The 144179-nt window shown below is 39.4% G+C and overlaps 1 protein-coding gene across 1 annotated transcript; it reads right to left on the bottom strand.

Moving 5' to 3' along the window:
• Positions 1 to 16685: 16685 nt before the first annotated feature.
• LPAR1 (lysophosphatidic acid receptor 1) lies at positions 16686 to 79230 on the bottom strand. Its single transcript, XM_068974446.1, has 2 exons — positions 78489 to 79230; positions 16686 to 16987 (listed from the first exon to the last, which is right to left on the bottom strand). The coding sequence occupies exons 1-2, from the start codon at positions 79225 to 79227 to the stop codon at positions 16686 to 16688; spliced, it is 1041 nt and encodes a 346-aa protein (XP_068830547.1). The 5' UTR covers positions 79228 to 79230.
• Positions 79231 to 144179: the final 64949 nt, after the last annotated feature.

Below are 144179 nucleotides of genomic sequence, written 5' to 3' on the forward strand. Positions count from 1 at the left end.
CTAAGCCATACACATTTAATTTGGCCAAAATCACAATAATAATAGGACACAACAGCAAACCATCTCAATGTGATACCTAAAGTGAAAGAGGATAGTTTATATTAAATTAAATATACCAGTCACAAATTTAATTAGAAAGAAAATATAGATCTCTGTCTAGCAAAGAACTCACATACTTTTCAAGTTACTTTGAGATTAGACACATTAATTCTAAGTTGTAAACAGAAAAAATGTTCAAGAACACTTGGAAAAATATTGACATAGGAATAGTGTGAGTAACTTTCATGCATTTTATATTAAAACATTTAATATTATAATAATTAAAACAAATATTAAATTATTATATATAAATTATTTAATTAAAAGAGTTAAGAGCAACAGACTTTTTTTCTTTCTCATCCTCTTTCTCCATGTGCATGTAAATTTATAAAGCATGTATTTGTACATATATGAACAATTGCACAATTGATGTTACAAAAGTAGACTTTATTTTTGAAAAAAATGAAGGTACATCTTCACTTCCTACCATACACTTAAAAATTGCAGTAAGATTGAGTATTTTACCACTAAAAATATTAGAAGCACAAAATAAATGGAACAAAAGGTGTTCAGATATATTTATAAAATGATGGAGGACAAAATATTTCTAATCTTGTCACAAAGTTCAGAAACTATAAATGAAAATAATACAGAATTGTTTAAGGGAAAATGAATATAGCCAAAGACATTACATTCAAGGCTAGGAAAAATTTAGTTTTGATATGTAAAAGACAAAAAGACAAAAGGTTAGTGTAACAACTTCCAAATTAAAATGACCAGCAACTGAAAAAGGGTATGCAAAGAAAAATAAGAAAATTATGAAAAAACCATCAATCTCATCAGTAAATGAAGAAATAAAAATTAAAATAAAAGTTAGAAATGGTTAAACACCTACAATTTTGCTAAGAATCAAAAGATGCCTTAGGACAAATATTGGGGAAGGACCAAAGCATGGGGGAAATAGGCTCTCTAATAACTGGACATCTTCATGGACATCCAGTTAAGTAGAATCAAAAATTGAATGCTCATATTCAATTGTTGTATCAGCAATTTAACTTCCAGAAATTTATCTTATGGAAGTAGAAGTGTGCAAAGATACATAAGGATTCCACCATTTTTTAAGGATTCTGCAGTTTTTTATTCCAGCATTTTCATTCCAGTTAAAAGTTCACCAAGCATTATTTTAATTACAGTTCATGCACTCAGTGGATATCAAGCAGCAGTTTAAAAGCTGAGATACATGTATATCCATATGCATGAAAGCAGTCCAAAATAAAGGAGAAAAACAGCTTCTAATATGTATGCCATAATCCAATGTTTGCCTTACAAAAATGCCTTTTACATATTGGAGGTGCAAAAATGTAACTTTCTTGATAACTGAATTTGATCTTCTGAGGTTCTATTTCCATTCAGTGGTAGGAAAAAATCACTCACTCATGTGGAGTAAATTAGAAAATTATTTTAAAGTTTAGTTTATTGAAGCTTAACTCCGTTTGCTTTGGAAAACTTCTCACTCCATTTTCTGTATTTTTTTCTTGGAAACTTCTCACCTAAGAGGAAACTCATGGAATTCCTGGCATTGGAAATAGGAGGTGTGTCTGTCTCTGAGACCTGCAATGATTCCAGGCTTATCCCACCTGGTGTCTAAGGATTGACACCAGATACAAGCCAGTCATGCCTTGCTTTTGTGCGTTTGCAGTGTGCCCTGATGCTGTCTGTGGTTCTGACAGGTACTCAGGCCATGAATTCCTGTGCATTCTATCTCCTCTATCCCTGACCCTCAGTCTTTTCCCATCCATCAGGTCACTCAGCAATTTGTGGAATATAACAGGACTTCTGGGGCGATGATATTGCCAAGTGATTTTTTTTTAGGAGATAAAAAAGCATGACTCCCATCCAAAAATAAAATGAACACATGGCAAATATTTTATTTAGCTCATTAATTCATGAGGGAACCAGTAAGATGTTACAATCCAGTAAAAAAGGAAAATTGAAAGAGTAGGATCTGGAATTCTTCCCATCAGTATTAAGCTGGAGCAGGGCAACTGCCACCAGGAGGCTCCAAACGACAGTAGGGATGCAAGAGCTTTGAGCCACGCAGCAAACCCAGGGAATATCAGAAGGCTCCCTGCAGCTTGTCTTAATCACTTCATTGACCTTTAAATAACCTGATACTGCATTGAAAGTAATTACATTGGTTGGACTTCAGTGTTGGGATTTACAGTATTTGGTTGAGTACTGTCTTATTTCTCTTAAATCTGAAGTTATTCAACATCCAAATATGCAAACATCTGACTACCTTTATCATGTTCTCTACTATAGCACTTTTCTCAGCATTTACATATTGAAGAATTATTTTATTGTAAATTAGCTTCCTTTCATATGTTTTCCATTATATTACAGATAGAGAATTAAGAATATTGATTTTTTTAAAAAAAGAAATATGAACTAGGTAGATTACATTACTTAGAATCTCATTTCAGGATAGTAATACTTTTATAAACTAAAAATTGTTATTAAAGGTAGGCACTGGCTCTGATAAAACTGAGAGCTACTATACTGCACCATTCTGCTGCTTCTATTGGAGAAGGCGATGGCACCCCACGCCAGTACTCTTGCCTGGAAAATCCCATGGACGGAGGAGCAGTCCATGGGGTCGCAAAGAGTCAGACACGACTGAGCGACTTCCCTTTCACTTTTCACTTTCATGCATTGGAGAAGGAAATGGCAACCCACTCCAGAGTTCTTGCCTCAAGAATCCCAGGGACGGGGGAGACTGGTGGGCTGCCGTCTATGGGGTCACACAGAGTCAGACACAACTGAAGTGACTTAGCAGCAGCAGCTGCTTCTATGGACCTTCGCTCTAGACATTAAGGAGAGAAAATATCTTCAATAGTGACAGTGACATTGGGCTTTAGTTAGGTTTGTCTTCAGCATAATGGGAAGTCCTGGAACTCTTCCTGTTTAATGGCCTGGGTGGGGCCAATGGCTCATTAGTATAGGGGATACTTGAAGGTGATACATGCATTCAGCTCCAATATACTTGTATAAATGAATGCTGTGAACAATTAGTATACTTCTTAATGATTATTATTTTGATAGCAGTTCCAAAACTAAAATATGGTAATTTATCTGGATATACGGATATCATTATCCTGAATACATCATTCTTTTCTCTATTACTCTCTTTGAAATGGTCATTTAAATTTTACATAGTAATTTAAAGTAAACAAAATCTAACAGATCGCTCCAAATCTGAATTCAGGGTTCATGGTAAATTTGCATCTTCAAAATGCACAAATTTTTACATGAATGAAGCATTCAATTCATGTGTCCCCAAATAAGGCAAGGATATGAGAAGAAAAAAATTAACAAAGATAGGATCAAGAATTACTAAATTCATATATAAGAAGACAGTAGGAAGAATAATAAAACCCAAAAGTTATTGCTTGGAAAATACTAATACATTTGCCATCCTCCACCAAAGCTAAGAAAAAAGTAGAGGAAATAGAAGAAATATCAATATATTCAGTGAGAAGGGACTATGCAGGGGTGGTTTCAGTCACCAAGTTGTGTCTCACTCTCTGCCACCCCATGGACAGGCTCCTCTCTCCACAAGATTTCCCAGGCAGTACTGGAGTGGGTTGCCATTTTCTTCTCCAGGGGATCTATCTGACCCAGGGATCAAACCCAGGTCTCCTGCTTGGCAGGATTCATTACCACTGAGCCACCTGGGAAGCCCAAGGTGGCTACAGCCAAGAAGGGACTATGACAAATACAAAAGTGGTATTTGTTTTTTAAGCAATATGTTTTAATAAGAAAACATATTAACACACACTCAGCCCTATGTTCAGGGGTAAATAGATCTCCCTGTAGGTATATCAGAGGTAGCAACTACCAAACTCACCTATAAGTGAACTCATATTCCTCTCCCGGCCTTCACCCCAAATATGTTCCTTATCTAAATTTTCCTCTTAGTAAATGGCACCACTATCACACCTCCCTGGTGGCTCAGAGGGTAAAGAGTCTGCCTGCAATGTGGGAGACTCGGGTTCCATCCCTGGGTCGGGAAGATCCCCTAGAGCAGGAAATGGCAACCCACTCCAGTATTCTTGCCTGGAGGATTCTCATGGACAGAGGAGCCTGGTGGGCTAGTCCATAGGGTCACAAAGAGTTGGACACGACTGAGCGACTTCATTTTCATCATGCTTAATCCAGAGGCAAGAGAATTTTATTTCATTTTCCCTTATAATACACATCCCATCAAATTGCTTTTATTTTTTACATGTATCTAAAATAGCCCACTTCTTTTCATCTACACCAACACCCTCGTCTGAGCAAACATCATTTTTCACTTCAGATTCGTTAGTGGCATCCTACTGGTCTCCTTTCATTCACTCACGCCCCCATCTAAACTATCACCCAATCAGCTCCTGATTTCCCTCCTCGCCTAGAAACCATTGAGCAGCTCATTGCTCTTAGAATAAAGGAAAAATCCCCTAGGATGAATGATAGGGTTCTACCTAATATAGTTCCTAATCATCATCCTGATTTTAGCCCCCCTTTTTTTCATGCTCCATGTATACATTCCTTCATGTACTTAAGAGCATGCTTTAAAATTTTTACACATGACCTACCATCAACGTTTCCATGCCCCCTTTTCATCTAGGTAACTTCTACAGTCTTCAGTGGTAAACTTGAAAGTTACTTTCTCAGAGCCTTGTTTGCTGTCCCTTCCCCTTTTCAGACAAGGTTCAGTCCCCTCCCCCTATAAAATTCATTTCATTCATAATAATTACTTTTACTAGTGAGCTTACTGTAAGCTCTGTGAGAGTAGGCACAGGATTGAACTTTGGGGACCCCAACAGAAGAAATGATTCAAATAATATACTCTAGTAACACCAAAAAAATAAAAGACAATGTGAAATTTCCAGTTAACATCATAAATGTGATCTTCAAGGCTGCTGGTGGTGAAGACATATGAAAGGGAGAAAGACAGTATTGGAAATTAGGAGGGGATCCTTTTTAAATAGTGGCAGAACGTTTAGTAACACTAACACCTACAGGAACATGGAAGAATTTTAAAAACGTGCCTACAGGCTGGGTAGTAGTTTAACTAAGGAGATCTCCAGGTATAGTACTGCAGATTTTGCCTGTGTTTTTATGGACATTTATAGTAAAATGCAACAGGAGAGAGATGAGCTAAAGAAAGGATTGTTAAATATAAAGGACCCAGGAATTGTTTGGTTTGAAAACTATCAATTTCTAAAAATAGTAAAGAGTGCTAAGTAAAAATGACTTTGGGCAAAGAACAAATTGAGGACACTGTCAGGAAAACATGGTCTAAAGATGAAGCTAAGTTTATGACCAGATAGTATTTTCTTCATATTTCAGAAACCCTTAACTAGGTGCCTCCAAGAACCATTCAAACAGGACTTCTAGAAAATTAATGTGCTGTCCTTGCTATAAACATGTATAGGTTTGTCTGTGGACACAAATTTTCAGCCTTTGGGTAAGTACCAAGGATCTCAATTGCTGGATGCTAAGAATGTGTTTAGTTTTGTAAGAAACACCAAATTGTCTTATAAAGTAGCTGAACCATTTTGCATCACCACCAGTAATGAATGAGAGTTCCTATTGCTCCATATCCTTGCCAGCATTTGATGTTATCAGTCTTTCAAATTTTTGCTATTCTAATGCTGCTGCTGCTAAGTCACTTCAGTCGTGTCCAACTCTGTGCGACCCCACAGACAGCAGCCCACCAGGCTCCCCCATCCCTGGGATTCTCCAGACAAGAATACTGGAGTGGGTTGCCATTTCCTTCTCCAATGCATGAAAGTGAAAAGTCAAAGTGAAGTCACTCAGTCATGTCCGACTCTTAGAGACCTCATGGACTGTAGCCTACCAGGCTCCTCCATCCATGTCCATGGGATTTTCCAGGCAAGAATACTGGAGTGGGGTGCCATTGCTCTAATAGGGGAGAAGGAAATGGCACCCCACTCCAGTACTCTTGCCTGGAGAATCCCACGGATGGAGGAGCCTGGTAGGCTACAGTCCATGGGGTCACAAAGAGTTGGACACGACTGAGCAACTTCACTCATTCTAATAGGTATATGGATTGCATCACTGACTCAATGGACATTAGTTTGAGTAAAGTCTGGAGTTGGTGACAGACAGGGAGACCTGGCATGCTGTAATTCATGGGGTCGCAAAGAGTTGGGCATGACTGAACAACTGGACTGACTGACTGATTGAATAGGTTTATAGTGGTATCTTGTTCTTTTACTTTGATTTTCCTTAATAATATATGATGTTGAGCATCTTTCTGTATGTTTGTTTGCCATCTATATATTTTCTTTAGTGAACCACCAGTTCAGGTTTTTTACCAATTTTAAAAAAATTATACTTCTTAAACTATTATTGTTTAATGTTAAGAGTTCTTTGTATATTTTGGGAAAGAGTGCTTACTGTCATCTTTTGCTGGTATTTTCTCTCAGTCTGCAGCTTGTCTTTTCATTCTCTTGACAGCGTCTTTCACAGAGCAGATACTTCTAATTTTAATTGTCTAGTTTATCAATTATTTCTTTCATGGATCATGCCTTTAATGTTGTATCTAAAAGTCCTTGCCAAACTTGAGGTCTTTTAAGGCTTTTTTTTTTTAACCTTTGTTAACTTCTAGATTTGCAGTTTTGCATTTTATATTTATGTCTTTGCTGCTACTGCTAAGTCACTTCAGTCGTGTCCGACTCTGTGTGACCCCACAGATGGCAGCCGCCAGGCTCCCCTATCCCTGGGATTCTCCAGGCAAGAACACTGGAGTGGGTTGCCATTTTCTTCTCCAATGCATGGAAGTGAAAAGTGAAAGGTGAAGTGGCTCAGTCGTGTCTGACTCTTAGCGACCCCATGGACTGCAGCCTACTAGGCTCCTCCATCTATGGGATTTTCCAGGCAAAGAACTGGAGTGGGGTGCCGTTGCCTTCTCCGACTTATGTCTTTAATCCATTTCAATTCTTGTGAAGAGTATAAGTTCTATGTCTAGATTCATGTTTTTACACGAGGATATTCAGTTGTTCCAGTACCATTTATTTAAAACGCTACATTTGTTTCATTGTACTGGAACAAATCTTTGTTCCCTTCTCAAAGATCAGTTAACTATGTTTGGGCAGGTCGACTTTTAGGCTCTCTATTCTGTTCCACTGATCTACTTGTCCAGTAATTCACCAGTATCAGACTGTCTTGATTTTAAAGTTGGATAGTGTCAGCTGGACTGTCTTGATCTTAAAGTTGGATAGTGTCAGTTCTCCAATTTTGTCCTTATTTATCGCATTGGTTATTCTGGGTCTTTTTCCTCTCCATAAAAACTTTAGAATCTGTTAATATCTATAAAATATCTTTCTGGGATTTGGGTTGAGATTGCATTCAATCTATAGATTGATTTGTGAAAAACTGACACCTGACAATATACAGAAACTTGGAATATCTTTCCATTTATTTAGTTTTCTAATTTTTTAATCAGAATGTTTAGTTTTTTCTCATATAGATCTTGTCCATGTTTTGTTAGATTTATGTCTAAGTAATGAGTTGGTCAAAAAGTTCGTGTGAGTTTTTCCATAAGATTATGGAATAAACTTTTTGGCCAATCCAGTATTTCATTTTGGAGAAGGCAATGGCAAACCACTCCAGTACTCTTGCCTGGAAAATCCCATGGACGGAGGAGCCTGGTGGGCTGCCATCTATGGGGTCGTACAGAGTTGGACACGACTGAACGACTTAACTTCCATGGGGTCGCGAAGAGTCAGACAGGACTGAGCGACTTCACTTTCACTTTCATGCATTGGAGAAGGAAGTGGCAACCCACTCCAGTGTTCTTGCCTGGAGAATCCCAGGACGGCGGAGTCTGGTGGGCTGCCATCTATGGGGTCGCACAGAGTCGGACACGACTGAAGCGACTTAGCAGCAGCATTTCATTTTCTTTAGCGCTAATGTAAATGGCATTAACTTCAAATTCCACTTGTTCGTTGCTGTAAGAAGGTGATTAACTTCTGCACATTAAGCATAACACTGACCTTTTTATAACTGATTAGTTTCAGTTGTCAATTTGTTCAGATTTTCCATGTACACATACTATCTGCACACACAGTCCACTGTATTTCTTCCTCCTTCACCTGCGTATCTTTTTTCTTGGCTTAGCACACTAAAATAGTAATTTTTTCTTTTCTTCTACTTACTTTGATTTTAATTTGCCCTTTTTTTAAATTTCCCTAAAGTGGATGCTCAGATGATTAATTTCAGATCTTACTTCTTTCCTAATATACCCATTCACTGCTATAAATTTCCCTCTAAGCACTGCTTTCACTACCTCCCACAAATTTTGATAGGTTGTACATTCATTTTTATTTAGTTCAAGATACTTTTAAATTTTCCTTGAGATTTCTTCTGTTATGCATGTTATATAGAAATTCTTTACATCTAAGTATTTGGGGAGTTTCCATCCAAACTTTTAAAGAAACTGATAGCATCTATATTGGTGAAATATTCTCATACGTGTGGGACCATAAACTGATATGATTTTGGGGGGTATGTTTTCTGCTATTCTCTACATAAAAAAAAAAATTAATGTACATTCCCTATGATGCAGAAAAGCTAAACAATTAGAAACCTAACATTCATAAAAATTTAATATTGTTTATTAGTTATTATAAGCTATGTTGCAGTGACAAATGAACCACAAAAATCTTACCATACACACAGTAAATGTTTATTTCTTGATCATGCTATGTATTCATTATAAGTTGGCAGGGATTTTGCGCTACAGAGTCATTCCAGGTCCCAGGCTCATGAGGACATCATTCTCTTCATGTTCACATCTCTGTGCTTGGCTTTCAGGGGGAAAAAAGACCTGGAGAGTAGCACAGGAGCTTTTTACTTCCTCCGCCTGGAAGCGACACTGCTCAACATCTGCTTACAGGCTACTGGCCATGATGGGTCACATGGACCTGCTGAACAGAACTGGAGTCTCCCCACGGCCCAGGAAGGAGAATGTAAGACATTAATGGGTTCTAAACATCTCTACCTCAACTATACAATTAGGTAGATATGTATTTATCAACTTTGGATCTATCTCTCTAATGTTCTGTCAGAAAAAAGCCCCACCACCACCAAATATGCTGTATTTAGCTAACTTTATTTTGTGAAAAGAAATATCTCCATGTTTCTGGATAATATTTTCAGTTATTAAGTTCTGCTCTTTTATTCCTCCCCATTTCCCTCCTTTTCTTTCTTTCTATTCAGACAGGTCAAAAGCGCTGGTGTTTCCTATTTTGAAGAGGAATGGGAAAGATGACAGCAGAGGACTCAGATCAGATCAGTCGCTCAGTCGTGTCCGACTCTTTGCGACCCCGTGAATCGCAGCACGCCAGGCCTCCTTGTCCATCACCATCTCCCGGAGTTCACTCAAACTTACGTCCATCGAGTCGGTGATGCCATCCAGCCACCTCATCCTCTATCATCCCCTTTTCCTCCTGCCCCCAATCCCTCCCAGCATCAGAGTCTTTTCCAATGAGTCAACTCTTCGCATTAAGTGGCCAAAGAATTGGAGTTTCAGCTTTAGCATCAATCCTTCCAAAGAACAGCCAGGGCTGATCTCCTTTAGAATGGACTACGGACTCCAAAATCTGGATCTTCAGTCCTGAGAATGCATGCTCAGCTTCATGTATCAATCACACGGCCACTTCTCAACCGCACAGCTCTCCTTGGGTGGCTCAGATATTTCAAAATGTACCATCTTCTTCCTGTAAATGTGCTCATCATCCTATGTTCCTTAGTGTCACTGAGGCCAAGGTCATAACCTGAGGAATGACTTCATTACACAATCACCAGGTCCCAAACATCTTGTTCTCCAGCCATCTTTCTCTACACCTCCATGACCACCTTCATCTTTCATTAATGCAACAGCCTCTGATCCTGTCATTTGCCTCCAGGCTTCCTCCTCTTCAATTTATTTTGATGTGTCAACCAGACTCTGCCACTCCCTTACGTAAGCCCTTTAACACAGTCCACTTATTTCACAGGAAAAAATGACTTCCAAAGTCACTCAAGACATCATACCTGCTGCCTTTCAAGCTTCTTTCTCATAGTCCTTCCTTCCAATACATGCATTCTCTCGCCAAGCACTTACACATCTTGACTGGAATTCCTACCTATTTATGTTGGATTCATGTCCATTTTTCTAATGGGGTGTTTTCATGGGCCCTGGTTATATGGGCAGAAGTTGAAGAGCCTTTCAGAGCCACACCTTCGTGCAACTCAGGCTCAAGGAGTGGGCTTTCAGAGGACAATTCCCGTCCCAAGAGGAAGGCTTTTTAGACTCTCAAAGGTAGTTCCTCTCTCTGCCTTCTTTATCCCTTTATCTTCCTTTCTTTGTCATGCAATACTTTCCTTCATAGCATTTAATACAATTTGTAATTTTACTTTTAACTTACTTCTCCCCATTATCTCCCTCACTTTTACTCAATTTTAAGGTTCACTAAAGATCTTGCATATCTCCTTTACAGCAGTATCCCAAGGGCCTAGTACATCAGTCCAGTTCAGTCGCTCAGTCGTGTCAGACTCTTTGCAACCCCATGAATTGCAGCACGCCAGGCTTCCCTGTCCATCATCATCTCCCGGAGTTTACTCAGGCTCACGTCCATCGAGTCCGTGATGCCATCCAGCCATCTCATCCTCTGTCGTCCCCTTCTCCTCCTGCCCCCAATCCCTCCCAGCATCAGAGTCTTTTCCAATGAGTCAACTCTTCGCATGAGGTAGCCAAAGTATTGCAGTTTCAGCTTTAGCATCATTCCTTCCAAAGAAATCCCAGGGCTGATATCCTTCAGAATGGACTGGTTGGATCTCCTTGCTGTCCAAGGGACTCTCAAGAGTCATCTCCAACACCACAGTTCAAAACATCAATTCTTCGGCGCTCAGCCTTCTTCACAGTCCAACTCTCACATCCGTACATGACTACTGGAAAAACGGACCTTAGTTGTCAAAGTAATGTCTCTGCTTTTGAATATACTATCTAGGTTGGTCATAACTTTTCTTCCAAGGAGTAAGCGTCTTTTAATTTCATGGCTGCAGTCACCAACCATCTGCAGTGATTTTGGAATCCAAAAAATGTCCTTTTGAATGCATAAATTAAAGAAAAAGTGATAGTAATAACAGTGACAACACTTAAGTATGTTCTTACAGTTCTCAGTCAAGAACCATTTAGTAAAGGGACCGTATTTTCAGCTATGTTCTAGTCACTTGAATTCATTTAAAGGAGGTGGAAAGTATCAGCCTATCTCATTCTCAAAGAATGTATAATCTAGCTCAGGATATAGGTATACTTGCAACAATGCAAATCCTACAGAGAACAATTCAGGTGCCTGCCCATGACCTATATTATCTATTACTTTTACTTTACTAGGTTCTTTACAGGACTTTAAAAAATGCAATGCATTGTACTGATCAAGAAACTCATCATGTGTTTGGAGAGCCAAGATAGGTACATATGAGGAATTAGATATTACAACATAAAGAATAAATAATTAGGTTCAAAAAGTCCTCTAGACAACAAATATCAGACTCCCGATTTTTCCTCTGAGACACAATTTCCTCATGTGTAAAAATGTCATTGCAAAGATCAAAATACAAATTATATAAATGTAGATAACATTACAGATTCAAAACATAATAATATTAAAAATCAAAATAAGTTAAATAAGCCACAGAAAGCACAAATGTTGTATCATTTGCAGCCTTTGTCCTTGTTTTTTCATTGCTCCTACTTAATTTTACCTGCAACATTCTTACACATGAAGGGAAACCTTTATCAGGCTTACGGAACTAAGGAGCATTTCTTGGTTTAGAATACCTTTTCTTGTAGCTCACCCATTTTCTTTCATTTAAACAAGCGAGTATTAATAAGCACTATTTAGCACTGTGTGAAGTGAAGTGGAGAATACAAAGTGAAGATTCCTTTCCTGAAAGAAAGATGAAAGTTGAGAGGTAAGATGCAAAACAAGCAGCAAGACTGAAGCCTCGCCCCCTGATGCCAATGGGAAGACATTGAGGGCTTCATGAAAGAAAACAATAATATCGCTTTGTGACTCTCTGTTTGACAGGTAATGTGCTCAACCAGCATCTGTGGTCTAGCTTCCATTCCACAGGAGAGATTCTTACTTTTCCCTTATTTCTGTATTCCTTGAAATATTGTTAGGTTTGTGTAGCTTTTGCAATAACAAAACTCCCTCTCTGTATAGAGAGTACATAGAAACAACAACAACTTCTAGGGAAGTATCAAGCCCCACATTCTGAAACTATTGTCATATATAGAGAAGTTTTAGGAGTTTCAACAGGAAAAAAATTAAAATGTAACTGCAATGAGAACAGATTAGCGGTTGCTAGGAGTCAGAATGGGGGTAAGCAAGATAGTGTGTTTATAAAAGTGTAACAAGAGAGATCCTTGTGGTGGCTGACCCTTGCTCTGTACCTTGTCTGTATCCATGTCAGTATCCTAGATGTGATGTCATACTCTGGTTTCACCAGATATCACCACTGGGAGAAACTGAATTAAGGGTACAAGGATCTCGTCATACTATTTCTTACAACTGCACATGAACTTAAACTTATCTCAAAAGTTTAATTTTAAAATAACAGCAACATTATAACCAACTGGATAAAATCAGAATTCATGAGCCCATATTAGTATAAATAAATGAATAAATAAATGGGAGAGGACAAAGCTTTTTTTCAAAGTAGAGAGCTAACTAATATATTTAAAAAAAGAGAAATTCATTTGGCAACCATCAGTGAATTATTCATTCATCCAAGAAATATCAATGGATGGTAAAATCAGATGTTAAAATTTGATGAAAAACAGAATACTTCCTACAAAACGCTTATTATAAAAGAAAAAACAGGTTTCCCCCCACTCCACAGTGGAGAAATATGGCAGACATCATCTTAAGAAACTGAGTTTACGTTACCAGTAACAGAACAAATTATCATGTGCTCCTTGACAGGATGCAGTGAGAAGAGCCACAGCAGCATCTTACTTATGGACACTGAAATTTGAATTTCATATACCTTTCAAGTTTCAAAAAATATTCCCTTTCCTCCCTCAATCACTTTCAAGTGATTTTTAAATGTAAAACCCATTCTTAGCCCACAGGTCATAGAAAAACAGGTAAATTTGGCCAGTAGGCCATAGTTTATCAATCTCTACTTTAGATTTGTAAATGATCTTTACCTGCCATATCATTAAACAGATTAACAGTAAGTAATCTGTGAATATGAGCACTATCAATCAAAGAATCAGAGAATTTTTATTTAGACTATACAAAGTACAGACGAATGTTACAGACTAACCGATCCCTGCTGTGGAAGACTGATGACTTGGTTTGGCTCTTCGTTACACACATTTCTTCTGTCAGATGGTGCCTAAGTTCAAGTCCATCCCAACACAAAGAAACAACCCCAAGCCTTCTGAACATTTGGGATCAGGTACAGCTCACTTTGTGTTAAAAAATAAGCAATTTGTTTCCAAAGGTCTTGTAATAATGAAGGGACCTGATAAAGTATTTGTATGTTTTTTATCTAGCACAAGTCAAACTCTGGGTTTAAGAAAGGCTGGAAACAATATCACAAAATTCCGTTTTAAAAGTTGAGAGACTCACGGAATAAATGAGAGAGATGATGAACAATTGAACTTAAAGCAATAGTTAACTGGGAAAGAACATGAAAAAACCAGTAAGACTCACTAATTGTATAATGTTAGTTGAGGTTTTGAATCCAGGAAATTATGTTTTCACAGGAAAAAACAAAACAAAACAAACAGCAACAAAACATGGTTAATCCGTGAATAAGAGTTTTGAGGCATTTGATTTCTAACAGTCTTACAACTACCTAAATTTAAATGTTCAGAATCCTATTTCAAATACTCACTGAGACATTCATTTGAATAAATGTTATTATTTGTTAACCTTGTTATTTTCCCCCAACATCTTAGCAATATATGGAAAAGAATATAATTAGCATATAACTGGGAGGTACCTATCACTTTTATCTTCTTAGTTACTAAAAACATAAAGATAACCTTAAGTTTATAAACTCCTGGTGAGAGTTTACCATAAAGTCATCATAAAGTTTTTATAAAGTTAGTTTTTCCAAAAGAAACTCACTCACATAGTTAAACTGCTGGGATGAAGTATTATCCTAAGATGTTATCTCTCCTTTCAGACAACATAAACCACCATCTCTTAGACACTGAAGAGACTTATGACTCTGAAAAACAAAAAGCAGTTCTGAGCTGGGGAAGCATATGGTGGGTTCCCCTCTGAGTTTAGAAGCCCCTGTGGCAGGAACAGAAAAGAGGTCACAGAAGGCAGACAGCATGCAGTGCAAAGATGACTCTTGAACAGGAGAAGCAGCGCTGACCAGAACCATACATTGCCAAACACTGGTTGAGAATGATTTATTAAAGTCCAAGTAGCATGTTGTTAAATTTCCAATAGTCCACATCTTCAAAGTGTGCATGAGTAAAAGTCCAAGTTCATTTCTTTCCTTCCTCTATAAAATGCTCTGTATTTTGCATAAAATCTGTGCAGATACCTTCTGCTAACTGGATCCCCATACTCCTTCTGGTTTGGGCACTTGTTAAGTGTGCCCTCTGCTCAAATGGTGACCGTGCACTGACTTCCCCCTTCCTGAACAGACATTCTTCTCCTGGACATCTCTCTGTTAAACGTACGCCTAACTTTCCCACACCTGCTTCATGACTGTGACTTTACTGGTTACATATTACTACAAACTGGTGCAATAATTAGTTTATCTGGACCGTTAAATAGGTATCACTTAACATGCTGGGGGTGGCCCTTAAGAACACACAGTAAGCATCTAGTCACATACTGACACACTCAACCCATTTGCTACGGAAACTGTTTAATATGAAGGTGATCTTTTATTCATTCGGCACGTTTGATTTCTTTGCATTATCTTCAATTCCACATTAAAGTTGTGGTTACCAAGAGCTGGGTCATTGTTGCTCAAATGAAATCTGGAATTGCTAAACATATTAAGTAGGGTATCCTGGCTGTTTGTGACTACAGACTGTTTCTAGTCCATTTTGTTATATAAAAAAGTCACTCTCAACTAAAGTAACCGCTGCATTTCCTTTGTAAAAAGGTAATTTAACTGGCTTTCCTCACTGTTGCCACCCACATAGGGCAAAAGTAGGAACTCTCCTTTTATAAAAGGTAAGAGCATAAAAAGACATTTCACATTTTTTAAAAAAACATCCTTCATGGGAATGTATCCTAAGTAAATAATCAATTATATGGACAAAGTTTTATGTACATAAATTTTTGCAACATTATTTATAATAGTGAAAATTAGACATAAAATAGTGAAAATTAGATATAACCAACAACACAGGAATGGTTAAACTGAGTTGCATCCATTAAATGGAATATTATATAGCCATTAAAGTCATGTTTTTGTAAAATTTTTAATGCCATAGGAAAATGTGGCAATTCTGCAGTGGAAAAAAACAAACTGGTTATAAAATTGTTTACAGTATGACTGCAATTATATATAAAGGTATACAATATACATATAGCACACACAAGGGGAAAAGCTGTTAATTGTGGTTACTTCTGGGTTGTGATATTATCAGTATTTTTTCTGTTTTATACACTTCTGCATTTTTCAAGTTTTCCACAATGACTGTGTATTATAATACAGAAAAACACAGGTTATTAAAAAATTCCTCTGATGAACTGATAATTAGAATGTCCTTGGGTACCATAAATATGTGGGACCATACCACTGTGCTCATCCTCTATAACTTTTATAGAGTACATATTCTTCTGATAATAAACTTACATTTCCTGTTTTATACATGTTACAACACTTTAATTAAAAAAAAGGTAATATTGTGATTAGATAGATCATTGTTTGTTTCATAACCTAAACAAATACTGGCTTTGACATCTAGGTTTTTCTATTTCCTAGAACATTTAAAATTAACACTCTTTTGTCTTTTTAAGTATGGCATACTGCATACACAGATTTTCATGCATGCTTTCTAAGAATGTAATTCTAATTTACAGTTTTCCTAACATAAGGAAAAAAATGGAGTTATAAATCATTTAAAAACAGTCTACAGTCTTATCCATCACAAGCATGCTGATAGGCATAAACATGTTTATTAAATGAAATGTATCCTTTAAGAAGAAAAAAAGGGAAGCCTGCATGTAAATGAAGTTGTGGATTCAATTAGTCAGAATTTGTTCTGACTTGCACCAAACCATTCAAAAACTTTTGAAGACTAGTTAGTGTAGTGTACACGGACACTCCAGAGTCTGTGTATGAATTCCATTGCAAGATCTCCGCTTTCTACTTTCAAAAGGAATGGGAGCAGGATGAGGGGTATCACATAAGCTAATTTTTCAATATATGTCAAGTCTTGGTGGGTCAAGGAACAAATACTGCCATGGGTTAGTGTTTAAGTACATGAATGTATTTTTCCTCTTTCTCACACCCGACCCTGCCCTGGTCTTTCGGGAGGGGGAGGCTGTTCATCCCTCAATAGATGATGGCCGCCTCTCATCTTAGTTTCTTTCCTAAACCACGGAGTGGTCATTGCTGTGAACTCCAGCCAGGATGGTGTGGTTGAGGGAGGAAGCCGAGCGGTCCGAGCCTTCCGTGGGGCCGCTGGTGTTCTCACTGCGCTGGCAGCAGAGGATCTGCCTGAAGGTGGCGCTCATCTCCTTGTCGCGGTAGGAGTAGATGATGGGGTTCATGGCAGAGTTGAACTCGGCAAGCAGAAGGAAAAACTTCTCATAGGCCAGAACGTCACACTGCGGGCAGCACACGTCGAGAAGTAACAAGACCAGCCCAGGGGTCCAGCAGATGATAAAGGCACCTGCAGGGTTGGGGAGCGGGAACGGGAAGTTTTAAAGAGAGAACAGAAAAATAGGATGATGAAGGGAGCACCCATATGGTGAAATGATTTCAGCTCAAGGTCAAAATAATGAGCTCCAAAGGCATCAGAGCATCATTTGAAATAAAATGTTCATTTTCCGAAATAATCCGAAAAGGTTCTGACAATCAAATGAGCAACTGAATAAAATCTTATTACTTCAGAGTGAGTGAAGTAGCTCAATCGTGTCCGACTCTTTGCGACCCTGTGGACTGTAGCCCGCCAAGCTCGTCCGTCCATGGAATTCTCCAGGCAAGGATACTGGAGTGGGTTGCCATTTCCTTCTCCAGGGGATCTTCCCAGCCCAGGGATCGAACCCAGGTCTCCTGCGTTGCAGGCAGACACTTTATCCTCTGAGCCACCAGGGAAGCCCTAGGCCCTTACTAAATTGATTATTTATGAGACATTGATGATTATTTTTAACAAAACAGAGTTTGCTAAGCAATGGAGATACGAAATAGAGATATTCAGCATTTAGGATATACTCTTTGATGCTTACAAAAATACTGTTTTATAGCATAAGAATGTTCTCAGGAAAAATCACTGTGACGCCCTCTCATTTTAGTTAAAGCACAGTTTCTGGATTCAGTTTGACCGCACATCCTTGCTTTGCTATTTATTAAACTGGATGAATTTAGGCAAATACTTTTTTATTGAAATATAGTTGATTTACAATGTTGGGTTAGTTTCACGTGTACAGCAAAGTGATTCAGATATATATACATTTTCAGATTCTTTTTCCATTATTGATTACTATAAGGTTGTTGAATACAGTAGCCTATGCTATACAATAGGTCCTTACTGTCGGCAAATTAGTTTTCTTACCTGTTTTCTCATCTGAAAAGTAGAAATAATTACATTTACCTCATTTGGTTTGTTGTTAGGAGTAAAGGAGTGAGTCAGTGACAGTTGCCCCGTCATGTCAGACTCCTTGAGACCCTGTCCGTGGAATTCTGCCAGGCTTCTCAGTCCATGGAATTCTCCAGGTGATTCTACTGGAGGGGGTAGCCATTCCCTTCTCCAGGAGATCTTCCCAACCCAGGGACTGAACCCAGGTCTCCTGCACTGCACACAGATCCTTTACTGTCTGAGCCACCAGGGAAACCCAAGAACACTGGGGCAGGTAGCCGTTCCCTTCTCCAGAGGATCTTCCTGACCCAGGAATTGAGCCGGGTCTCCTGCACTGCAAGGGGATTCTTCACCAGCCGAGCTTCCAGGGCTAAGAAAATAATCACTCCATGTATCTTATCAGAAACAATAACAATAATATCACTATTATCTGCTCCATAACACAAGCCTGTTTGGAAGTAGCAATTTCCAGTGATAAAATGTATATTTACTTTGATTTTTAATCAGCTATCACTTAAATGGGGCTTTTCTATATGCTTTACAAATGTTACCTCATTTCATCTGCACCAGAAGCATATGAGATAGAAACTGTTACCCCGCCACACAGAGGAAGAAACTGAGAAACAGAAATTAAGATACCCTGCTCAAGGCCATGGTCCTGGAAAGTGGCAGACCAGAGGCAACCCCAGGGTTTCTGCTCTTAAAGCCTGGCTCCAAAGTCTATGCTCCAGACAATGTTATATTCCCACTTCTTAAATTAATAAAATTAAAATTTTAAAGCCAAAATTGTATGCTTTAGATGTTTTCCTATTTAAATTCTCTTGCCTTCCCAACTCTTCTAACTCACGAAGATTTTACTGTAACTATAAAAGGATGGAAAATAAATTATATTCTTAATTCCAATTAATTTAGCTACTGAAGTCATTCATTTAGCTTCCAGAGAAAAAGGAGGTTTAGAAATAGTGTTAAAATCTACCACTGTGTTACCCTCAGGATGAGCTGGGGATCCTTGGCTAAGAGAACATGATGGGGTGGCCAAGGTCTTGTCCCATTACATCTCACTTGATGGGCCCCTTATGTGTTAACATAATCAGGCTACACAATGAGCAGACAGGGAGTGCGGATAAGCCCAGAAGTGCACTGGAATATTTTGATTTAAATGGTACTGGCTTAGGGGGAGGGAGGCTGGGGTTGGGGTCGAGAATCGGACTAGCCTCAAGGAGTGAATTTCACAAAATATAAACAAATGAGATTTAGTCTCCCAAACAGCCCAGTATTGAATGTGAACTTTCTTTTTTGAAACTTTTCAGCGGGGAAATGAAAATAAAGAAAGGAGCAAAGTACCCCCATAAAGCTCTTTGTTCTAAACACAAATGTCTATTGGTTTTAAACTGCTGTTCACTTTGAAGACTGGCCAAGGTGCTTCATTTTCTAATAAATACAATACCTTAGACTTTCCTTAGAGAGAAAAGAAAAAATATTTCAAATATCAGGAGATAATAGCCATGGAGCTATTTGAACTTCAAGTAAAAATGTTAATAAAGCATTCATTCCAAGTCCTTGAATTTCCTCGCTTGAAAATCAATCAGAAAGCTAAACATAAAGGAAAATCAAAGGAATGCCTCTTGAGTCTCAGATATAATGCATTATTCATTGAGAAGCTGGGAAGGGAATTATTCTCAGGATGGAAAATGCTTGGATGGAAAATACATGGTCCCATTATTCCATTTACTTGGAAACTAAAAACATGCAGGCTTTTCATGAATGGCAGAGCATTCTTTCAAGACTCCTTTTCCCATTCTTTCATCAAAGCTCTAATTGAGCTCAAATTCAGAGCTGGATTAGATACCAGCAACATGCATCTCAATAGATTTATTTTAAATAACATGATCTTTTTTCCCTTCCAGGCAGCAGAAGGGAACATCCTTATTCTCATGGATTTGCTCAAACTGCCTTTCTTCAAAAGTAACAGAATTCAAATACAGTCATTTGTTATTTATAACTTCTTCTAATTTTTAAATTCAAAAAGAGCGAGATCTTTGTGATAAAAGCCACGGTCTCCAGAACTAGTCCAGTGGGTTTTACCGACCACGCAAGAAGCCTTGCCAGATTAGAGAAGCAAAGTGGGAACTCCGTGGCCTGACCGGGAGCTAATACACATGGGTGTTTCATTGAAGAACTCCCAGTCCTCTCCCTTCTTCACAACCACACCATTCCAACACTCGGTGTTTGGATCTTCAAGACCTGACTAATTTAAGAGACTCAGGACAGACCTCAAAAACTAACATGTAAAATCAATCACACAGAGCTTTTCTTTCTTTTCCCTTCCCCACTCTTTCACAGAGGTGTGAGGACCAAACTGATCGAAAGCTGAAGGCAGACTACTGCAGTGGAAAAGAGGCCCTGGAAAATTCCTAAGTGATCAGGCTTCTCAACAATAGTGATTGGATAGTATGAGATCAACTTTGCTCAGGTTATGGATTTACCACCTGGCTTCTTAAAGCAAAAACTATATCCTTTACAGCTTTAGTAAAAAGGAGCCAACCATAATCCACTCGGGTCACAGAACTTGAGAAGTGCACTGGGGACCCTGGATCTGTAATCAGTGGACAGTCTACCTGCACATAATTTGAGGAGAGTCAAGTGCACACCCATAACGCAGGCTGACGATAACGAAAAGAACCCCCAATCTCCACATGTGTCAAGTAGAGAAACAATGGCTCCTGGCCCCCTCCACTGGGTGTGATGAGGATCAAACTGAGATACAACATGTAAAAGCACTGCCCCCTACCCGACCACACTACCTTTTGCCGTCACGGGAGGCATAATGCACGTAGGCTGGTGCAGCACAGTACCAGGGCAGAGTTCCTCCAGGCCAAAATGTGGAAGCATGTTTTACACCATGAGGACCTGGCATTTCAAATAGTTCTCAGACACCACCCCAATTATAAGAGATTCCTAATACTTGAAGATGGATATGAAAAGAATAACAAGAAGGAAGAGAGAGGAACATAGAGAAGCACAGGAAGCCCCAAATCATTTTGGAGTTTCTCACAGGTCGACTCAGTACCTACTGAAGATAATGGATAAAATATTCTGGTACTCAATAGAGACAGTCCTTTACGTAGTTTGTATATTTCCAGAACATTTCTGATGGATGGATCCCCACAGATTAAGGGATAAAACCAAGGAATGTTATGCAATAGCATGAAAGAAAAAGGAAGCACAAGTAGTTTGTCACTGCTTATTGTAAAGTCAGAAGCAGAAATACCGGAAGAGAAGATGTTCAAGATCATACATAGCCTGGCAAAGACATCTGAAGCTTTTCCAGTACTAACTCTCAGAATAGCCACATATTATATAATATATGGCTGCAGAACATATAAGAAATACTGATCTTCATCTATCCTATCAGATTTTAATTTCATCAGCCTCATTGGCCAGAATCTGGTTTAACATACAACACTGAAAGAGAAAGGAAGGAAAAAAATGATCGAGATAAAGATAAAAGCAAAACCAGATATTTCCAAATTCTAGAGGAGAAAGAAGAACCTGAATAGAGGCAGTGGCAATGAGAAGAGAAATATGAAAAGACTGGCAAAGTATTTTAGAGATGAGTTGAGAATGACTTCTAGATTTTCCATTTGGGAGAAGGAAGGATGGTGCTACCTTCCACTGAAGGAGGAAACACAGGACAAAGTGTTGGCTGGTGTTTTCTGAGGGGAGATGAGGAGAACGCAGATGATGCCCTTGGTTCTATTTATCTTTAGCTTGAGGTAACCGCATGAGCTCAGATGGGAGATGCCCTAAAGGCACCCTGATGGGCTCATGGCAATTTGAGTCCTGAAAGACTCTCTCGGTGGGCTGAACAAGAGTGGTTACATTCCGGATGATTTGCCAACATTACAAGTAACATGGGGAGAAAACTACTCAAAATATATTGTGGGTTGGGATAAAGAGCAGAGCAAGCTTCATTCCTGTCTTTTGCATCTGTCAAACCGATCTGTGAGGGCCCCGGTGCCCACAAAGATGGAAGGAGAGGTGCTGGAATGTAGAAGCAAAAAACGGAGGAAAGAGGCTGTTTTAGAACAAGAGGTCACAGCTGCAGAACCAGATCAGATTACCACACCTTCCCTGAAATCTACACACCCCCATCAGCTGAATAATGCTTACCATCTGGTCTCACAATTAGAGGCTTTTTTTTCCTAGAGGGACTTTTTCCTAACTAGTTGAACTTTGTTTACATATGGAACTTAAGAACTAAAGTTAAAGAGAAAAAAATGTCTGAGAGAGAAGACCTTGTGGGAGGGAGTCCAAGGTTTTTGATGAAAAAAAAAAAGAAAACACTTCCAGTCTGGCGGGCAAATTTGTGCTTTTACAAAAAATCAGACATCCGCAGTTCTAAAATCAGTCAAGGCAAGTCCATTCTATACCACTGCTGTGTCCAAGTTAACCTTTCCTTGGTCACGCTTTTAATGTTCCTCAAATGAGGATCTCTGAAACAGTCCCCCAACCTTAGAGACATGTGGCAGAGATCAAACGGGAAAAAAAGCGTTCAAACACATAGACTACTCTTTCTAGTTGCCACTCAAGTGTGTATTCTTTCAGAACAGACATCTGGATATCCCAGAATCGAATCAATTTTAGTTTATTTCTGTAGTTATTGTCTGATTTCTGCTCTTAAAGTGCACACATGGCTAGCTAGGAAATCATTCTAAATTATAAATCTTAAAGGAGACTGTTAGGTAAGAGACCACAGATATAAAGCTTATTGCCAGGTCCAACAGCAAAGGCGTCATTGCAGGAGAAGTATATGAATGGCTTTTAGAGAAATAAGTTTTTCTAAGAGAGTAAATACTGGAGTGGGTTGCCATTTCCTTCTCCAAACTATTTTCATTATAAAATCTTTTCTGGAACACAGAAAATGATATTAATCCAAATGAGATATCTCCAAAAATAAGTCGTTTCTATCTTAATACCAATTTTACTTCATTCAGTATAATGCCTACCACTTCTATTTCTTCATGGTCTTAATAAATGTTTCATGCATTTAAAGTTTCATGATTTCATTCATTGTGTGATATATTCTAGTGATTCTTTCACTTGTTCCTAAGAGCAACATTTATCTTTTAGAGAAGCATGTTAACAACACACAGATCTTCAAACCACAGTAGAATACTCATTATGTTCTTTTTTTTTTTTTTCATATTCCTGTGCATAAGTTTCGCCCCATAATACTGTCCTGCTCAACATGATGCTGGCTTCCATATACACAGAAGAAGGACAACGGTGCCTTCTTCTGGCATTTTATATACTCTCCTACACATTAACCAGTGAGTAGCATACACATACACGCTCCATAATCTACAACAGACTCTAAATCTTGTCCTACAACCATACTTTGGAAAGCACAGGCTAAAGTGGCATGCATACTAGGACTGGCTCTTAAAGAAGACCATCTGTGCTTGAGAACAGCCAGTAGAAACCACTTCTCCACGGTTACAAATCCAGCCAAGTAAGCAAATACCTTTTCTCTGCCTGTTGCTATAGGCCCCTAACCAATTCCTCTTCCTCCATGCTTCTTCCCTAAAGTCCAGCTTGCACAGAACAGCCAGAGTAGTCTTTCAAAAGCATAAATCAGTTCACATGACATCACTTTCCTACTTAAGACTCTGCAAAGCTTCCTACTTGAAATCCTTCCTGTGATCCATAATGTCCGACATTACTACCGCCTGTCAGACTCTTCAGCCTCATCTCTTTCCACCCAACCCTCATTCACTGGGTTCTACCACACACATACCAAGCTTATTTCTGGGTCAGGATCTTTGCATGTGTTTTCATCTTGGAATATTCTTTCTGTAGATCTTCATGCCTTCTTACTATTAAATATCACTTCCTCAAAAGCCAAACCTGACTATCCTAGGTAAAGCAGCACATTCTCCCCACTAATTATCTCATGTTATCATCTTCATTTCCCTTACCCATACTCAAAAATATCTTATATATTGGTTTATATGTTTATTTCCTATCTTCCTTCAGTGAGAAGGTAAGCTTCATAAAGGAAGGAAAGGCATCTCTTGCCTGTCAGTATCTCTGGCATCTAGAACAGCGGCTGGCACACAGTACTACTCAATATATCTTCTGCCAAACAGAGTGGCAAATCACAGCTAACTACCTAACAGACATATCCAAAACAAGGAAAATTAATTAGAATAGTCACTTAGCTCTCTTTGGAAAACAAACAGTAACACATACAGTGTACACGGTCTTTAAATGGGCACTATGAGACACTCAAAGGAGCATGAGGTGGATCCTACAATGTAAAAGTCTCTTTACATATGCACTTGTTAGTCTAGCAAAAACTAGCCTGTTGCTTCTAATTCTGATGGGTGTCCAATTACCTACGGAATCTACTGCGCTTTAGGGAAGCAGGTCAGGTCAGGCAAGAAGGGAAACCAGCATCAGCCAAGTTACTGCTAAAGGAATGTTTCAACAGGATGAGGCTGCCCCATTAGACCCTGGATTTTGAGGTCGCTTCCTGGGAACAATCACTAATTGACCCAACATACCTCTCTGTTAATCCCTCAAGCTTCAAAACTCCCCTCAGGAAACTTCCACCTTGCCACTGTTTCCTTAGTCTCATATCCATGCTCTAGCTATCAGGAAGTAGGGAAAAAGAATACATCCTACCCAACAAATACATATTTTACCATTTTTTAAAATATAAATTACAGTTCTGACCAATGTCCATCTATAATATTAAGCTTAAATATACACAAGATTTTTTTCAAGGGTCATCAGTTCAATTCAGTTGCTCAGTCATGTCTGACTCTTTGCATCCTCATGAACCACAGCACGCCAGGCCTCCTGTCCATTACCAACTCCCGGAGTCCACCCAAATCCATGTCCATTGAGTCAGTGATGCCATCCAACCATCTCATCCTCTGTCATCCCCTTCTCCTCCTGCCTTCAATCTTTCCCAGCATCAGGGTCTTTTCCAATGAGTCAGCTCTTCGCATCAGGTGGCCAAAGTATCGGAGTTTCAGTTTCAACATCAGTCCTTCCAATGAACACCCAGGACTGATCTCCTTTAGGATGGACTGGTTGGATCTCCTTGCAATCCAAGGGACTCTCAAGAGTCTTCTCCAACACCACGGTTCAAAAGCATCAATTCTTCAGTGCTCAGCTTTCTTCACAGTCCAACTCTCACATCCATACATGACCACTGGAAAAACCATAGCCTTGACAGACGGACCTTTGTTGGCAAAGTAATGTTTCTGCTTTTTAATATGCTGTCTAGGTTGGTCATAAATTTCCTTCCAAGGAGTGTCTTTTAATTTCATTGCTGCAGAAAAATAAAGTCAGCCACTATTGCTTGGATTTTTTTTTCAGAGACTCAAATTGGCAAGTTGTTTTCACATATTTATGGCCTGATAATTTGTAGTACTGTTTCCTGAACTCAAGGAACACTTATAATTTATGCAAGGACAATAAGGATAAGTCTCATTAATCTAATTTTTCTTCCTGGAATGGTATATCAGCTGTTTTTCATTTCCTGATAGATGTCTAAATAATGGTATGAAGCTAATTCCTTGAATTATACTTTTTCCTATAGAAAACTTTGAAAATACAGAAAGTATAAATAGGGAATGTAAACATAATTGTGCAGTCTCAAGCCACTTTAGTACATGACCCTGTACACTTTTTAAATGTTTCTTTTAATTCTAAATGTGGGATCTTATTTTGAATTGCAAATGAAATTAACATAGAAAGATGGTTGGTTTATTAGTGGTGGGTAAGGGATGGCACTCTATCTATCAGATCTAGACCCTTAAATCTATTTCTCACTTCTACTGTATAATCATAAGGGATTTGATTTAGGTCATACCTGAATGGTCTAGCGGTTTTCCCTACTTTCTTCAATTTAAGTCTGAATTTGGCAATAAGGAGTTCATGATCTGAGTCACAGTCAGCTCCCGGTCTTGTTTTTGTTGACTGTATAGAGCTTCTCCATCTTTGGCTGCAAAGAATATAATCAATCTGATTTTGGTGTTGACCATCTGGTGATGTCCATGTGAGTCTGAGTGAACTCAGGGAGGCCTGGCGTGCTGCGATTCATGCGGTTGCAAAGAGTCAGACACGACTGAGCGACTGAACTGAACTGAACTGAAGGGATGGCAGGCAATCAGATGTTATATTTTCAGAACGATCCCTTGGAGAAGGGAATGGCTACCCACTCTAGTATTCTTGCCTGGAGAATTCCATGGACAGAGGAGCCTGGGTGGTAGGGGGGCGGGGAGGGGGGCTACAGTCCATGGACTTGCAAAGAGTTGGACACAACTGAGGGACTAACACTTTCACACTTTTGTTTCCATGTAAGATACCTCAGACACACGAATACACTGGTAGGGGACGGGGGGCACCATGTGTCAAAGACTGGCTGTCCACTGTGCAGGAGATTTTCCTGAAAGGGGGGGCCTCCTGGGAAGTCAGTACACGGAACTGCCACTGAAGTCAGTTTTTTCCACACCTAAAACATCCAGCGATGCCATCTAATGAACAGGCCAAATGGTTATATTAGACGATCACATGAGGCAAGATGTGTTCCTCTGAAACTTTCTACGAGTAGCGAAATGAAGTTGCAGTAACATTCAGTACAGAATTAGTATGGCTATTCTCATCAGTTCCAAATTCTAAGAAATCAAGAGATAGCTAGCAAACTAAAGATGCACTAAGTTATACGTCCTTACAAACACACCCCCATACCACTTCCAACAGTGGCCCATGTTTTCCTGGAGATATAACCCCTGAAGTCTCTGTGCCAGCAGACAAACAGGAAACGCATTCATTTACTTTCAACAAAACCAATGTGGGTTAAACCATGGGTCACCACCTCTTCTCTTCCTCTCTAAACACGCTTTCTGACTTCTGCACAGCTCTTTAAAGTGTACCAACTAGAGTAAGACTGGCTCACCAGACCGCTATTACCCACTAATAACTAAAAAACAGTGTTACTCCAAATGCCTAGCAAAGGCTTTTCTTGTTAGCCCTTATCATTTTAAAATCAGATATATTTTAAACTTAAAAAATACACACACATATACTATATAGTGAAAGCTGCTCAGTTGTGTCCAATTATTTGTGACCCCATTACTATACAGTCCATGGAATTCTTCTGGCCAGAATACTGGAGTGGGTAGCCTTTCCCTTCTCCAGAGGATCTTCCCAACCCAGGAATTGAACCCAGGTCTCCTGCACTGCAGGTGGTTCTTTACCAGCTGAGCCACAAGGATAAGCCCAAGAATACTGGAGTGGGTAGCCTGTCCCTTCTCCAGCGATCTTCCTGACCCAGGAATCAAACTGGGGTCTCCTGTACTGCAGACAGATTCTTTACCAACTGAGCTATCAGGGAAGCCCTATATTATATACACTATATAAATGTGTGTATGGATTTATATACCCACACAGACTCACAACAGTGACTGCATCTTACTAGCTTAAAAAAGACAATGAGATCTGTGACTTCCTTGGTGATCCAGTGGCTAACACTGCACTCCTATGCAGGGGGCCTGGGTTCAATCTTTGGTCAGAACTAGATCCCACATGTCACAACTGAAAGCTTCCAACTAAAGATCAAGCTGCAGTAAGACTGAAGATCCCTTGTGCCGCAACTGACATCTGACACAGCCAATATAAATAAATATATATATATTTTTAAAAAACAACGAGATTTCTTTTCCTTCACAAAAGAACCAACAAAAAAGGATAACGTCACTTATTCTTCACATAGGAGATAATTCACCATTCTCAGAAAAATTAAATTAGTTTTGCTGCCTAAACATAGTGATTACACAAAATTTCAAAACACATTTCCCTCCCTTATTTTAAAAATGGTCAGTCTTATATAGCACAGTAAATCAGTGTTGTCAACCACTGTTCAGCACTGTCTAACTCAGAAAGGGATACCAAACATATTGCATGACTGTGGTCTAGCTGTTACCAAGGTGATATAAGTAATATTTATCCCTTAAAGAGTAAATGGAATTCTCCCCATCCAGAATATTTCCCTAGTAAAAGTTCAACATAAACAGAGAATTTGTAATTGGTTTTACAACATACTTAAATTTTCAGCTATGAATTTAGATTCCCCTAAAATGGTACTATCAATAACCTCAGATACGCAGATGACATCACCCTTATGGCAGAAAGTGAAGAGGAACTAAAAAGCCTCTTGATGAGAGTGAAAGAGAGTGAAAAAGTTGGCTTAAAGCTCCACATTCAGAAAACTAAGATCATGGCATCTGGTCCTATCACTTCATGGCAAATAGATGGGGAAACAGTGGCAGAGTTTATTTTTGGAGGGCTCCAAAATCACTGCCAAGAAGGAAATGGCAACACACTCCAGTACTCTTGCCTGCAAAACCCCATGGGCAGAGGAGCCTGGTAGGCTGCAGTCCATGGGGTCGCGAAGAGTCGGACATGACTGAGCGACTTCACTTTCACTTTTCACTTTCCTGCATTGGAGAAGGAAATGGTAACCCACTCCAGTGTTCTTGCCTGGAGAATCTCAGGGACGGGGGAGCCTGGTGGGCTGCCATTTATGGGGTCGCACAGAGTCGGACACGACTGAAGTGACTTAGCAGCAGCAGCAGCAGCAAAATCACTGCAGATGGTGACTGTAGCCATGAAATTAAAAGACGCTTACTCCTTGGAAGGAAAGTTATGACCAACCTAGAGAGCATATTCAGAAGCAGAGACATTACTTTGCCAACAAACGGCCGTCTAGTCAAGGATATGGTTTTTCCAGTGGTCATGTTATGGACGTGAGAGCTGGACTGTGAAGAAGGCTGAGCACCGAAGAATTGATGCTTTTGAACTGTGGTGTTGGAGAAGACTCTTGAGAGTCCCTTGGACTGCAAGGAGATCTAACCAGTCCATTCTGAAGGAGATCAGCCCTGAGTGTTCTTTGGAAGGAATGATGCTGAAGCTGAAACTGAAAATGGTACAAGTCTACACAAGTACCAATATCTGGCTGAAAGTACTCACAGAATATAACTGATGACAGAATCCTATGGATTTTATTCTTTGCAGTTCATGAACTAATGGTATGGATCAGCAAGATATGTGTCACTCAGAAGACAAAATTCAAGAACAAAAAATATAATGGAAATTTAACTTACAATTCATAATTTTGCCAATGAAATGAGGCAAAAAATAAAAATTTAATCCAAAAGAAAATTCAGAAATATTCTTGCAACCTAAAAATGTTTATTTAAAATTTATATTTATTTTATTTACATATTTAATAGCTGAAAGACCCAGAAAGGCAGAAATTGTAAATATGATAATTCATTTTGAGATTGGGTATGTCTCTTACAGTTGCTAAATGTTCTGGATTATGAAGTACAGATTCTTGACAGAGTAGGAAGGAAGTATAGTCTGTTCTACTCCAGTAAATAGCTGTGTGCCTAAGATATTTCTTGTTATTAAAAACTTTTATTAAAAAGTTTAAGTTGTAAAAATGACTGGGAAGTGGGTATTTAGACTAAAGATTTCCAAATTAAAATCATAAACATATTTTTCTACATAAATTTCAGTTTAAGTACATGTTCAGAGTAAAATACTGATTATTCAAAACTAAGACAAAATATCACAAAGCAAATTCTAACACATAAATCCTGGACAAAAATCAATCAGTTCTAAAGCCATCAAAATAGACTGCAATAAGGTCATTTCTCAGAATTTATCCTATAGATGTATTTACATACAATTACGTATGTGCCAGGAATTCTTTGCAGTACTTTTTTAAAAACTGAAATAATCTAAGTAATCAGTAGTAGAGAAGTAAAATAAGTAGAATTCATAAAGTGAGATGCTGTTCAACTTTCTAAAGTTCGTAAGAAATTTTATCCTTAATCAGATGATCTCCAAGATACACTGTTAAGCAAGAAGAACAGATATTAAAACATATGTATAAAATGGTATCAATCATGCTTTAATGACTGTAAAAAAGAAAAATGTGTATACACACACAGATACCCTATAATAAGCTTTAGGGGAGGCTAACAATCAATTCCAAAAGAGTCCAAAATGCAGTACTTGGATGCAGCCTCAAAAACGACAGAATGATCTGTTCGTCTCCAAGACAAACCATTCAATATCACAGTTATCCAAGTCTATGCCCCAACCAGTAATGCTGAAGAAGCTGAAGTTGAACGGTTCGATGAAGACCTACAAGACCTTTTAGAACTAACACCCAAAAAAGATGTCCTTTTCATTATAGGGGACTGGAATGCAAAAGTAGGAAGCCAAGAAACCCATGGAGTAACAGGCAAATTTGGCCTTGGAATGCAGAATGAAGCAGGGCAAAGACTAATAGAGTTTTGCCAAGAAAATGCACTGGTCATAGCAAACACCCTCTTCCAACAACACAAGAGAAGACTCTACACATGGACACCGCCAGATGGTCAACACCGAAATCAGATTGATTATATGTTATGCAGCCAAAGATGGAGAAGCTCTATACAGTCAACAAAAACAAGACGAGAAGCTGACTGTGACTCAGATCATGAACTCCTTATTACCAAATTCAGACTTAAATTGAAGAAAGTAGGGAAAACCGCTAGACCATTCAGGTATGACCTAAATCAAATCCCTTATGATTATACAGTGGAAGTGAGAAAAAAATTTAAGAGTCTAGATCTGATAGACAGAGTGCCTGATGAACTATGGAATGAGGTTCGTGACATTGTACAGGAGACAGGGATCAAGACCATCCCCATGGAAAAGAAATGCAAAAAAGCAAAATGGCTGTCCAAGGAGGCCTTACAAATAGCTGTGAAAAGAAGAGAGGCGAAAAACAAAGGAGAAAAGGAAAGATATAAGCATCTGAATGCAGAGTTCCAAAGAATAGCAAGAAGAGATAAGAAAGCCTTCTTCAGCGATCAATGCAAAGAAATAGAGGAAAACAACAGAATGGGAAAGACTAGAGATCTCTTCAAGAAAATTAGAGATAGCAAGGGAACATTTCATGCAAAGATGGGCTCGATAAAGGACAGAAATGGTCTGGACCTAACAGAAGCAAAAGATATTAAGTGGTGGCAAGAATAAACCAAAGAACTGTACAAAAAAGATCTTCACAACCCAGATAATCATGATGGTGTGATCACTAATCTAGAGCCAGACATCTTGGAATGTGAAGTCAAGTGGGCCTTAGAAAACATCACTACAAACAAAGCTAGTGGAGGTGATGGAATTCCAGTGGAGCTGTTTCAAATCCTGAAAGATGATGCTGTGAAAGTGCTGCACTCAATATGCCAACAAAGTTGGAAAACTCAGCAGTGGCCACAGGACTGGAAAAGGTCAGTTTTCATTCCAATTCCAAAGAAAGGCAATGCAAAAGAATGCTCAAACTACCACACAATTGCACTCATCTCACATGCTACTAAAGTAATGCTCAAAATTCTCCAAGCCAGGCTTCAGCAATACATGAACCGTGAACTCCCTGATGTTCAAGCTGGTTTTAGAAAAGGCAGAGGAACCAGAGATCAAATTGTCAACATCTGCTGGAAAACCAAGAGAGTTCCAGAAAAAATCTATGTTTGCTTTATTGACTATGCCAGAGTCTTTGACTGTGTGGATCACAATAAACTGTGGAAAATTCTGAAGGAGATGGGAATACCAGACCACCTGACCTGCCTCTTGAGAAATCTGTATGCAGGTCAGGAAGCAATAGTTAGAACTGGACATGGAACAACAGACTGGTTCCAAATAGGAAAAGGGGTACGTCAAGGCTGTATATTGTCACCCTGCTTGTTTAACTTCTATGCAGAGTACATCATGAGAAACGCTGGACTGGAAGAAACACAAGCTGGAATCAAGATTGCCGGGAGAAATATCAATAGCCTCAGATACACAGATGACACCACCCTTATGGCAGAAAGTGATGAGGAACTAAAAAGCCTTGATGAAAGTGCAAGAGGAGAGTGAAAAAGTTGGCTTAAAGCTCAACATTCAGAAAACAAAGATCATGGCATCTGGTCCCATCACTTCATGGGAAATCGATGGGGAAACAGTAGAAACAGTGTCAGACTTTATTTTTTTGGGCTCCAAAATCACTGCAGATGGTGACTGCAGCCATGAAATTAAAAGATGCTTGCTCCATGGAAGAAAAGTTATGACCAACCTAGATAGTATATTCAAAAGCAGAGACATTACTTTGCCGACTAAGATCCGTCTAGTCAAGACTATGGTTTTTCCAGTAGTCATGTATGGATGTGAGATTTGGACTGTGAAGAAGGCTGAGCATCGAAGAATTGATGCTTTTGAAGTGTGGTGTTGGAGAAGACTCTTGAGAGTCCCTTGGACTGCAAGGAGATCCAACCAGTCCATTCTGAAGGATATCAACCCAGGGATTTCTTTGGAAGGAATGATGCTGAAGCTGAAACTCCAGTACTTTGGCCACCTCATGCGAAGAGTTGACTCATTGGAAAAGACTCTGATGCTGGGAGGGATTTGGGGCAGGAGTAATAGACGACAGAGGATGAGATGGCTGGATGGCATCACGGACTTGATGGACATGAGTCTGAGTGAACTCCGGGAGTTGGTGATGGACAGGGAGGCCTGGCGTGCTGCGATTCATGGGGTCGCAAAGAGTTGGACACAACTGAGCGACTGAACTGAACTGAACAATCAATTAATAAAAATGTTTATAACATAAAATTATAAAAATGATACCTTCAATATTTTACTTGAATTTAAAATGCCAACTTGTGTTCATTTGCTAATCCTTTAACCTAGAGCCAAGGCTTTATATTTGAACACTGGTTTGTTAACGGGAGCTCTGCATCATCTTCCAAGCAAAGCCACACCAATAAAGCGTCACATACTAAAAACTGCCTCCAAATTGGCTTCTTCAGAGTGAAGTCAGGACTTAAAATTCTTGCAAAGCAATCTGAGTACAAAAAACCCTTGCTGATCTTTCATGGTTTTTCCCCACATTTACTGTTGTTCTCCTAAGCAAATTTCAAGCAATTTCTTTTTGCAACTTGCCCCCACTGAATATTAACAAAGCCTTCCCTTCAGCTTTCCCAGAAACATTCCCTGATTGCCCTCATTTTTATTAAATGATAATGTGGTATTTACCCAGTTACATTTTTGTTATAATAACCTGGTACAAATAACTTTAGGAATTACAAAAAAGAATTGGTTCTTCGTAACTGTCAGAAGCTGAGAGAATGACTTGGCCTGAAGGCCATAGTTGACTAAGTTTTAAAAAGATCCTCATGTGTATAACTCCATATCAGGACACCTCCAGGCACTAAGGATGCCACAGTGAATGAAACAGAACACTATCACCCCTCATTTGCATTTAGGCTCTAGGAAGGCTGTGGGAGACAACTAACAAAATACATCAGTAAGGTTTCTTTTAGAGGGGCACAGTATTTGGAGAGAATGCGAAAGCAAGGAAGGAAGAGGGCAGCTAGAGAATCACACAGTGATCCACGTAAGAGCTGAGGGCAGCTTCGACATGAGAAGATGGTGACCACGGACACCGGCTGATGGTGAAACTGACATGATTTGCTAACAGGCTGAGTGCAGGGAAGAGGGAAAGGAGGGAGGAAACCTGTGAGCTACGGAAAGAAAAGGTTTAGTGACAAGGAGACCACTGAGGACAGTTCTGTGAGTCTTGGGAATGAAGGCTGACTGGAGTAGATTCAAGAGTGAACAGGACAGAAACTGGCACTCAAAGTACAGACAAAGCTTTTAGGCAGTTTTTCTGTGAAGCAATTTAGAGAGACGTGGTTATGGGTATACATTACTATCTTTACCAAGTTTTTATTAATAGTTAGTTAAGAGAAAGCTAAGAATAGGTCCACACTCTCTGTGTGTATATATCATACATCCTCCACATATATACTCATTTTTGTTCAGATTTTTAGATTGCTAAACCATAAGTTGATTATTAACAATTATATGCAAATTGTACATTTTCAGTTCAGTCCAGTTGCTGAGTCGTGTCTGACTCTTTGTGACCCCATGGACCCCAGCACACCAGGCCTCCCTGTCCATCACCAACTCCCGGAGTCCACCCAAACTCATGTCCATTGAGTCGGTGATGCCATCCAACCATCTCATCCTCTGTCGTCCCCTTCTCCTCCTGCCCTCAATCCTTCCCAGCATCAGGGTCTTTTCAAATGAGTCAGCTCCTTGCATCATGTGGCCAAAGTATTGGAGTTTCAGCATCAGCATCAGTCCTTCCAATGAATACCCAGGACTGATCTCCTTTAGGATGAACTGGTTGGATCTCCTTGCCATCCAAGGGACTCTCAAGAGTCTGCTCCAACACCACAGTCCAAAATCATCAATTCTTTGGTGCTCAGCTTATATGCAATTTGTTATATGTCAATTATATTTCAATAAAGTAGGGGGAGGGGAGGAAGAGAGGTGGGAAGGGAGGAGGAGAGGGAAAGATTGAGATTGAGATAATAGAGTGAACTAGCACCAAATCATCTTTAGTTTCTTTTCCCTATCTGTTGGTAGGAAGCATCTGTCTGGCCTGCTCAGAACGACACAGGAAGCTTAGTGGCGCAGATTGTGTGTTTGGGTGGGGTGCGGGTGTGGCCTATGGTTGACAAGCAATGTCTGTAGCTGGGTGGTTGAGCTTTTCGATCTAGAATGAAATGTTACTAAGCTCTTTTCGCTTCAGATCTAAAGCTCACCTGTATTTATTCTTATCTTAAAAAGAACAGCTAACAGACTGGGAAAGATTTATAATCCGATTAATGACGAAATAAGCAATAAATCCATAGACTCACCTATATACTGTTGACGGAAGAGTCATCTAACAATCTTTTTGGAGGCAATTTGGCAATGTCTAAACTTAAAATGGGCTTCCTTCATGGCTCAAACTGTAAAGAATCTGCCTTCAATGCAGAAGACCCGGGTTTGATCCCTGGTTGGGAAGATCCCCTGGAAAAGGGAATGGCAACCCAGTTCAGTATTCTTGCCTGGAGAATTCCATGGACAGAGGAGCCTGGTGGGCTAAAGTCCACGAGGCTGCAAAGAGCTGGACATGACCGAGTGACTAACACACAAACTTATAATGTTCCATCTATCGATTAAGAATCCACCTTGCAATGCAAGGGACTCCAGTTCGATCCCTGGTCCTGGAAGACTGCACGTGCTGTGGAGCCACTGAACCCATATGCCATGACTCCTGAGCTTGTGCTCTAGCGCCTGCACGCTGTAGCCACCGAAGCCTGCATGGCTAAAACCCAAGCTCTGCAGCAAGGGAAGCCACTGCCACGGGATGCCTGCGCACACAACTAGAGGGTGGTGCCTGCTCTAGAGAAAGTCTGCAAGCAACAGCGAAGAAACATCACAGCTAAAAAATGAAACACATCTTTAGAAAAGAAAAAAAAATTCATCACATTCAGAAATACTAGAAACAACATATAAAGTCATAAACACAGGATGTCTGATGAGGCAATATCTGTACTAGTGCAGAACTGTACATCTAAACATTCACTGATGATGTATGTAAGTGGAGTAGTAAGCAGCCATCACATAGATTAACGTGGCTCTACAGCACGGACCTATGTCAGAAGATACACAAATTAAATATTAAGTCTGTGAAGTTATACCTTGCACAATATTACATTTATTATAAAATATCTATAAGTACTTATGTACATATATACCCCACACATTACTACAAAAAGTCTAGAAGAACACGCATCAAGTTGTTGACAGGAGTTACCTCGAGCAAGCAGGGGTGGTAGTACGGACTTCAAATTTTAATGTAAATATTTTTGTCATTTTTGTTTGTTGTTGTTTTTACAAAGAGCATGTTTGTTTTTAATAATTAAGGAAACAGTTGACAAAATTCAGGCATTATTCCTACAGGCACTCAAGAAGCTAGCTGGTGGGAAAGAAGATGGACTGGGGTTCCTTGGAGATAAAACTTCTTTTAATTTCCTGGGCTGTGTGACTGGAGGGTTTTAAAGATCCTGAATTCTCATATGCTTCAGGAAGAGGGGAGAGCAAGGGGCCACCCGCTCTCGTGTTCTGGAAAAAGAGGACATCCTTCTGGCTTTGGAGACAGCCTGGGAACACAGTGGACTGGAGAGGCTCTTCTCTGAGCCTGTGCAGAGCTGGCAGCCAGTGGGGTTTCTGGGCAGCTTGCTCCAAGTTTTTCTGGGGTGGACACTGGGGCCTGCCCATGCGGCAGTGCAGGCCTCTCTATTAAGAAAAGGCAAGACTGAGTCCCCAGGTCAAGGCCCAATCTGGAGGCCAGATCTTCCTCCTAACTGGGAACTAGGCTGGGGCTGATGAGTTTTTAAGGACGGGGCCAGACCCGGCTGAGACATCTGGGGAAAACAGATGAGGCAGGGAAAGAACTCCTTCAGGGGATGGACTCAGGCCTCATGTCCCTGTTGCTCACAGGTCACGGCTGAGGAGGCGGGTGCGGGGGCAGGTCAGGCCTCGAAAGCACCAAGGGTGGGTGGTCAGCATCCGATGCCCTCCCGCCAACTCAGTAGGACTGGACCCCACCCTCTTGAAACAGTGGGGCCACTAGGAAAGGGCCAGGGTTGAGAGAATTCCATCACAGCCTAGTTTTGGCAAAAGGGGAAAAGAAAACAGATAAAACAAAAAATAATTTCCCAAAGAACAAATGAAGTCTACAGGGTTGCACGTTTGCTTTTGTAAGGAAAGGGAAGGAACATTTTGGACCACCCTTGGACATTTATTTCTCTGGCTTTTCTCACTGTATTCACCCACCCACTTCGTGTATTAATACATTTCTTAATCAAAGATCTTAATCAGATTGGGCTTACAGAGAGAAAAATTCTGTTAAGGAAAAGATAAGCTGTGGTGATTCATTTGCCAACCTTTTGCTCCAAGTTGTCAGTGAAATATCTGCTTCCAGTTCAGACTGGAGAGAGAATGGACTTTTGTCCATTTCATCTAGGGCTATGACACCGATGAACAACTACAAGTCTGATTTGTAATTAATCTTGTTACCTCTTAAGATTTTAAACTCTGCTGATACTTTCCAGGGCTCTAATGCTTCAAAAATGAATACTGATGGTTTCCTTTTAATAAGCCTTTATTTTTCAGACTTCCTGCTATTTCCTCCAGTCTTCTGTGGCTTTCTGACTTTTAACTATGTAAAGTTTTAAAGCGCAGTTATCCCTTTCAAATGCATTTCTACAAGATATCTTTTATATTGCTCAGCTGAACCTATCAGGGGCAACCCACACATGGAACATACACAAGGCATCTCAAAGTGTGAAAGGTAGTTGCTTGGTCTGATTCCTGACAGCTTATTTTGCAGTCTGCACTTAAATATTTGATTTTTTTAGAATTCCCCATTGTGCTCCATGGTACAATGTGGAAAGTAACCCTACACTTAAGTTGGCAGGAAAAATGAAGCAAAGGATCAGCAAAAATAGTACCATTCCATCTTATTAGATGGAACAGTACAGTAAGATTAGAAAGTTCCAGTAAGATGGAACTATCATTATTATAATGTTATAATAAGAGTGAGGCTGCTTGATTAAAGGCTTCTGAAGACTCTGCTACCACATGAAAATTTATCAAATAAATAACACATTTAAGCATGTCTTAAAAGTTGGGGCTGAGAGTGAGTAACATGCATATGGACGTACAACTTTTTAATCAGGGAGAACTTTTTTCCTGCATCCTGCCTTCCCATCAACTGACTCCATTAGCAGTTGGCAAAGCTTCAACAGATCAGACCTGCAGACCAAGCATACAGGGAGAAACCTTTGTGTTAGCGCCAACTCTTGCTTAATTTATAGGCACCTATGTTCTCCAAATGAGAGCATCCCTGTCAGCTTCTTTGATAATCACAGACCTAGAGTAGATGAAAACAGACAACTAGGAAGACCGGGAGAAAGACAGGATAAGTAGAAAGAAAAAGAACTGGGTATTAACTAAAACGATCTCTTTAAAAAATTTTCAACCAAGCAAATACCCACACTACTCGTGTTAATTACCGTCAGCTCTACACCACTATTGTCCAGTTTTCATCATTTGGGGATTATTTCATAAAAGGTACATGAAGTCCTCAACTATAGAAATTTCAGAGGAAGAAAGAAAACATTTAATAGAAAAATAGGGGATTCAAGAAATCCTACTAATAAAACTTGCTATCTTGCACAGGTCATGTTCTCAGAGGCCCTCAGACTATATATATATTCATATATATAAAAAATTTCAGGAGTTGAAAAGACTGGTGGCTTTTAGTCATTTCTATGACATCAGCCCCTCTCAGAGTACAATGAAAGCCAATGCTCTATCCTGAGGGGAAAAAAGTATCCTAAAACAACTTTTTGCTCATAATTCTAGGCAATCTACACCAAAATTTCTGGACCAAATTATTCTTTTCCAGTGCTAGTGTGCTTTCAGGAATTTTTTAAAAAGTCTGTTTGACTTTGTCTAGTAGTTTGGAATTGCAGAACTATAACCAAGAATTTATACAATTTGGCACTTATATTCATCTATATATGAAGTTAAAACTTTTGAAACATAGATTAATATGTGTAAAGAAACATGAATCTAAATCTAACTTCAATACTAGTGTTGTGATGAGGGTTTGAACCCCAGATAGAAATAGTCTACAGAGAGGCAGTGTGAAATTCTAAAAGGAACATTACTTTTAAAATAAGGAGAACTGGAAGAAAAATATTTTCAGTGTTCCTAGGGGCACTCAAGGATCTTTGGGTTCATCCCATGTTCCATACATTTACGAGATGAAGACACGAGGTCTAAAAGAAAGGTCTCCCATGTTGCTCTCTCCACAAAACATAAGAACGGGATCATCTTTATCCCCACGCTGACTTCTCTGGGCTCAGTTTCCTTACTTGCAAAATGAGAGCGATCCCTTACCATCCGAACAGTCTATAGCCTCTACACCTAATCCTCTTAGGTGTAATTAAGCTATTTAATTTGCTCCTTTGCTACAACAGTTAATTCTGATGCATGCTAAAAGCTGAAGCACTCATAAATCAAGCCATTCATGGAGTCTATGTCACCTTAACTCCAAAACATCTGATGAATGTTTTCATTGCTCTGGTGCAAAGAAAGAGTAAGCTAATTCCTTGCATTAGTGTTTGTTGTTCAGATGCTCAGTTGTGTCCAACTCTGCAACCCCATGGACTGTAGCCTGGCATGCTCCTCTGTCCATGAAATTCCTCAGGTAAGAATACTGGAGTGGGTCGTCATTTTCTTCTCCAGGGCATCTTCCCACCCCAGGGACTGAACCCGTGTCTCCTGTATTGACAGGCAGACTCTTTACCACTGTGCCACAGTAGTTAACTATCAGATAAAGTAACAAATTTTGACTGATACTAAACACAAAACAAAACAAAACAAAACAAAACACTGATAATCTTTTTAGGTGACTCAAACATTAGCCATTTATTTTGTAATGCGATACAAATTGTTCTATTAGATATATGGATGTTGGTAATATTAAGAATAAAGATGTTGCTACATATTGTTACACAGAGAAGACTCTGAATACAGCATACTATTATGCATTCTCTTCTTCACATTGTGGAATCACTAGGAACCTCTGGTGGTGGTGCTCAGTCATGTCTGACTCTTTGCAACCCCATGGATTGTAACCCTCTAGGCTCCTCTGTCAATGGAATTTTTCAGGCAAGAATACTGGAGTGGGTTGCCATTTCCTGCTCCATGAGATCTTCCCAACCCAGGGGTCAAACCCAGGTCTCCTGTATCTCTGGCATTGGCAGGCCACTGTGCCACCTAGAAAGCCCAAGGAACCTTTAATTCACAACATTTGAAAACTTTTTTTCCTAATCAAAACTCTAGGAAATATTCAAATTAAATTATAAAGTAAAAGGTACAAATAGCTATCCTTTTGGTTAAAAGAAAAAGGACCTATACTAAGATTTTTTCAGAAGTTCAGTTCAGTTGCTCAGTAATGTCTGACTCTTTGCGACCCCATGGACTGCAGCACGTCAGGCTTCCCTATGTATCACCAACTGCTGAAGCTTGTGCAAACTCATGTCCATCAAGTCAGTGATGCCATCCAACCATCTCATCTTCTGTTGTCCCCTTCTCCTGCCTTCAATCTTTCCCAGCATCAGGGTCTTTTCCAATGAGTCAGTTCTTTGCATCAGGTGGCCAAAATACTGGAGTTTCAGCTTTAGCATCATTCCTTCCAATGAATTCTCAGGCAGATTTCCTTTAGGATTGACTGATTTGATCTCCTTGCAGTCCAGGGGACTCTTAGAGTCTTCTCCAACACCGCAGTTCAAAAGCATCAATTCTTTGGTGCTCAGCTTTCTTTATAGTCCAACTCTCACATCCATAATGACTACTGGAAAACCATAGCTTTGGCTAGATGGACCTTTGTCAGCAAAGTAATGTCTCTGCTTTTTAATGTGCTGTCTAGGTTGGTCATAGCTTTTCTTCCAAGGAGCAAGCGTCTTTTAATTTCATGGCTGCAGTCACCATCTGCAGTGACTTTAGAGCCTCAAAAAATAAAGTCTGACACTGTTTGCATTGTTTCCCCATCTATTTGCCATGAACGGATGGGACTGGATTCCATCATCTTTGTTTCCTGAATGTTGAGTTTTAGGCCAACTTTTTCACTCTCCTCTTTCACTTTCATTAAGAGGCTCTTTAGTTCCTCTTCACTTTCTGCCGTAAGGGTGGTGTCATCTGCATATCTGAGTTATTTCAATACAATTCAGCCCAGAAACAGTAATACTAAGAAACCTTTTTGCGCAAGACAATGTGTTAAATGTCTTTGGGCGGGGGGGGGCGGGCTGGGGTCGGCAGGCGGGGTGGATTCAGAGATAAAATAAGACATAATTCTGGCTTGAAGAGACTAGAGCTAATGTTGGAAAGAAAGGCATTTGTGCAGCTAAAAGGGAAACAGAGGTGGAAGGAGCACAAGAGTGGAGGAGAAAGAAAACAAGGTGAGAGAAAGTCACTGAGACTTTTCAAACTTGAATTGAACATGAATTATCTAGAGATCTTATTAAAATAGAGGTTCTGATTTTACAGATCTGGGTGGGATCTGAGAGTCTGAATTGCTAACAAGCTTCTAGGGAATGCTGATTTTACTTGTCCATTCATAACACTCCATGCAGCCAAGGGTATGAAAGACTAGTGCAACCCAAGAGAACTTTCTGCAATGATACAATGTTCTAATCAGAATTACCCAGTGTGGTAATTGGTCAGTGGCTTTATTTTAGCAGAAAATATGGTATGGTAGCCACAAGGTACTGTGACCAGTGAGCCCTTGAAATATGCCAAGTATGACAGAGAAACTTCATTTTAAAATTATTTAATTTTAATAAATTTAAATTTAAATAGTCTTATGTCTAATAGCCATCCTTGTGGAGAGAGCAGGTCTAGATTATACAGTTAATTTAGGGCAAAATGCATGGTAGGCCTCAACTTTCTGCATACTTATGAAAATCAACTTAGTTCAGGATTTTTCAACCTGGGCACTAATGACATTTTGGACTGGATAATGCTTTCTTGTCAAGATGCTGTTCTTTCCATTGTATGATGTTTAGCAGCATGCTTGGCCTCTACCCAGTAGATGACAGTGGTACCCATTCTAATCATGAAATTAACAATGTCTCCAGACTTTGTCCAATGTGGGGGAGGGCGAAGTCGGTGGCTGACTAAAGCTTTTACATAGAAAAGCACGTGAGATGAACAGTGACCTCCTTAAGTACAACCTAGGTATCTGCATTAGTTTTCTACTGCTGCCATAACCAATGATCACAAACAAACTTTTTTAGATTTTTGACAAAGGAATGGGTCATTTTCAGATAAGAAATAATTAGGGATTGTGTTAATTAAATCAAATTATTATTCAAAAATTTAAAAACAAGTCCTTGAATCTGTTCCTATAAACTGCTCTTAAGAGTAAAAGCTTGTATCTGCTTAGCTTTTTTCTAAGAGGTGGGTGATGAAGAGTAAATAAAGCCAGATGGCATTTACACTTAAGGTTTCTTCCTCTTTTTGAGTTTGATGTACAAGCTGTGACAAAGTGTCTTTAAAAGCCCATTTCCCCAGGCTTGAGAAGTTAAGCTTGGTGAGGTTGACAAGGAGGAAGGTATAGGGAGAAGTGGTGGCCCAAGGAGAGAGTATTTGCTGACTCACTTTCCCACCACAAAGGGCGGCAAACTGAAATCAGGCTTTAACTCTGTTTTTGCACTTTCAAAGATACAAGCACTTCCATCATTCATTGAAGCCTATGGTGGTAACATGATTAGAGAAGTAGAAGAAGGAGCAGGGGAAGAAAGAGAAGGTAGATTGTGTTCTGGTTTTGTTACAGGGAATTATGAGAGATAGAAATGTACCAGAATAGAGTATTTTCTGCTAAAATAACGCCACTGACCAAATTCGTACTTTTGTATTATGGGCAGTCTGAAAGGGTTTCCCTCCCACAAAAGTCCATGAATAAGACTTCTGATCCACACAAGATGGTACAAACAGCTTTCTCCCGGTACCTCCCAGCTAAGTATAAACACAAATCCTGGGGAAAAACACAAGAGATGACCAAAGAGAACTCTGAAATGCAGAAAAGGAAAGTGAACCAATTAGAGACCCCAGGGCTAAATGGTCTCGCAATCTCAGACCTAACAGAAGATTAGCCAAGCTCAAGACTTGCCAGACTCCCCACCAAAGGCAGCCAGGTGGGCTCATTCCTCCCCCAGATAGAATGGGGTATCACGGACGCCACCAGGCAAGCCTGCAGCCCCGGCAAAAAGGGCTGGATCAGGACCACCCGACAGTAAGTGGCCAGGGAAAGCACTCTCCTTACTCACCAGACCTAAGACTCCCTTGGCCTAGTGAGGGATAGTGGGCACCAGGCAGCGCCAGAAAAGGAGATTCTGACAGGAAAAAGCCCCACCCGGGAAGTGCTGTTCTTCCCTGCAACATGGGGGGAGGAGAGAGGAAAGGAGGATCATCCTGGCACAGCAAGAGCGAGGAAGTAGTTTGTTCTCACGCCAAAGAATTCTTCTCTCCACCCCAACCAGAGACACTGGGAGGTCACACCCAGGGAAAACTCCTCCACCCCTCAGGTGCAACCATCAGGGACTCTGGGAATCTGAGCCGCCCCGAACAGCCCAAATCAACCAAAACAGCACCACAGAGTCTCTGAAAATGCTAAGCCTAAATGAGATGACTGACTGATACAAGAAAAAATTAAAATAGGACCTTGAGTCTCCAAATATAATAGCTAAAATGTCTAGTTTACAATGGAAAATCATCCATCCCATCAAAAATCAGGAAAATCACTACCTGACTGAGAAAAGAATCAGCTGATGCTAACACTGAGCTGGGTCAGATATTAAATTATTGATAAGAATTTTAAAGCCGCCATCATAAAAACACCTCAACACACACCTGCAAATTCTTTAGAACAAATAAGTATCGCAGCAAAGAGCTAGAAGTTTTTAAAAAACAACCAAATGGAAGTTTGAAATTAAAATATGCAATAGCAAGAATAAAGAGTGGGTTAAATAGTAAGCAGATGACAGATATCAATTCATCTGAAGACAGATCAACAGAATCTACTCAATCTGAATAAGAGGAATAAAATAGACTTAAACAAGAAGAAATCCACAGTGGCAGGGACCAAGGTGATAACAAAAGATTCGACATTTATATACGTCATCAAAGCCCCAGAGGACATGAAAACGGAAGCAAACTTAAAAGAATATTAGAAGAAACAATGGTTCAAAATGTCCAAATCCGGCATATATATATACACCCTGTATATATAAGCCTACAGATTCAAGAAACAGTATGAAACTCAAAGAAGATAAATACAAAGAAATCCACGTCAAGACATCTCATAATCAAATTTTGAGAAATAAAGCAAAAAAAAAAAAACCCACAAAAATCTTGACAGCATTCAGAGAGAAATGACACATTACCCATAAGGGAACGCCAGTTCAAATAACAGCAAATTTCCCATCTAAAACCGTGACAGCCAGAAGTAAGGGGTACATTGTTCAAGCGTTGGGGAGAGGGAAGAAAAGAAATGGTCATCTTCAAATTCTATATCCAGCAAAAGGATTCTTCAAGAAGGTAAGGAAAACAAAGACATACTCAAATGAAGGAAAAATAAAAGAATTCGTTGCTAGCAGAACTACCCTTAAAAAAACAGCTGAAAGAAGTTTTTCAAAAGAAAGAAATGGTAAAAGAAGGAACCTTGGAACATCAGGGAAAAAAGGGAAAAACAACAAAAGGAACAGAAATACGGCTATGTAAAACAGACGATTCTCCTCGAGGGTTTTATAAAACAGGTCACTGAAACAAACACTAAATAATCACCTGATTCTCAAGTGGGAAAAGTAAAGGGATTTAAATGGAAATAAAATAAGGCTTCCACACTGCAAAGTGGTAAAATACTGATATTAGTAGATGACAGTAACTCATATATATATAATGAAATATTCAGAGCAACCATTAAGAAAACAATACAAAGAGATATTCAAAAACACTGTAAATCAAGATGCAATCCTAAAAGTCCTGAATGCCTACTTGGGATTTTGCATATTAGATGGCTAAATGTATACAAAAGCATGAAGTCATTCAGGGAAAAGTTCTGGACTGGGACCTGCCTCACTGTGGGATGGATCTAGAATACAGTAAGATCTGAATCTTTCTGGAAATGTCCATCACCAGAACTTACTGGGCCTCACTTTTCATATCTTTGGAATAGAAAGGGTTGGAGAAATAGGTCTGTAAGACAACTTGGGCCTTTTTCAGGGTTAACTGTGTGATTATTCTATAAATTATGGGTTCCCATTCTTCTCACCCACCCTATGAATCATATCCCTTATAACTCAGATGTCTCTAAAAGTGCCCTGAAAACTATGAGAAAATCTACAATCAAAAAGGCATTTATTGGTACGCATACTCAAGCCTCTCAGATTCCAGTAGAGAGAAGTAAGAGAAGGAAAAGACTCAAATGTAACATATACCCACTGGAGCATGGACCATTTTCACTTAGAGGAATTATTCATTCTTTTTCCACCATTGGTAGGAAGTGAAAGTAGTAAAGTATTTATTCCTGTTCACTTTGCATTCCTCGTAGGTCAACCTATATCTAATCTCTGAAACTAAAGGGAGTACAGGAAAATTGGCTGATTCCCATCATGGTACCCCAACTCTACATGCTTTCACTTCTTCCTCAGCTGGCCATGCTACCGTAATCCAAGTCTGCATCAGTAGTTCCAAAAATAATTTACCTTTGGGAAGTGCTAGTCATATATGGATGGTTTGGTACATTGGACAAATAAATCAGTTTTTAATACAATGTTTTATAAACAAGTATAAACATCTTAACTTTATCATAAAGCTTAAAACTTTTGTTTTCTTATCAGTAATGTGTAAAGATTTAAAAGACTCTATGTAAGAAATTCCCTGGTGGTCCAGTGGTTAGGACTCTGCGCTTTCATGACCCACACCTTGAGTTCAATCCCTGGTCAGGGAACTAAGATCCTGCAAGTCACATACTGAAGCAAAAAAAGAAAAAGAAAAAAGACTATAAACTTCTGTCACTCTCTTATGTTTTGTGACCAGATAAACAGAATTAGATGGAATCACTCAACATAGCAATCCAGCTTTGTGTTTAAGAGCTCAGGCTTTGATGTCAGATGTACCTGGACTAGAAAACACCCTGGTCTGTGTTCTTGCTGGCTCAGTGTCCTAGTTTAATATCCTGGGTCTCAGTTTATTCATTCGTAAAAAAGATACGATAGTATCTACTGCACAGGACTGCTGTAGGTTACACACAAATAAGGCTACACATATCAAGTGCTTGGTGTATACTAAGCATTATACTATAGAAACTTTGTTGTCAGAGGCACACATAATTTTGTAAACAAAGTGAAGCATTTTAAAAGGTCAGATAAGTAAGGGTTAAGGCACAAAATTGCAAGTCCTTAGAGATGTTACCTCTGAAGCCAAACTTCTCCTGCGTTAACATCTGAGACCCTGAGATCGTTTACCACCTGACTACAATGCTGGACTACTTCCTACATTAGGATAAAGAGCCTCTTGATGAAAGCAAAAGAGGAGAGTGAAAAAGTTGGTTTAAAGCTCAACATTCAGAAAACTAAGATCATGGCATCTGGTCCCATCACTTCATGGCAAATAGATGGGGAAACAGTGGAAACAGTGGCACAGACTTTATTTTGCTGGGCTCCAAAATCACTGCAGATAGTGACTGCAGCCATGAAATTAAAAGACGCTTACTCCTTGGAAGGAAAGTTATGATCGACCTAGATAGCATATTCAAAAGCAGAGACATTACTTTGTCAACAAAAGTCCATCTAGTCAAGGCTATGGTTTTTCCAGTGGTCATGTATGGATGTGAGAGTTGGACTATAAAGAAAGCTGAGCGCCAAAGAATTGATGCTTTTGAACTGTAGTGTTGAAGAAGACTCTTGAGAGTCCCTTGGACTGCAAGGAGATCCAACCAGTCCATCCTAAAGGAGATCAGTCCTGGTGTTCATTGGAAGGACTGATGTTGAAGCTGAAACTCCAATACTTTGGCCACCTGATGCGAAAAGCTGACTCATTGGAAAAGACCCTGATGCTGGGAAAGATTGAGGGCAGGAGGAGAAGGGGAAGACAGAGGATGAGATGGTTGGATGGGATTATCAACTCGATGGACATGGGTTTGGGTGGTCTCCGGGAGTTGGTGATGGACAGGGAGGCCCGGCGTGCTGCAATTCATGGGGCTGCAAAGAGTCGGACATGACTGAGCTACTGAACTGAACTCCTTCCATACGTGGTGTAACATACTGATAAAATAAGGTAAAATTCTACTTCATTTGTATATTATAACTATTGGTGGTTTCTTAAAAAAAGCTTATTTTAATCCATGTGTTCTTTTCTTTGAGAAAAACTAAGTATCAAGACATGTATTCATTAAAAACAGCGCCTTCATAATTTCAGCCTGTACTAGAAACGTAAGCTTATCTTCTCTTTTTTTTAACACTAACTCAATAGATGCCAAATGGTCACCTCAAAAAATGATCTAATAAAAGCATAAATTCCAATCATTCTGTGGTAGAATTTTTTTCATATTTAAATATTTTTCTTGGATTTGACTCTCATAACCGTTAGGGTTGATAATCAGTTATCAAAGTATTTTAAAAACAGCTAGTTTTCTTCAAGGCCTCTTCTAGGATAAGACTTTTTAAATTAAAATGATTTCTATATAAAAAATATAAATGCACTTAGCAAATATAAAATATAATAGACATATCATACAAAATACAAGTAAGACCCAAGCTTCTATAGTGATAATGGATACACTTTAAGGGGCCAACTTATGGATAAAGGAAGTTTCTGAAAATTACTATGTGGAAAAACCCTTCATTGATGCAAAATAGACTTGGAATAATAATTCAACTTTGTAATTTTTGAAAAAACCTAAAATTAAGAATAAAACAACTTTTATCAATGTCAATACAGTTTCTGTTATTACAGTGTAGATATCTAATCACAAAAGCTAATGCATGACTGAAAATATTAAAAATGTATTCATCATATCAGCTTAACAAAGAGGAGAAAAGGATAACACTGTATGAGAAGGGGTCAGGTGTTATTTAAGAATGTGATGGCAATAATGTCACGGACAGTCAATATTCTTGATAAACTACTGACTAGGGAACAGCATCACAGAACCATCAAGGGAGGCGTAGAAAGAAGCTAAGACTAGCAGACACGGGTGGAAGACGATCTAGATTCCTTAGAGATCTGGCAGGCTTCTGAGGCACAGATAGCCTCCAGTCCCCTTAGCACTGTAAAAAGGTAGGGGGGGCTTCCCAGGTGGTGCTAGTGGTAAAGAACCCTCCTGCCAATGTCAGAGACGTAAGAGATGTGGGTTCTATCCCTGGGTTAGGAGGATCCCCTGGAGGAGGGAATGGCAACCCATTCAGTATTCTTGCCTGGAGAAATCCCATGGACAAAGGAGCCCGGCAGGCCACAGTTCATAGGGTCACAAAGAGTCACACATGACTGAAGCAACTTGGCACAAAGGTTCCAGGCTGCCAGGGGAACAGCTCTTTGGTGGAAGAGAAGGCAGAGATAGACGTATAAAGATAACGAAAGAACCACACATGAAAATAAACAGGTTACCCATAGCGAGAATAAGCACATCGACCGCAGTTCAGTTCAGTTCAGTCACTCAGTCGTGTCCGACTCTTTGCAACCCCATGAATCACAGCAGCCAGGCCTCCCTGTCCATCGCTATCTCCCGGAGTTCACTCAGACTCACATCCATCGAGTCAGTGATGCCATCCAGCCATCTCATCCTCTGTCGCCCCCTTCTCCTCCTGCCCCCAATCCCTCCCAGCATCAGAGTCTTTTCCAATGAATCCACTCTTCACATGAGGTGGCCAAAGTACTGGAGTTTCAGCTTTAGCATCATTCCTTCCAAAGAACACCCAGGGCTGATCTACTTTAGGATGGACTGGTTGGATCTCCTTGCAGTCCAAGGGACTCTCAAGAGTCTTCTCCAACACCACAGTTCAAAAGCATCAATTCTTTGGCGCTCAGCCTTCTTCACAGTCCAACTCTCACATCCGTACATGACCACTGGAAAAACCATAGCCTTGACTAGACGGAACTTTGTGGCAAAGTAATGTCTCTGCTTTTTAATATGCTATCTAGGTTGGTCATAACTTTTCTTCCAAGGAGTAAGCGTCTTTTAATTTCATGGCTGCAGTCACCATCTGCAGTGATTTTGGAGCCCAAAAATATAAAGTCTGACACTGTTTCCACTGTTTCCCCATCTATTTCCCATGAAGCGATGGGACCAGATGCCATGATCTTCATTTTCTGAATGCTGATCAGAAATGATCGACCTCAGACTCTTCTAAATCAGAAGAGTCTTCTAATCTACCTTGACTCATTAATTCTATATTTTTTCCCATCATTTATGTGTCAGGACAACAGAAAGAAGCTCTCAGATAGAAGATATGTTACTGTCTGTGTGATGAGACTATGTGGGTGACTATTAATATTTTCTTTCTTTTTTAATTATTTCCCAATTTATATGTATTGACTGTATACTATGATAGAAGAAAAATAAACATCATTAATAAAAAAAAAACTTAGCTATTAAAGCAGAATAAGAAGGAAGAATCACAGAGGATAGAAAGATGGCTTGCTTTGCAAAGAATATTTGAATTGTCTGATTTATATCAGTTTAATCATCCTAAAGTTTTCTATCAAAAAAGAAAGATATCCTTAAAATACACACACACACACACACACACACACACACAACACACGTTCACATATCCCTTTTCTGATTTCAGAATGAATTCATTTAAAAATTATAGTAGAAAAAGTTTAAGCTCTTTCCCAATCCAAATAGGTCAGCCTCTCATCTACTGCTCTTTACCTGTTCTTAGGAAACAACTAATTGCTGTTTTCTTATTTTCTTTTTTCTCCTTAAGCTTATTTTAAGAACATTTCCCACTTAAATTAGTAATTGAAATACAATTAATTATAAATGATTTTATTTAAATATTTAGAAATACTTAGCTATTTTAAAATATTTTTATTTTTTTTCTATTTTAAAATTGTTCAGACATTTTAAATAATTTTACAATGATCTTTTTTGGGCTCCAAAATCACTGCAGATGGTGATTATAGCCATGAAATTAAAAGATGCTTACTTCTTGGAAGGAAAATTATGACCAACCTAGATAGCATATTCAAAAGCAGAGATATTACTTTGCCAACAAACGTCCATCTAGTCAAGGCTATAGTTTTTCCAGTGGTCATGTATGGATGTGAGAGTTGGACTGTGAAGAGGGCTGAGTGCCGAAGAATTGATACTTTTGAACTGTGGTGTTGGAGAAGACTCTTGAGTCCCTTGGACTGCAAGGAGATCCAACCAGTCCATCCTAAAGGAGATCAGCCCTGGGTGTTCACTGGAAGGACTGATGTTGAAGCTGAAACTCCAACACTTTGGCCACCTCATGCGAAGAGTTGACTCATTGGAAAGACCTTGATGCTGGGAGGGATTGGGGGCAGGAGAAGGGGACGACAGAGGATGAGATGGCTTGATGGCATCACCGACTTGATGGACATGAGTTTGGGTGAACTCCGGGTGTTGGTGATGGACAGAGAGGCCTGGCGTGCTGCGATTCATGGGGTTGCAAAGAGTTGGACACAACTGAGCAACTGAACTGGACTGATTAGCACTTAATAAAACATTCATAAATCATTATTTAGATGGGTATTTTTACTATTAAAATACCTTAAACATAACAGTTTATTTGTAATGATTAAAATCTTAAAATCGGAGGCCTATGTAAATGAATGCCTGATCACATAATATCTTTACAAGAAACTCAGAGAAAAAATGTAAAATAAAATAATAATCCAAGAGGATAAACACATTTTAGTAACTGCATTGAATAAAACATTCCCGACTCAGAGAGAAATTCATTAGGTAATGGTGTTAACTATATGCCATAAAGAAATGCCTTTTCCTCTGTGGACTAGAAGCTCCCTCACATGTGCACAACTGTCCAGGAAGGCTTCTGAAATTTAAACCCAGCTCCACAGGGTGCTGGGAAGCCCACAGTGCAGGCAAAACCCTTGCTGAAGGCAAGGACAGGCATATCCAGCAACCCTTCAGCACAGCCGGTATGCACCGTGCACAGGGAAAGCTCAATGGAATTTTCGGTTTCCATTTCAGAAGGGACAAGGGAACTACAGACTAGACACCGGAGGGGTAAAGATCTGTATGATCTGACCTCTTTCGTACCTTCTCCATATTCCTATTACCTTCTCCTTCTCAGCTGAGACTGGAATTCAACACTTAATAATATACAAATGTTCTAGATGTTTGTATAAGGGTCACAAGACTCTTCAGAGTCCCGTGGACTGCAAGGAGATCAAACCAGTCAATCCTAAAGGAAATCCACTCTGAATATTCACTGGAAGAACTGATGCTGAATCTCCAATACTTTGGCCACCTGATGCGAAGAGCTGACTGACTGGCAAAGTCACTGATGCTGGGAAAGATTGAGGGCAAAAGGAGAAGGGGGTGGCAGAGGATGAGATGGTTAGATAGCATCCCTGACTCAATGGACATGAGTTTGAGCAAACTCTGGGAGACAGTGGAAGACAGAAGAGCCTGGTGTACCAGAGTCCATGGGAAGGCAAAGTCAGACATGACTTAGCGACCTAACAACAACAACAATAATAAGGGTCAGCAAGAAAGCAGAGAGGCCAGGGAAGATACTATCTCAGTCTAAAGTAAACCTCAGAGCAGAAAACCCCAAGTGAGACAGGAAGTGGACGGACAGATACAAAACCATCTGGGTCACTGAGGACTGGGGAAGGAGAAAAGCAAGCACAAAGGCAACGCAGAAACAAAACAGCTAAATCACAGGTTTTCAATCCTTCACAGCAGAAAATGGAAAGAAAAACACAATGTCTTTCCAAACACACCCAGTTTCGACCACCCATCTCTTTGCTCTGACCTTCTGCCTCTGTAGAACTTTGTATCACAATACCTTGGAACTTGGGAGGATGGACACTGCCAAGAATCTCCCTCCCTCAAAACCAATTCTGACCTCTTCACAGATGCAAATGTCTGATCCAAGACCCAGATATAGAATATAAAACTTTGAAAAATGAAAACTCTTGTCTTTTAATGACTGTTTATAAAGAAAGAGAATTAATAGAGGTTAAACACTTTTTTGCTGACTAAAGAGTTCTCATTTAATTGTTTTTACTCCTAAAAGCAGAGAGAGAAGAGGCAAGATCAAAAGAGCTACTCCAATAAAACCTGTTTTAAGATGTTTGTCCTTCAGACTGCACTGAAATGCTGTTAATGAAGTTACTGTTTGGATGTTCACATTTTCACCAACCACAGAAACTGGCAATGTGTAAATCTGAACTATTATGATATAACCCTATGTCTCCTGCTGAAGACAATGTCTCAAACATCACCTTTTTCATTACTCAGGAAATGTGCCCAGAAGAAAGGACTAGAGATTGCATTCCAAATGTCACCAGGACACTGCCCTTTTTCATCAACCTGGAGATGAAACTGGCCCCTTTTAGTTCACAAGGCTCCTGCTAAGCTTGCCTCTCTTGGAATGCCCCAACTAGTGAAAAGGTTGATCTCAACTGGACTAAGCAACTGGTCAGCCTTATGAAGGTCAGACTTCCAGCCACAAGAAGGACTGGCACAGGAACAAGAACTCCATGGAAGAATGTTGTACATTTGCTCTTCAACACACTGTATTTAGTTAGATCAGTTGTCTTATTTCCAATGAGGAACTTAAAAGTTGAATTCAACTGACTTGTCAAGCTACCATTCCAACTGAAATCTGTGTTCAAATCCAGATATACTATTAGATTCCCAGACCCAGTAATTCACCTGGCACACAACAGGTACTATCAATCTATTTGCCTGCCTACCTACCTACCTTTATGGAAATAAAGTGTTGAACTGATTCCAAAGCAATTTTCTACCAGACCATGCCACATGGAACTACAGACTTTTAGAGCAGTCATTACATTAGGTGGAGAAGGGAATGGCAATCCACTCCAGTATTCTTGCCTGGAAAATCCCATGGACAGAGGAGACAGGCGGGCTACAGTCCGTGGGGTCGCAAAGAGTTGGACATGACTGAGCAACTAACACTACACTTACATTAGGTGCAGATTTGCAAAAGTAGTACCACTAATACAAGTCAGTCTTAGAGCTAAATCAGAAAGGTTCATCTTCCTGAGAGAAATGAAAATTAGCACCCACTTGTCATTTTACACATACACATATATACACAAACACATCTGATTCCAAGAATCTCTTCATCAAAGTTTTATAGAAGTATTATGAAAGGTGTTTTAAATATATTTTAAGTATATTCATTTTTAGCTTTATTACAATAATATTAGCTTCATAGTACAAAGCCATGTAATAACCAGACTAGATCAGCAGAGTATGATACACCCAAGAAACAATAGTCCATTTTGGATGAAACAAAGCAAGTGAAGGGAAGTAAGTCTGAGGAACAGGTTGCAAAGTGATTTTTGGAAGGATGAGATTATTAGGGTAAGAGATTTAGCTTTCCCTCTTAGGCTGTGGGGATGACCCATTTGCATTACTGATTAGGAAGATCTAAGCACCTATTCTGCAGAAGTACAGGACGAGTGAGATGCTGAAAGTGGAGAGAATGGGTAAGAAGTTCAGTTGGGTACCTGTTACATTTTTCCACAGAAAGGCTGTTATTGGATTGCATTAATGGGACCTGTCCAAGCTTGACAAGTATCACTGTCCTTTATCTCTGGCAGGAGATGAGAAACAAAAAGTTTTTCACTGCTTTTTTTCCCCTAGGATCCTGCCCACAAAGGATACCATCATCTTAAAAGGTACCTCTTCCCAGGGGGAAGCAAGCTCCACACCAAGAATTTACAAACTCCCACTGGATTCTAATCATACTTCTCTTTCTCTTCTTATGTAGCTGCCTAACTTTTTCAGTAGTCATGTATGGATGTGAGAGTTGGACTGTGAAGAAGGCTGAGTGCCGAAGAATTGATGCTTTTGAACTGTGGTGTTGGAGAAGACTCTTGAGAATCCCTTGGACTGCAAGGAGATCCAACCAGTCCATTCTAAAGGAGATCAGCCCTGGGATTTCTTTGGAAGGAATGATGCTAAAGCTGAAACTCCAGTACTTTGGCCACCTCATGCAAAGAGTTGACTCACTGGAAAAGACTCTGATGCTGGGAGGGATTGGGGGCAGGAGGAGAAGGGGACGACAGAGGATGAGATGTCTGGATGGCATCACGGACTTGATGGACATGAGTCTGACTGAACTCCGGGAGTTGGTGATGGACAGGGAGGCCTGGCGTGCGGCGGTTCATGGGGTTGCAAAGAGTTGGACACGACTCAGCGACTGAACTGAACTGAACTTTTAAACTGCTTTGAGTATGTAAATGTCTTTAATAAACATGTTTCTACCAAACATCTAGAAGAATCCTGGTTCAGAGAATAACTCATCACCATCTTCCTTTGCAGATGAGACGCCAAAATGGATATTCCGATAATTACATGGAAGATGTCTGACACAGTATGGATACAAAAGTCTTCTCTCCTTCCACTTCTTTCCTCATTAAATACTCAGAAAGAAGCTTGCTTTCTTTTGCTTGCTGAGATGCGACCTCTGGCTTTCACTTCTCCTTCAGATAGGTCATTTTACCTCTTCAGCTCCGTCCTTGCTAATCCTTAAAAATGGAATCTGTCCTTAGTTCTAATAACCACCTGGCTTGCATAGGAACTTGGGTGAAACAGATTTCACAAGTTAAAAATAAACGTCTGAATTCAGAGAAATGAGGATATGTGTCCCGTGTTTAACACAGACATTGTCCTCAAGGATACTTTAGTCTGTCCTTAAATTCTGTGTAAATGTACTCTTAAACTACTATGTTCAGCATTTTATAGCTCTTCTTCACGTTTCATTAAAAAAAATATTATTGCTATTTTGCGATCACAAGAGTCCTATACAATGTAGAATCCTTGAAAATGTAATATACAACAAAATTTATAATTCCATCTTTGAGATCAAACCTGTGAGCAGCACATGAACATCTATGTACATGCATACATATACATACAACCACTACATATCTTTACACACATTCTTCTCCTCAGAATAAATTCCTAGAAGTACAAAGACAGAAAAGGATACAAACTGTTTAAAATCTTTAGATGACGCTTTGAGCTTATTTTCTGTACTTCCTATCATGGACAATGAAGCAGTCGCTGACTTTCCTAAGAAGAGAAATTGAACAAGTTTGCCGTCTTCTAGGTCTTCCTGTTTACCTTCCAAGTATCAGTCGACATAATCATTTAATAAATTATCAAACCATGGTAACAACATGAATAACCAAAATAAAGCAAAAGCAAACAGGTAAGTTTAGAATGAATTAATTCCATGATAAAACATTAGGACAGACTTTAAATATTAAAGGCAGCTGTATGAAGTATGACATCAATTATGTAACACAACTGCATCTACTTACATGCATGTTCACACACACACGATAGCTGTTGAAGGCATCTGCCATGTGCCCTGTACTGTCCTAAGCTCTTCACGTGCACCGTCTCCTGTAGTTCTTTCAACAACCTCAGGAGACAGACACTCCTACTGTGTCTATCTTACAAATGAGAAACTGAGGTTCAGAGAGCTCAAGAGGCTTTTGTGGGCCACATAACTGAGAAACCATCGATGGAGTTGGGATATAAGTCCAGGTCTGAATCCCTCCAGAAGCCTTTGTTCTGAGCCACAAGACCACAATGCAACAGGAAAGCACACTGGATGGAAATACATCCACCTGGTGGTGGTCAAAAGCTGGGTGGCTTTTTATTCTTATTTAAATGTTCGTCCTTTATGAAACATTGCCATTAAATATGATGTACTTTGCTAGGCAGGCGTAAATCAGTGACGAGGAAATAAAGATCACATACAGCCCCTGTGAGTCAGGGCCATCATTACTGATGATCCCAGGACACCACTATTATCACGAGGAGATCCTTTGCTTGACATGGTTCTCCTCCTCCTCTCCTTGCAATTGAGGTGGTACAGTCTTCTAAGGAGGCAGGTATTTCTTCAAGCTCCACAGGTTTTCTCTAAAGAATGTTAATTACCACCCCCTACTTCCCACCCCTGCCAAAAAATCCTCTAAGTTCACAAATATTCTATACTTAACTCAAAATGTAAAAATAACAGTAGTCCAGATGTTATCAGGAAATATCATTTGGAAACTAGATCCTTGAAAAAAAAGAACTATAATATAATACACATGATGAACTCATTCTCCTAAATTAGGCAAAATAAAGATTCTTAAAGGCTACTGAGAGAAGATAAAGCAGAATTCTGAGTGCTGGGCATATTCATTTTTCATGCTGTAGCACCTCTATAGTTGGAGAAACAAACAGCTTCTTTTCAAAACATAATCCAAGGTATGGAAAATAAAATTTTCTTCAAACTTTGAGGAATAGGACAGTAAGTTTTTAAGACTAAGGAACACTCTAATAAACCTCACTCTAGACTGAATCAACCAATACATTAGTAAATCAAGCCCAGAAACGCCTTCATTGCACTGCACTCTGGAAGCAGACTCCCAGCCTTCTTTAAGGACTACTATAAAAATGTTCTCACGGGATGTGGTACTGCATGTGAACTGTCCAGTCCCTCACACCACGACCTATGCATCCATCACCGACTAAGAAGACCCATAAGAGAAACTTCCCTCTGGGCTCAGTATTCACAGGTGCTATTTCTCCTGATGTCTTACAGTCACAACATCATCAATCTACTTGTGTTTACATCGGCATTAATTGCTAGAAAGTATATCCTTACATGGCACTTTCTCACATTTATTTTTCCCTTTTTCTTCTTTTTTCTTGCTTATTTTTAACTTTGTCCTCTGAACTGTATACATCTTTTTAAGCTGACTTAAATCCTTTTTTTAATACAAGGTTAAATATAAACAAACACAGGCAGACACGCTGCACACATCTGTAAGACTAGTTATGTCATACTACCATTTAGACATAAAAGTCACGCAACATGAATGGTATCAGCATGTCTCCTACAAATCAAAACGGAGCAAAAATGTTCACTTCTATTCTAACAGTGAAGTCCAATCTAAATTCTGTCCTAGGCCATTCAGCAGACACTCAGATGACAACTGACCCCAACACAGTTGCTGCCTTATCTGCAGGGTCACAACTATATCCTGATTACGTGTTTCCAAGCCACTATGCTCAGGAAGTAAGTGGTCAAGGATATAACACTTCTGCTATCCTTGAGGAAAGTAGACAAAGGAAACTGTCAGGCTGGAGTTGTGACATTTTAAAAACAAACAGTGCATGGAGGAAGTGCAAGTGAAGGGATGAGGCAAAAGATAGGAGAATCAGGAAAGAGTAACGTCTCAGTAGCCAAAAGAAGAGAAAAATTCAAGACGCGAGTGTTCAATGATACATTCGTTATGGAAGAACAAATATTTATGAAGCAGATGGTTTTAAATGTAGATTTAAATACATAATATTGCACCCTTAATCTCCCATCACATAATGTTAATTTCTTTTAAACTGGTGCTTTTCAAAAGTCAATTCTTCTTCCAACTGTGCTCATTTTAAAACACATGGCACCTGTATGGTGGGCACACACTACAATGTCCCTTCCCTGAGTCACAGCCTTGTACATACAGTCCCCACCCCTCACGTGTGGGAAGAACCTGTAACTTGCTTCTAAGAAACAGAATACAGCAAAGGGTATGTATCAATTTCCCTGATGGTTTGGTTATATGGCAAAGGTGAAAGGATTTTGTATATGTAATTAAACTGACTTTAAGTGGAGCAAAACATAAATTATCCTGGGTCTGCTGGACCTAATCAAGTTAAGCTCTTTTAAAAAGAATCTAGAGGTCAGACACTGGGAAACTGTGAAGACTCCGTTGCTTTTTTCCTTCCCAATTTATTATTGTTTTTATCAAAGTATAGTTGATTTACAATGCTGTATTACTTTCAGGTGTACAGCAAAGGGATTCAGTCGTGTGTGTGTGTGTGTGTGTGCACGCGCGTGCGTGTGTGTACACTCAGTCATGTCGGACTCTTTGTGAACCCATGGACTGTAGACAGCCAGGCTCCTCTATCCATGGGATTTCCCAGGCAAGAATACTGGTGTGGATTTCCATTTCCTTCTCCAGGGGATCATCCCAACCCTGGGACGGAACCCACGTCTCTTACATTTCCTGCATCGGCACGTGGATTCTTTACCGCTAGCACCACCTGGGAAGCGGGTTATAACTGCTTATAGGTTATTACAAAATATTCAGTATGGTTCCCTGGGTCCCTGAGCTATACAGTATACAGTAGGTCCTTTTTGTTTACTTTGAAGACGCAAGCTGCCATGATTTCCACATCTGTAAGGAAATGAACTCTGCCAGCCACCTGAGCGACCTTGGAAGCGGATCTTTTCCTGGTCTGGCCTCGACATGAGAAGGGAGCCCAGTCAACATGATGACTTCAGCTTGGTGAGACCCTCAGCAGAAAAGCCACTATGGTGTGCTTGGCAGTCTGATCGAACCCGTGTGATAGTAAATAGATGTTTTACCATTAAGCATGGTAATCTGTTACACAGCACAGAAAACGAATTCAACATCTAAACATAGTGAATCTGCATGAGAATTGCCTCATGATGCTAACAGGAAAAGAGCAGAATGGAAACTTCGGAATCTTTGTTGAGTTTCTAGGTTTTTAGCATTTATATTCTTTCTTTGTAGGCTTAGTGTTTGTATTTTTAAACCTCTTTTTGAAGTACAACTGACATCAGACTCTTTTCTTAAATGTTCATATTTTACTTAGCCAAGCTCTCCCACATTAAACATTCCAGATACTTAAAGCTTCTGCTACGAAGTCCATGATGCTAGGCTGGAGGACCACTGATGCTGTCACTGTGAGGCTTCATTGTTTCCCTGCCCAAAGAGACTTGTCTCCGGTAGGCCAGGAAATGTTTAGCTTGCTAGCCTGTGACTTCCATAATCTTCTAAGAAGCCAAGAGGGAATCAAGCTACATCTTTACATTGTTACAATGACTCAGCCCATGGGATTCAATGCCTTCCACCTCGAAGCTACAAGACCACTGGTTCTCCCTTCACCTTCTATTTGGGTTTGAAAACGACATTGAGTACAGGCCAGAAAACTCCCTACAGACCTACAAGGAGAGCCAAGGTTTCATTTCCATTTTTACACTGAGATGAAAATACTGTCTAAGGCCAGGCTATTCAGCTAAGATTTGGTTCCATAATGGCATGTTCTCTCTGTTGTGTGTAAAATTATACAGTGATGATGTATTTCCACGCCACTGTGCCCAGAAAGTGGCTAGGCAGCAATGACTGTAGCGAGGGTGAAAGGGTTAGGCATGTGAACACTTGTTTGTCTTTCTGAAGCACTTTTCTGTCAGCTGGATATTAAACTTTAAAAATGCTTGCATTATATTGTTTGAGGGATGAATAGAATGTTTTTGACATGCAGTCTAAGACCACAAGGCACTGTCCCTCTCGGAATTATTTCTTTTTTTTTAATTGGAGGCTGATTACTTTACAATATTGTACTGGTTTTTGCCATACATTGACATGAATCAGCCACGGGTGTACATGTGTTTCCCAACCTGAACTCCCCTCCCACCTCCCTCCCCATCCCATCCCTCAGGATCATCCCAGTGCACCAGTCCTGAGCAGCCTGTCTCATGCTTCGAACCTGGACTGGCGATCTGTTTCACATAGGATAATATACATGTTTCAACACTATTCTCTCAAATCATCCCGCCCTCGCCTTCTCCCACAGAGTCCAAAAGACTGTTCTATACATCTGTGTCTCATTGGCTGTCTCGCATATAGGGCATCTTTATAAATTTCTCAGATTTGTTTCTAATGAAGCACTGGCAATATTTTTTTCCCCCAAACTTGTGATTCTTCTACACTAAATTAAAACTACTGTAACAAATGTACTAGAAACAGCAAAAACAGCACATTTTCATTGCTTAGAAAAATCAGAGAGAATAACAGTCTTTCTCTTTGTTTTCCTTTCCTTCCTTCCTTCCTCTCTGGCTTTTAACATTTTAAATATTAAAGGAAACAATAAAGCAAGGAGCACTGGCACTGAAATTACAAATCTGGAGTTTGGGTGTGGGTTCCAGCAAATGTTGCATTATCTTCAGCAATTCACATAATCTCCTAAGCCTCAGTTTTATCATTTCTAAAACAGGCAAAATGTCAAATGCATAAAGTATAAACCTATTATGTCATGAAAATAATTCGATTACTATTTAGAGTACTTTAATTATATAAATCAAATGTTGTGAGTATAAGATTATTTTTTCATTTTAATATTGACTTCCCTTTCATTAACTGGTAAAAAGATATTAAATTTTAAAAGTGAATGGTTTGTTTCTTTATTCCTAACAAAAGTCAGAATACTTGAAAGTAAATTTTATTGTTACTGTCAGAAAAAAAAATAGTAACAGTTAACATTTATTAAGTGCTTTAATAACCCTTATTAAGGTCAGGCATTGTGCTAAGGGGCACCAGATCTTACTTTACTTCATTTTCTCATTTTTCATACAAAGTAAGTCCTATTATTAATCTCCATTTTACAGACGAGGAATCTAAAGTTTCAGGAAATTGAGCAGAAAGTGGTAACCTAGAATACAAAAGCAAGAGGTCTAATCCAGAGACCACAGTTAACCACTCCTTCGTGTCAGATGCATTTTCTGCATTGACATGCTGAGAACAGGGACGAGATGTGGCCTGGCCAGGTCTTTGTTGCTGTAAGAATTGGGAGGTCTGAGTAGGAGAGCGTGCCCACCCTCACCACAGGGAGACAGCCACAGAGGGACACCCAAAGACACAAGCCAACACCGGCACTCCACTTGTGCGGCCTGTGGAGGAAAGAAGCTCCCTGAAACCGTGAAATGAAGAAGTCCTGTAAGATCTCAAGCACAGCGACTGGTCCACAGCCAGAACAAAACCACATGAGGACCGCCCAGGCTACCTCTGGGACCGTAAAGGCTCGCAAGTAGCTCCAGAGACTGCTGCTGCTTGATGGAGACTAGGTAGAGAGCGGCTCTGGGCAAACAGGAAGGAAATGGGACAGCCAGAACCAAGAACCAGACAGAAACAGGAACCAGAGAACAAGAGAAAGTGAGTAGCCAAAACAAAACAAAACAAAACTGAAGTAAATCCAGAAAGTAGGAATACAGCAGGGCTCTGGGCTTCCCTAGGAGCTCAGGCGGTAAGCTATCTATCTGCAACGCAGGGGACCGAGGTTCCATCCCTGGGTTGGGAAGATATCCTGGAAAGGAAAGGGTAACCCATTTTGGTATTCTGGCCTGGAGAATTCCATGGAGAGAGGAGGCTGGCGGGCTATAGTCCGCGGGATCACAGCGTTGGACACGACTGAGCGACTAACACACGCTGGTTCCCAAACTGTGCCCAGAGGCACCTTAGGGTTCCAGTTGATTTAGAAGTACACAGCCAGGTAGACAGACATGCAGACAAGATAGATATAGAACTATGCCAAATGTCACTGTTTCCCTCCCCTTTATAGATAGATAGATAGAGTCAGAAACCATGTGAACGACTGGCTTGAAGTAGTTCACAGTTTCAGCATTAGATGGCATTGCATTCCTTCTGTGACATCGTCTCTGCAGTTTGTGTGCTATGTTAAAAATCAAGTATTGCCCAAAACTCAACGTGGAACAAGAAATGAGGATGGCAGCAGCCAGTACCGATCAGGTTCTAATAAGCTGCACAGTGCCCAACAGAGCAATCACATCTCCCGTCACTGCTGTTAAGAATTAACAAAAAATTATTTTCTTCCTTTCAGAGTATGTGTTTTTGCTTTGGTTTATGAAATGGCTACTCATTTATCAGGACCTACCTACTTATTAAGTTGATTAAACCGCTTAATAAATGTACTTCTTTCGGCCTAAACACACTATGAAAAAATAACTGAGGTGAGAAGGGCACTGAGGGATTATGGGAGCATCTGCAATAGGGATTAGAGCTGTGCAGGGAAGATAGAAACGTGGGGGAGCTCAGAAGAAAGTTGTGTGTCAGTCTGCGGAGTCCTTCAGGATCCCTTGACAAGGAAAACCTGTCCCCCTGAATCCTGAAAGCATGATGGGTCTTGATCTGTCTGGGCTGCCCCTTCTTTTCATATCAGAATGAAGATTTACAACGTGAGGATTAATCCAGGGACTTTAGGTTTCAACACAGCGATATTCAATGAAAACACCATGTTATGTGTATCTAACAAGTCCTTACATGCCTGGCATCTTATATAATAATCTTACTTAATTTTTTTGAGGTTTTACTGTTTCTGCCCTGCCTCTCGTCATACAAACAAGGAAATGAAAACTTGCAGCAACTGAGTAGGTTGCTTAAGAGAACTCAAAGGAGGGTCAGGATTAGAACCCAGGCAAGTACACCTCAGAGATAACACTTGTTATCCCCTGTGTTATACTGTTCAGCTGTCAGGCCTTTAGGTCTCTAAAGAAAGAAATCCGTTTTAGACGTTTACATAGGATAAAGTACTTCAAAGTAGTGCATATATTTAAATGGAGCTAGAGGCATTTCTTGGGGAAGGAAATGGCAACCCACTCCAGTATTCTTGCCTGGAGAATCCTGTAGACAGAGGAGCCTGGTGGGCTGCTGTCCATGGGGTCGCACAGAGTCGGACGCGGCTGAAGTGACTTAACATGCATGCATTCATTGGAGAAGGAAATAGCAACCCACTCCAGTATTCTTGGCTGGAGAATCCCAGGGACAGGGGAGCCGGTAGGCTGCCATCTATGGGGTCGCACAGAGTCAGACACAACTGAAGCGACTTAGCAGTAGCAGCAGCAAAGGCATTTCTATTTTTGTTTATTCTTAGTTTCTAAATCCCAGAAAAAGCTTCCATCTCTTTTAGAGGTTTGTTAATACCCAACCTCACAAATAGAAACACTGTCAATGGTAAAAATATGACACCATTAAGAGAGGGAAAAAAGTCACTCAATATTAGCATGAATGTAACAAAATAGCCTTATCCCCTTGTGTTAAAGAGCATAAATTGGTACAAACTTTCTAGAGAACATGAAATAGCAGAGTCTCAGTGAAGAAAGCAGCGATTCATATTAGATAATATTTATCTCAATGTTATTTGAAATAGCAGAAAAAGAGAAGAAAACCTAAATGCCCAGTGATTGTATCATTTAGATGTACTGAAATTTGTGAAGAAAACTCATTCTTTCAAAGATTACTTGTTGGCATGGTAACATGCACACTACTTTTAAAAATCATACAACAAACTGTATTACCATATGATTCCAATTGTACAGTATTCGTCAGAACAAAAGACTGGAAAGAAACAGCATATTCATTTTAATATTTTGGTTCTCTGAACGGTTTAGAATTCTAAATTTTCTTAATTTTTATTACTTAAAAGTTCTTAATTTTGCCATTTCCCCCCCTTAATAAATGTATTACTATGGTAAACAAAATTATTATTAAAACAGGATTTAGTACTCAAGAGGGTGAAAAGTGAAAGTGTTAGTCAGCTCCGACTCTTTGCAACCCTATGCAAAGTAGTCTGCCAGGCTCCTCTTTCTATGGAATTCTTCAGGCATGAATATGTGATGCATAGCCATTCCCTTTTCCAGCGGATCTTCCTGACCCAAGGATTGAAACCCAGGTCTCCTGCATTGCAGGCAGATTCTGAGCCACCAGGGAAGCCCACGTAAGAGGGTGAATGCAGTCTAACAGATCACCTCACTCCTCGAACATCACCCATGATTCCACACTCAACTCAAAAAAATCATTTACATAGTTTTCCTGATTATACTACTGATGGAATTCTCTCTCTCCTCTACACTGCCAAAAAGCTTTATTCAAACTTATTTCGGGGGTATTTTTGTCATCTCTTGCCTTTTATAATCATCATCTACGTACATGTGGCATCTTTCCTATCAGATCGCATGCTTTAGGATGGCTGAGCCATATTTGCTTTGTAACTCTGTCTTAAGCCTTAAGCCCATTCTGCCTTGTAATTTAGTCATACTTGTAGATGAGTAAAGATTATACATTTTGGTATCTGTTCTCCCAACACATAAGAGGCAATGGATGTCACTTGAACTGAATTGGTTCACACACGGATAGTGTTCTTTATGGAACCCAAGGAAAAAGAACTAGACACAGTGGGTGGCACCCTAAAATATAGCTCTTTACCAGATTTTGGCTCAATTTATATAACAGTCCATCTATACGGCCTCTTGGGAGATAAGAATGTTCCCTGCTGAAAGACCACATATCATTACTACTGGACAGACAAGCCAACCCTGGCTTTGGAAGAGGCTCCGATGCCATAATTTATAGTCTCACCCCACACCAGGATTCTACACCCATTGGTTAAATGAGCAATTAAGAGATGAATGGATGGATGAATCAACAACCCATTAGGGTTGAGTTTCCATATAGGATACTCAGTTTCATCTCTATGGGGAGACAGTGGGGAAATGCCACTAGTGATCATTTATTTCTATCAAAGAGGGCAAATGGCTCAAAAGGATGACCATTCCAGGAAGACAATTTCAACAGACCAATGGCTACCGGTCAAAGGCGGCACTTTGATGAAAGCAGAACAACAGGTTAGGCATGAGATCCTCATGTTCACTGTAACATGTTAATACCTACGAACTCACAGAAATGTCCCCAGTTCAAGGGAGAGAGTGGTAAGTAATGCTCTCCCCAATCATCAGTGGGAAACGGCTCAGTAACGTCAGGAGGAAAGTCTATTCAGTGTAAAAATATCCACTGTCTTTAACAGTAAGCTCTTCAAGACCCAAGAATTTCACCTGACTAGTACTGTGTCTTCTTCCTACCTCCACTTTCCTTTACCTTTTCTCTTCATTCTCTTATAAAGCAGGTGTGTAGACACTTGTGTGTGAGGGTGATCACAGGTCCTCACTATTTAAATGATACTAAGCATGTGTTCATTTTGGTAGGAAATGTGAAAAACAGGGCTTAGAAATGAGAATAGACAGATTCAATGCCAGGGGATTCCCTGGTGGCTCAGATGGTAAAGAATCTGCCTGCAATGTGGGAGCCCCAGGTTTGATCCCTGAGCTGGGAAGATGCCCTGAAGAAGGAAACGGCAATCCACCCCAGTATTCTTTCCTGGAGAATTCCATGCACAGGGCAGCCTTGCAGGCTACAGTACATGGGGTCACAAAGAGTCAGACATGACTGAGGGACTTTCATTTCACTCACTCATGACTGAACCATGGATGCCTGGAAACCAACACAAAGATTATGTTTCAGGTCCAAGAACCAGCTTATTACATAAGCAACCCAGGTGATTCAGATGCAGGTGGTCCTTGGACCACACCTGGAGAAGCACAGATGTAGCAGAGCCCTTCATGGAACAGATGAAGAAACTGTCATAAAGGTTACGTGGCTTGCCCAAAGTCACACCCATCGGTGAGTGGCAAATCTATAGAGTAAGAATATAGTTAATGCCTTTCCAACCACACTCCATCACATTTCATGCTTAGCAGTCCAAGCTTTTATCTTCCTTCATCAGTGCTCGAGAAGCAGCAGCTGCAAAAACATTCATAACTAACATTTCTGTGACACTTCCATAGGCACTATCATATAAGATTATCAAACAATATGCTATCGGTATCTGGGGTAAGAGGGAACAGAAATTCAGAGTTTAAGATGCTTCCTTAAATTTTTATATAATATAGATTTGAGGCAAAGTAGACCACCTGACCTGCCTCTTGAGAAACCTGTATGCAGGTCAGGAAGCAACAGTTAGAACTGGACATGGAACAACAGACTGGTTCCAAATAGGAAAAAGGAGTACGTCAAGGCTGTATATTGTCACCCTGCTTATTTAACTTCTATGCAGAGTACATCATGAGAAATGCTGGGCTGGAGGAAACACAAGCTGGAATCAAGATTGCCAGGAGAAATATCAATAACCTCAGATATGCAGATGACACCACCCTTATGGCAGAAAGCGAAGAAGAACTGAAGAGCCTCTTGATGACAGTGAAAGAGTGAAAAAGATGGCTTAAAACTCAACATTCAGAAAACTAAGATCACGGCATCTGGGCCCATCACTTCATGGCAAATAGAGTGGAAACAGTGACAGGCTTTAATTTGGGGGGCTCCAAAATCACTGCAGATGGTGACTGCAGCCAAATTAAAAGATGCTTGCTCCTTGGAAGAAAAGTTAGACCAACCTAGACAGTATATCAAAAAGCAGACATTACTTTGCCAACAAAGGGCCATCTAGTCAAAGCTATGGCTTTTCCAGTAGTTATGTATGGATGTGAGAGTTGAACCATAAAGAAAGCTGAGCACTGAAGAACTGATGCTTTTGAACTGTGGTGTTGGAGAAGACTCTTGAGAGTCCCTTGGATGGCAAGGAGATCCAACCAGTCCATCCTAAAGGAAATCAGTCCTGAATATTCATCGGAAGGACTGATGATGAAGCTAAAACTCCAATACTTTGGCCACCTGATGCAAAGAACTGACTCATTTGAAAAGACCCTAATGCTGGGAAAGATTGAAGGCGGAGGAGAAGGGGATGACTGAGGATGAGATGGCTGGATGGCATCACTGACTCAATGGACATGAGTTTGAGTAAACTCTGGGAGCTGGTGATGGACAGGGAGGCCTGGTGTGCTGTGATTCACGGGGTCTCAAAGAGTCGGATACAACTGAGCGAATGAACTGAACTGAGTTGGACTTAATAAGTTAATGACTAGTAAGCACTCAAATGTTAACCATTATTATTATCTCCATTTTTTTTAGAAACTGTCAAAACTATAAATATTGACCTTTGAAAAATTTAAATTGGTATAAAAATTAATTAAAAATAAAATGAACAGTCAAACTACACAAAATCTATTACATTTTCAAACCAAAAGATATCAATTTTTTAAAAATAAAACTTAGCTGTAAAATAATGCCAAAGAAAAGTAAATGTGAGAGGAAGAAGGAAAACTCACAGTGGTAGGCAGTTTATTATAATCTGGTTTGTGCCCCCAAAACCAATGGGTAAGTTTTCATTCTACAATCTATACAAAAACATTTCTCATGAAAACTTCAGCTAAAGTAAATCTGGAAAAATGTAACCAACAAGAAATGTTTTACTGTGCTTTATATTAAATTGTTGAAGAGATTAAAGCAGACTAATATATGCTCTAGAAAATATTTTCTTAATCAAAAGTGAATGTCACTCTAATTCTGATTTAAATATCCATAGTCACAAAGATAGGATGAAAATGTCAAGACTGGATCAAAACAATGGGTCAAGCTACCTAGAAATAAAGCTACACACAGCATTATTAATCTTGTAAGTCATCAGTTGCAAAGGGACAGTACACTGTACATCACATTGTAATGTAACAGCAATAGATCATTTACTATTCGATACGTTATAGACAAATCAAGATATATAAATGAATGCATTTTCATATTCTATTTTCAATTTTATTCTGTCCCTGCTTCTCATGTCTTTCAAATGTATGTCTGCTTTAGTGACAGATTTCTGGCCTTAAAAGCTGTATAACCAATTCAGATTAAACTAAAATATTAAGAAATTTCATTATGAAATTATATCAACCTTACTATCTTAGCACAGCAATGTAAGTATCTATACTACAGTCAGACTTAGTATTCTAATTTGATGTATATGGCATTTAGTGTTTGTAGATACATTAGAGTACATTAGAGTTAGCAAGGTGCTTAGAAATAGTTTTTTAATTAAAACATCTTCATTTTCCCCAAGACATAAGAATTTGCCAAATTAAATAAAGCTAGTGCTCTAATCTCTACAGCTTTTGTTTATTTGATTATTATATATGACCTTTGCAGGATGTCCAAATACAGGCTTCCCCTGTTTTCATTCAGAAACTCAGATTCCAGCGCTTCGATTTATGGCTAGGCGTCTCCTCTGGATCTGGGGCCATTATACAAAGGAGCATTCCCGGGCATCACGTGCTCAGCAAGGTTAGCAAAGCAAATCCCTTCAGCAAATCATGGGTGAATCACTAGCTGGCCTGGCTGCAGCAAACGCAAATGCTTGTCAGCTTTCCACCTCGTCAGTTTCCTGGGCAGGTCCTATAAGGCTGGACTCCTGAGCGACTATCTTCTCTTTCCCCGCCTCCCCCGAGAAAGGAAAATAACTCAAGCAAACGAATCCCTGACTGCCACATGAAGAGAAGCTTTCTGAAGTGGAGAAATACCCATTTAGAATGAACTCATGGAAAACCCTACTTAAAATGCAGCGCTCTCTGTGTCAACAAAAAGTCTACTTGGGCAGGATAAATAGGTGAAGCCATGAATTTCCAGTCTCCCAATGCCAGACTAAATCCCACTTCTTCAAAAAGACCCTGTTATTGCTCTGTCACCCTCTTAGAACTTTGTATTTGCTTTGGATCATTATAATAACTCCTCTATGGGCGGAGAAGACCAGCCAGGGTTTAAGTAAAGCCATGACCACATTTAGTCTAGACAGTATCATCTTCACTAAAATACATGAATAAAAAGTAGCTTCTTGGAGCATAAGGCTCTAGCTTAGGGCTTAAAGAAAAAATAAAAGGTACAGACACAAGAAAAAAAAGATTATTTCTATGGAAAAACACATTGTTAAAGTGTTTTTTCAAAGAACATGACAAAGCATATGTAAAAGGAGAGAGGAGTCTCGTTTTGAACTGGAGGTATGCATTACCTTTTCATAAACATAATTTCAGAGAAACAAGTACAAGATTCTATAAACCAGATATATCCCTTTATTTCCAGACAACTCAAAATAAAAATCAGAAATATTAAATAAGTGAAATCCCTGTGTACTTAAACTGACCTCCAGGGTACAGTTAAACCTGTAGTACAAAGCAAAAAAAACCCAACAAACCTGTGTATAGAGGGTTGATTGCCACCTAAAACACTTTATTTCCCATTGAATGCTGTGTGTATTGGGACTGCCAGATAAAATACAAAATGCCAACTGAATTTCAGACAAACAGTGAATACTTTTGTCAGTGTAAGTATGCCCGTGCAATTACTTGTATTTGCTAAATTTGGCAACTTTCATCCCTACACTTATCATAAGTGTAGGTGTCCACATCTCCGGGCAATGACCTTTCAAGTCCTAAAAAGATGCATCACTACAGAGCCCTTCTTACTTTATACAGATTGTTAATTTGCACACACAGAAATAGCCCTTTCCTTACAGGTTAGTAACCATTCCAACTCATTTACTTCATAATCAATTTAATGTGAATCTGATTAACTACAGTCAACTCAAAAAATGAATTATATAGCGCACGATGCAGGGAATAAAATTATAAGCACAATGTCTTAAAATCAAGCAAGCTTCCCCTCCTACCAAAGCTGAACAGGGGTTATTCCCATACCTAAGCAACGTAATAATTGCAATATAGGGAAGTAACAACACTTAATTCAATTCAGAGTGCAAAGAATACCTAATAGAAGTAATTCCTTTGCTGGGTTCACGAGGAGAACATGAATAACATCACCAAAGGTGTTACTCCTCTAACCGCTTCATCATAAACTTTCCTGATTTTGCCTAATGAGACATCAGCACTCCCACAGCACTTTTCATATTTTATTTACCAAATTATATTGTCTTTATTTAAATTATCTATTATGAGCTCCTAAATAATGAGGGTCCCTTGAGAACAGAATCCATATTTTCATTGATCTCTACATCTGTACTACTTAACAAAGGCCCAAGTAGACATTTCATATATGTTTATTAACAAAATAAACTATTATTTACAAGAAAGAAATGTCGTGGACAGGCAGGATGTGGAACTGCCTAATTATAACTATCTTTTAACAAATATTCTTTTCAATGAGACTCAGTATTAAATTCCATTAAATTTCAAGCAATGGGCTTCCCTGGTGGCTCAGACGGTAAGGCAGTGCAGGAGACCCAGTTCGATCCCTGGGTGGGGAAGATCCTTTGGAGAAGTGAATGGCAACCCACTCCGTATTCTTGCCTAGAGAATCCCATGGACAGAGGATCCTAGTAGGTGACCATGGAGTCACAGAGTAGGACACGACTAAGCGACTAATACTTTCACTTTCGAGCAACACAGGTATCTTTCTATTGTTACTAGGGAACCTATAAAACTCCACCCAGAAAAAAAGATATAGTTCATTTATTCATTCAGTAAATATTTAAGACTTTTCCAAGTGCCAGGCCCTGTTCCAGAGATGGGAAATAAGATAAAGCCTTGTGATCACTGAATTCCCATAAGAATCCAGAAACAGATGAAGTAGCAGTGAGAGATTAGAAGGGGAGATAAATATCTTTTCCTTTTCTAGGTGGACGGTCATGGGACCCACCCACTGGAAGTGGTCACATGTTAAGTTGGGGAACAACAATAAGGACTCATGACCCTATCCACTTGCCATTTCTTTCATTTATGTCAGACACGGTCTTTCACTGAGGATCAGAAGAAAACAGAACAGGGCCCTAAATGATGGATGGTGGCCAGCTGTGCCCTAAGCATGACAGGTCCACCGGAAGGAGCTGATGACCCTTCTTAAGAGACGTTGACAAAATGGCCTGTTCTATTTAAAAACTCATTTTTAACAGTCAACACTATTTAACTATTTAATCTGGAGATATCCAGAGGGTTACTAGGGCAAAACTGTCATTTCTTCTGGGGCTAGCAGGACTTTTCATACATAGGGCCTGAGGCTCAACAAATAAGATGCAGGCAACTCTGAAGTACAGATATATCTTTGGAAAAGCAAAGGCCACTTAGAATAAAATTTACAGTCTGTTATTAGAGCTAACAGCTGCTAAACCATAACAATATCCTTATACCATGTCATAGAAATGAAGCACCATCACAGCCACCAAATCCACTATTGTATGTATGCTGGTGTGTGGATGAGAGGGGTACATCAGAGAGAAGAGGGAGATGGCAGGGCGGGGATAGGGGCAGAAAATACACATGCAGACAAGACCTCATGGTAATGACAATACAGTGTCATACATTAGCCAGACCCCGTGCTAAGTGTGCTTCACAGAAATCACCTCATTCTAGTGCTCACGGTCACTTAACTATAGAAAGGTCCTACCACCCCTATGTCAATTCTGAAACTGAGGCTCAGAGCTCAGTCATTTTCTCAAGGCCATGAAACCAAAAGTGAGGAGTGGGGATTCAAATTCTAAACTCTGGCCTATTTCATTCCAAAACAAAGCTCTCAAGCCCTAAGCAACAGTGATTCCCAGGGGCTACCACAATTCCTTCAGGAAACCTTGGCATCTTGTATGACCTTTAAGGATAAGGACAAACAACTGGGTAGCCTCCATTCTGGACCGACAGGCGTCTCGGCCAGATGAGGTCTGAGTCACTCTCATCAAACCTAAAATAAGAAGGAGCTCCATGTTCCGCCTGCTGTGTCCACACCTCAGAAGGAACTCTGTTAGGTTCATGTGGTATTTTTGTTTTCTGTTTCTGTTTTAAAAGTTTCTTATGAGTAAAAATATTTGAATGGATTTGGGCAACAAAAGGGTACAAAGAGCTGGTATTTGAAAGTTGTTTTCTTGTTTGACCAGGCCCAGGATTTGGGGTCTGGGCAGCGCTGTGGGGCTTCCGCGGGGACTCTCTCCTGACCACACCCATGGTGCCAACCAGCCCGTGGCTGAGCCAACAACGGAGGCTCTCATGAATGGCCTCCCAGGCCCTTCCTCAAAGGGGCCTTAACAGGGACGCCACAGGGACCTGAGGAGACTCAGGGTAGCTCTGGTTCCTCTTCAGAGCAACAGGATATGCAGCTCGTCACCTGTGGCCAGGGAATAAGAGGCTCCTGTGTCCAGTCCCTTCCCTGACAGGACTAACTGGGAAACCTTCCCTTCTGGCTGCACAGTTCCCTACTGCAGTCATGTTTTAAAAAATCATTTCTTTGAGAAATGATAGGCATACCATCCCCTTTAACGGGGGAGAGCACACCTAAAGCCAATTATTCTAAAGCTGATATGAAGAAAAGTCGTAATTCCTTGCTTTTACATCAATTCTAGTTCTGTGTTTTCCAACAGAAAATTCTACATGGCTGATCCACAGTAGTTATGTCCTTATCATTTGAATATATATTTCTAAGTAGAACTCTAAATAACCTTGGAAACCAAATCAGCCAACTCCATCCTACAGATGAAGGTACAGAGAAATGACTGCAGAAAGTGACCTGCCCAGAATCACCCACAGTTAATGACAAGAGTCAGGATTAGATTCCAGAGGCATCTTGCCTCCATGAGTGTAAGTGGGGAAACACACACACACACAGGAAAATATAAACAATAAAAACCAAGATAAATGAGAAACTAATATAATGTTCTCCTAATAAAGCAAACAGGAGGGTAATATATGTAAAAACTATATAATGTGCCAGTAATTCAGTTTCCAATGACTCCTGTTAACACTTCATTTCAGAGATCACCAGTTGTTTATAATAAAGCCAAATTCAAGAGGACCCTTTCTGTGGGTTCCAGGTACCTTTATAGCCACACTGTTTACACCTAACCCTAGGTAGCCACATAACTACATGCTGATGTTCACAAGCAAGAAAATGTGTGGGTGGAACTGAACAAGCTGGAGGCCTCGGCAGGGAGAACAGCACCTAACTGGGAGTGAGCCCACTTCTTGGTTTGAGCCACCAGCTAACACAGACTTAAATTTCTCAATTAACTTGGGAGCTTCAGTCTCTTTATTTGTAAGATTAGGTAGTTGGATAGTGTGATTTTTTGAAAGACATAGTGTGATTTTTGTTTTCAGCTCTTCTGCTGCTAAGTCGCTTCAGTCGTGTCCAACTCTGTGCGACCCCATAGACGGCAGCCCACCAGGCTCCCCCGTCCCTGGGATTCTCCAGGCAAGAACACTGGAGTGGGTTGCCATTTCCTTCTCCACTGCATGAACGTGAAAAGTGAAAGTGAAGTCACTCAGTCTTAATTCTAAATCTGGACAGTCCTTGCTATATTAAAAAAAAAGAAGTTGTTGTTTACTATCCTTACACAGTGGAACAAGTCCAATGTCAAGCTCTACATTTAAAAAGCCAAAAGAAAACCTAAAAGGAATATAAACAAACAGAAAGCATGGTCTGGAAAGAGGGCCACCGTAGTCTGGGTTGACCAGACTAGTCTTGGTTTATGCTTGTTGTCCCAGTGTCCCCCGTTAGTGCCTCTGCTCACTACCAAAAGGGTCACAGTTTGGACGCTACATTATATGGTTAGCCCTACAAGGAACTGGTATCCTTTATCTCAGGGACTCCTGCAGCACCTCTGATCACCTAAAGGCTGAAACTCAAAAGCCTTAGTACGCTATGCTGACTCTGAGTCAAAAATCTATCCAGCATACCCATGACATGGTAATCACACCCAACTATTTCCAGTTCCCCAGAGGTGAGTTTTTGCTGAGCTTCTCCTCGACCCCCACCTTATAGGAAGACAAACTCCTCCACATACATCAAGATTGAACTCAACACTGCCTCCTCGGGGAGCCCTCCTTTCCCTCCACTCTGCCCAGACATCAACTACCATGTGGGTCCCACTGCTTTTGCAACTCTCTCTTAGTCTCCTCTAATACACTGTAAGCTCAGTAAAGAATGGATTATAAAAGCAAAAATAAACAAGTAGGATTACATTAAACTAAAAAGCTTCTACACAGCAAAGGAAACCATCAACAATACAAAAAGACAACCTACTGAATGGTAGAAACAGGAAGAAAGAAAGAAAGTGAAGTTGGCCAGTCATGTCCAACTCTGCAACCCTGGGAACTATACCCTTCCAGGCTCCTCCATCCATGGGATTCTCCAGGCAAAAATGCTGGAGTGGGTTGCCATTTCCTTCTCCAGGGGATTGTTCTGATCCAGGGATCGAACCTGGGTTTCCCACATTACAGGGAGACACTTAACCCTCTGAGTCACCAGGGATGAAAACATTTTACTGCATGGTAGAAGATACTTGCAAATGACAAATCTGATAAGGAGTGAATACCCAAAATATATAAAAATACTCACACAACTCAACAACAACAAAGTCTGATTTAAAAATGGGAAGAGGAGCTGAACAGACATTCTTCCAGAAGACAGATAGTCAACAGACACATGAAAAGATATTCAGATCACTAATTATTAGAGAAATGCAAATCAAAACCACAATAAGATACTACCTCTTGACTGTTAGAGTGACTGTTATCAAAAAAGAAAGAAATAACAAGTATTGGAAAAGATGCGGAGAAAAGGGAACCCTCCTACACTGTCGGTGGGAATGGAAATCAGTACAGTCACTATGAAAACCAGTGTGGAGAGTCCTCAAAAAATTAAAAGTAGAACTACCATATGATGCAGTTATCCGACTCCGGGGTGTTTCTCCAAAGAATAAAAAGACACTAATTTTAAAAGATATGTGTACTGCTATGTTCAACACAACATTATTTACATAGCCAAGAGATGAAAACAATCTAAGTGCCCATCAATAGATGGCTGGATAAAGAAGATGTAGTATCAGACACAATGGAATACTACTCAGCTATAAAAAAGATGATATCTTGTCATTTATAACATGGATGGACCTTGAAGGTATTATTTTAAGTGGAGTAAGCCAGAGAAAGACAAATACATGATTCCACTTATCGTGGAATTAAAGTTACCAGAGGGGAAGGAGTGGGGAGGAGGGTGAAATGGATGAGAGAGATCAATAGTATGGTGATAGATGGAAACTAAATTTTTGGTAGTGAGCATGCTGTATAAATATACTGCTGTACCACATGAAACATATATTATAAACCAATGTTGTCTCAATTTTAAAAAAATGGTGTTTACCTTATTCATCTTTTTATCCCTTAGTACATATTTAACAACTCAACAATATGTTTGTTGAATTAAATTGAACACAGAAGTACACAATGATTTGCTTACAGGGTATTTGCTGAATTCTCTTTCATCACAGTAACAAGAAAACAATGGGCTCTCCTTGGTGTAAGGCACAGTTTTTTAGTTTCAGTGATCATTTCAAGCCAGAAGGGATCCAACTAGAAAAACAGTGTCTCTCTCTTCTTCCCCAAAGAGACAGGCTCCACCTGGATTTATTTTGCATTATGTTCCTCACTCTCTCCCACGATTACAATGCAAAAACCTCCATACCATAACCATTATTTTCTCTTTCCAAATCCTGGTTTCCCTCTTCTCTAATTATCCGCAACAGAAGTGTCCCCATCACAAAGAACACAGCAAGAAAGGCAGGGACTTATAACTCAAGATAGACTGTGGTCAAATAAGGAAGAACTTGACTGCCATTCTGAATCAACTGTGGAACAGACTCAAAAGGAATTCTTGGTAAAATGTCAAGTGGGGAGAATTCAAGCCTGGGGAAAGGATAACATGACCTCATGCTAGGACAATGAACCTTCAAGTTAACTACACCTTGAGCTAAACACTCCCTTAATCAGAAGCAGTCAGTGACTGATGCTCCAACACCAAACAATGAAAAAGAGCCTATGAGATGAGAGTCCTAAGCAGCAGCATCAGAAGAGAAAGGAGGAAAGGCATGCTCCCTGAAAGCTTTCTTCTACCCAGGAAACAGCACAGGCAACTAGGCAGTATCAACAGAAACAAGTGGGATTACAATGTTTCAATTCACCAGCACAGTGTTGCTCAAGCTTTGTATCTCCATCTAGCATGTTCCAGTAGCTGTTGGTATTACAGAGGCAGGAATAGAATGGAGGTGAAAAACACATGGGCTCTGGAAACAGACTGCCTGAAAATATCCTAGTTCTTGTACTTAACCAGCTGTGTGACCTTGGGCAAATTACCTAATGTCCCTGTGCCTCAGTTGTCACCTCTGGATAATGAAGCTAACAAACAAGATAATATAGTTTGGCACATGATTTAAATGCTATCTGTGTTTTACAAATAAAACTATTAAGATCCAGTACTCACTCAAGAGCAGCTTATACACAACCTTGTGCTTCAAAACTGCTACTGGTATTGCCATCATAAATCTCAAAGACCCTTTTATTCTATGTTGACTCCTAGAAATTTGACTTGTCGACCAACAAATCCTTTTAACTGAAGGATAAATAACCAATAAACATTGGTTTACTGAACTAAATAAGTCTAAAAGCCAGAGGTCACTCTGACATGGTGAAATACAAACTGAAGGTTTGCCACAGTTAAATCCAACCATAGTCATCACCAGAATAAATGAATAAGGGAAGCAATTATTTATTGAGCAGCCACTGCGGTCACTTTCCTAGCTGTAGTAAATATTTGATGGGAAGGCATAAAATGTGACAGGGATGTAACCAGTCTTGGCTTCTGCCACACTACTGAACAAAATGGCATCAACTTAGTGAATTCACTCTGGCTTCTTCTGGTCCTCAGTTTTGAAGGCTCGGAAATTTAGTTTTGTCACCACATTCATTTATTCAACAGTTACTTGACAAGCACCTACTTTGCGCCAGATCCTACAAGAGGAAATGTGGAGAAAGTGGACAACACATCATTACAATCCCTGCCCAAAGTTGCAAAGTGGACAATTTGGCAGAGAAGACATATTAAAAACCCAAATGTGCACTACAAAAATACCTGATTGTCAATAACCTAATTTACAATGAGAAGAGCTTTGAGTAGACTAGAATTTTTGTTCCTACAGACCAACTCATCTCTTGGCAAGCATGACTACATAAAATTCAAGCAGGGGAGTATGCTGTATGAATGGGATCCAGGCACTACATTGATTAAAAAAAAAAAAAAACCCAGAATGTTTAGGGTTGTAAATTACCTATTCTCCCATTCTCGCCCCTTTTCTCCAAAAGTCTAAAGTCCACTTTTCAAATTTCTCCTTTCTCTACTACAATCCCATACACTATCTCGTCTCACCAAATTTCTTCACCTATCACCCTGATTGACGTTTTCCATGTTCTAAAACTCCCTCCATCATACACCTATAGAAATAGTGCCACTTATTTCAGAGGCAGCCACATATAGTCAATCTTTGTAGAGTTCACCAGTTTAACCTTAGAGGGTAGCGTGATATCTGTTACTTTTACAGTAGGAGTTGGTCGGGTGGGGCAGAAGGGCCAGTTAGGACCACGGTGCCCTGAAACTGTTACTCCATAAACCCTCAAAGTAGTTCTCATTTAACCTGCAAAATCACCCAATCAGGCCCAAAAGTTAACTTTATATGAGTTATTAAGCATATTACACAGTGGAAAATGCTAGGCATTATACAAAGGTCAAAATTAAAGCAAGAACTTGGCAGGTTCATAGTCCAAGTTCAGTAGTTATTTTCTGTTGGTCGTTCTATGAACTATGAGCAGTACTTGAGATAATAGAAGAAGAAGTACATGCATATGAAAAGTTTCAACCAACACTCAGATCTGCAGTAAACGAATACCTGAGTCAATACAAAAGTGAAATATCTCATGTTATTTAATAATAATAAGACAAAAAACAACAGCATCCGTGTTTCATGTTTCATCCCTATCATGGAGTAACACAGGAAAGCACAGGTCTTTTGTTGACAATTAAACATAGATGGAAACCATTTTTGTACTTCAATTGAACTTTGTTTGATGGAAAAAGATAATTTCACATTTGAGGTGATGGGGGTGCCAGTTAGTCATAGTGTCAGGCCTTTGGTTGTGTCGACAAGCCCAAGACCTGGTCTTTATCCTGAGAGCCATAATTAGGGCTCTCTTTCCCAGAGCTAAAATTAACGTTGCTCCCAGCATTTCAGAGGATCCACATGATCCCAGGTTCCATCCACTCAACCCTGCTTTACAAACTGGAATAAAGAGCAATAGAGCAACTTGCCACTGAATTTTCATGGAGAAAGATGAAATGCTTAATATTTTTAAAAAATATATTTTTTTAATGTGATGAAACAGCAACTTGAATACAGTCTATGGAGAAAATGTAATTCCAGAGGGTAATTATTTAAAATGCTCAGTGGATGAACTTTTAAAATAGGCCCTCTAAGATCCAAATGAAATATTCTGTGTGTTTCTTCTTCAGAGACTCATTTCCAGGAGTCAGCACAGGGCCTAGAAGTTATGAGGTGTTCTTTTAACTCTTTTCTGAAAACATAAATGAATAAATATATTCCTCTGGATCACTAACCATGAATTTTTCACCCAGGAAAAATAATAGTTATTTAAAGACAAAAATTATTCCAGTATACATCACATAAAATAATAAAACCTTGTTTTTCACCTTGAAAGATGAATTAACTTTCACCACTAAAAACAGGCTCAATGGACATGAGTTTGAGCAGACTCTGGGAGATGGTGAAGGGCAGGGAAGCCTGGCGTGCTGCAGTTCATGGGGTTGCAAAGAGTCAGACATGACTTAACAACTAAATGACAACAATTAAAAACAGACAATTAATGGAAAAAAAATAAGTTTTCATAAAGATGACTGTCACAGATGGCATTAATTCTAAACAATTTTGTGCAATTAATATATAAAAATCTTGATGTACTGACCTATATGCATGCAGTAGCAATGACTGAATGTGAAAGATGTCTTATTAGGAAATAGACTCATAAAAAATGACTATATATGAAAGAATATCATAAGAGACTAAAATACTTTCTGGGAATTTGTAATAAACAGACTATGGACAAAAGTTCCATAATTTGGGCTGTAATAAAACCTTTCAAAAGCAAGTGTTTGTCAATACTTGATAGCCAAACTTGTTAATAAGATCATCATTTGTATCACATCACTAAGACATTTCTTCCCTGAGACCAATTCTGTAATTACAGGAAGACTGGGATGCTGACTTTATCATAAACATTTGCTATAAAGATGCCTTGTCCCCTTGTAATTCCTGCATGGAATGTTCACACCTCGTGGAGGTTCACACTGTTGTTTTATCCCTACCATAAACTGATCCGGTTTGTTTATGGTAACTCACCAAGGACAATGACCACGGTCTTCAGAAGACTCATCATGGTATCCCGATTCCGTCGGGGTCCAGAACTGTGCCGAGACATCCTCATAGTCCTCTGGCGAACATAGCCAAAGATATGAGCATACAGAACCACCATGACGACAAAGGTCACCAGGTTGAAAATGGCCCAGAAGACCAAGTAAGAGTCGCTGTAGAGGGGCGCCATGTTGGAACAATTTTCAATATCACAAATGCAGTTCCAACCCACACTGGGGATAGCCCCCATAACAATGGCCATGGTCCAGATGACCACAATCACCACCACCACGCGCCGATTGCTCATCCGCGTGTGCAGCTGCATACGGAAAACTGTGATGTGCCTCTCAATTGCAATGGCCAGGAGGTTGGCCACAGAGGCCGTCAGGCTGGTGTCAATGAGGCCCTGACGCAGGAGCCACGTGCTGACAGTCAGTCTCCGAGTATTGGGTCCTGTGTTGAACATTAGGTAGAAGTAGGCCAACCCAGCAAAGAAGTCCGCAGCAGCCAGATTCGCCATTAAGTAATAAATAGGAAAATGGAAGCGGCGGTTGACATAGATCGCCACCATGACCAGGAGGTTGGCCAACATGATGAAGATACAGACGGTGATTCCAAGCCCCATCACCAGCTTGCTGACTGTGTTCCATTCTGTGGCAAGATACTTTCCACTCCGGTTATAAAAGAAGGCGATGGACTCATTGTAGAAGCACTGCGGTTCATTCATGGCTGTGAACTAAAAGAGAAAGGAAGAAAGATGAGAAAAAGTGAAAAACCACAGATCCAAATTTAAAGATGTATAGATAAAGCAAGCTTCTATGGTAAATGAGGCCCCCAAAAAGCCATAAGCAAAGAATTTGAAAATCTGACTCTTTGTAATGTTCTATGATTATGTTGAAACCCCAAGATTTCTTACAGTTTTACTGTCCTCAAGATTAAAGAGAGTTGGAGTTAAATAAATGACAAGGTCTGTGCTTGGTGGTTGCACATCATTGAAGTCTACTAGAAAAGCCACACGACCGAGAAATCGTGCTTAAAATACATGAGACAGATGAGAATTTTGCAAGAGTGTTGCAACTGGAATATTTATCACAGTGCAATCTATTTTGACCTGTTATTTAGGGGATCTGTAAACACAGTTGGTTTATAGATAGGGTATTATTGCCCTATTATTCTGCATTTCTGTTCTCACATAGCATGTTCAATCTGTGTCAGGCATCTTGTAACGTTAAGTCCCCACAGGAACTATCAGTGCCAACATTTCAAAGAGGTCACTATGCATCAAAGCTTCTTTGCCCAAAGCCAGCGTTTGCTGTTCAACATTCCTGTGGTCAGCACTGTCTGTCCCCAAAACTACTTACCCCAGAATGGCATTCGTCAACGCATCTATGTTTGAGAACTTTTTTCTTTTTGGAGGACATAAGAATTATATTACCTAGTGTAACCTTCAAAGAGCAGTTGCTATTGGGACACTTTTCTAAAGCATATCTTCTCAAATGATAATGAGTGATTCAGTTCAGTTCAGCTGCTCAGTCGTGTCTGACTCTTTGCGACCCCATGAACCGCAGCACGCCAGGCCTCCCTGTCCATCACCAACTCCCGGAGTTCACTCAAACCCATGTCCACTGTGTCGTTGATGCCATCCAACTATCTCATCCTCTGTCATCCCCTTCTCCTCCTGCCTTCAATCCCTCCCAGCAACAGAGTCTTTTCAAATGAGTCAGGTTTCGCATCAGGTGGCTAAAGTATTGGAGTTTCAGCTTCAAAATCAGTCCTTCCAGTGAACACCCAGGACTGATGTCCTAATGTTTTATTATGTGTTTTCTTATTTTTAACATCCTCAATTGGAATATATTTGCTTATTAACTACTTCAACTCTTAATTGAATCCAAAATGGATTCAGGAGGTTTATAACAGAATGATATAGGCAGTCAATAAAACTATTACAATAAAATTAGAGAGTAAGAAGTGACATGAAGGAGAAACTAGAAAATTACACACCAAATCAACTTTCTTAAAGACTTAAGTTCACCTGTGACTCCTAAAATTGGAGAATAATTTTTGAAGACAGCTCACAACCAACCTTTTTATCTTGCAATGCATTTGATAAATAATCTAGCAAATGCAGTTTTTTTTAAAGCAAATATAGTTTTAACTGCTAGTTTTGATCAAGTATTCTACTGAATATCCGTGGATTGTGCATAAATGTTTACCAATCACAGAAACCTCCTAAATGGTGTATAAGATTCTTCTTGACTGCTTAGTCTCATGACTTGTCCAGACATCTAGGGTCTCTTTCCTCATTTATACTCAATAGATCATGCTTCTATAATCATCACTTACTATGCTATATAATTATTGATCACCTTGCTTCTTAAAAAGATGACACTCCAGGGGAAGAGTGGGGACCTTGCCTTACACATCTTCTTATTTCATGTACCTTCCACAGAGAACCCCTCATTGGAGATCTGAGAATTTATGCTTCATTTCACTTCAAATCTTGCCATTACTCTGGGTAACATATAATTTTCTAGCTTCTCAGTTTCTTGATCTCATCACTCATGCCCTTCTATTCCTATAACTCAGCTGCCCACTCCCCTGGTCACACCCTGAACTTTGTAATCGTTCAAAACTGTTTCCGTTTGGAAATAATCAATTGATACATTCAATATTCTTTACATTTTAATTACTGTTCCCATTCTTTCCAATTTATACATTCTAGTTCCTCACTTCCCATTCTTCTCAATTTCTCATTTGATCCCCAATACAGCAGTTTTTTGAAGCCATCTATTTCCTTAAGCATCCTACTTTTTCCCAGTAGATTACCCATCTTACCCCTTCTCCTTATCCATCTCAGGTTCCATAGTGTATCATTTCAACCACTTTTTTTGCTAACACAGGAACACATTCTCTTCTTGAAGACTCTGATGTCAGGTTTCCTTCAGAATTTAAACATTTTCTGGTTTTGTTTTTGCTTTTGGCCACCAGGATGTCGGCTCTTAGTCCCCCAACCAAAGATGGAACCTGCACCCCCTGCAGTGGGTCTGCAGAGTCTCTGTCACTGGACTGCCAGGAAGTTCCCCCAGATTTGCTGGTTCTACGCACAGTTATAGAGGACATAATCCTTATCTGATGTAACAGCCCCATCAGAATTTGGGGCAGCACTCCATAAGGATACACATTAATTTCTAAAATAAAACATGAATGTTGTGCTTAACCATAGGTGTGTCCGACTCTGAGACCCCCTGGACTGTAGCCTGCAAGGCTCCTCTCTCCATGGAATTTTCCAGGCAAGAATATTGGAGCGGGTTGCCATTTCTTACTCCAGGGGATCTTCCCAACCCAGGGATCAAACCACATCTCGTGTCTCCTGCATTGGCAGGTGAATTCTTTACCACTTAGGCCACCTTGGAAGCCCTAAAATATGAGTATATATACACTAAGTTTGATAAATAAAGGTTGTAAGTAGCCTCATATTGATTCATTCAGAGCACATTTTGCCATTGAGTTGAGAAAAAAAATCTTCCATTTTCAGAACTTCTGGAATTTTATAATTTCAATTTAAGAAGCAGAGACCTTTATCTTTTAATCGACTTGCTCCACTGTACTTCTGTAACCATTTCTTAGAATAACACCAGTCTTGGATGAATACAACTGGTTCCTGTAATGGTAAAGAACCCACCTGAGATCGCAGGAAACAAGAGATGCGGGTTTGATTCCTGGGTCGGGAAGATCCCCTGGAGAAGAACATGGCAACCCACTCCAGTATTCTTGCCTGGAGAATCCCATGGACAGAGGACCCTGGTGGACTACAGTTCGTGGGGTTGCAAAGAGTCAGACATGACTGAGCAACTAACACTACTCCATACTTATGCCAAAGCTTCTGAGAAATGTTAGAGGAAATCTAAAATATCTGGCGGGCTTCCCAGATAGCTCAGATGGTAAAGAATCCGCCTGCAATGCAAGAGACCTTGGTTCAGTTCCTGGGTTGGGAAAATCTGCTGCAGAATGGATAGGCTACCCACTCCAGTATTCTTGGGCTTCCCTTGTGGCTCAAGTGGTAAAGAATCAGCCTCAACTGAGACTTTAATGCCATAAGAAATCTGATTTTCTCCCTAATTATTATTCTGTGTCTTCTTCACAGTAACTATTTTAAACTTATCTATTATTCTCCCTTGAGTCCCACCTTCCATCTCTCATCAGCAGTTGCCAAAAGGGGAAACTTATTGGAACTCTTACCTTTAAAATTACTACTCAAGAATCTCTCCTTCCTTCTCCTTCTGTTAACAATGGAAAAGGCATACCCTTTGTCTCCAAGTGTTCTGAATCCCATCCATCCCTACTATTTCCAGAACCTTGTTCTATAAACTGCTTCCTTTCTCTTCCTCAGATCTTCAATCCCCCTCCTCACTCATTCTTCTCTCCCATGAATCTTTCCTATCTATAATCAAGCTGGTTTAATCTCTACCAAAGACAGAAGGAAAGCCTTACAATAAATAACTTCATGTTCACTTCCAGGTTTGATGATTCTTTCCCCTTCATGGCCAATTGCTCTCTTTTATGTCTCACTGGACACACACTGGTTTCTCAATTACCTGTCATATGGCTTCTCCTCCTCCCCCTCCATGAAAACCACTCTAGCTAATCCTTGAGTTTCACATAACTTTCCAAAGTCACACCAATCTGGTGGCTGGTCCAGTGGAAACTTTTCAGTCCTCACCATAGCATTAGACACATGCCTGGAAGCCTCTTTTTAAGAAAATCCTCTTTCTTTGACTCTCGTAACATCATATTCTCCTGGGTGCTGATCTCTTTCTTGGGCTGGTCCTCCACAGTCATTTCCAAGATTCCCCATCCTTTGTGCAATGTTACTATTTCTACCCTATATTCTCATTTAACACACCTGTACTGATTTTTCAAAAATGTTCTCCGAGATTTCAGTTATCTTATATACCTCAAATATTCCCATGCCCAGTCATTCAGTCGTGTCCAACTCTTTGTGACGCCAAGGACTGTAGCCTGCCAGGCTCCTCTATCCATGACGTTTTCAGGCAAGAATACTGGAATGGGTTGCCATTTCCTTCTCCAGGGGATCTCCCGACCCAGGGATCAAACCCACACTTCCTGCATCTCCTGGATTGGCAGGCTGATTCTTCAGCACTCACCCACCTGGGGAGCCCAAATATTCCCATACCTATACATTTAACCCCCATTCCTTTCCTGTGCCTTAAGCAAATATCAAATTACCCACCGTTATCTCTGACTATCGCATAGTCTCTGTGTTCAAAACCAAGCTCAAACTTAAAATCTTCCCCAGCTTGTTCCTCCTGTGGTCTCTATTGCCAAGGCTGCTGCTGCTGATGCTGCTGCTAAGTCACTTCAGTTGTGTCCGACTCTGTGCCACCCCACAGACAGCAGCCCACCAGGCTCCTCCATCCCTGGGATTCTCTAGGCAAGGACACTGGAGTGGGTTGCCATTTCCTTCTTCAATGCATGCATGCATGCTAAATCGCTTCAGTCGTGTCCGACTCTGTGTGACCCTATGCTAGAGAACCACTAGCTTTCTAGTGGCCTGAGTGCTAAACCTGGGAAATTCCTTTTTCTCTCATCCTCATCATTCAGTCAGTAACCATATCCTATAAATTCTCCTTCCTCAGTATCTGTCCTCTTGCCTGGAGATTCCCAGGGACAGAGGAGCCTGCTGGGCTGCCGTCTATGGGGTCGCAAAGAGTCGGACACGACTGAAGCAACTTAGCAGCAGCAGCAGCAGCAGTGTCTGTTCAACCTGTTTACTATTCCCCCTCACGGCCACCAGCAATACTACTGTGCCGGTTTCCCTGGTGTTTTTTCTCCCTAGCACTAATCTCTTCTCTAGTGATCTTTCTAAAAGACAAAATTGCTCACACCGTTCCTCTACTGAAAGTGTTTCAGTGGCTTAGAAGAGCACATAAGTTAAAGATCTAAACTCTTCAACCACTTTATCAGACCTCTCTTGCCTCTCCTGCCTCAATTCAAGTTATTAATGACTTCAAGCTCTCTGCTCCACCTGTTTAATGTACTGTAATCTCTTTCACCTCTGGTTCTCAGCCTCACTGAGAATGGAAGTTTTATGCATCAGCATCCAGAGCATTTGTAAAACACAACTTGATGGCCACATCTCAAGAATTTCTGATTTAGTAGCGCTGAGAAGGGGCCCAGGTGATACCTACGTTGAAGGACCACACTTTGAGTACCACTGGCCTAGAACAATCTTTTCCCCAGTTTCACCTTATACTCATTCTTCATGTACCAGTTGAATACTATTCTTTCTAGTTGCTCTCTCAAGATCTTCCCATGTCTTGGCAAGGTGCTTCCTCCACAGTTCCCTGAATTACACCTATAACACACAATGTACAATAATTGCTTAATTATCTATTGACATGTCCCCACACTGGACTAAATATCATGAGGGCAGATGGTCTAGCTTTCTTGTTAATTGTTGTATAGCATCCAACTATCAGACTAGATGCTAAATATATATTGATTGCTTTAAATTAAAGCTAATTCCAAAAATGTTTACATTTCAAGTGTTTCCTTTCTGCAAAGAATATTTTTTAAAATGTAAATATAAATGTTGTATTTCACAGCATTCCAATTTCTGAATGCCAACTGCCAACAACGTCAAGCAGTGATATATACAGATTCACTGCTTTTCCCACACAGAAAAACTGCATCATTAATAATTACAATATAAAGTATTAATTGTCTTTTTAAGCCACAGTACACTAAGATAAATAAAACTGAAATTTCTTCTAAAGGCATCTAGTGTTTACTTAGCAATGGCATGTGGCCTGGTTTTATGCTGTCTCTTATCTCTTAAAAATTGAGTAGTTTTACCATAAAAAGCATACCATATTTAATGACGTAAGTTACATGATTTTTTTGAACCTTGGTTTTATCATCTGTTAAATCAGAAAATCGGACTAAATTATACATAAGGTCTATTTCAGATTCAAAATTCTATACCAAGAACATTCTGGGTAAGAATTCAATATTTAATAAAATCACCAGCTAAATATTAAAGTAACAGAAAATATACCAGAAATTAAAAATAACAAAGGTCGATAACTCCTGTGGAGAAGGAGACCAGTACTCCTGCCTGGAGAATCTCATGAACAGAAGAGCCTGAAGGGCTACAATCCATAGGGTCGCAAAGAACTGGATCTGACTGAAGCAGCTTAGCAAGATAATGCCAGAGGAAAAAAATTGTAATTTTAGCTAGATTTAGTACAACAGAACTGAATTGAAAGAAGCATTAAATCTTTTCTCCTATCATCTACGAAAATCAGCAGATCTAGAGAATAAGCAAAGGAGACTTTGGTAGCATCTTCAATGGTATTCAGAAAGGTAGTGTGAAAGTACTTCTTTACTTTTTCAGGACTTGATGGATTTAGGCAAAAATGCACATCAAGCTCTGGGAGTATCCAATTCAACTATGACTGGGTGGACTATAAGCCATTAAGGTAGTCATGGTTACAAGGATAAAGCAAACAGGAAAAAAATTAGCAAACACAGTGGGGAGAAAGCAACTCAGAGGAGATGGCCATCCTGAAGAATAACACAGAATGCCTCCCCTTAAAGCAGATACATGAAAAAAAAAAAGGGGGGAGGGGGAAGGGTGGCAGAGGAAGAAGGGATTCAATGCCAGGATTTATATTTCTAATTTGTATTCTCAAAGTGCTTTGCTAGGATACAAGCACTGAAAATAGAGAAAGTCATTGTAAAGACAGAAAAAAATATTCCAGAAAAAACTCCATAGAGATTATATTAGCCTCCTATTGCTAACATAACAAATTGACACAAATTTAGTAGCTTCAAGAGACAAATTTATTATCTTATAGTCCTGGAGGTCAGAAGTCCAAAGTGGGTCTCACTGGGCTAAATCAAGGTGTTGGCAGGACTGTGTTCCTTTCCAGAGGCTCTACAGAATTTTTCATGTCTTTTCCAATTTGGAGAGACGGCCCACATTCCTTGTCTCCTGGACCCATTCCAGCTTCAAAGCCAATAATGATCAGTCAAGTCAAGCCCTTTTCACACTGACATTCTAACACCGACACTTCTTTCTCCATCTGCCACATTTAAAGATCCTTGTCCACCCAGATAACCTAGTATAATCTCCCCAACACAAAATATGGAACTTCATCACATGAAAAGTCCCTTTTGCAATGTAAAGTACCATATTCACTGGTTCCAGGATTAAGTACACAGTGGACATCATCAGAACTCCATCAGTGTGGCCACCAAAGAGATGAAAAGCCATTTCTGAATTAAAAGCAGTAATTCAGGCACTGAAATGAAGTATAAAAATTTCAGAAAACTGAAATGACAAGCAGAAAAAATACTTAGGAAAGTTACTCAGTGCTCAGAGAAGGTCTGAGATAAGATAAAAGGAAAGAAGGCACATACAGAAAAAAAAAAAAAAATCCTAACATAACTACTCTTCCAACTAAGACTAGGACAAAGCTTAAGTAACACAGCTTGAAGTATATGAAAAGTTACTGCTTAAAAAGAAAGACCTCAAGTTACTGATCCAACTTCACATAAACTACAAAGGAATTAATTAAAATCAACTAAAATTCAGATATAGCTAGGGTAGATTTTGGAATCTCAGGGTTAAAATTCTAAATTCTAAAAATATAAAAAGTAAACAAAAAGCAAACAAATACTGAGAGAAAGAGAGAAAATACAGTATTTCCAAACTTCTGCTGTAGAATTCCAAAGGACAGAATACAACCAATCAAAATCTCCATTATTTCAACTGTACTTCAATTTGGGGGAAAAAAAAAAAAATCTCCATTATATGGAGACAGTGTTTGAGATCCATAAATTCTACAACCACCTATACTTAAATTCTCATAAGGGGATAATAAAGAACAGTCCTGAGATGTGGGAGCTCAGAACGATCAACATATACATTTCCTTCCTAAAGAAAACATGAATGCAAGTAAGCCATGAAAAAAGTAAAAACAAAAACCACAACAGAATAAAAAGACTAGCAGCAAGCATTAAAAATATACAAAACATAACTGACTCTAAGTAACTGCTCTTCATATGGTTATAAAACAAAGCAAGTATCAAAAAAGAATGTATATTTATTGTAAAAACAGTAATAATCTGGAATTAAAATCATTGTATTGATAATAAAAGAGAAAACGTGTAACACTAAAATATCAATAAATATACATGTATATTTATTGTGGGCACATAAGAATGATTGTGATTCATAATGAATGTTTTCATAAGAAAAATGACAGCATTGCCCCCAAAATCACTGCATTAATAAGGCTTAAAAATGGGGGAAGAGAAGTATGTAAATATCTATTACTTAAGCACAAATCAAAACACACTATTTAAGTTGTAACAATAATTTTCAAAAATAAGTTTAAACATGATTCAAAAACCACCAAATTGAGTAGTTAACATACTAAAAATAAGATAACTACTTTTCATATTACTGGAGAAAACAGAAAAATAGGGGAGAAATGAACTACGTAAAGAATGACAATTTTGTGAAATTTAAATATTCGTGAAATTTATATAGATAAAACTATAAATGATTTCCCGTTCTTCTTTAGAAAACTAATATGTGTTGCAAGAATTTAGGGGAAAACAAGAATACAATCAAACAAAACTCAAATACTTTTTAAAGTCCATTATTCCAAAATCTCAATCACTATAATTAGAAATGTCTCTGGAGTGAGTTACAGAATTCCACCCTGCCCAAGAAACAAAGACATAAATAAAACAGAGTGATTCCAAAAATAAACTGTCCTCAACGCTAAAAAGAGAAGTCCACAGTCATGCCCTTTTCACATCTACCGATTACATCACAGGATGATTGGGTTGGGGGAGGAGGCCTCACTGGCTGCTCTACAGAACAGATGTTCCAAATCTCAGAAATTTACCTCACCTTATCAAATGTGATCTCAAAAGAAGTCATAACAAACCTGCCAAGCCTGAACTCTGAAGAGGCACAGAGGGTGTTCATCTTCGTTCATCACAGACATTACTGGAACGCCAGGCACAGGCAAGGCACTGCAATGGGCTATGCCTTCCAGGGGTACCAAAACGATACACCTGGGTGCCTGCTGGGGGGCCACTCCCGTTCCATCCAGTGTGGTCTTTAATCTCTTGAAAGACAGCTACATCTTCATTAGCCAAGTGAAGGGAATGCTTAGCTCGCAGACTTACCAGCTCACAGACCAGTAATTAAGTCTATATGATTTAGTAAGTATTTAGATAAGAATGTAAATATGCACTCTGACAGACTAAAAAGAGATTTTAATCTGTGCAGCATAAAGGACCAGTAATAAGACCTAGATCAAGCCAGTTTGGTTTCCCACTTCTGTTAAAGTAAACCAACGGAGTAGGTGAGGACTTCTTCCTGATTCTGATGCTCACCAGCTAATCTGGTCTCCAGTTAAGTCTCACAACATCTTTAAGTGTCGATTTCTCATTTGTAAAATAAGACATCTCTAGTGAAAGTGTTCAGAGAAGGCAATGGCACCCCACTCCAGTACTCTCGCCTGGAAAATCCCATAGACAGAGGAGCCTGGTAGGCTGCAGTCCATGGGGTCGCTAAGAGTTGGATGCGATTGAGTGACTTCACTTTCACTTTTCACTTTCTCGCATTGGAGAAGGAAATGGCAACCCACTCCAGTGTTCTTGCCTGATAGGCTGCCGTCTACGGGGTCGCAAAGAGTCGGACACGAATGAAGCGACTTAGCAGCAGCAGCGAAAGTGTTAGTTGCTCAGTCGTGTCCCACTCTCTGCGACTGCATGGACTATAGCCCACCAGGCTCCTCTGTTCATGGGATTCTCCAGGCAAGAATACTGGAGGGGGCAGCCATTTCCTTCTCCAGGGGATCTTCCCAACCCAGGGATCAAACTCAGGTTTTCCACATTGCAGGTGGATTCCTTGCTGTCTGAGCCACCAGGGAAGCCACGAACACTGGAATGGGTAGCCTATCCCTACTCCAGGCATCATCCTGACCCAGAAATCAAACCAGGGTCTCCTGCATTGCAGGCAGATTCTTTACCAGCTGAGCTACCAGGGAATTCAATTCTAGTTCTTAAAGCTAAAATACTCAGACTTTCCACACATTTCCTCCCTCATTCCCTTCCACCCACAAAAAAAGATTGAAAAGAGATAGCACAGAATTTAATAAATGTCATTAAGTCTCTAATTACAATAAAAATATTTCTCACACTTTTTTAGAGCCTCAAATGAGAAACAATAAAAAGAAAAAAAGGAATGATCCACCACTAGAATCAGAAAACAGGCCACAAAATAATGCTGATAAAAAGCAAAAATGTTTTAAGTTAGAAAGTCATATTCCAAGTAGTTGAAGAACATGCAATTACTAGATTTTTTAAAAAGTTTATCTGAAAAAGTACATAAAATTCTACTTCTTATACAATTGTATAAGTAACAACGTATGCGAATATGATGTACAGACATGTAAAAAAGAAAACTATGGAAAACAAACAGTAAATCAATGAAAACACTGTGTATCTGTTATTCTCTGTAACAGGCTGCATGAGTGACATCATATTAGCTGAATTTTCAGAGAGAATTTTGAGTCAGGCCCAGAAGGAAGAAATGGAAAAAAACAAACAGACAAAAAACCAAACAAACACTACGACATGCTAGAGAAAAATATAAGTAGTGTTTTAGACGTGCTGCTGAGCTCCAAGGGAACAGCAGACGGAGGTGACAGGATGCCCTGGTAGCAGACTGTCAACATTATGGAGACATGGCATTAAATACTACTGGGAAAAGGAAGATGAGCCCTTGGCCTTAACTGAGACAGCGACTTAGAACTGAGACCAAGAGCTAAGCTAGGAGTCTTGAAGATCTCCCTATCAGTAAGAGATTGAACCAGAAAACATAATCTACACAGGTGCACTGGGGAAAACAAGTAAGTTTGTCTCATTTAGACTCCTGGTTGGGAAATAAATAAATTAAAAGACTCCCTTCAGAAATGAAGACCCCAAGCCTATAAATCACATATAGATGGGATCTGAAGTTAGATCTGCAAGTCTGAGAATCCACAGGAGAAATGAACAAAAGCCACAGCCCTTAAGCTTGTGCTATCTCCGCCCACCCTCCAACCCCCACATCCACGTGCCTGGCACTAGCAAGCATCAGACCTCTCCAGAGGGCCAGACATCAATACAGCCACACAAGATTCTCTCTGGTCAGCCCCACTGATGAATTAATCATCCCAAATAATAAAAACACACAAGAAGGGTACCATGCGTGACAATCAGCAGAACAGGACACAGTAGGATCGGATTCAAGAATATCAGACTAAAGACAAAACTGAACTGATGGAGTTTTTGCATTCTCCCTTTTCTACTTCAATTGGTTCCACTTACATTTCCATTTCTATTCTTTAATGCTTATTTTTAATATTTGAACATGCATACTTGACATCTACAGGTAATCCTCTTCCCTTGGTAAGCGCTCACTCCAATGCCTCCAGCTCCCTGTGGTTTAGCATTACTTCCATTTGTTTTGGAACCTACCTAAAATTACTTGATATTACATTCTCAGTTTATTTGGTTATCTTTGTATGATGCCAGCACACCCATGTTATGAGCACAAAAGAAAGATTAAGAATGAAATAAATTGTCAGCCAGTATTATTCGAGAACAAAAATAAAAAAGTTCCTAAATAAAATTATCTATATTTATATATCTAGATCTATATAGGGAAAGAGAGAGATGTGACTAAACAGAATTTATTCCGAATGCAAAAGTGATTTAACATTTTAAAAATCTGGTAATAGAAATCATGATGTGAACAAATTCAAGGAAAGAAAAAAGCCCAATGATCATCTCATTAGACATTTAAATATGTGTTTGGTAAATTTAAACAACTTTCATGATAACCTGCCAATCTAGAGTTAGAAGGAGACTTCCTTAACTTGGTAAAAGGTATATGTATGGCAATTGTCATATTTAATGGAAATATTAATATTCTGTTTTAAGAAACAAAACAAAGCTAATTCAATCACCAGTTGCCTTTAGCAGGTATTAGTGATTGTAGCCAAAACAAAACCAAAAAAAAAAAAAACTGGAAAAGAAAAACTTAACTCTTTATCACAAATGATTAATTACGTACATATAAAATACAAGATAATCTCTAAACAAACGTATTAACAGGGTTTAGCAAATTTGCTGAATTAAATATCAAGCCACATGAATTAACTATGTTCATATAGAAATATCACAAAAATTTTTTAAATTATTATTTCAAGGACAACAGATAACCAAAAAAAAGGTTTACTGATTCTAGGAATAAGTCTAAATATTCAAAAGCTTACAAGGAAACCTAAATAATTGAAGAGATAGCATTTCATGGGCTGAGAAAAATGTTAAGATGTCAGTTTTCCAAAACAGTAATATATAAATTCAGTGCAATAAAATGAAAACCCGAAAGGGTTTTTCACGAAGCTTGACAGACTCTCTGAATACTGCTGCAGAAGTACGAAAGAGCCAGAGTACACAAGATAAGTTGGAAATCAAAGAACTAGAGGCTCTATGGAAAGCCACACTTTATTTCAAAGTGATAGTAGTGAGACATGACATTGGCACAGAAAAACGAACAGCCAATGACATAGAAAAGAACCAGAAACACACACTTTCATGATACCTTGATATAAGAGACATGGCTTTACCTACTAACGGGGAAAACAGCATTAACTGTTCATCTGTGTGAAAAAATAAAAGTAAAACAAACTGTCTTTTCCCTATCATACACAGAAATCAACTTCAGTAAAGACATGTGTAAAAAAGGAAATAAAAAATATATTTATAATTTGCAACTAGGGGAATTTTTCTAAACAAAATCAAAACACTGACAAAATTCAAAACTTCCATGCAGCAAAAGACTTTCTAATCAATGAAAAGTTAAAGAACAGTAAAAATGTTGGCAATGCACATAATAAAGGTTTAGTTCACAAATCAAAACAGAAAAGCCAAACAATCCAACAGTAAAATAGGCAAAGATGGGGACAGGCAATTCATAAAAGAGGAAAGCTAAATGGCCAAACATCACATGAAAAGATAATTACTTTCCAGGGAATCAGAGAAAATTAAATAAAAACTGCAGTCAGATCCAATTAAGCAACCATTCCATTGGGTGGTTAAAATTTAACAAGTCTGAAGATATCAAGAGTTGACGAAGACTGCCATACAGTTATTGTGGGAGTAAAATTTTAGTACAACTGCTTTGCAAAACAGTTTGGCAAAAACCTCTTAAATTAGATATATTCATACACGATTGCACGATTCTAATGCTAGAAAACCTCAAACATGTGCCTGAGGAGAGATATACAAGAATTTTCACTGCTACTCTTTTCTAATATCAAAATATTAGAAGTAATATAAAATATTCGTCAAACCGAGAAAGGACAAATTGTGAAGTAACCAGAAAGATAAGCTATAAAGCAGCCAAATGAACAAAGTATAGCTTTACGTATGCTGATGACTAAAGCAACTTGCAAAGTATACAAGCATTACGTCATTCTTAGAAATGTAAAAAAAAAAAATTACAGAAATATACTATACATTGTTTAAACATTTCCCTGACATATGTATATATCACAAATATATGGGAGGAGATGATAAGTATAAATTTATGGTGTGAGCCGTGGGGGAGGTTAATAGAATAGGGAAGGAGTATAAGAGGCTCAACTTTATCTATAATGGCTCATTTGTTTATTTATTAAAGCACAAAATATTTTCCTCACTTCAGTTCAGTTGCTCAGTCGTGTCTGACTCTTGGCAACCCCATGGACTGCAGCACACCAGGCCTCTCTGACCATCACCAACACTCGGACCCTGCTCAAACTCACGTCCATTGAGTTGGTGATGCCGTCCAACCATCTCATCTTCGGTTGTCCCCTTCTCCTCCCGCCTTCAATCTTTCCCAGCATCAGGGTCTTTTCAAATAAGTCAGCTCTTCACATCAGGTAGCCAAAGTACTGGAGTTTCAGTTTCAACGTCAATGAATATTCAGGATTGATTTCTTTTAGGATGGACTGGTTGGATCTCCTTGCAGTCCAAGGGACTCTCAAGAGTCTTCTCCAACTCCACAGTTCAAAAGCATCAATTCTTTGGTGCTCAGCTTTCTTTATGTTACAACACTCATATCCATACATGACTACTGGAAAAACCATTGCCTTAAATACACAGACCTTTGTAATGTCTTTGCTTCTTAATATGCTATCTAGATTGGTCATAACTTTTCTTCCAAGAAGTAAGCATCTTTTAATTTCATGGCTGCAGTCACCATCTGTAGTGATTTTGGAGCCCAAGAAGATAAAGTCTGTCACTGTTTCCACTGTTTCCTCTTCTCTTTGCCATGAAGTGATAGGATCAGAAGCCAGGATCTTAGTTTTCCGAATGTTGAGCTTTAAGCCAACTTTTTCACACTCCTCTTTCACTTGCATCAAGAGGCTCTTTATTTCTTCTTCGCTTTCTGCCCTAGTTCAGTTCAGTCATTCAGTAGTGTCCGACTCTTTGCGACCCCGTGAATCACAGCACACCAGGCCTCTCTGTCCATCACCAAATCCCGGAGTTCACCCAAACTCATGTCCATCGAGTCAGTGATGCCATCCAGCCATCTCATCCTCGGTCGTCCCCTTCTCCTCCTGTCCCTAATCCCTCCCAGCATCAGGGGCTTTTCCAGTGAGTCAACACTTTGCATGAGGTGCCCAAAGTATTGGAGTTTCAGCTTCAGCCTTCCAATGAACACCCAGGACTGATCTCCTTTAGGATGGACTAGTTGGATCTCCTTGCAGTCCAAGGGACTCTCAAGAGTCTTCTCCAACACCACACTTCAAAAGCATCAGTTCTTCAGCACTCAGCCTTCTTCACAGTCCAACTCTCACATCCATACATGACCACAGGAAAAACCATAGCCTTGACTAGACAGACCTTTGTTGGCAAAGGAATGTCTCTGCTTTTTAATATGCTATCTAGGTTGGTCATAACTTTCCTTCCAAGGAGTAAGTGTCTTTTAATTTCATGGCTGCGGTCACCATCTGCAATGATTTTGGAGCCCCAAAACATAAAGTCTGGCACTGTTTCCACTGTTTCTCCATTTATTTCCCATGAAGTGATAGGACCAGATGCCATGATCTTCGTTTTCTGAATGTTGAGCTTTAAGCCAACTTTTTCACTTTCCTCTTTCACTTTCATCAAGAGGCTTTTTAGTTCCTCTTCACTTTCTGCCATAAGGGTGGTGTCATCTGCATATCTGAGGTTATTGATATTTCTCCTGGAAATCTTGATTCCAGCTTGTGTTTCTTCCAGTCCAGCATTTCTCATGATGTACTCTGCATATAAGTTAAATAAGCAGGGTGACAATACACAGTTTTGACGTACTTACCTATTTGGAACCAGTCTGTTGTTCCATGTCCAGTTCTAACTGTTGCTTCCTGACCTGCATACAGATTCCTTAAGAGGCAGGTCTGGTGGTCTGGTATTCCCATCTCTTTCAGAATTTTCCACAGTTTATTGTGATCCACACAGTCAAAGGCTTTGGCATAGTCAATAAGGCAGGAATAGATGTTTTTCTGGAATTTTCTTGCTTTTTCAATGATCCAGTGGATGTTGGCAATTTGATCTCTGGTTCCTCTGTCTTTTCTAAAACCAGCTTGAACATCTGGAAGTTCTTGGTTCACATACTGTTGATGCATGGTTTGGAGAATTTTGAGCTTACTTTCCTAGCATGTGAGATGAGTGCAATTGTGCAGTAGTTTGAGCATTCTTTGGCATTGCCTTTTTTTGGGATTGGAATGAAAACTGACCTTTTCCAGTCCTGTGGCCACTGCTGAGTTTTCCAAATTTGCTGATATATTGAGTACAGCACTTTCACAGCTCATCTTTTAGGATCTGAAATAGCTCAACTGGAATTTCATCACCTCCATGAGCTTTGTTCATAGTGATGCTTCCTAAGGCTCACTTGTCTTCACATTCCAGGATGTCTGGCTCTAGATGAGTGATCACACCATCATGATTATCTGTATCGTGAAGATCTTTTTTGTACAGTTTCTGTGTATTCTTGCCACCTCTTCTTAATATCTTCTGCTTCTGTTAATCCATACCATTTCTGTCCTTTATCGAGCCCATCTTTGCTTGAAATGTTCCCTTGGTGTTTCTAATTTTCTTGAAGAGATCTCTAGTCTTTCCCATTCTATTGTTTTCCTCTATTTCTTTGTACTGATCACTGAGGAATGCTTTCTTATCTACTCTGCATTCAAATAAATGGGTGTATTTTTCCTTTTCTCCTTTGCTTTTGGCCTCTCTTCTTTTCACAGCTATTTATAAGCCCTCCTCAGACAGCCATTTTGGTTTTTTGCTTTTCTTTTTCTTGGGGATGGTCTTGCTCCCTGTCTCCTGGACAATGTCACGAACCTCCGTCCATAGAGTGACTAGCTTAGAGGAAAGCAATAAGGTGTGAGGCTCAAAAAAGGCAGCTTCTAATATTTTAAATATTTAATGCCATTTAAAAAATATTTTTCAGGAAAAAAAATCATGCAAAAAGCATTCTCTTAAGAATAAATGTACATTCCTGATACATCATTTGAGTTACATCTTGGGGTAACTAGGACTACAGTCTCACAGACTCCCTATTATTCACCACCTTACTCTTCCTGTCTTGTCTTTCTCCACCAATACAGAGTTGGATTTCCACCTATAATATAGGCTGTGTGGCTCTAATATAGCCCTCCCCTCCTGTTTTCCCAGGTGACTTCAGTAACCTGATCAACCATAATTAAGGTAATACTAAACAGAGTTTTAGAGCATGCAAAGCCTTTGGAGTTGGGGCTCATACCTGAATCCAGATCAATGACTCATGTTTCCAGGCTTCAAGTAAAGCTTCAAACCTCCTTCTGCTGGCTGGTGGAAGCTCATCTCAGTGCAGATTCTTTTAAATCAGGCAGCTGTCTTGTCTACTAACAACCACAAGGTATACCCAACTGAATGCAGAGTTCCAAAGAACAGCAAGGAGAGATAAGAAAGACTTCTTAAGTGAACAATGCACAGAAATAGAGAAAAACAAAAGAATGGGACAGAGATCTCTTCAAGAAAATTAGAGATACCAAGCAAGATACCATGATATCATGAACTCCTTCTTGGAAAATTCAGACTTATATTGAAGAAAGTAGGGAAAACTACTAGACCATTCAGGTATTAACTAAATTAAATCCCTTACAATTATACAGTGGAAGTGACAAATAGAGTCAAGGGATCAGATCTGATAGACAGAGTGCCTGAAGAACTGTGGACAGAGGTTCCTGACATGGTACAGGAGGCAGGGATAAAGACCATTCCCAAGGAAAAGAAATGCAAAAAGGCAAAATGGTTGTCTGAAGAGGTCTTACAAATAGCTGAGAAAGAACTGAAGCTAAAGGCAAAAGAGAAAAAGAAAGATATATCCATCTGAATACAGAATTCCGAAGAATAGTAAGAGAAAGCCTTCCTAAATGATCAATGCAGAAATAGAGGAAAACAACAGAATGGGAAAGACTAGAGATCTCTTCAAGAAAATTAGAGACACCAAGGGAGCATTTCATGCAAAGAGGGGCTCTATAAAGGACAGGAATGGTATGGACCTAACAGAAGCAGAAGATATTAAGAGAAGGTAGCAAGAACACACAGAACTGTACAAAAAAAGATGCTACGACCCAGAAAACCATGATGGTGTGATCACTCACCTAGAACCAGACATCCTGGAGTGCAAAGTCAAGAGGGCCTCAGGAAGCATCACTATGAACAAAGCTAGTGGAGGTGATGGAATTCCAGCTGAGCTCTTTCAAATCCTAAAAGATGATGCTGTGAAAGTGCTGCACTCAACATGTAAATTTGGAAAGCTCAGCAGTGGCCACAGGAGTGGAAAAGGTCAGTTTTATTCCAATGTTGAAGGGCAATGCCAAAGAATGTTCAAACTACCACACAATTGCACTCATTTCACATGTCAGCCAGGTAATGCTCAAAATCCTTCAAGCTAGGCTTCAACAGTATGTGAACCAAGAACTTCCAGATGTACAAGCTAGATTTAGAAAAGGCAGAGGAACCAGAGATTAAATTGCCAACATCTGCTGGATCATCGAAAAAGCAAGAGAATTCCAGAAAAACATCTACTTTTTCTTCACCGATTACTCTGAAGACTTTTTGTGATTACAATGAACTATGGGAAATTCTTAAAGAGATGGGAATATCAGACCACCTTACCTGCCTCCTGCATAACCTGTATGCAGGTCAAGAAGCAACAGTTAGAACCGGACATGGAACAATAGACTGGTTCAAAACTGGGAAAGGAGTACCTCAAGGCTGTATATTGTCACCCTGCTTATTTAATTTCTATGCAGAGTACACCATGCAAAATGCACGGCTGGATGATTCACAAGCTGTAATCAAGATTGCTGGAAGAAATATCAATAACCTCAGATATGTAGATGACACCACCTTAATGGCAGAAAGCAAAGAGGAACTATAGAGCCTCTTGATGAAAGCGAAAGAGGAGAATGAAAAAGTTGGCTTGAAAATCAACATTCAAAAAACTGAGATCATGGCACTGGGTCCCATCACTTCATGGCAAATAGATAGGGGTAAAAATGTGAACAGTGACAGACTTTATTTTCTTGGGCTCCAAAATCACGGTGGACAGTGACTGCAGCCATTAAATTGAAAGATTCTTGCTCCTTGGAAGAAAAGCTATGATAAAGCTAGACAGTGTATTAAAAAGCAGAAACATCACTTTGCTGACAAAGATCTATATAGTCCAAGCTATGGTTCTTCCAGTAGTGACGTACAGATGTTTGAGAGCTGGACCATAAAGACAACTGAGTGCCAAAGAAATGATGCTTTTGAACTGTGGTATTGGAGAAGACTCTTGAGAGTCCCTTGGACAGCAAGATCAAACTAGTCAATCCTGAATATTCATTCGAAGAACGGATGCTTAAGCTGAAGCTCCAACACTTTGGTCACCTGATGTGAAGAGCCGACTCACTGGAAAAGATCCTGATGCTGGGAAAGATTGATGGCATGAGGAGAAGGGTACAAGAGAGGATGGGATGATTGGATGGCATCATCAATTCAATCGACATCAGTCTAAACAAACCCTGGGAGAAGGTGGAGGACAGGGAAGCCTGGTGTGCTGCATGGCGTTGCAAAGAGTCAGACAGGACTGAGCGACTGAACAATAACACCACACCCTACTCCTCTTCCTACAGGACAGGAGCTCTGGCTCCCGAAGGTTGCCTGAATCTTTGAAAGTTGCTTGATAGCTAATCTCACCTTTCAGGAATTCATCTCCTTCATGGCCCTTTCAGAAATATTTTATTTGATACTAAGGAACAGGTAACAACTGCTTCTCACTTCCCTCCCAGCCTGAGCCTGTCTAGGATAATCATTTACAAAATGGACTTAAGTCTAACTCACTGGCAGTTCTTCACAGGATGCTGTGTGATTACCAAATGGCAGTACCATCATGTGGCAAATGAAGGTGGAATTTGTAAATGACGGTCTTATGACAGTGAGATACAGTTCTCCAAAGACATAAATCCCCAGACCCTATGATTACCATCTCTCCAGCTGGTGAAAACAGCAGGGTGTTATCCCACCTTAGCGTATATTCAGGGAATAGCTATAACTAAAGTTCAAAGAAAAATAACTGGAGACAGCTAGGAGAGTAAAAAGGAACATTGGCTAAGAGCACCATCATGGGTTGTAAGAGGGAGGAAGCCTCACCCCTTTGAAGGATAAAGAATTGACGCCATTAATCATTAAAGACTAAACCAATTAGAAAGGATGTATTAGAAAAAGAAACAAATATTAATGTCTCATTTGTGGTTTACCCTAGGTATCCCAGGACAATTTTGTCTTATGAACTGAAAACTCCAAACATGCCCTCAGATTGTGAAATAAGATATCCTCTCAAACTTTATCTGTGTTTATAAACACAAAAGGGGGCAGAGATGAATTCAAATTGCAATATGAGAACAAATTTAACTTCTAACAGAAACATGGTTCAAGATGGAGTAAGTCAGAAATCTCAGTGTTTATCTCCACATGCATTTATTCCTGGCAATACATTGGCGTTTTCCATAGAGTGTTTATCTAACTTGGCTTTCCTGTGATGGATCTTCTGGCATATTACATAAGTGCGTCATACACACAGACCATATGTAGAGGTAGCCACTCTCTCCCTGTTAAAAAAAAAAGAAAAGAAAAAAAAAAAAAACCTCCCAGAATAATTATGGGGGAAAAGGAAGGAACTAACAGTATGTATGCCAGTGGTCTGTTAAAAGATGCTGATACTGTACAAAGCATCTAACATATTTTGCCATTTAAATCTGTGAGCAGTGTCTATTATTCTAGAGATAAAAAAAAAAATAGCTGAAGTTAGATCTATATTGAAAGAGATTTAAACCTAGATTTGAACCAAAATTCACCTGGGTCTAATCCTATGCATTCTGGTTTCTCAATTCCGTGTTTGGTGAAGTCAGCTCACATGATGTCTTCTTTGTGTGGCACTGGAGACACACCTCACACTGCAAGAAATTGTTCACACTGTAGTCCACAAGAAAGTGCTGTCAAGATAACCATGATCCTTTACTTTCGGGACTGATAATTTAGTCACTGAAACAATTCCCTTTGTAAACCTTAAAAAGTCATTGGATAGTTTCAGGCAGAAGAGTAAACTAATCTACTCAATGTTTTTAAAAGATAACTCTTTACCAACCAATTGCAAAAACACTTCTGAGAAAAGCAATTGGGAAATTCTGAACATAGCTGAGTAGAAAATGATTTTAAAAGTTGTTTTTAATTTTACTCTCTGGAGGAATGGGACTGTGGCAATATAAGTGAGTTCTTTCTTAGAGATGCATATTGATGTATGAATATGAGATAAAATAACAGGATGCCAAGGATTTGCTTTAAAATATTTAATCCCCCCAAAATGAGAGAAAGTGAATCAAGTCTGGCCAAATGCTAATAATAGTTGGATCTCAGTGATGGCTATCCTGGGATTCACTCTATTACTTTGATTTTGTGTATGTGTGTGTGTGATATTTTAAAACTGCATAATACAAAATTCCCAAAAAACAGAATTCTTTCAGTCTCAAAAAACACAACCCATTGAACACAGCATTCAACTGCTTTAATCTAAAATTATCCACTCTCTAATATCAGAAATAAAACCTCTAAAAACCTATTAGTAATGATGTTCAAAAATACCTGTCTTCCAACAGACACCAAGCAGATACCTACTTGTTAGTTAACTTAGAGCACTGGGTAGGAACTAGGGGAACAAATATTTTGAAAACATTGAGCATCTACCCAAATTCATGTTTTTAATGAAATTTATTGGAAATCACTTGAAGGGATCAAAATATCTTTGTTTCCTTGTCTTAAAACCAAGACAGCCACTTAGCAAATGAGACAGAATACCTTGTAAAATACTGATGGCAAATATTCCCTCCTTGCTGGAATCATGGTTCTGAGATCTGAACGCCTTCAAAATTCTCAAACACCTCTTCTCGTCTATAACACCTGGGTTTGAGAAAGACTGAACCACCCATACATGGATTGAACTATTGACCCTTCCATTCAAAAGTAAAATAATAAAAAAAAAGTAAAATAAAGCTTTTAATCCATACTCCACCCACAGTAAAGAGATGAACCACCATTAAAGTTCTGCTAATAGAGTTCTAGATACAGAAAACGGTCATTAAGAGTGGCAAGCTTTTTGCTTACCCCTTCTACCTCCATCCCCTCCATCCTCCCATCCCTGCAGGGCAGAAGCACGTTCATTAATTTAACCAAAGCATGAGCATGCTCCTGTCTGCAGACATCTCCAGAGCTTCCTTCAGGAGCTCTTTATTCTGAACTAGCTGAACTATTCAACATAAAGCAGCTACGCACACAGTCCGCCTGCTGCTGCTAGTCTGGTTTCGCCTGGGTATCCATCCAGCTTCAGAACGAGGTGCTGTCCTTCTCAGCCTGAGCAAACAAAAACCCATCTAACAGTCTGGGCAGGAGTCAAGCAGGAATACAAACTTGTCCCACTTCAAAGCACCAGGCGTATCTTTCACTGACTAAACAGCAATTCCAGCATGAGTGACAATGAAAGCTTTCTTCCCTATTATTGTTGGAAACAATCACCAGCTATTTTGTTCATATTAATTAGTTTATATCTAGTATTAGGCAGCCTTGATTAGAAAAATGCTCTTTGTTACCAAGTGAATAGAGAGTAACAAAACTGAAAGCTTTTTTTTTTCAATTGTTTTTGTCTTAAGAAAGGACTGTCAGGCCTTTCACACTTGAATGTGGGTTTATCTCTGCACAGGTCCCTGAATTCACCCTGAAAGAATTCGAGTTGATGTGCCAGACAATACCAGGCAAAGCTGATTGAGTGAATGGCTTATTACGCCTTGCCTAAGGAGATCTGTATTTAAATTGCTTTTACCTTCTCTGAACCTGGGGAAAACTTGATAATAGAGAATACATGAATACAAGCTTGGAGGCAAGGGCAAATCAGCCTTGGATTAAAAGCTGACTGCACAAATTACATGGGAAGGACTGACAAACAATCATGAGGTTCCTCATGGATGAGAGGATCCTGGGAACCAAGTGACCCACTGATCTGTGTCTCTCCAGAAGGGTAAGCTGCCTCTCTCTGTGACCTAACACCTCAGCTTACAGCTGACTCCTTCCAAGGGGCCTGAGTTTCCCCAACTATCAGAGGCTGTGTGAGAATCATGGAACTCACTTCCCTGGTTGTGATTCATTAATAAATTAGTTCAGCACAATTGTCAAAAGTAAGGTTTGAACCCAGGTCTAAGACTCATGAGCTACGTAAGTTTCCTTGAGATTAACGTTAAAAATCTTCATGTGGCTTCCAAGGCCCTGCAAAATCTTCTCCAGCTCTGTAACCCAACCCACCTATCTTTTCTACAACCTGAAGTATGCTGATCAGTACTTAACAATGGGCTGGTTAGGGACCAGGGCCTGTGTTTGCCAGTTTCCACTGGGTGTAAATAGTCCACCCTGGCTGATTTCAAGCCACAAACATGAAGTCAATCAGCTTACGAAGTTCCTTTGAAAGCTGAAACGTCAGATCTTGTGAGCTGGTACATCTGGCTCCAGACATCACTGCTTACACCCTCACACCCCACTTTACTATGACCAAAAGCTGTGAGCTCTCCCACCTTGGGACACTTGACATTCACACAGGCGATGTCCTCTCCCTTACCAGAGTAACTTACACTCATCCATAAGCTCCTAGCCTGGTAGTGTCCCTTTGAGACATCTTCCCTAATCCTACACATCATTCCACTTTACCCCAAAGAGCACCCATGCTTCCCGTAGGATAGCATTTGTGACACAGCACTCTAATTTTTGGTTTCTTTATCTGGGTATTTCCCATCACATTTCTAAACTCTGACAGGGCAAAGGCTGTCTTTATCTTGCATCCTCAGGCCTGCCACAGTGCTTGGTGAACAACACTGAGATGTACCGAGAAATATATTAAATACTCTTCTAAATTCTACACACATGACCTCATTTCCACCTTAAAACCACCCTACGGATTTGGCTTTTTCATGACGATGCTCATTTTCCAGATGACAAAATGGAGGCACTGACAGAGTGAATACTTTTTTCTCCCCTCCCACCATGGGCTCAGTTAGTAAATGCTGGAACCAGGACTGGAATTGAGGCAGTGTGACTGCAGAGTCTTGTGCATCCTTCTAGACCAGCGTTTCCTTTTTTTTTTTTTTTCCTATTGGTGACTCTCAAGGAAGAAATTTTAATTAAATTCAAGTTCTCCCTAAGGAGAAATGAAGTACTTAGGAATAGGTTTTCATCAGACAGGGTTAAGCTCTGGAGGGATTTTTCATCTCCCAAGGTCCATTTTTTGCCCTCTTGGGGGCAATTTCGTTCTTGTGGACAATGTGTATTACAGACTTTTCACTATATGCATTTATATTAATGTACCATATGTTTATCCCTAAGAACATATGGTCTTGTTTTACAGTTTTAATTATATTTTCCTGTAAGTATTATTCTGCATCTTGCTTTCTTTTCCCTCCGTTAGATATCTTGAGGAGACAGTGCTGTGTTGAGATAGACAGATATCCTCATTTAACTGCAGTATTTAAATCATATCAACATGACTGACGTTATTAAGTCCTTCTACTATTGACTATTAGAAAGTTTTCTACTGCTTGGTCTTCAACTAATGTTTCAGGGAATATCTCCCTGCACATATTCTTGGAATCATGTTTTTCTAACGTAAGTATCTAGATGGGGACAGGGGATGTGCGAAGGTCTATAATTTTAACAGATACTGTCAAACTACCTTCCAGAGTGACTGGACCAATTTACTTCCCCACAGAGACTTTACAAGAATATACATTTCCTCACGTGTTTATGTTAAATATGACCTCTTTCTACACAGGGTGGTACTAAACATTTTCATTAAATGAGTCATTTAAAAATATTTATATCACTCACCGGCTGATAGTAGCTTGTGTAAGAGCAAAGATGTGTAGATAAGACGATGCTGTTGGGAATGCTGACAAATGAGAGCAGCAAGACTAGGGTGCTGAAATGTCCTGTCCAGGAAACCTGTATCAGGGCCTAACTTACTCCACAAAAGGCTAAGAATAGTCACTGCAAGGGAACGGCTCCAGTGGACTTTGAAATGGTGACCTTAGGTAACAGGCACTGAATCTTTTCACCCATTTACCACGTCTCTCGGGTACCAAGAACACTATTGAGGGGAATGGAAATCAAACACCCAAAGTAAATGAAGTGTTGAAAAGGCAGTGATCCGTTTACCAGAAAGAGAAATACACATGATGGTGGTAACACTAAGCATTCTGGGAAATGACACTGCAAACTTTATAATGCTCAGGAGCAGCAATGACTACACCCATGTGATAAAGCCCCGAGTCTTTTAGAGAAGAAAAACATTTACAGTAAATAAAGTAGAAAAGCTCCTTTTCCTTCTTTCTCCCTCCCTCCCTTTCTTTGCACACACACAGACACACACCCCCCTACCTAAAATAAACGCAACAGGGGCCTACTCTATAGCACAAGGGACTATGCTCAGTATTTTGTAATAACCTCTAAGGGAAAGGAATATGAAAAAAGATTATATATATATATATATGAATCACTTGGCTGTACAATTGAAACTAATACAAAATGTAAATCTACTATATTTCAATTAAAAAAACCTTTTTTTAGAAATCAGACCAAAAAAATATATATATATATATATCCCAGCATAAAAATAAGTTTTCTTTCTTCAGATCTTCATTTCCTTATGAAGGCTCCTATATCATATAAAATTTATATTCAATTAAATAAAGAAATATATACAAAATTTAGTAGCCTGCAAATGATTCAAAGAAAAAAAAGGTGTAGAAAAGTATTTTGTATCATAAAGATTCAAATTTCAATCACTATGACTTTTTCTCAAAAGCATGCTTTTTTCTTCCACCTTGGCCCTAAAAGTGATTCTCATGAACGTGATCGGAGGTCACAGTCTAAAAGGAAGAGACTTCCCTGGTGGTCCAGTGATTAAAATTTCATGCTTCTAATGCAGGGGAAACAGATTCAATCCTTGGTCAGGGAACTAAGATCCCACATGTGTGCAGTGCAGCCAAAAAATAAAAGGAGGAGAAGACAGTGAAAGAGGAGCATTTGGGAAATCACACTTGCTGATCTGCTTTGCACAGGTCCTCTCCTTTAATCCCTATAACCATGCTGTGAGGGATGACTACATGAGAAGACATGGAAGTTGAGTGAGGTCAGCATGACTAAGGCCCTTTATCCAATAATTGAGATGTGAACACACGTCTAATGACTCCAAAGTCTGTTTCCCCACCGCACCATGCTGCCTCCTGAAACTGAAAGGGTTCAGTTAGTATTTCAATAGATCAGATTGTAAAACAGTGAAAACAGTGTTCCTGATGTATGACTGTTCTTCTCTGGACAGTAAAAGTAACTCACAGTACTGTGGTTCAGAAGTTTCTGGAATTGCATTTTCTTCTCAAAGTTACTAGAACAGGTCAAGGTAAAATAATCATTACAGGAGGAGGACACCAAGACAACATTCAGAAAACTTGTTATAAGATTAGATCAGTTCTGAGATACACCCTAAAAGAGCCAACAGGGGGATCTGCTACTGACTGTCTTGATTTGGAGTTGGATCCCTCCAGTAGCAGCCAGCCACCCTAGGTGCTGAAAACAAGCACCTCCCTCAGAAAACACTCATCCAAATCCCCATCAAACGAGAACTCAGAGGAGACACGTGTGATCTCCAGTCAAACACAGGTTCTAAAACTCAGTTGAAGCATTCAACAAACCTATGATTAGCTCAGACCTGCGCGTGTCTGAATCACGTACCTGGGGCTGTGAAACGACAGGGGAGGACGTAGAGGTAGCAGCCATGGCCGCTCCGGAGTCGTGGGCGGTGACCAGGCCCCAGCACTAAGGTCCACGGCACGGGAGTCAGACTCTCCTGGCTGCTGATCAGATCGTGGTCATGCTAGGAGCACTGTGGACCTGGAAAAGGATAGGAAAACCCACTTTAGCCTCAGAGGACTGGCACAGGGGACTGAAGCACCTTTGGCCATGGGCAGTGAAAATAAACAAAAAACCTATCTCACCAGCTTAATGCAAAGAGGAACCCAGGAAGGAGCATCTTACAGAGCAGCTAACATCTCAGTGCCAGGATTTCTGTACCATGTTAAGCTGATACATTTTCATAAACCTAAAGCCAACTTGGCATGCGAGCCAGATGTTTGCAGCAGGTGATTTCAAGTTGTGAAGAGGGGGAGAGAAGGAAGGGGGAAGGGCCATCTTGTCCTTAAATAAGAAACTGAGTAACTCACAATTAAGAGTGTTCAGTATATAGGCAAAGAGCAAACAGAATAACAGTATCAAGTGTCTTAGAAGTGAAGTGAAGTGAAGTGAAGTCGCTCAGTCGTATCCAACTGTTTGTGACCCCATGGACAGTAGCCTACCAGCCATCCATGGGATTTTCCAGGCAAGAATACTGGAGTGGGCTGCCATTTCCATCTCCAGGGGATCTTCCCAACCCAGGGATCAAACCCGGGTCTCCTGCATTGCAGACAGATGCATTACCAGTCTGAGCCACCAGGGAAGTTCAAGTGTCTTAGAGACCCACCCAGTTCAACCCTGCCCATTAGCAGTTGAAAACCTGAGGGCTGATGAAGAGAGATGAGTGGAATCATATTTTTTTTTCATAGAGAATCAGTCCTAGAGCACCAAGTCCCAGTCCCAGATGAGATTTAAGTGAATGCGTTCCATATTTACATTTCCTTAGGGAACTTGTTACCATTTTCAGAATTAAAGAAAGGCAAGATACGCCAACGTTAAAGGGGTGGGTCCCAAGAAGAAGTTATTTGGATGGGCAGTGGGGGAGGGGGCTTCGTAAATCAAACTTCCACCGGTGTGAGGAAGAGTCCATTTCTCAATCCCTCTCAACATTTTAGAGGCTGCTAGATGGATGTGACTTATTTCCACATCTCAATCTACAGAGGGGGACGATTTTTCATTTTAAGACCTTAAGATGGGAGGGAGGTTCAAAAGGGAGGGAAAGTATGCGTGCCTACGGCTGACTCATGTTGAAGTGTGACAGAAAACAACAAAATTCTGTAAATTATCCTTCAATAAAAATAATTTTTAAAAAAGACGTTAAGAAAATACTTTCATTCTAAAGACAATTTTTCACTTTTAGGTTGCTTTCATACCACCTAACAATATTCTTTCTTTTACTCAAAATGTTATTTATGGAACATCCATAGTGAACCAAAGGCATAATGAATAAAACTGAGCCTACCCCTGCCTCAAAAAGGCAGCATTTGTCTGTAAATACACTTTCTGGTTTCCCCAGCATGCAAAATGACACGAGAACACTTTCATACTTTTGGGAAATGATACTCTTCTTAACAGTAAAAGTCACGAACCAGGATCACAAAAATCCAAGTCAGTAATCTTGAGCAGTTAGTAACAGTGGAGTTGGATATCTAAGCCAAGTCTCTGCAAATCCTCTGGCACTATTCTCTATTAGCTGAATGATGCTGGGCAAGTCACATAACCTCAGAAGAACTGTTTCCTAAGAAACAATCTAGGTTTGGCAGCAACTTCTTTGAACTTGCTAGCCTGATTTTTATCCTGTCTTCGTGTATTATCCTTCATACTACAGTTTTAATCACTTTAGGTTTCCATTGTTCAGAATTGTGGCACCTTTCTACCTTCCTCCTCTAACATTCTGTCAGTGACTATTTTTTATTAACAAAAGTCAGGCTGCCAAGATGTTTTGGTCTAATGACCCACACAAAATTCCATAGCTACCCTGAGACAACAGTGATGTTCTCTTCAGTCCCAGCTGTAGCGGGGAAAGATCTGCTGTTCATCACACTGTGAAGTTAAATAAATAGCCCAGGAGGAAGGCACACACCCACAGAGGGCCTCTCCTCTTCTGTGAGGGCTGTCGGAAAGCCGACCCCACCCTGGGAAAGTATAGGGCCCCATGGTGCGCTGTTTTGTACTGAACTTATTCCTGGCATCATTTTGTGCCACCCCTTCTTTTTTCCCCTTTTTTCCTTCTCACATATTTACAGTTCACACCATCTTGTTCTATGAATATATGAACAGCATGATAACCAAAAAGAAATACGGAAGGCGAGTGAGATTCTATTCTTAAATATTCATGTGGGTCCAATATCATTTCTGCTGAGTTACATCATTAAGCAATATGGCCTTAAAATATTTTCCATATTCAGAGTACAAAGAGTTGCCCAAAATGTGAATGCTGGGTTCCCAGCCTACAGTCAGAAAAAGGATAAAGAAATGCGTGTAACAAATGCTATATGGCATCACTGCTGATAGCAAAAGGGGAAAGGGTAGGAGCCTGGGATTTAATGAGCACCTACTAGATGCTGAGCAAAGGTGCAGTCATTTCACGTACAATTTGAGGTAGATATTGTCAACTCATTTCATAGACAAGAAACTTGAGGCTTGTCATGAGGCTAGGAAACGACAGAGCTGAGACTTGAACCGGGACCCACCACAGGGCCTTTCCATTGATGAACCTTCCAAGTGAACAAAAATAAACTAAGAGAAAGAGCTTGGAGGTTTTCTAACCAAAAATTTCAGAAAGTTCTGAAGGAAGCAAGATGTAAGCCAGACGTCCTGCAGAGTACCTATTTCCCCAAACCCTGCTCTCATCCACATAAAAATGTTAATGATGTACCCCTAGTTTTGATTTATGTGACACATCCCTGAGTTACACAGTAGACAATACTGTTAGTTTCCTTTTTGAAGAATATCAAGACAAAACATTAACTGTCTTCCCCTAAAGCATCGAAGACATATCAAGTTTAGATGCTTTTGCTGAACCTTTTCTTTTTCCAGATGAAGAGATTTTAATTTCTGGGCTAATAGTGTGTAACACTAGAAGATTCATAAAAGTGTATGTTGAACCTGTTCTTACACTATGAGAAGCCCTTTATAAGATGGAGTATGGTTAATTAACTGAAAAGGTAAGAGTTAAGCAATACCACCTCAAAGAGTATAAAATAGCTCTCTTGGGAAGCAACGTCTTAAAATTACATTCATGAAACCTATGTACTGCTCAACTTACTTACAAAACTGTGCAAATCATGGGGGAAGAGATGTGATGACACCAAAGACAATCTCCTAGGCAATGATGCCAGGCAGTCTCTGGCCAAGTACGCCAGATTACCTTGACATACCGTCTCCTGCTTTCTCAGAGCCCCAGACTGCCAACTGCAGAGCTGCACAGAATTAAAAAAAAAAACAACAACTCATCCCTCTTTGAACTCTTCCAAGTATTTAGATACCTGTCCTGAAGTTCTTCTAACCAGCCCTCAGCCTAACTCTCTATGTCCTTTGAGCTCTTGATAACAGGAAACCACAAAGCAGTGTGAGTTGGCTCCGTTAACCCCAGGTACCCTTGGCCATCACTCTTTTCCCTTCTCTTCCTCCCTCGTTGCCCCCATGTTCCATTCTAGGCATGACTTCCAATCTCCATCATCCTTCTCAAAACCACAAAACCACACCTAATGCTACTAGCAGAACAGGAGCTCTGTCACCGACTGACATGCCTATTCACTCATTCTACAGTCACTGGCTACGAATTACCTCAAAGTCCCTCCCCATAGCTCAAAATTCACACACACACACACACACACACACACACACACACACACACCAACACATTATATAGTCAACAAGGACCTACTATATGGCACAGGGAACTACACTCAATATTTTGTAAAAACTCACAAGGGAAAAGAATCAGAAAAAAAATAGATACGTATGTATGTCTAACTGAATCACTTTGTTGTACACCTAACACTGAGACATTGTAAATCAACTATATTTCAATTTAAAAAAATATTTTATAAAAAATGTTTAGATAAAATACAATCTACAAGTAAGAAAGCCGCATAGGCTCATGGTTCTGTGCTAGATTAACAGAAAATAACCAACTGAATATAAGAAAAGGAAATATCCTGACTCAATCCTAGAAACCACAGATGGATCCTACCTATTGCTCAAACTTTCAGAAATATATACTGGCAAGAATCAACATGGAAGGTTGGAGAACATTTAAAGCTCAACATTGCTTTCATGTGAAACTATAATTACATGGACAGAAAATAAGTAAATGAGACCCCAACAGACTCACAATGATGCTCCCTGTTAAGAAGGATGAGGGATGGAGTGAACTAAGCCACGGAGCATTGGAGTACATTTAAAATATATTCAGCTCCTTAAAAGGGGTTCCTGGCTCTGACTGAGCAAGTAATCTCTGGCTGTATTTACTCCTAATTTACATGTACCCATAATGACTGGCCCAGAAAATATGTGGGAAAAAAGCACTACCAGCTGGCTTCTGATATGGGCAGCCATGCCAAATGACAATGATCTTTCTAATTACTGAGTGCAACACCAAATACCTTTTTAAAAAGTCTCTGGTTCTGAGGCAACTGTTCCCTTTGATTACTTCTGGAGCTGATGCTGGCTCTTTTCCTAGGCCTCATAGGAAGATGAATTTCTAACTTGGCAAATTTATCTACTATAAATCTAACCTTTTTCCTTCATCTGGACTTAAGTCAAATAATGACTCATCTCAGCCCCTTAAAAGAATACAGGGCTATACCTAATACTGAATACACACAGACTTCCCTCTCTAAGGATAAGACACAGAAAAATTCATATCCACCAGGCAAATGAAAAATATTGTTCAGCTCAAGAGAAGGGAGACTCTAGAGTCAGAGCAAATATTTACTTAAGAAATAGGTATACAACATAAAAGGTAACTTTAGGAAAATATGAGATCAGACATGAGTCAACATTAACCAAAAAATTATGAATTACGGACCTGAATGAAGGCAGTCAATAAAGTAGAAAACAGAATGAAAAAGCAGAAAATGGTATTAGTGAAGGGGAAGATAAACCACAGCTTGGGTGGGGCCTACATGACTAAAGATTTCAAAGCTTCCGTTCCCCAAATAAGTAGATGAACATAAAGTACCAAAGGAGGAAAGACGTCATCAATGCTGAAACCAGGAATGGATACATTTATCCTCCAAATAACACATAAATAGAGCCAGTTAGATCAGGGAGCAAAATATTTCAGATTTCACGTATCCTTCTTCAGAGAGCTCTATACTCTCTAGTCCAGCAGAACCTAGACAAGAAACTCTCAACCTCAAACCTGGATGAGCAAGATGAACAAGAGGAAGGTCAGGGCTATAGCTTGTCTTGCTCAGTATTTATCTATTTATTTACCTTAAGCATCTGAAACCAGCCTTGTATCTAAAGGCTAAGACTGGAAGAGTCTTCTCTGGAATCTGGGTAGATGAAAAGATCTTAACAACAGTTACATCAGGAAGAAGATGCTGCGCCCATTCAAACAAAAACAGGAGACTTAAAAACCAGTAACTGGAAATGCAGGAGCAGGACTGGAATACAAAGTTAAGAAACTTCCCCAAAATGTAGAACCAAAAGACAAACTGAAGGAAAACAGAACAGTTAAGAATGAGAAAGCTGGAGGACTAGTCCAGGAGATCTAACAGCCAAACAAAAGCAATTCCAGAATTAAAGGGGGAAAAAAAAAAAAAAAAGGAAATGGAGAGGAGTGGGCGGTGTAAGGTTGGGTGGGGGCGATCAAGTAACAAAATCAGAACATTTCCTAAAGTGCCAAGTCCTAAGTTTGTTGACTTGTAAGGTCCACTGATAACCTACATGCCCACTTCTATCAATTTTAATATGCCCACTTTAAGCACATCATCATGATTTTTTTAAACATAAAAGATTTTTTAAAAATTCTTGTAACTGATCAGAAAGTGATAGGGGGAGCTCATGGACAAAGGATAAGGAATCAGAAAGTCTGCATTTCTTAACAGCAACCTAGAAGCTGGAAGACAATGGACAATGAAGAAAGTGATTTACCATCTACAGTCTCATTGCAGGACGTCCTTCGCAAAGTAGGGAGGAAACTGGTCAAAATGAAAGCATGAGATACAGGAACAAAAGGTCAATTCAGGAGAAAAATAAAGGGAATTCCTGGCCTGCTTGTGAAAGGACATTGCGAGATGGCAAGGTAGACTGCACAGACTGTCTGTCTGTCTGAGTGTGTTGAGAGATTTCTAGAAATGACAGCTTGGGATTGAAAGAGCACATACAATCCTAAGCATATAGAAGAGAATAACCAGCACACAGAAGCAAGCATACATAAGAAGAAAAATGAAAATTTAAAAGAGAATGAAGAATTTACAGAAGAAGAAAAGGATTCACAGACTTCTAGATGGCTCAGCTGTGAATGATATTATCAAGGTCATAATAACATTAACACTGAAAACTGACATGATCAGAAACACAACCTAATGTATTAGGATGGAGAGGTTTAGGAGGGGAGTAGGCGTGCAACACATCTTCCACAGGGATGTCTATCAATACTTGAAACTGACATATTCAATAGTACAAGGATAAATCTTAGTGATGCAATGCAAATACCCAATGAAGCAACTAAATCAACTGAAAACTATAGTTATGGGGAAGAGAAAAGGCGGGAAGGGAGAAAAGAACTCCTTTTTCTTAGAAATCCTCACATAGCTGTTTAACTCTTTATAACATTGATTTAAAAAAAAAAACGAAAAAAAATAAAACTGTTGAAACTAAAAATGTATTTAAAACTACAACAGGCAGAAGTGCCACTATAGAAGACCAAGTTGATGCCATGGAGGACAAGTTTGAGAAAAATCACACATGCTTCAATATAATAGTTACTAGAATGATTAGAAATTATGGCTGTGGAGCAGAGAAAATACAGATTCAATAGAAGAAGAATTGGTACATCCAGAAAGAACAAATAGAACATAAGTTATTTAACAATAAAAGCAAGCTTTTCCTAAAAGACATTAAGTTCTTAAGCTTAAAGAACACAGAGAAAAAAAAAGATAAAATGCACTAAATCAAAATTTAAAACTCCTGTGCAAAAAACACAATTGAGAATGAAAAGACAATCCATGGAACAGGATAAAGTATTTGTAAATCATATATCTAAAAAGGAATTGATATCCAGAATATATAAAGAAACTCAACAAGAAGAAAATCAAACAACTGAACTAAAAAGTAAGACTTGAATAAACATTCCTCCAGAAACATTCAAATGGTCAAAAAAAACACCTGACAAGATAGTCAACAGCACTAATTGCTAGGGAAATGCAAATCAAAACCACAGGGCGATAAGAACTATTGCTACTGCTGCTGCTGCTGCTAAGTCACTTCAGTCGTGTCCGACTCTGTGTGACCCCATAGACGGCAGCCCATCAGGCTCCCCTGTCCCTGGGATTCTCCAGGCAAGAATACTGGAGTGGGTTGCCATGTCCTTCTCCAATGCATGAAAGTAAAAAGTGAAAGTGAAGTCGCTCAGTCGTGTCCGACTCTTAGCAACCCCATGGGCTGCAGCCTACCAGGCTCCTCCGTCCATGGGATTTTCCAGGCAAGAGCACTGGAGTGGGGTGCCATTGCCTTCTCCGGCGATAAGAACACCTCGCATCACTTAGATTTGTTGCTAACAAAATAAGCAAGGTTGTGGGGAAATTGGAACCTTTGTGTATTGCTCATGGGAATGCAAAGTAGTTCAGCTGCTGTAGAAATCAGAATGGCAGTTTCTTAAAACATTAAACATAGAATTTTTTTAAGCCCACAGTTCCACTGCTAGGTATATACACCCAAAATAATTGAAAGCAGGGTCTCAAAGAGATATCTGAACACCCATGTCCATGGCAGTGTTATTCACAATAATAGAGAAAATGGTGAAAGCAACTCAAATGTCCATGGGCAAATCCATGGATAAACAAAATGCAGTACTTTAAATGCATACAATGGAATATTATTCAGCCTTAAGGAAATTCTGGCACATAATATAACATGGCTGAACCCTGAGGAAGTGAAGTGAAGTCGCTCAGTCGTGTCCAACTCTTTGCGACCCCATGGACTGCAGCCCACCAGGCTTCTCCATCCATGGAATTTTCCAGGCATGAGTACTGGAGTGGGTTGCCATTTCCTTCTCCAGAACCCTGAGGACATTATGCTAAGAGAAATAAGCTTGTAACTAAAAGACAAATATTTTGTGATTCCACTTATATGAGGTACCTAGAGGAGTCAAATTCATAGAGACAGTGTGTAGAATGGTGGTTGCCAGGGGCTGGGGAGGGAGAGGATGAGGAGATGTTTTTTTAATAGGCAGAGAGTTTCAGTTTTGTAAGACAAAGGGAGATCTGAAGATCTGTTCCACAACAATGTAAATATACTTAGCTCTGGTGGCTCAGACGGTAAAGCGTCTGCCCCGCAATGTGGGAGACCTGGGATCGATTCCTGGGTCAGGAAGATCCCCTGGAGGAGGAAATGGCAATCCACTCCAGCACTCTTGCCTGGAAAATCCTATGGACGGAGGAGCCTGATAGGCTACAGTCCATGGGGTCACAAAGAGTTGGACATGACTGAGTGACTTCACTCACTATTGAACTTGAAAATGTAAATTATATGTCATTTATATGTTACAACAACTGAAAGAAAGAGCTCATTTCAGGAAAAAATATGAAGTGCATGATCTACAAGTGAAATGCAGGTTTGTTAAATAAATAAACTTGAAGAGTTAAAAGAATTCTCATGGAAAAACAAAATGGGGAAAAAATCAAAATCACAAAGGGAAAAACTTAGGCTGGACACAGTCATCAACTTGGCCACAACAGTGGACAAGACATAGAAGCAACATTTCATTTCGTCAAAAATGTACAATGACTCAAACTATACATTCAGCCATGGCATCATTTATCTGCAATAGCAAGAACAAGGTGCTTGTATTAAATGTAATTAGGATATATTACACCCTGAAATTTCCACAGATGACATAATACGGGTGATAAATCAAAGTAATGTGCTCAGGAGAGCTCCAGCATGAGCTTCTTATCAATCCATGTAAACCAGGAGTATCTGTAATAACAATGCTGACCAAAAAAATGTAGCTATTATAACTATTAAAAGAAACTGTCCAACTGAAATGCACACAAATGTGATGAACTAAGATTAAAAACTCCAGGAAATCACAAGAAAAAGGAAAACATTCTTCACATTTTGAGAGTCATACACTACTACACTTTGTTGGTTAGTCATTAAGTTGTGCCTGACTCTCTTTGTGACCCCAGGGACTATAGCCTGCCAGGCTCCCCGTCCATGGGATTTCCCAGGCAAGGATACTGGAGTGGGATGCCATTTCCTTCTCCAGGGGATCTTCCTGATCCAAGGCTCGAACCTGCATCTCCTGCATTGGCAGGCAGGTTCTTTACCACTGAGCCACCAGGGAAGCCCTCAGTTTACACACTGAAGACAATGTATTTCACGCTCTTAAGTCTTTCCTTTTTCACAAAACTGATAGGCTCAGTTCCATTTGCTTTTCCAGCTTTTCAATCAGACTTACATTTGGCCTAAGAGGCTACCATTCTTTCCACATGGCAATTGGCTCATGTGTTCAAAGGCAGGAATACAGCTAGCCCATCCTGCTAACACAACCTGCACAAAAGAAACCCCAGCACCACAGCTGCACTGTTTTATGTGCACTCTGACGGAGCTCAAGACTGCAGATTAAAGAACTGGCCAAAAAGTATTTAAATAAACTCACAGGTCTGATTTCAAAGACTGTATGGACAGGTGTAGTTTTCCCTTTTGGAAAGTGCTCCTGCTGGGGAGAGATGCTATCCTGAAACTTGTCCAAATAACCAGGAATTGTAAAAACACAATTTTTGGAAAAAAAAAAAAATCTTACAATGGTCATCACTACTAGGGCCAAGGATGAATTAGTCAAACTCTGTTAACATGTCAAGCTAGTTTCTGGGATATTATTTAGAAAATGGGGGTAACCTAAAGTTTAGGAATAATGAGTCAGAAACTGGTCAAAAGAGAAATATATCCTATAAGCTAAAAAAAAAAAAAAAAAAAAGAAACTCATGAGCATCCTAAATTATAAAGGGAGAGAGCAAAAGAAAGGGATGAGAGCAAAGGAAGAGAAGTCAACTAAAAGATCTTAAAAATCCTCTTGAAAGGCAAGGAAAAGAATTACTCTTTGAATAAGAAACAGACTTACAACCACCCTGTTTCTTTCCGTTACCCAAGGCCACAATGTCCAAACTCCCAAACTCTTTGTTATCTGCATGCCTTGACCCAGCCTTTTGCATAGGGACTCAGAGCCTGCAAAGACTTTAGGCAATCAAGAGTTCCACCCAAGAAAGTAAATATCCCGAAGCATAGATAGGGTGGGTACATTTCTATTGAGGGATGTTTATGGAGAGGGCCTCTGCGCTATGTTGGAATGTCTGCAGTCCACAGGTTTCAGGACAAAGAGATTACAACTTTATAATCAACCCTCAGGATGAGCTAGATTCTTCCAACCAGAGCCAATGGAGGAGTCTTGAGGGATATTTTCTTCTAAGAGCAAATGCATGTTTCTAAAATCAGAAGTAATTCCCAAATTACTTAGAATAGAAGGGTGTGAGGGAAAGGGAAAGAAGGAAAAAGGGAAAGCGAATGGGGGTGGAGGCATACTGTCAAAATAGCTGGCCAAAATATAGAAGTCTGCAGCTGCGATAAGAAAAGCATTCAGCCCAGAATAACAGCAAAGGATTCTGTGGACAAAGGCATCTTCCATTACTTAGGGTTTCCAGTAGCTTAAACTTCAAGTACTTTTCAGAAAATAAGTCAAAATAAATTCTGAGTGCCTGAATTGAAGAGTGATTTAAAACTCACTCTATGTACCTCATATTTATGGTTGCTCATATTTGTGATTGCTCGGCGGGGGGAACAGGGGGCAGGCGGAAAAGATGGACTTCGAGCTTGGGGTTAGCAGATGCAAACTATTATATATACAATGGATAAACAACATGATCCTAGTGTATAGCACAGGGAACTATATTCACTATCCTGTAATAAACCATAATAGAAGAGAATATGAAAAAGAATACACCTATCTCTATATATCTGAATCACTTTGCTGTACAGCGGAAACTAACATATTATAAATCAACTCTACTTCAATAAAACAAATTTAAATTTTTAAAACTACAACTGCACCTCAACATAAAAAAGTTATGCCTGGAAGATAGTTTTCTGATGTGTTTCTCACGGTGTAAGAGAATAGACACATTTATTTCTGGTGTAGACAAACTATATAATCTTTCTGGAATACAATACGGATGAGTGCATGTGTTTGTGTGGTTTGCATCAAGATTCTAAAATGCACCCTGGATCAGAGACTATGTAACTCTACAACTACAAATTTATACTGTGGAACCAGTTCATTAATGATGAAGATTTTACTACAAGAGGGCTTAATACAATAGCATATAAGACTAGAAAAGTTTAGAAACTAATAATACAGTGCTTGCCAACTGAATTATTAAACTATGTTCCCATGCAATTCAATTTATACAGCCAATAAACATTAAATTGTATTTAAATTAGGTATCTATATATTTATCCCATTTGGCAAACATATCTACAGAGTAAGGTTTTATATATATATACACATATGTATGTATCCTGTGGTGCTGTGGGTACTTTAATTTTCTACAGAAAAATAATATACAGGGCTAGGATAAGAGTAACAGACCAGATGACTGTCTGTCTTAAAGAAAAACAAGAAAATATACAAAATACTGAACATGTCAGAAGTGGAAAGAACAGGTAAGCACTATGATTGGCTCAGACTTCGCTGATAGCTCAGTTGGTAAAGAATCCACCTGCAATGCAGGAGACCCCAGTTCGATTCCTGGGTCGGGAAGATCCACTGGAGAAACAACAGGCTACCCACTCCAGTATTCCTGGGCTTCCCTCGTGGCTCAGCTGGTAAAGAATCCGCCTGCAATGCAGGAGACCTGGGTTCAATCCCTGGGTTGGGAAGATCCACTGGAGAAGGGATAGGCTACCCACTCCAGTATTCCTGGGCTTCCCGAATCCACCTGCAACGTGGGAGGCCTGGGTTCAATTCCTGGGTTAGGAAGATCCCCTAGAGAAGAGAAAGGCTACTCACTCCAGGATTATGGCCTGGTGAATTCCATGGACTATGTAGTTCATGGGTTGCAAAGAGTTATACATGACTGAGTGACTTCCACTTTCACTTCATGATTGACCTGGCTTCCTGCCTCAAGAGTGTCCAGCCACCATACAGGGGAAATCCAGGTGGAACCCAGAGAACTTACTGAGTTAAAGAAGCATATCTGGGAACACAAGAAGCTCAAAGCAGCTAGAGTTACCAGAACAGAATACCATAGAGAAGAGAACCAGACAGAAAACCCCAGAGATCTGCAGCCCCTCCATCCCCTGCCTTGAGTACTCACCAGAGAACAGATCAGAGAAGCATACAGGAATCTGTGAAGAGACTGGAGTGATATCAATTAGAACAGTCTCTGTTTCCACTAGCAAGACTGGAAAGGAAAATGGAAAGTGAAGTCGCTCAGTCGTCTCCAACTATTTGCGACCCCATGGACTGTAGCCTACCAGGCTCCTCTGTCCATGGGATTTTCCAGGCAATAGTACTGAAGTGGATTGCCATTGCCTTCTCCAGCAGATCTGCCCAACCCAGGGGTGGAACCCAGGTCTCCCGCATTGTAAACAGACGCTTTACCGTCTGAGCCACCAGGGAAGTCTGAGACTGCACAACCTCATAATTCACAGAACCTTGGCTAGAGCACTCAGAAACATCTTCCCCCAGAAGTGGGGAATAATCAGTCCTAGAACTAAACACTGAGTTGATCCCACCTAACAAATTTTAAAAGCGAGACCTAAAAAGATCAAATTCTTTCCAAGTAATTAACTATGACCCAGAACAAAGCCTGAGAATATTTATGGGAACACAAATATCTAGCACCCAACAAGGTAAAATTCACATAGTCTGGCATCCAATCAGTAATTACCAGTCATGCAACGAAGTAGGAAAATATGACCAACATAAGGAGAAAATAGTTTCACAACTGAAACAGAAACAAAACTGAAATAGACATGAGAATTAACAGATAAGTAGATTAAAACAGTTATAACAACTTATTCCAAATATTAAAAAAGTAGAAACATAAAAGATTATTAAAGAGACCAAAATCAAATTTTTAGAGATGAAAAATACAATGCATAAAATGAGAAATATACTGGATGGGATTAACAAAAATCTGGCATTGCAGAAGAAAGGATTAGCAAAGTGAGAGAAATAGACACTATCCAAAATGAAGCACTGAGAGAAAAACGAGAGAGTAAGAAAAATTAAAAGAGCATCAGTGAGTTGTGGGAAAATTTCAAACAGACCACTATACATGTAACTGGAGCTCCCAAAGGAAAGAGAGAGGGTTTCCCTGGTGGCTCAGATGATAAAGAGTCTGCCTGCAATGAGGCAGACCTGGGTTCGATCCCTGGGTTGAATGGCAATCCCCTCCAGTATTCTTGCCTGGGAAATCCCATGGATCGAGGAGCCTGCTGGGCTATAGTGCATGGGGTCACAAAGAGTGGAACATGACTAACACTTTTAAAGGAAAGAGAAGGATATCTGAAAAACAAAGGCCAAAAACTTCCAAACTTGAATGAAAACTACAAGCTTACATATTCAACAAGTTTAATAAACTATGAACATAAAAAACAAAGAAAATGCATAAAGGCACACAATCAAATTTATCAAACATAATGATAACAAGAAAATCTTTAAAGCCACCAGATAAAAAAAAAAGACGTGTGGCACAGAGAGGAATTAGGATAAGGAGGACAGCAGATTTTTCATCAGAAATATGGCAAGCAAGAAGACAGTGATCAACATCTTTAAAGTACTGAAAAAAATATAACCCTATCAATATAAGTTTCTGCCCATGGAAAATATTTTTCAAAAAGGAGAATTAAGCAAAAACATTTTAAAACAAAACAAATGAAAGGATTCACTATAAGCAGACCATGGACTATAAGAAATGTTAGAAAGAAATTCTATCAGACAAAGGAAACTTATATCACAAGGACAGATGAATTTTCACAAAGAAATAGAGAATACTGAAACTAGTAATTAAATGGATAAACATAAAAGATAGTTTTCTTACATGTCTCTTTAAATTATAACTGAAATAACTCACAAAATGAGAGAAATATCTACAAAGCATATCTGATAAAGGACTTGTATACAGAGTACATGAAGAACTTTTACAACTCAATAATAAAGACACAAGCCAATTTTAAAAGGAGAAAAAAATCTGAATAGACATTTCCCAAAGGAAATACATAAATGGCCGGTAAGTATACAAAAAGATACTCAACAGCTTTAGCCATGGGGGGGGGTGGGGAAGCAAATTCACAATGAGATACCACTTCAAACTCACTAGGAAAGCTGTCATCAAAATAACAGGTAATAATAAGAATTGGTGAGGATATAGAGAAACTAGAACCCTCAAACATTGCTGGAGGCAGGGTAAAATGGTAGAGCCACTGTGGAAAACAGCCTGGTAGTCCTTCAAAACATTAAACAGTGTTACCATGCCAGTACAGCCCTAGGTATATACCCAAGGGAAGTGAAAATATGCATCAATACAAAAGCTTATAGAAGAACATTCCTAGAAACATTATCCGTAATAGTAAAAAAATGGAAACAACCCAAATGTCTATCGACTGATAAACAGACTAAACAATAAATATCCTACAGTAAGTCCCCTACACATGAATCTTCAAGCTGTGAACTTTCAAAGATGAGAACATGCATTCACTCGCATGTTCAATCATGTAAGTTAGCGCATATGTTTGTCATGAACTACTGTACTTCTGTACTTTCCAAGGTACTACTGCACTGTAAGAGTTAAAATATTTTATTTTGTTTTTTTATGTTTTATTTGTGTGAAAAGTGTTATAAACTTATTATAGAAGTCAATTGTGTTAGTTGGGTTACTAGACTAATTTTGTTGGGCTTACAAATCAGACTTATGAACATGCTCTCAAAATGGAAATCGTTCATATGTAGGGGACTTACTGTATGTTCAAACAATAGAATCTTAATGCACAAGGGAAAAAATGATAATAAATGCTATCATAGCATGCATCAACCTTAAGAAACATTATACTGTGTGAAAGAAGCCAGCCACACAAGGCCTAATACTATGACTCCATTTATATGAAATGTTCAGGATAGGCAAATCTCTGAGACAGAAGAGTAGATTGGTGTTTGCCAGGGGTTTGGAAAAGGATAAATACAGAATGATGCTTTTGAATTGTGGTGCTGGAGAAGACTCTTGAAAGTCCCTTGGACTGCAAGGAGATCAAACCAGTCAATCTAAAGAAAATTAGCCCTGAATATTCACTGGAAGGACTGATGTGAAAGCTGAAGCTCCAATACTTTGGCCCCTGGTGCGAAGAGCCAACTCACCTGGTGCGAAGAACCAACTCTGATGCTGGGAAAGATTAAAGGCAAAAGGAGAAGAGGGTGGCAGAGGATGAGATGATTGGATAGCATCACTGACTCAACGGACATGAATTTGAGCAAACTCTGGGAATTTGGCCTGCTGCAGCCCATGGGGTTGCAAAGAGTCGGACACGACTTAGCAGCCGAACAACAACAAATAGGGTATGACTGGTAATAGATGCGGGGTTTCCTTTGTGGATGGAGAAAATTTTCTAGCACTGTGGTAACAGTTCCACAACACTGAATATATATAAAAAAAACAACACTGAACTGTATTTCTTAAATAGCTGAATTATATGTGAATTATATCCACAAAGCTACTAAAAAGATATCTGACAAAAGTAATAATGATGGGATTTATTATAGAAATAAAATTTTAGAAAAGTTAGGAGGCAGAAAAAGAAAACATATTTAAGAGTTCTATACTATAGAGAGGGATAATATCACTTAAAAGTATCATTTAATATAATCAACTTAATTAAATAAATGTAACTGAAAGCCTATTACAAATGCTGAAATCAACCACCTAAAGTAAAACAAGGAATTATAGCTAATATGCCAAAGGAGAAATAAAGTTATAAAAACCACCAAATGCAAAAAATAAAAAAAGAGAGAGAAAGAGAAACAAAGTATAGACAGGACAAATAAGCAAACATCATCAGATGGGCAAGATGATGTACTTAAATATGACCATAATAAAATACACACACACACACACACACAGAGGAAGTGGTCTAAACACCACCAATGAAATGGCAGAGGTTGTCAGGCTGGATAAAAAAGCAAGCGTCAACTCCTCTACATTTCCTACATGAACCATACTTTAAATATGAAGACACAAGTAGTTTAATAGGAAAAGGGAAAAGATGTGTCAAGATGACACTAAAAATGAAACTGGAGTGCCTATACTAATATCTGGCAGAGCAGATTTTAGAGCAAAATATATTACCAAGAACAAAGAAAGCCATTTACTACTGATAAGCGGTCAATTCATCAAGATGACACAATAATAATTAAAGTTTATACATCTAATAAAGTGGAGAAGGAACTGGCAACCACTCCAGTATTCTTGCCTGGAGAATCCCATGGCCAGAGGAACTTGGCAGGCTACAGTCCATGTGGTCACAGAGTCAGACATGACTGAGCAACTAATATACACACACGCACATTTAATAAGGGAACTTCCAATGATATGAAGTAAAAACTAATGATAAGAGCAACAAACAAATCTGAAGTCATGGCCAAAATTTCAATACCCCTCTATAATTAATTGATAAAACAGAAAATTAATAAGGATAACAAGAACTTAACATAATTATCAACTTGATTCTGATTGACATTTTTAGGACACTTTATTGACTACCAGCAGAATACACATTTTCCTCAAGTGCAAAATGAACAGGTACCAAGACAGACCCTATCCTGGGCCATAAAACAAGTCTCAATAAATTTAAAAGGATTCAAGTCATACAAAGTATGGTCTCTGACCATAACTGAATTAAATTAAAAATCAGTAACAGAAAGATCTTTGGAAGATTACCAAATGCTGAACAACTATCATCTCTTTAAATACCTTATGCAATAAAGAAACTGAAGGGGGAAATTTGAAAGTACTTTGAACTGAATTAATATTTTGAATGTTTTGAATTGAATGAAGACAAAAATAAAGCATCAATACTTGCGGGGTGCCACTAAAGCAGTACCTAAGAGGAAAATTATAGCATTAAACACTCTTAATAGAAAAAAAGTCTGACATAAACGACCATCAGAAGCCAGAAAAAAAAATGATCTAATTAAACCCAAAGTAAGCAGAAAAAGAAGAAACAATGAATAAATCAGATAATAATATAACTGTGTGTGTGTGCTCAATTGCATCTGACTCTTTGCGACCCCATGGACTGCAGCCTTCCAGGCTCCTCTATCCATGGAATTTTCCAGGCAAGAATACTGGAGTGGGTTGCCATTTCCTAATCCAGAGGATCTTCCCGACCCAGGGATCGAACCCAGGTCTCCTGTGTCTCCTGCATCAGCAGGCAGATTCTTTAACACCGGGCCACCTGAGAAGCCCATTAGTATCGGCAATAAACCCAAAAGCTATTTCTTTGAGAAAATCAATACAGTTGTTAGGGGAAAAAAAGATAATACAAATTACTAATGGCAGAAACAAAAAGAGGGGTGGTCACTACTGACCCCATACACATTAAAGGATATAAAGAAAAAAGAATGGGGACTTCCTTGGTAGTCCAGTGGTTAAGAATCCACCTGGCAATGCAGGAGATGGGGTTCCATCCCTGGTAAAGGAACTAAGTTCCCATGTGCTGTGCAACTAAGGCTACGTGCTGCAACTACTGAGCCTGTGAGCTCCGGAGCCCACGTGACACGGCTAGACAACCCATAGTTACTGAAGCCTGCACACTCCGAAGCCTGCCTGTCACAACAAGAGAGACGGAGCGCTGCAAGAAAAGGTCCCACGTGAAAAAATGAAAATCCTGCATGCTGCAAGCAAGACTCATGCAACAAATTTTTTTTTTTTTTTAAAGAATAAAGACAGTGTGGTATGGGCCTGAAGAAAGATAAATAGATTAATGAAATATAACAGAAAGTAGATCTGTATTTGTATAAGAAAGTTTTCACAAAGGTAAACAGGCAACATAGTGGAGAAAGAAGAGCCTTTCCAATAAATTGTGCTAAACTGCTGGATATCTGAGTGCAAAACAACACAAAAAACAACTTTTGATTCACATTTCAATCCACATATGAAAATCAACTTAAATGGCTCATAGACCTAAATGTAAAACTTAGAACTATAAAACTGCTAGAGGAAAACAAAAGAGAAAATCTCTATGGAGCTGGATCAGGCAAAGTTTTCCTATGTAAGATATCCAAAGTATGATCCATAAAAGAACAAACTGAAACACAAGTCTTCATCAAAAGCTCTTCTGCTCTTCAAAGGACACTAAGTAAATTTAAAAAGCCACAAACTTTTGTTAAAAAAAAAAAAACCTTTAAAATCATATCTAACATAAGACTTGTATCTAAAATGTATTTTTAAAATTTCAAAGTTCAGGAAGAAACCACTCACTGCTTAAACTAGGCAAAAGATCTAGACACTTCATGGAAAATAATATACAGACAGCAAATAAGCACAGAAGAGCAATTATGAAAACCCAAATTAAAACCACAATAAAATACCCCTAGATATTAACAGAATAACCAAAATTAAAAAGACTAACCATACCAAGTGTTGGTGAGAATACGAATCAACTGTAGCTCTCACACACTGCTGTGGGAACAGAAGATAGGACCAATTTGGAAAACGAGAGGGATTGGGGGCAGGAGGAGAAGGGGACGACAGAGGATGAGATGGCTGGGTGGCACCACTGACTCCACGGATGTGAGTTTGGGTGAACTCCGGGAGATGGTGATGGACAGGGAGGCCTGGCCTGCTACAGTTCATGGGGTCACAAAGAGTCAGACACAACTGAGCAACTGAACTGAACTAGACCATTTTTTAAAATTAAATATACACTTACTATCCAATCTAAACATTTCACTTCAAGGTATCTGCTCAAGAGTAAAGAAAGCACATCAGCACAAAGACTTGAGCACAAATGTTTATTATAGTAGCTTTTATCTTTAATAGACAAAAACTGGAAACAGCTCAAATACCAATTTGCAAATAGATAAACAAATTGCTATAATGTCCATACAACGGAATTCCTCAGCAATTAAAACAAATGAACTAGTCATAGACATAATAGTATATATCAACTCAACTATACTGAGTGAAAGAAGCCAAACAAAAATCAGCATTTACTATATGATTCCAGTTATATAAAATTATAGAAAAAGAAAACTAGTCTATAGTGACCAAAAGCAGACCAGTAATAGTTGGGAGAACAGGAGGGGAGGGTAAGACAACAGAAGGAAGGACTTCAAAGGGAAGGAGGAAATTTGAGGAGTGATAGGTTTCTTCATTCTTTTGATTGTGATTATTTCAAGGGTATTACACACATCAAAACAAATCAAACTATACATTTTAAATATGTGCAATTCATGTATGTCCTCAATAAAAATATCAATAGAAAGTCTACATCTTATAATAATAAGGAAAATGCCATGTTATAGATTTCCAAAATACAATTTTTAAAGACTATTTTCCTTGGAGGGAAAACACTGGATTATAAGAAAATCTGAGCACCAACTATAATGTATACATATATCAGTAACAACACAAGAGCAACTCAGTGCAGTGTCAGAGACTAAATTAGGTGAGGAGGAGGTCCTGGGAAGGCAGCTGAGAGCACCTGTCAGAGCCTAAAAGGTAAGGGAGCGTCCAGGAGAGGAGGGGACAGAGGTACAGACTCGTGGTTTTCAAGAGCTATAGCAATAAAAACAGAAGTTTAAGAGTATGTGTAGTGAGGTGTAACATGTGTGTGCATGCAAGTCAGAGGACTTGGAGGTGTGACACCCCAAAAACAATGAGTGTGCCAGGACTTACATCTTGGTCTCTAAATACCATTCTTTACTGAAAGGAGCGGCTCTTGGGAGAAATGCGTGAGTCCGGGGCTGGAGGTCAGGGAAGTACATGATGACTTGGAACATGTTCTTGTGCCAGAAAGACAGATAGCACTCAAAGAATTATGAAGATATGTTAAAAAAAGAAAATTAGATTGCAGGGTTCCTTCTTTGCCTAAAATGGACATTTTTGAGCTTCAGAATGAATGTCAGAACAGATTTATAACCCTTTGAATAAAATAGGAATTTATGAGTTCATTATAATACAAATTAACTAATAAAAGTTTGACAAGAAATAGGGTATTTACATAGACCCAAATACTGTTTCACAAAATTCTTATTACTTAGAAAGGAAAAACAGTAACTTTACAGTGAAGAAATCTAGAAGACACTACCTTTATCAAATGATCAAAGTAAACATCACCAGAAACTGGGACAAATACCAAAATCACTGCAGACAGTGACTGCAGCCATGAAATTAAAAAGATGCTGGCTCCTTGGAAGAAAAGCTATGATAAACCTAGACAGTGTATTAAAAAGCATAGACATCACTTTGCTGATGAAGGTCCATATAGTCAAAGCTTTGGCTTTTCCAGTAGCTATGTATGGATGTGAGAGTTGGACCATAAAGAAGGCTGAGTGCCAAAGAACTGATCTTTCAAATTGTGGTGCTGAAGAAGACTCTTGAGAGTCCCTTGGGCTCCAAGGAGATCAAACCAGTCCTAAAGGAAATCAACCCTGAATATTCATTGGAAGGACTGATGCTGAAGCTCCAATACTTTGGTCACCTGATGCAAAGAGCCAACTCATTAGAAAAGACCCTAACGCTGGGAAAGATTGAAGACAAAAAGAGAAGGGGGCAGCAGAGGAAGAGATGGCTAGATGGCATCACCAACTCAATGGATATAAGTCTGAACAAACTCTGGGAGACAGTGAAGGACAGGGAAGTCTGGTGTGCTCGTCCATGAGGTCGCAAAGAATCCGACCCAAATTCACAACTGAACAACAACACGGTGTGTGCCAGCTGATAGGATGTAATGAGAAGAACACAGCATCACTTTTGAGATATTCCTGACAAAGTTCCAAACTCTGAGTTTAATTTTTTTAAAAAAAAAGGGGGAGGATGGTCAAATCCAAATTGAGGAACATTCTACAAAATAACCATCCTATAATCTTTTTAGAAGATCAAGGTCATAAAAGAAAAGAAACTAAGAAACTGTCCCCTGCTAAAAGGAGACTAACAAGAGGCATGGCCAGGTAAGACGTTTCTGAGCCGGATCCTTCACTAGTAAGGGGAGACAACTGATACAACTGGGGAAAACTTCGATGGATTTAAAAATTAGCTGATAGTACAGCAATGATGTTCATTTCCAAAGTCAAATGATTGTTTTGTGACTATGTGAAAGAATGTCCTTGTTTTTAGGAAACACATTATAAAGTACTGGAGGATGGTAAGACATCATGTCAGTAATTCATTCCTAATGGACTTGGCAAGATAAAGGTTTCTTTTCATTTCTGTACTGCAGTTGTCACTTTTCTGTAAGTTTGAGAGAAGGAAGGAGGAAGGGAGGAGCAGGGGGAGGCAGCGGAAAAGCCCCATGATCTCAAATACAATGTGTTTAATTGAAAGAGAGTATTCATGTGTCACTACTAACCGTAAGACTAGGCATGCGCAAGAAGAAACTGAATTAAAGAACATTTTTTTTAAAATCTGGTTAGAAGTTACTGTTACAAATTACGTGGCTATTCCAGACACACATGTGCCTGATTTTAGAGAAGACAGGAAGAGATGTCTCAGACAAAGGGCAGAGTATAAGAGGCATGCTGCCAAAAGTCAGATAGGTCTTTTGAAAAAGGAGAAGTCTGGACCACAGTAAACAAGGCAGGCAGAGTCATCCCACCAAGTTTCGCTGTATTTCCAAAAGCTAAACAAATATTATACAGAATTAGAAAGACACATTTACATTCAATGCAAACCAAAGAAAGGGCAGATACCCCCACAAAAGTGGTCCTAAGAATGTCTTCTGTTTCCAGGATACAGGGAAAATGTGACAAGGTACCACGCTCTTTGAAGACGATGGATTATGAAATTCCTTCTGCCAGCTAGTGAGAATAATCTCTTCCAGATGTTGTTTGGCCCACAATGTGTTATTCAAAATATGAAAGTTTTGTTTATTTTCAGAGTTCAAAAGCCAAATAAGAAATCTCCTTTCCTTCACTAACTTCTAATTAAATCAGAGATTAACAGGTTTTTTTTAATCAGCATACACCCTAAGTTTAGACTTATACATCCTACTCAAAGTTTTAAGGGCGAAAAAAATCAAACCTGTTGAATATAACCCTAGTATCTACTTCACGATGGGGGAAAAATGAGGTACTTCATCTCATTTCCTTTCTTGCTATAACAGAACATCACTTTTTTTCAGTGAAGTCCCTCTTGGCAATAACTTTTTAAAACAGTAGGCAATAGAGGGAAACCTAAAGGAAACTAGCATTGTACTGCGCAATGAGTTATTCTCAGCTGGGCTAAGGAGATGGGAAGACTGTAGGTTTTCCTGAGAATTCACATATACACTTTTGAGAGAGAAGGAAAGGCTGGCCTCGTTCATTAATATCACAATGCTGTGAGTAACATTTCAAACACTATTACCCTGTGGATGAAATCAGGAATGTGAAGCAAGGGGAATCAAATGACTCTTCTCTGTTCACAATAATTCAGTAACCATGATAACAAATAAACAACAAAAATAGGGGGCTCCTCCCTAACTTTCACGTGAATGGTATTCGAACTCTTGTTTTCCTTTTATGAACGAGTTTTCAAATGTAACACAGGGTATCTTTCTAAATTATCACTGAGGCTGTTTATCTCAAATGCAGCAGAATATGAAAAGGAAAAAAAGTCTTTATAAGCTGTGAGAAGATAATAAAACCACAAGTAGCCACAAGTCCCTCTGCTTGGGATATGACCTAAAAACCAACTGGAGACCTAGAAACAGCTGTGAGGCACACTTTAAATTAGACTTCTAACCATCTAACCATCAGCCTGGACGATGCTGTCCTCAATGTCCAGAAAAAATCATGGGGAAATCCAGATATGTGGAGGACGCAGAGTGTCACACAGAAAGCTTCTCACTAGTGTGAAAGGGATCATATGGCCACTCCAAAGAAAAGATAAGGCTTTAGAACGTGAAATTCCAATTATGAAAGGGATCAGAAAAAAAAAAGGCTTCGTTAAACTGTTATTACCTAAAAAATCTTGGGAGATGAAGAAACAACCACACAGACTCAGCAGCAGCAGTCTCTACCTGACCAAGAATTTCCTGAGGCTTGAAAAGGAGTGTGCTATACGACCAGACTTAGTGTGATTGCTGTTTTAAGCCAAGTCACAGAAATGAAATAAGCAGACAACACATCTATAAATCCTCTGTGTTCCAAGGTGTCGCCATTTTACACTATTGTAGTTGTGGGTTCCAAGAAACTGAATGTAGAATTCACCCTGCCGCAGAGAAGTGGGTCCAGAGGGAAACAAAAGGTCACCTCAAACCACGCCAGTTTCTTTGGGTGATGGCCATGGAGGTGACCAGGATGACAAGTAAGGACACTTCTCCCGCTGGGGCCTGATGGTTTTATTTTGGAGCCTAATCTCATATCCATGTTACATGAACTCCTCTCAGCTGGAGTTCAGAACACCACACGGATTTCTTTTGGCCTCAATCCCATAATTGCAGCTGTTTGTACTTATTTGAGGTACGGTGTATTTTGAAACAAAATGAGCCAGACTTCCCCTACTGCCTATGTCAGTGCCTGGTACTAGGAAACATTAACTCTTTCATAGCCAGGCAACTGATGATTGTAGTGCATCCATCATCTGGAGGAAACATAAAGAAATACTGACCAAGGTATGGGAAAGGTTCTCCAAAAAGGAAGCTCATTTCAAAGCAAAGGCAAATATTCCATCGTTGACTTGGTTTCTGGCTTCTCCAGTAGCTCAGTGGGTAAAGAATCTGCCTGCAATGCAAGAGACACAGGAGATGGGAGTTCAATCCCTGGGTCGGGAAGATGCCCTGCAGAAGGAAATGGAAACTCACTCCAGTATTCTTGCCTGGAAAACCCCATGGACAGAAAAGCCTGGTGGGTTACAGTCCATGGGGTCGCAAAGAGTCAGACACGACTCGACTGAGTGACTAAACTACCTCCAGTTCGTTTCTGAACCCATCTATCTCCAAACACGTTTCAACTAGTGTATAAGATATATAGAAGAACAACAGCCATTACTGTGAACAAATAGGTGCCAACAAATTGGATAACCTAGAAGAAATGAAAACATACAGTAGAAATGTACACAACCCACCAGGAAAGCATTATGAAGAAACAGAAAAATTGAACAGATCAATAGGGAGATTGAAAAAGTAAGCAACCCCCCACCCCTAACAAGGAAAGACTAGGACCAGATGGTTTCACTGGTGAATTTTATCAAACATGTAAAGAAGAATTAATAACAGTCCTTCTCAAACTCTTCCAAAAAACTGAAGAGGAGGGAACACTCCCAAACTCACTTTACAAGACCAGCATACCCTGATACCAAAGCCAAATAAGAATATTTCACAAAAAGCAGACTTCTGGATGATGTAGAAGCAAAAATTCTCAACAAAATTATAGCACACCAAATTCAACAAGTTAGAAGAGTCAGATGCCATGATCAAGTGGGATTTATTTCTAGGGTAGAAGAGTGGATCAACATAATGCAAAATCTATTAGCACAATATACCATTATTAACAAAATAATGGCTAAAAATCATATGACCCTCTCAATACATGCAAAAAAAGCATTTGAAAAACTTAACACACACTCATGATTAAAAACAAAAACTCAAAACTGAGTAGAGCAGGAACATATCTCAACATAATAAAAGGTATACATGATAAACTGACAGCTAAATCATACTCACTGGTAAAAAATGATTAAAATTTTCCCACCAAGATCAGGAGCAAGACAAGAATGCCCACTCTTACCACCTCTTTTCAACATAGACCTGTAAGTCCTAACCAGAGCAATTACACAATAAAAATAAAAGACATTCAAATCAAAAGAAAGCAGTAAAGATGTCTCTGTTTGCAGATGATATGCTCTTATATAAAGAAAATCCTAAAGACTCCATCAAAAAACTTCCAGGTGTAATAAACTAATTCAGTAAAATTGCAGTATATAAAAATCAACATACAAAAATCAGTTCTTGTTCCTATACTCGAAGAAATGAATATACGAAAAATAAAGAAAAGTCCATTTAAATAGCATTTAAAACAGTAAAATTCTTAGGAGTAAATTTAACAAAGGCAGTGAAAGATCTATACACTGAAAATTACAAAACACTGATAAGAAAAACAGAAGACACAAATAAATGGAAGGATAGCCTGTGCTCATGGATCAGAAGAATTAATACAGTTGTGATATGGGCTTCCCAGGTGGCACAGTAGTGAAGAATCTGCCTGCAATGCAGGAGACTCGGGTTCGATCCCTGGGTTGGGAAGATCCCCTGAAGGAAGAAATGACAACCCATTGCAGTATTCTTGCCTGGAAAATTCCATGGACAGAAGAGCCTGAAATGCTACAGTCCATGGGAATCTCAAAGAGGGACCCAACTGAGCAGCTAACACACACTATCCATACTGCTCAAAGCCACCTGCAGATTCAACGCAATCCAGATCAAAACTCCAATGGCATTTTTCACAGAAATAGAACAAACAATCCTAAACTGATATGGAATCACAAAAGACCTCACACAACCAAAGCAATCCTGAGAAAGAAGAATGAAGCGGAAGCATCACAATCCCTGATTTCAAGCTTCATTCCAAAGCTATGGTAATCAAAATAGCATGGTGAACAAGATCAAGATGCCGAGTAAGAGGATATGGAGTTCACTGTCCCCCACAAACACTTAAAAAAATACACTTACATGTAGCACAATCCTCACTGAAACCTGGAAACTAGTAGAAGGACTCCTGTACATCCAAAGTTATAAGAAAAACACAAAAGTAATCAGGAAGGGAAGAAAAATCAGGTTGGGATCTGTGCCCCTGAGAGTGAATCCAGAGAAAAAGGGAGATTATAGAAGTGGACACGTGCCCTGGGGAGTAAGCAGGTCAGAGCGAATATGAGCTCACCCCTCAGGGTTTCTGCCCCAGCAACTTGGGATTAAGACCTCATCCCCAACAGGTCAGTGACAGCCACTGAGCAGAGAGGAAGTCCTATGTCATTCCTAGCTCAGCTCTAGACCCTCCATTTCCAGCCCCACCCCCTACCAAGGTGAAAGCTACCAGCATACCCTCAGAGGAAGTACAAACATGTTGTCCATGGAATTCTCCAGGCCAGAATACTGGAGTGGGTAGCTTTTCCCTTCTCAAGGGGATCTTCCCAACCCAGGGATTGAACTCAGGTCTCTCACATTGCAGGCAGATTCTTTACCAGCTGAGTCACAAGAGAAGACCAAGAATACTAGAGGTGGTAGCTTACCCTTTCTCCAGGGGATCTTCCCGACCCAGGAATTGAACTGGGGTCTCCTGCATTGTAGGTATATTCTTTACTAACTGAGCTATCAGGAAGCCCCAGGAGACTAAGCAACATGCTACTAAAACACCAATGGGTCAAGGTGGATATCAGAAAATATGAAAACACAACACTGCAAAGTCTCTGGGATGGGGCAAAAGCAGCTCTGAGGGAAGTTTACAGTAATACAGACTTGCCTCAAGAAACAAGAAAACTCTCAAATACACAACCTAACATAACCACATACAGCATCAAGAAAAGAAGAACAAATAAAGTACAAATTCAGCAGAAGAAAATAATAAAGATCAGAGAAGAAATAAGTGAAACACGTATCAAAATGCAGTATAAAAGGTCAATAAAACCAAGAGTTGTTTTTTTGAAAGGATAAACAAAATCAACAAATCTCTAGCCAGGCTCACCAAGAAGAAAAAAGGAGGACTTGAATAAGCAAATTAAGAAATGAAAGAGAAGCACTAATAACCAATACCGCAGAGATACAAAAATCATAAGAGAATATGACAACAATGATACACCAACAAACTGGACAACCCAGAAGAAATGGACAAATTTCTAGAAACATACAACCTACCAAGAGTGAATCAAGAAGGAACAGACAACCTGAACAGATCTATCACTAAAAGTGAGATTGAATTTGAAATTTAAAAAAAAAAACAAAAAACTAAAAATCTCCCAACAAACAGAAGTCCAAGACCAGATGGCTTCACAAGGAAATTCTATCAAACATATAAAGAAAACTAGGACCTATCCTTCTCCAATTATTCCAAAAAACTGAAGAGAATAGAACATACTCATTCATTCTACCAGGCCATCATTATTCTTATATCAAAATCAGACAAAGGCACTACAAAAAAAGAATATTAGAAGCCAATATCTTTGATGAATAGAGACACAAAAATCTTCAACAAAATATTAGCAAATCAATCCAACAATATTTTTAAAGGATTATACATAATGATCAAGCTAAATTTATTAAAAGGACACAAAGATGGTTCAACATTTGCAAATCAATCAGTGTGGTACATCACATTAAAAGAAGTAATGATAAAAATCATACGATCATTTCAACAGATGCCAAGAAAGCATATGACAAAACACAACATCCATTGATGATACAAACTTTCATCAAAGTGAGTATAGAAGAAACATCTCTAATCTTAATGAAGGCCATTTATGATAAACCCACAACTAACATCATATTCATAGTTGAAAGTCTTTCCTCTAAATTCAGGAACAAGACAGGATGCCCACTCTTACCACTCCTATTTAACAAAGTATTGTAAGTTCTAGCCACAGCAATCAGACAAGAAAAAGAAATAAATGGCATCCAAACTGGATGAGAAGAAATAGAACTGTCATATTTGCAGATGACATGATACCTTATACAGAGAATCCTAAAGTCTCCACTGAAAAACAATTAGAATAAATGAATACAGCAAAGTTGCATGATACAAAATTAATGTGCACAAATCTGTTGACTTTCTATACACTAGTAATTAACCCTCACAAAGATAAAGTTTAAAAAAATCCTGTTTAAAATCACATCAAAAAGAATAAAATGCCTAAGAATAAACTTAACCAAGAAAGTTAAAGACCTATACTCTGAAAACTATAAAATATTGATAAAGGCAACTGAAGATGACACAAAGAAACAGAAAGATATCTCATGCTGTAGGACTGGAAGATTGTTAATGTTGCTAAAATGGCTATGCTACCCAAAGCCATCTACAGATTTAATGCAATCCCTATCAAAATGCCCTGGCCATTTTTCATAGAACTAGAATAATCTGAAAATTCATACAGAATCACGAAAGACCCCAAATTGCCAAAGTAATCTTGGGAAAAAAGAACAAAGCTGAAGGTATCAGGCTCCCAGACTTCAGACCTACAATAAGTAAAACAGACACACAGATCAATGGAACGAAGGAGAAAGCAAGAGTCCACAAATAAACCCACCAGAGTTCAATTCTTGGGTCGGGAAGATCCCCTAGAGAAGGAATTTCCCACTATTCTTGCCTGGGAAATCCCATGGACAGGGGAGCCCTGCAGGCTACAGTCCATGGGGTTGCAAAGAGTCGGACAGGACTGAATGATTAACACTTTCACTTATGTCAATTAACCTAAAACAAAGGAGGAAAGAGTATACAATGGAGAAAAGACAGTCTCTTCAAAAGTGGTACCGGGAAAACTGGACAACTATATATATCAATATGTGTTGTATATTTATTATATTATATAATATATATAAAATAAAACCATGAAATTAGAATATTTCCATATAAAAAAATAAACTCAATATGGATTAAAGACCTAAATTAAGACCTGAAAATGACTATAAGAGAACATAGAAACACTTATATAAATCATAGCAATATTTTTTGGATTCATTTCCTAAGGCAAAAGAAATAAAAGCAAAAATAAACAAATGAGACCTAATTAAACTTTTCTTTTTTAATTTATTTATTTGAGTATAGGTGAATTACAATGTTGTGTTAATTTCTGCTGTACAGGAAAGTGACTCAGTTATACAGATACATTCCTTTTCATATTCTTTTCCATTATGGTTTATCACAGGATATTGAATATAGTTCCTTGTATTATACAGTTGGACCTTGATGTTCATCCATTCTATATATACCAGTGCATATCTGATAATCCCAAATTCCCAATTCAACTCTTTCCCATCCTCCACCCCCTTGGCAAGTACCAGTCTATTCTCTATGGAACCTAATTAAACTTAAACACTTTTGTACAGCAAAGGAAACCATTAGCAAAACAAAAAAGACAATCTATAAGAGAAAATATTTGCAAATGATACTACCAATAAGGGGTTAATGTTCAAAATACATAAACAGCTCCTACAACTCAATATAAACAAACAAACAAAAAAAACCCAATCAAAATATAGGCAAGACCTAAATAGATATTTTTCCAAAGAAGACAGACAGATGGCAAAAGGCACATAAAAAGATGCTCAACATCATTAATTATTAGAGAAATGCAAATCAAAACACAATGAGATATCACCCCACACCTGTCAGAATGGCTATCATTAAAATGCAAACAACAAATGTTGGGAGAATATGGAGGAAAGAGAACTCTTCTACAACAACTGTTAGTGGGAATGTAAACAGGTGCAGCCACTGTGAAAACCAGTATAGAGGCTTCCCAAAAAACTAACAACACAACTACCATATGATCTAGCAATTCCACTTCCGGACATTTGTGTAGATAAAATGAAAACACGAATTTGAAAAGATACAGGCACCCCACTGTTCACAGCAGCACCATTTATAACAGCCAAGACATGGAAGCTACACAAGTAGCCAGCAACAGATGAATGAGTGGATGAAGAAAAAGACCTGCAAATGATACGAAAAGACCCCAAACTATAAAACTGCTAGAAAAACCATAGGGAAGGCGTTCCTAGACACACTGGTCTTGGCAATGATGTTTCAGATATAGCACCAAAAGCACAAACAATGGAAGCAAAAACAAGTGGAACTACATCAAACTAAAACAATCTGCACACGGAATGAAATAATTGACAAAATGAAAAGTCAGTCTATGGAATCGGAGAAAAAAATTGCAAACCATCTATCTGATCAAGGGTTAATAGGAACTCATACAACCATGTCAAAACAACAAACAACTAATAATGGGCAAAAGCCTTGAATAGACATTCCTCTACAGAAGACATGCAGAACAGATACGTGAAAACATGTTCATCGCTAGTCCCCGGAGAAATGCAAATCCGAACAACAACAATGTATCAACTCACACCTCAGAATCAGCTCAGTTCAGTCGCTCAGTGGCGTCCTACTCTTTGCAACCCCATGAACCGCCGCACGCCAGGCCTCCCTGTCCATCACCAACTCCTGGAGTTTGCTCAAACTCAAATTCATCGAGTCAGTGATGCCATCCAGCCATCTCATCCTCTGTTGTCCCTTTCTCCTCCTGCCCCCAATCCACCCCCCCCCCAGCATCAGAGTCTTCTCCAATGAGTCAACTGTTCGCATGAGGTGGCCAAAGTATTGCAGTTTCAGCTTTAGCATCAGTCCTTCCAAAGAACACCCAGGACTGATCTCCTTTAGAACGGACTGGTTGGATCTCCTTGCAGTCCAAGGGACTCTCAAGAGTCTTCTCCAACACAAAAAGAGACCAGTTTTGGCAACATGATGGAGAAAAAAGAATCCTTGTACCCTATTGACAGCAATGTAAGTTGGTTCAGCTACTACAGGAAACAATATGTATTTCCTCAAAAAATTACAAATAGACCTACCATATGATCCACCAATCCCACTTCTGGGTATACAGCCAAAGGAAATAAAATCACTATCTCAAAGAGATAACCAGACTCCCATGTCTCCTACAGCATTATTTGTAATAGCTGAGACATGCACACAAGCTAAGTGTGTATCACTGGGTGACTGGATAAAGAGAATATGGTGCATATAATATATATACAATGGAATATTATTCAATCATAAAAGAGAAAGCAATCCTTCCATTTGCCACACCACAGATGAACCCAGAATGCACTATGCAAAGTGAAGTAAGTCGGAAACAGAAAGATAAAATACCATGTGATCTTACTTAATCTGTGAAATCTAAAAAAGCGAACTCATAGAAATAGTAGAATTAGTGGTGATCAGTGGTAAGTGGGTGGGGGATAAGGAGAGGCATTGGTCAAAGGATACAATTTTTCAGCTATAAAATGAGTTAAGTTTTGGGGATCTAATGTACAGATAGTAATTAACATACTGTCTATACTATATAATTAACATTATATACTTGAAAGTTGATGAGAGTAGATCTTAAATGTTATCTGCTGCTGCTGCTGCTAAGTCGCTTCAGTCGTGTCCGACTCTGTGCGACCCCATAGATGGCAGCTCCTCTATCCCTGGGATTCTCCAGGCAAGAACACTGGAGTGGGTTGCCATTTCCTTCTCCAATGCATGAAAGTGAAAACTGAAAGTGAAGTCGCTCAGTCGTGCCCGACTCTTAGAGACCCCATGGACTGCAGCCTACCAGGCTTCTCCGTCCATCACCACCCTCGAAAAGCTGATTTTTTGAGATAATGGATGTGTTAACTAACCTTACTGCAATAATGATTTTGCAACCTATTCATGTATCTGTTCATCATGCTATACACCTTAAGCTTACACAATGTATCAATAATATTGCAAAGAAATGGGAAAAAAATAAGAGTCTTAGACTGAAGTGGGCAAAAGAAATAGATTATTTCAAAATGTTGTACAAAACTTTACTCTAAGCTCTCTGTTAATTAAAGTAAAAGAAAAAAAGAATTGCACATTAACTATCAGGAGAGAGACACTATTCTCTTCTACTAAATACTAGTAATAGTTTTATAGTAAAAAATTAACAGAAATATAAATGACATGATAACTTGTATCAATTTCAATGAAATCTGAAAACAAAAATCCATGGTTCTCAGGAGGCATTTCACCCATGAATTTAAAACAACAATACACACAAAAGCAAGCACTTCTCACTCCTAACCTGACCTCTTGATATAGTAGAACCCAGTCTCTTGTATTTTCTAAGTCTCCTTAAGTAATTCAGAAGTAACCTCTGATTATAGGCCATTGTCTTAAATCAAGAGTTCTAGAAAGACTTTTACAAAGGAACCAGAGTGTTGGATTCTCTATGTAGAGTGACTAATCTGACACAAAGGGAAAGCAGAGGTTCCCCAACCAAGCTTTGCCACTGAACATAGAAGCACTGATTCCTTGGCCCTAACTGAGGCCAACTGAATCAGACTCTGTACAGGTGGGAACCAAGAATTTTCATTTTAACAATTATCCAAAATAAGCCTAGGCTGAAAGCCAGATGTGTTAACTCCTATATAAGACTAGCGATTCTCAAACTGTGGCATGCAGCCTCCAGAATTCACTGGAGATCTTGTTCCAACAATCAGTATTTGGGCTCCACCCTCTAAGTTTTGAGGCGGTAGGTCTGAGATGGGCCTGAGAATTTGTACTTACTAACAGGTACTGCTAGTCTTGGGACCACACTTTGAGAAATACTCACTGGACTGTCCATTTAATACTACGCGATAACATTATCAGTTGCTTCAAACAGCCTTAGAGAGAACTAGAAAAGTTGATGACTCAAGACTGAAGTCTCTGATAAGTGTCTGAAGTTTAAGAGGTCGGTCTGTTAATCTAACACCAGTTCCATGTACTTTTGACTCCAGGCATTTGGAACTTTAACAAAATCAATTGGATTACAATCCAAATTGAGGGTCATTTCACCTATTCAAGGATGAGGATAGCTAGGAATTTTCTCAGGAAGGAGTTTTTGGATTATTCAATAAAGACTTTTAACTGAAACACCACAGAAAAATGCAGGGCAGATATATAATCCTTGGACACTTTTCTTTTAAAACACACTTAGTGAAGATGCTAAGAACATGTGTTTGAGCAGGACTTGATCCCAGTGTGTGTCCATAGGAATAAAGAGCTGCAATGTACCCATCACATTATCACATGAAGTGACCTGCAGAGTGGAGCTGTTTAATGCTGTCCATCTGAATGGTGAAGCATGTCTGCCAAAAGCAACTGCTTTAAGTTTCGACAGTGTTCACACCAAGCTCTCCTTTAGCAAAGGACTGGACAACACATCTGAGGCTTCTTAAATTCATTTCCTGTTCATGAGCATAAGATATTATAGCTCTACTGGAAAGGCCATATCTAACTCATATAGAGGGTTCTTTTAAGCTATTAAACTATAAATTTGAAAAAAGGCAGAGAGGTGTGGACACATGTTTTATATCATTTGCAAGTGGAATCTGATCTGTTAAAAGGTAATTCCTGTATACCATGTGACTCTCGGTGCCTTTCTGTTAATCCTCTTAAGCAACATTAATGTCCAAAATCTTTGAGATCTGCCAATTCAACCCAGAGGCATTTCCTCATGATCAAAAGCTATGATTAAAGAACTCATACTGTAAATGGTCATAAACCGACTTCTGAATAAAAATGCTATAAGCCTAAATTTCCTGATGTGTTCCCACCCAATTTCCAGTTGAAACGCATGTAAATAAAGACAAAAAGGCAAAAACTCAAAATGGCTAAGAAATCAAGAAGAGTAGGCAGCCGTGTATAAGAACCTGGGAATAATATACATTAAGTACAGTGTAATATCTATGAAGTGCGGTGAAGACGGAGCAGAACTGAAAGCAATCAGTGTCCAATGAATGCTTTGCATGATGAAAACAAACAGGAAGAAGTAAGTTGGAAGGATCAGACCTTCCCCACTCTACCTCATTTTCCAGAAAAAAGGGTTGGGGACCAAAGAGAGCAGCAGGGACCAACCCCTTACCATGCAGCTCTGCTTTCTGAAATGCAGCAACGACCAGACAGTAATCCACTATTTTCCCTTTCTCCCATCACTTTAATAAGTGCTATGCTAAGACATTTGTTCATAAATCAGTTGGTAGTGGTGGTATTGTTTAGTCACTAAGTTGTGTCCAACTCTGCGACTCATGGACTATAGCCCCCCAGGCTCTTCTGTTCATTGGATTTTTCCAGGCAAGAATACTGGAATGGGTTGCCATTTCCTACTCCAGGGGATCTCCCTGAACCAGGGATCAAACCCACGTTTCCTCCACCGGCAGGCAGATTCTTTACTGCTAAGTCACCAGGGAAGCCCAAATCAGTAAGTACAATAAATAATCCACTGTCTGGCCTGTGGGCTCCTGAATATAGGAGAACAGAAGTCTAGTTCTAACCAATATGGGTAGAGGGAGAATTTTAACACGAAAATTTTCCTGTCCTTAGCCAGGCCCCTCAGCACTCATTTATTAGGAATGAACGGGAACCCCCTTCCTCGGAAAGACTTCTTGGGGATCTGGGGCCAGGGTTTTCTCCTGTTTTAGCAGTCAAGGTGCAGAACCTCTGTGGTAGTCAGGAGGGTGGGCCTCGTCACTTCACAAGGGCACATGGCTAAGTGGGAGAGTTAGGTCCGGAATGCAGCCAGCGATGGACCACTTGCCCAGCTGTGTGCCTTGGTGTTCAGCTGTGTCTGTCCCAAAGAAGAACCTTTCTGAGACTAGTCAGGAGATACACAGCTAGCAAATGAGGAGTGGTTTTAACTCCAAAGCCAAAGCCTGCACTATTCAATGACAGTCACTTGCCAGATGCGGACCGTACAGAAACAGAACACTTCCATCTCTGCAAAAACTTCTCTTGGGCTGTGCAGGCATACTGTGCACAAAAACCATGATGTAGAAAGAAAAGTTGCCACTTTTCAATTCAAATGGAAGAAGCTTTATTCTACCAAATGGGCTCTCCAGAGAGTTCTGTCATTTTGGAGTCAGCATGAGACCTAACTAGATGCATCAAGAAAAATGTAAACATTAAGACAAGTAATTATAATAAGCTCATAGCTAACTCTTCTTTTTCACCATGTTTCCTAACTTTTAATACATTAAAACTAAACACATGGAAGCACTGAGATGTCCTATGTTCCTTAAAGAGGAAGAGAGTTCTAATTACATATTTCATCTATATTCATCTATTTTCCTTTCCTCAGAAAATTCCCTTGAAATCAATTTTCAACCTTATTTCTAATCCATCTCAATCTGTACCATAATCAGTAAATCAGTATGTACTGTAGTTATTATAAGGCAAAATAAGCAATTAATTTTACCAGTCAACACTCACTGTATGTCAAAGTTAATCACACAAAACCAAAAGCAAGTAAGAACATATTTCAGAAAGAATTTGTCTTTTAAAATAGGGAAAGTGTCACACGATGTAAACTAACAATGGGTGGGGATGGAATCTAAAAAAATTATTCAAATGAACTTTTTGCAAAAGACAGACTCACAGGCTTCAAAAACAAATTTATGGTTACCAAAAGGGAAAGGTTGAGGGGAGGGATAAATTAGGAATTTGGGATTAACACATACACACTACTATATATAAAACAGCTAATCAACAAGGACATAAGAAACTCTACTCAATATTCTGTAATAACCTATATGGGAAAAGGATCTGAAAAAGAACGGATATATGTATATGCATAGCCAAACCACTTTCCTGTATACCTGAAACTAACACAATATCGTAAATCAACTTTACTGCACCATAATATAAAGATAAAATAAATAAATAAGTGGATATTGCTATTACAAGTTTTTTAAATTAAGTTGGCTGAAAAGCAAAAAACTAAAGTAAAAAATGTAAACTATATCACATACCGAACTGTTATGTTATAACCTGAAACCAACATAATGTTACACATCAACTAAATCTCAATTTAAAAAATTAAACTACTACAAAAAAAAAGGATGGGGAATAGTGAGGGTGAGTGTAAAGCAATATCCATTGTCTTGTGAGAGCTAGATAGGAAGGCATTCTTTTATCCTTAATCAAAGTCAGATAAACCAGAAGATCTAAAGCCGAAAACAGAGATAGGATGTTTCCCGCCAAGGCCGAAAGAACAAAGAACTATCAGTAAAAGAGGAATACAAAAGACAGGCTCCAGAAATATGTGGTTTTTCCAAACTTCAAAGTTCTCAGTTCAGTTCAGTCGCTAAGTTGTGTCCAACTCTTTGCGACCCCATGAATCGCAGCACGCCAGGCCTCCCTGTCCATCACCAACTCCTGGAGTTCACTTAGACTCACGCCCATTGAGTCAGTGATGCCATCCAGCCATCTCATCCTCTGTCGTCCCCTTCTCCTCCTGCCCCCAATCCCTCCCAGCATCAAAGTCTTTTCCAATAAGTCAACTCTTCGCATGAGGTGGCCAAAGTAGTGGAGTTTCAGATTTTGCATCATTCCTTCCAAAGAAACCCCAGGGCTGATCTCCTTCAGAATGGACTGGTTGGATCTCCTTGCAGTCCAAGGGAACTCTCAGGAGTCTTCTCCAACACCACAGTTCAAAAGCATCAATTCTTCAGCGCTCAGCCTTCTTCACAGTCCAACTCTCCCATCCATACATGACTACTGGAAAAACCATAGCCTTGACTAGACGGACCTTTGTTGGCAAAGTAATGCCTCTGCTTTTCAATATGCTATCTAGGTTGGTCAAAACTTTCCTTCCAAGGAGTAAGCGTCTTTTAATTTCATGGCTGCAGTCACCATCTGCAGTGATTTTGGAGCCCCCCAAAATAAAGTGACACTGTTTCCACTGTTTCCCCATCGATTTCCCATGAAGTGATGGGACCGGATGCCATGATCTTAGTTTTCTGAATGTTGAGCTTTAAGCCAACTTTTTCACTCTCCACTTCCACTTTCATCAAGAGGCTTTTTAGTTCCTCTTCACTTTCTGCCATAAGGGTGGTGTCATCTGCATAACTGAGGTTATTGATATTTCTCCCAGCAATCTTGATTTCAGCTTGTGCTTCTTCCAACCCAGCATTTCTCATGATGTACTCTGCATAAGAAGTTAAACAAGCAGGGTGACAATATACAGCCTTGATGGACTCCTTTTCCCATTTGGAACCAGTCTGTTGTTCCATGTCCAGTTCAAACTGTTGCTTCCTGACCTGCATACAGCATTCTCAAGAGGCAGGTCAGATGATCTGGTATTCCCATCTTTTTCAGAATTTTCCACAGTTTATTGTGATCCTCACAGTCAAAGGCTTTGGCATAGTCAATAAAGCAGAAATAGATGTTTTTCTGGAACTCTCTTGCTTTTTCCATGATCCAGCAGATGTTGACAATTTGATCTCTAGTTCCTCTGCCTTTTCTAAAACCAGCTTGAACATCTTGAAGTTCACGGTTCACGTATTGCTGAAGCCTGGCTTCCCTGGTGGCTCAGAGGTTAAAGCGTTCAAAGTTCTAGGGTTGTGCAAATAAACAAGTGCTGGTTATAAGAAGCTATCTTGCATACCTAAATCAGGAACTCTGAGAATCCAGGTCATTTAGAATGGAAATCCCTAAGTCCTGTGGTTCTACAGGAAAGTATTTAAACCACAGATATCTATTCTCAAACAGAGAAGGAGAGACTATGGCTGCCCCAATCCCTGTATTTTAGTAGACAATCCAGAACACTCCAAGGTTGGAGACAGTTCATAGGGGCACACAGTGCTTGTTAAGCTAAAGGCTGGCAACAGTGACACCAGCATGGTGGCACACGAGACACCCTAGAGCCCATCGTCTGGGGTAACCTAATGTAATTTGCTTAATGGAAAGTGAAAGTGAAGTCGCTCGGTCATGTCCGACTCTTTGCGACCCCATGGACTGTAGCCTACTAGGCTCCTCCCTCCATGGGATTCTCCAGGCAAGAGTACTGGAGTGGTTTGCCATTTCCTTCTCCAGGGGATCTTCCCAACCCAGGGATCGAACCCAGGTCTCCTGCATTCCAGGCAGACGCTTTAACCTCTGAGCCACTAGGGGAGCCCCTTAATGGAAGGTACCACTAACTGAAAAAGAAAGGCTATCTTTGGCACTAAACAGAGATATAAACATGAAGACATCTCTGAAAATAGCTCAAAGAGTTTTCCTAATTTAAAAGAAAACTT

This window comes from Capricornis sumatraensis, chromosome 6 (assembly GCF_032405125.1).
Source record: "Capricornis sumatraensis isolate serow.1 chromosome 6, serow.2, whole genome shotgun sequence".
NCBI lineage: Eukaryota > Metazoa > Chordata > Mammalia > Artiodactyla > Bovidae > Capricornis > Capricornis sumatraensis.

What these genes read in the sequence shown, in the direction of transcription:
- LPAR1 (XM_068974446.1), bottom strand. Translation starts at nt 79,227, where the DNA reads ATGAATGAACCGCAGTGCTTCTACAATGAGTCCATCGCCTTCTTTTAT. An exon ending in GACCGTGGTCATTGTCCTTG is followed by an intron (nt 16,988 to 78,488) that starts GTGAGTTACCAT and finishes CCAACCCTGCAG; the next exon opens with GTGCCTTTATCATCTGCTGG.